The 144,179-nt window shown below is 38.7% G+C and overlaps 2 protein-coding genes across 13 annotated transcripts in view; one reads left to right on the top strand and one right to left on the bottom strand.

Moving 5' to 3' along the window:
* Nucleotides 1-44,363: 44,363 nt before the first annotated feature.
* OCRL (OCRL inositol polyphosphate-5-phosphatase) lies at nt 44,364-109,438 on the bottom strand. Of its 5 annotated transcripts, none has more exons than XM_074323274.1 (24): nt 109,251-109,438; nt 108,949-109,028; nt 98,122-98,201; nt 94,953-94,991; nt 86,147-86,257; nt 85,631-85,717; nt 84,843-84,963; nt 84,593-84,754; nt 83,297-83,398; nt 82,658-82,772; nt 81,400-81,516; nt 81,109-81,296; nt 76,535-76,646; nt 75,096-75,205; nt 73,268-73,403; nt 64,092-64,202; nt 63,274-63,439; nt 62,772-63,007; nt 55,012-55,035; nt 52,239-52,355; nt 48,605-48,689; nt 47,873-48,000; nt 47,009-47,120; nt 44,364-46,792 (listed from the first exon to the last, which is right to left on the bottom strand). In XM_074323274.1, the coding sequence occupies exons 1-24, from the start codon at nt 109,287-109,289 to the stop codon at nt 46,668-46,670; spliced, it is 2,703 nt and encodes a 900-aa protein (XP_074179375.1). In that variant the 5' UTR covers nt 109,290-109,438; the 3' UTR covers nt 44,364-46,667. The 5 variants fall into 5 exon arrangements, with proteins under 5 accessions (XP_074179375.1, XP_074179376.1, XP_019587848.2 ...); XM_074323275.1 differs by having other exon boundaries at nt 94,953-94,988; XM_019732289.2 differs by having other exon boundaries at nt 108,949-109,019.
* Nucleotides 109,439-125,344: 15,906 nt separating this feature from the next.
* Nucleotides 125,345-144,179, top strand: part of SMARCA1 (SNF2 related chromatin remodeling ATPase 1) — a 127,132-nt gene continuing 108,297 nt past the window's right edge. For 4 of the 8 annotated variants that reach the window (XM_019719814.2, XM_019719817.2, XM_019719818.2 and 1 more), the window contains exons 1-9: nt 125,359-125,710; nt 130,240-130,326; nt 132,289-132,455; nt 132,772-132,872; nt 132,980-133,080; nt 135,470-135,649; nt 139,255-139,410; nt 140,557-140,688; nt 142,198-142,266. In XM_019719814.2, coding sequence (XP_019575373.2) covers nt 125,537-125,710; nt 130,240-130,326; nt 132,289-132,455; nt 132,772-132,872; nt 132,980-133,080; nt 135,470-135,649; nt 139,255-139,410; nt 140,557-140,688; nt 142,198-142,266 — 1,167 coding nt within the window. In that variant the 5' untranslated portion in view covers nt 125,359-125,536. Of the gene's footprint in view, nt 125,711-130,239; nt 130,327-132,288; nt 132,456-132,771; nt 132,873-132,979; nt 133,081-135,469; nt 135,650-139,254; nt 139,411-140,556; nt 140,689-142,197; nt 142,267-144,179 lie in introns of all 8 variants that reach the window. The other 4 variants (XM_019719815.2, XM_074323497.1, XM_074323498.1 and 1 more) reach the window with 2 other exon arrangements.

The raw sequence follows: 144,179 nt of genomic DNA, 5'->3' as shown, positions 1-144,179 counted from the left end.
AGGGGGCAGCATATACCACGGCTGAACCCAACGCTCACAGCAGAGACCTCGGAGTAAAGACTGAGGGAAAAAGGCTGAAAACGGTGGTTTAAGCCCACACTGCCGAGCAGAGAACGGAGCCTTAGGCACTGAAACTAGCAGCCCCCTCCCTCCCCTCCCAGAGCTCGCCCCGCCCCCACCTGCCCGGTGCTAGAAGCGAAACAGTAGCAGTGTCAGATCAAAACAACAGAAAATTTGCTATTTTGAGAACTGTGGACCGCAGACACAAATTCACAGCCCAACTAGTTCCGGCAAAGGGAAGAGACCTGTGGAAGCAGGACCGGCTGTGGTGGTAGTCGCCGCCATTGCTCTGGGCCACCTCTCACAACTCACCCCACCCCTGACCCCACCTATCTGGGCGGATCCCTGCAGGAGTAAACAGAACTGCTGAAACATACGGGCTCTGAATCAGGAGCTGGAAGAGCTTTGGAACATCAAAAGCTCTCCGCATACCCACAGGGACACTGCGCCCTGTGACCTAGACGAACTATTAACAGAGGAGAAGCCCGTCTCCCAGGGAATCCCCCCATTGTGGGAGAAGTTGGAATAGTGCAGAGAAAACATACCACCACCGTGTGGGAGAAGAAATATAAGTTGCAGTTGGAGAAATAATAAAGCATTCTACCAACAAGTACTGACAAACAAAAGAAAGACCGCTTTCTATCAACCTGTTGCAGAAGTCACTCCTGTAGATGTCTAGGAAGAGAAATAGTAAACCAGTAATCGCCATGAATAACCAAGGCAACAAGATAGCTCAGAAAGAAAGTGAAAAATCTCCAGAGAAGGCACTTAAAGATACAGAAATATGTGATTTAAATGACAGAGAATTCAAGATTGCAGTTCTGAAAAAACTCAACGAGATACAAGAAAACACAGATAGGCAGTTAAATGAACTCTGAAACTCAATCAAAGAACAGCATGAGCATTTTACAAAAGAGATTGAAATTATAAAAAGAACCAAATAGAATTTCTGGAGATTAAGACCTCAATAGAAGAAATTAAGAATGAAATAACCAGCTTAGGTAGTAGAGTTGACCAGATGGAGCAAAGAATCAGTGACATCGAAGATAGAAACCTGGAAATGACACAGATAGAAGAAGAAAGAGACTTGAGACTTCAACGAAATGAAAGAACTCTACAAGAACTTTCAGACTCCATCAGAAAGAGCAATATAAGAACAATGGGCATACCAGAAGGAGAAGAAACAGAGAAGGGAACAGAGAATATATTCAAACAAATTGTCGATGAGAACTTCCCAAATTTGTGGACAGAACTGGACCCTCGAATCCAAGAAGCAAATAGAACACCTAGTTACCTCAATCCCAACAGGCCTTCTCCAAGGCACATTGTATTGAAGCTGTCTAAAATCAACGACAAAGAAAGAATCCTCAAGGCAGCCAGGGAAAAGAAGACGGTAACTTACAAAGGAAAGCCCATTAGATTATCATCAGATTTTTCAGCAGAAACTCTACAAGCCAGGAGGGAGTGGAACCAAATATTCAAACTATTGAAAGAGAGAAATCATGAGCCAAGAATAATATATCCAGCAAAGATATCCTTTAGATATGAAGGAGGAATAAAGACCTTTCCAGACATACAGAAGCTGAGGGAATTTTCTAATACACGACCTGCACTACAAGAAATACTAAAGGAGGCTATTCGACCACCATCAACAGGGACAATTTGTGGCAACCAAAACTCAAAAAAGGGGAGAGTAAAGGCCTGAACCGGAATATGGGAATGGAGAAAGTAAGCGTGCTGAAGAAAATGGAATACTCTAAATATCAAACTTTCTTTTACATAAACTTAAGGGTAACCACTCAAAATAAATCCAGAATTGAAATATATACTGAAATAAAAGAAGAAACAGAGGGAAACATCATAGAATACCACCACACAGAAATAATAGACAACAACAAAAAGGCAAAGAAACAATGGAGACACAGCCTTACCAGAAAACTAAAGATAGAATGACAGGAAATCCTCACATATCAATAATCACCCTAAATGTAAATGGACTGAACTCACCAATAAAAAGGCACAGAGTAGCAGATTGGATCTAAAAACTAAACTCAACCATATGCTGTCTCCAAGAGACACATCTCAGCTACAAGGACAAGCATAGACTCAAAGTGAAAGGGTGGAAATTGACACTCCAAGCAAATGGTACCCAGAGAAAATCAGGTGTAGCCATAATGATATCAGATGAAACAGACTTCAAGGTGAAAAAGATAACAAGAGACAAAGATGGACATTTCATAATGGTGAAGGGACTGTACAACAAGAAGACATAACAGTCATCAATATTTATGCCCCCAATCAGGGAGCACAAATACACCAAGCAACTACTAACAGAACTAAAGGGAGAAATTGACCAAAACACAATTATACTAGGGGACTTAAATACATCATTGACAGCTATGGATAGATCATCCAAACAGAAAATAAATAACGAAATAGTAGCCCTAAATGACACATTAGATGAAATGGACATAATTGACATTTATAGAGCACTTCATCCTAAAACATCAGACTATACATTCTTTTCTAGTGTACATGGAACATTCTCAAGGATAGACCATATATTGGGACATAAAATCAGTCTCAACAAATTTAAGAAGATTGAAATCATACCATGCATATTCTCTGATCACAAGGCTTTGAAATTGGATATCAACTGTAAAAAGAAAGCGGAAAAACACAAATACATGGAGATTAAACAACATACTTTTAAAGAAGGACTGGGTCAAAGAAGAAATTAGAGGAGAGATCAAAAGATACATAGAAACAAATGACAATGAAAATACATCCTACCAAAATTTTTGGGATGCAGCGAAAGCAGTTTTAAGAGGGAAATTTATCTCATTACAGGCCTATCTCAAGAAACAAGAAAACTCCCAAATAAATAACCTCATGTTACACCTTAAAGAACTAGAAAAAGAAGAACAAGTAAAACCCAAGGTCAGCAGAAGAAAGGAAATAACAAAAATTAGAGCAGAACTAAATGAAATAGAGAACAAAAAGACAATAGAAAAAATTAATGTGACAAAGAGCTGGTTCTTTGAAAAGATTAACAAAATTGACAAACCCTTGGCTAGACTTACTAAGATAAAAGAGAGAAGACACTGATTAACAAAATCAGAAACGTAAAAGGGGAAGTTATCACGGACACCACAGAAATACAAAGGATCATCCAAGAATACTATGAAGGACTATATGCCACCAAATTCAACAACCTAGAAGAAATGGACAAGTTCTTAGAAACATATAGCCTTCCAAGGCTGAACCATGAAGAACTGGAAAATCTAAACAGACCGATCACCAGTAACGAAATTGAATCAGTCATCCAAAACCTTCCCAAAAGCAAAAGTCCGGGACCAGATGGCTTCACTAGTGAATTCTACCAAACCTTCAAAGAGGATCTAATACCAATCCTGCTCAAACTCTTCCAAAAATTGAAGAAGAGACAGTACTCCCTAACTCATTTTATGAGGCCAACATTACCCTGATACCAAAACCTGGTAAGGACAGCACAAAAAAAGAAAACTACAGACCAATATCTCTGATGAATACCGATGCAAAAATCCTAAATAAAATTCTAGCAAATCGAATACAACAATGCATTAAAAAGATTATTCATCACGACCAAGTGGGGTTCATCCCCAGGCACAAGGATGGTTCAACATACGCAAATCCATCAATGTGATACATCACATAAACAAAATAAAGGACAAAAATCATATGATTATATCAATTGATGCAGAAGAAGCATTTGACAAGATACAACATCCATTTATGATTAAAACACTTAATAAAATGGGTATAGAAGGAAAATACCTTAACATAATAAAGGCCATATATGACAAGCCCTCTGCTAATCTCATAATTAATGGAGAAGACTGAAGCCCTTTGCTCTACGTTCAGGAACACGACAGGGATGTCCCCTATCACCTCTGCTTTTCAACATAGTGTTGGAAGTCCTTGCCAGAGCAATCAGGCAAGAGAAAGAAATAAAAGGCATCCAAATTGGGAATGAAGAAGTTAAATTATCACTCTTTGCAGATGACATGATGCTATATATAGAAAACCCTAAAGACTCCACCAAAAAGCTATTAGAAACAATCAACGAATACAGTAAAGTTGCCGGCTACAAGATCAACGCGCAAAAGTCCATTGCCTTCCTATATACTAACAATGAAATCTCAGAAAAAGAAATACAAAAAACAATTCCTTTTGCAATTGCAGCAAAAAGAATAAAATACCTAGCAATAAACTTAACCAAGGATGTGAAAGACCTATATGCTGAAAACTATAAGACATTTTTGAAAGAAATTGAAGAAGACACAAAGAAATGGAAAGACATTCCGTGCTCATGGATTGGAAGAATCAACATAGTTAAAATGGCCATATTACCCAAAGCAATATACAGATTCAATGCAATCCCCATCAAAATCCCAATGGCATATTTTAAAGAAATAGAACAAAAAATCATCAGATTTGTTTGGAACCACAAAAGACCCCGAATAGCCAAAGCAATCTTAAGAAAAAAGAACTATAATGGAGGTATCACACTTCCTGACTTTGGCTTGTACTACAGGGCTACAATAATCAAAACAGCATGGTATTGGCAGAAAAACAGACACATAGACCAATGGAATAGAATTGAGAACCCAGAAATAAAACCACATAAATATGGAAAGATAATTTTTGACAAAGAAGCTAAATACATACAATAGAGCAAAGGCAGCCTCTTCAATAAATGGTGCTGGGAGAATTGGAAAGCCACGTGCAAAAGAATGAAACTGGACTGCTATTCGTCACCATGTACCAAAGTTAATTCAAAATGGATCAAAGACTTAAGCATAAGACCTGACATAATAAACTGCATATAAGAAAACATAGGTACTAAACTTATGGACCTTGGGTTCAAAGAGCATTTTATGAACTTGACTCCAAAGGCAATGGAAGTAAAAGCTAAAATAAACGAATGGGACTATATGAAACTTAAAAGCTTCTGCACAGCAAAAGAAACCATTGACAAAATAAAGAGGCCACCAACTGAATGGGAGAAGATTTTTGCAAACAGTACCTCTGATAAGGGGCTAGTATCCAGAATATACAAGGAACACATGCAACTCAAGAACAAAAAAACAAACAACCCAATTGAAAAATGGGCAGAGGACTTGAAGAGACAATTCTCCAAAGAGGACATACAAATGGCAAATAGACATATGAAAAAATGCTCAACATCACTAATCATCAGAGAAATGCAAATCAAAACCACAATGAGATATCACCTCACCCCAGTCAGAAAGGCTATCATCAACAAGACAAATAGTAACAAATGTTGGAGAGGCTGTGGAGAAAAATGAACCCTCATACACTGTTGGTGGGAATGCAGACCGGTGCAGCCATTATGGAAGGCAGTGTGGAGGTTCCTCAAAGAATTACGAATAGAATTGCCATATGACCCAGCAATCCCTCTCCTGGGTATCTACCCAAAAAATCTGAAAACATTTAGAGATAAAGACACGTGTGCTCCAATGTTCATTGCAGCTTTGTTTACGTGGCCAAGACATGGAAACAACCAAAATGTCCTTCGATAACCCTCATGTCATCTGGTAACGACTAAACTATTGTCTGTCTCTATGAGTTTTTGTTTCTCATTTGTTTGCCTTGTTCTTTTGATGTTTTTGGTTTATATACCACATATCAGTGAAATCACATGGTTCTCTGCTTTTTCTGTCTGACTTATTTCGCTCAGCATTACACTCTCAAGATCCATCCATGTTGTCACCAATGTTCCTATATCATCTTTTCTTACCGCCGAATAGTATTCCATTGTGTATATATACCACAACTTCTTCATCCCGCTTTCTTTTTACAGTTGATATCCAATTTCAAAGCCTTGTGATCAGAGAATATGCATGGTATGATTTCAATCTTCTTAAATTTGTTGAGACTGATTTTATGTCCCAATATATGGTCTATCCTTGAGAATGTTCCATGTACACCAGAAAAGAATGTGTAGTCTGATGGTTTAGGATGAAATGCTGTATAAATGTCAATTATGTCCATTTCATGTAATGTGTCATTTAGGGCTGCTATTTCGTTATTTATTTTCTGTTTGGATGATCTATCCATAACTGTCAATGATGTATTTAAGTCCCCTAGTATAATTGTGTTTTGGTCAATTTCTCCCTTTAGTTCTGTTAGTAGTTGCTTGGTGTATTTCGGTGCTCCCTGATTGGGGGCATAAATATTGATGACTGTTATGTCTTCTTGTTGTACAGTCCCCTTCACCATTATGAAATGTCCATCTTTGTCTCTTGTTATCTTTTTCCCCTTGAAGTCTGTTTCTTCTGATATCATTATGGCTACACCTGATTTTCTCTGGGTACCATTTGCTTGAAATATCAATTTCCACCTTTTCACTTTGAGTCTATGCTTGTCCTTGTAGCTGAGATGTGTCTTTTGGAGACAGCATATGGTTGGGTTTAGTTTTTTGATCCAATCTGCTACTCTGTGCCTTTTTTTGGTGAGTTCAGTCCATTTACATTTAGGGTGATTATTGATATGTGAGGATTTCCTATCATTCTATCTTTAGTTTTCTGGTAAGGTTGTGTCTCCATTGTTTCTTTGCCTTTTTGTTGTTGTCTATTATTTCTGTGTGGTGGTATTCTATGATGATTCCCTCTGTTTCTTTTTTTATTTCAGTATATATTTCAATTCTGGATTTATTTTGAGTGGTTACCCTTAAGTTTATGTAAAAGAAAGTTTGATATTTAGAGTATTCCATTTTCTTCATCACGCTTACTTTCTCCAATCCCATATTCCGGTTCAGGCCTTTACTCTCCCCCTTTTTGAGTTGTGGTTGCCACAAATTGTCCCTGTTGATGGTGGTCGAATAGCCGCCTTTAGTATTTCTTGTAGTGCAGGTCGTGTATTAGAAAATTCCCTCAGCTTCTGTATGTCTGGAAAGGTCTTTATTCCTCCTTCATATCTAAAGGATATCTTTGCTGGATATATTATTCTTGGCTCATGGTTTCTCTCTTTCAATAGTTTGAATATTTGGTTCCACTCCCTCCTGGCTTGTAGAGTTTCTGCTGGAAAATCTGATGATAATCTAATGGGCTTTCCTTTGTAAGTTACCATCTTCTTTTCCCTGGCTGCCTTGAGGATTCTTTCTTTGTCGTTGATTTTAGACAGCTTCAATACAATGTGCCTTGGAGAAGGTCTGTTGGGATTGAGGTAACTAGGTGTTCTATTTGCTTCTTGGATTCGAGGGTCCAGTTCTGTCCACAAATTTGGGAAGTTCTCATCGACAATTTGTTTGAATATATTCTCTGTTTCCTTCTCTCTTTCTTCTCCTTCTGGTATGCCCATTATTCTTATATTGCTCTTTCTGATGGAGTCAGAAAGTTCTTGTAGAGTTCTTTCATTTCTTTTAAGTCTCAAGTCTCTTTCTTCTTCTATTTGTGTCATTTCCAGGTTTCTATCTTCGATGTCACTGATTCTTTGCTCCATCTGGTCAACTCTACTACCTAAGCTGGTTATTTCATTCTTAATTTCTTCTATTGAGTTCTTAATCTCCAGAAATTCTATTTGGTTCTTTTATAAGATTTCAATCTCTCGTAAAATGCTCATGCTGTTCTTTGATTGAGTTTCTGAGTTCCTTTAACTGCCTATCTGTGTTTTCTTGTATCTCATTGAGTTTTTTCAGAACTGCAATCTTGAATTCTCTGTCATTTAAGTCACATATTTCTGTATCTTTAAGTGCCTTCTCTGGAGATTTTTCACTTTCTTTCTGAGCTATCTTGTTGCCTTGGTTATTCATGGCGATTACTGGTTTACTATTTCTCTTCCTAGACATCTACAGGAGTGACTTCTGCAACAGGTTGATAGAAAGCGGTCTTTCTTTTGTTTGCCAGTACTTAGTAGAATGTTTTATTATTTCTCCAACTGCAACTTATTTTTCTTCCCCCGCACAGTAGTGCTATGTTTTCTCTGCACTATTCCAACTTCTCACGCAATGGGGGATTCCCTGGGAGACGGGCTTCTCCTCTGTTAATAGTTCGTCTAGGTCACAGGGCGCAGTGTCCCTGTGGGTATGCGGAGAGCTTTTGATGTTCGAAAGCTCTTCCAGCTGCTGATTCAGGGCCCGTATATTTCAGCAGTTCTGTTTACTCCTGCAGGGATCTGCCCAGATAGGTGGGGTCAGGGGCGGGGTGAGTTGTGAGAGGTGGCCCAGAGCAATGGCGGCGACCACCACCACAGCCGGTCCTGCTTCCACAGCTCTCTCCCCTTTGCTGGAACTAGTTGGGCTGTGAATTTGTGTTTGCGGTCCACAGATCTCAAAACAGCAAATTTTCTGTTGTTTTGATCTGACACTGCTACTGTTTCACTTCTAGCACCGGGCAGGTTGGGGCGGGGCGAGCTCTGGGAGGGGAGGGAGGGGGCGGCTAGTCTCAGTGCCTAAGGCTCCGTTCTCTGCTCGGCAGTGCGGGCTTAAACCACCGATTTCAGCCTTTTTCCCTCAGTCTTTTCTCCGAGGTCTCTGCCGTGATCGTTGGGTTCAGCCGTGTTATATGCTGTCCCCTCAGCCCTGTGGAGACCTGGCGGAGCCCTAGCAGTCCGATCTCCCGCAGCTGCGGTAGTTCCGGGAAGCTGCGAGCTCGGCGCACTGAGCGAGGTCTGCGTCCTGCCCCCGCACGGTTCTTTCTCCGCGCGCTTCTCCCTTACCTCCTCCTCCCTCCACTCGCGCGAATCTCCCACCTGTAGGTGATTTCAGTCGGTAGTGGGCCTCTTCGTGTTGCTTGTCTGCTGTGCAGGGAGTCCTTTGTGGAGTTTTTGTTGTTCGATTCTGTGTAAATTCCAGGGGAGCTTTACAGAGGCTCACCTCACTCCGCCATTTTTCCGGAAGTCCATTTCCAGGTTTCTATCTTCGATGTCACTGATTCTTTGCTCCATCTGGTCAACTCTACCACCTAAGCTGGTTATTTCATTCTTAATTTCTTCTATTGAGGTCTTAATCTCCAGAAATTCTATTTGGTTCTTTTTTAAAATTTCAATCTCTTTCGTAAAATGCTCATGCTATTCTTTGATTGAGTTTCTGAGTTCCTTTAACTGCCTATCTGTGTTTTCTTGTATCTCGTTGAGTTTTTTCAGAACTGCAATCTTGAATGCTCTGTCATTTAAGTCACATATTTCTGTATCTTTAAGTGCCTTTTCTGGAGAGTTTTCACTTTCTTTCTGAGCTATCTTTTTGCCTTGGTTATTCATGGCGATTACTGGTTTACTATTTCTCTTCCTAGACATCTACAGGAGTGACTTCTGCAACAAGTTGATAGGAAGAGGTCTTTCTTTTGTTCAGCAGTTCTGTTTACTCCTGCAGGGATCCGCCCAGATAGGTGGGGCCAGGGGCGGGGTGAGCTGTGAGAGGTGGCCCAGAGCAATGGCGGCGACCACCACCACAGCCGGTCCTGCTTCCACAGCTCTCTCCCCTTTGCTGGAACTAGTTGAGCTGCGAATTTGTGTCTGTGGGCCACAGTTCTCAAATATAGCAAATTTTCTGTTGTTTTGATCTGACACTGCTACTGTTTCGCTTCCAGGACCAGGCAGGTGGGGTCGGGGCGAGCTCTGGGAGGGGAAGGAGGGGGCGGCTAGTCTCAGTGCCTAAGGCTCCGTTCTCTGCTCGGCAGTGCGGGCTTAAACCACCGTTTTCAGCCTTTTTCCCTCAGTCTTTTCTCCGAGGTCTCTGCCGTGAGCGTTGGGTTCAGCCGTGTTATATGCTGTCCCCTCAGCCCTGTGGAGCCCTGGCGGAGCCCTAGCAGTCCGAGTTCTTCCCTCTCCCGCAGCTGCGGTAGTTCCGTGAAGCAGCGAGCTCGGCGCACTGAATTGGGTCTGCGTCCTGCGCCAGCGGGGCTGCGTCTCCGCGCACTTCTCCCTTTCCTCCTCCCTCCCCTCGCACGAATCTCCCACCTGTAGGTGATTTCAGTCAGTAGTGGGCCTGTTCGTCTTGCCTGTCTGCTGTGCAGGGAGTCCTTTGTGGAGTTTTTGTTGTTCAATTCTTTGTAAATTCCAGGGGTGCTTTACAGAGGCTCACCTCACTCCGCCATTTTTCATGAAACTTTCTTTTACATAAACTTAATGGTAAGCACTCAAAAAAAATCCAGAACTGACATATGTAATGCCATAAAGGAAGATACAGATGGGAAAATCATAGAACCCCACCACTCAGGAATAATAGACAAGAAGAAAAAGGCAAAGAAACAATGGAGACACAGTCTTACCTGAAAACCAAAGATAGAATGATAGGAAATCGTCACATATCAATAACCACCCTAAATGTAAGTGGACTGAACTCACCAAGAAAATGGCACAGAGTAACATATTGGATCAAAAAACTAAACCCTACCATACACTACATCCAAGAGGTACATCTCAGGTACAAGGACAAACATACACTCAAAGTAAAAGGGTGGAAATTGACACTCCAAGAAAATGGTGTCCAGAGAAAATCAGGTGTAGCCATACTGATATCAGATGAAACAGACTTCAGGATAAAATATGTAACAAGAGACAAAAATGGACATTTCATAATAATAAAGGGGACTATACTACAAGAACACATAAGAGTCATAAATATTTATGCCCCCAATCAGGGAGCACTGAAATATACCAAGCAGCTACTAACAGAACTAAAGGGAGAAATTGACCAAAACCCATTATAGTAGGGACCTAAGTACATCATTGAAAGCTATGGATAGATCATCCAAACAGAAAATAAATAAAGAAATAGCAGCCCTAAATGACACATTAGATGAAATGGACATAATTGACATTTATAGAGCACTTCATCCTAGAACTTCATACTCTACATTTTTTTCTAGTGTACATAGATTATTCTCAAGGATAAACCACATATTGCAACATAAAACTGGCCTCAGCAAATTTAAGAAGACTGAAATCATCCCAAGCATATTCTGTGATCACAAGGCTTTGAAATTGGATATCAACTGCAAAAAGAAAGCAGGAAAAACCACAAAGATGTGGAGATTAAACAACATACTTTTAAAGAGCGACCAGGTCAAAGAAGAAATAAGAGAAAAGATGAAAAGATACAAAGAAACAAATGAAAAAAAAAAAAATCCTACCAAACCTCTTGGGATGCAGCAAAAGCAGTTTTCAGAGGGAAATTTATATCATTGCAGGCCTATCCTAAGAAACAAGAAAAATCCCAGAGAAATAACCTCATGTTACACCTTAAACAACAAGAAAAAGAAGAACAAGTGAAACCCAAGGTCAGCAGAAGAAAGGAATTATTAAAAATCAGAGCAGAACTAAATGAAATAGAGAACAAAAAGATAATAGAAAAAATTCATGTGACAGAGAGCTGGTTCTTTGAAAAGATGAACAAAATTGCCAAACCCATGGCTAGACTCACTAGGATAAAAAGAGAAAAGACATTAATAAACAAAATTAGAAATAAAAGAGGGGAAGTTATCACAGATGCCACAGAAATACAAAGGATCATCCAAGAATACTCTGAAGGAGTATATGCCACCAAATTCAATAACCTAGAAGAAATGGACAAGTTCTTAGGAATACATAGCCTTCCTAGTCTGAATCACGAATAATTGGAAAATCGAAAAGGATCGATCACCAGTAAGGAATATGAATCAATCACCTGAAACCTTCCCGAAAGGAAAAACCTAGGACCAGATGGCTTCAGTAGTGAATTCTACCAAACCTTCAAAGAGGATCTAAAAACTGCCACACTGGAGCTTAGGGTCTCAACATGTGCATTTGAGGAGTGGGGACGCAATTCACCAGTTCTTAACTGCCTCAGCTCATAAATGGTGCACATTACTTCTGACGACTTTCTGTTGGTTAGAATTAGTCATGTGCCCCAAACTCAAATGCAAGGGAGGCTGGGAAATATAGGGGAACAAATGGATACATGTTGAGCACAATCTCTGCCACCGCTCTCTTCTGGGCTGAGACTTGCTGAAGAAGGAAAGTCTCTAAGATTGAAACAGGGCCCTGTTTGGACCCCCAGAAAAGAGGCCTTGCAATGTCCCTAGCCTCGCCTCTCCCTGCCCTAGAGCTTAACAATTGAAATACCCCCTCCTTGCGGTTTGAGCTTGAAATGTCCCCTGTCCAGTTCCTTGCTTTAGATAATTACTCTGAAACTTGTGGTTGCTTATGATCACAATGCCCTTGTCTATGATCACAATCTCTATGGCCTAGCATTCTTTCCAGGTTACTGCCATGCTGCTCCTGGGTTGATGACCATGATGGAGAGCCACATTGCCTGAGGGAAGACTCCATGCAGACCCCTGGAACATCACTGGCCTCTGGAGGAATGTCCAGATTTTCCCTTAAATATCCCAGGGGAGGGATTTCTCAGGGGAGGGATGGAGCCACAGGGCTGGGGCCTCTGTGGACCACCCTGAGTCACAAATTAGAAGAAGACCACACAGGTTGGCCCAGCCCTCCCATGGCCATGAGGAGGTTTGAATTTCTTCAGGAACAGGAGGGCCATCTCAGCACTTCAGTTTCCCTGTGACTTTTCACTGATATGCCTCTCTTGGGCCAGGTCACCTGTATGACCATCTTTTTAGACCATACATGAGAGAGGATGGAAGTGAACTTTGGACCTGCCCTTTTTTTTTTAATGTTTGGCAAGACTTACCTACAAGCATTTTCTTCCATCTGACCTTCCAAATTATTCTCTTTCAAAGTCAAGCTCAAGCCTTATCTCCTCCAGGAAACCTTCCTTGACTCCCCCTTCCCTTTGTAATGCCTGCTAATAACAGTACCAACTTTAATTGTATACCTCTATCTACCAAGTGCTCTGCTAGCTCACATTTCTTGTATGCTGTCTCATCTGACTTACTCAGATTCTGAGTGAGGTGTTATCATCCCTACTTAAAAGCTGAAGAAACTGAGGTTCAGAGAGAAGTGGCTTATCCAAAGTTGCACAGCTAATATATGGCAGAGTGTCCATGTATATTCACTTGCTGTGTAACTTGGAGCAAGTTTCCTAACGTCTCTGTGGTTGATCTGTAACAAACCAAAGAATGTTTTTAACTACCTGAAAGCAGGTATTAAATGGAAACTAAAACAGTTTTTTAACTACCTGAAGGCAGAGGGCTGGTTTGTATGGGCTCTTAAGTTCCTTTCCTGCTTTGTGTTTCCATGATTTGAAAATAAAACAAAACACCAACAAAAACTCTCCTTGGAACTGGAGAAGGGAGCCAAGCATCAGAAAGGCAGCTTTCTGTACCACTCCCCCAATAAGCCAAACAAAATTGAGGTTATTCTGCCCCCTGTAGTCACTGTTAGTGATCCATTTAGGTTTCTGGAAATTTAAAATCACTTATGCGCATCAATTCATTCACATATTCCTTCATGCCTTACACATTTATTGAGTGCCCCACTCCAGGCCAGGCTCTGTACTATAGTACACTGTGGATACAAAGTTATATAACACTAGGGCCCCTCCTTGAAGGGGGCTGGAGTCAAGCAGGGCAGACAGACACACAAAGAGATCATTTTGATATAGTTAAATAATTGCTTTGTTAAAGATCATTATGTGGTGCAAGGGCAATGAGCTTGGCTTGAGGGAGGCAAGGGGCATGTTGGTAAGAGCTTGGCAAGAAGTGATGGTTGAGTTTGATGACTGACTTTGAATTCTTTAGATGGCTGGGGAAAGGGCCTTCAGGACACAGGTGGGTGTGCGTGAAGGCATGAGTGTATCTGTAAGGGACTATAGGACGTTTTTCAAGCTGGGGCTATAGTATGGGTTTGGGGGACAGCGGGAGAAGAAGTTGAGAGCTTGCTGGTGGTCAAGGCATGGAGGGACTTGGGTACCACAAGGAGCGTTTGAATCTGACCCATGCATGGTAGGCAATCTTTGAAGGGCTTTGAGTGACATGGTTAGATGTGAATTTCTGTGAGTTCATTCTGGCTGCTTTGCAGAGAATGGATTATAGAGGTGGAAAGCTGAGGAGGCTCTTGGGAGAATTGCCAGATTTAGAAATAAAACAAAACAAAAGAAAGAAAAACAAACAGGATGCCCACTGAAATTGGCATTTCAGATAGAGAACAATTTTTAGTATAAGTGTATCCCAAATATTATATGGGATGTACTAAAATTGTTCTTTATGTATTTGAAACTCAAATTTTAACTGGGCAACCCATATTTTACCTGGCAACTGTATTTTAGAGTCATCAAGGAGAGATGATGGAAGCTTGGACTAGGGTGGAAGTACTAGCGTTGTATAGAAGTGGAAAAATTCAAGGGGTATTCAGGAGATACAAATGGAAAAATTTGGGTTGGAAATGACATAGAAGAGGGAAGGTGAGAGAGAGAGTTGTCAAACATAACACCCAAGCTCCAGTTCAGGCTTTCTCTGTGTTGGGTCCTCTAATTTCCCAACCACCACACACACTGAAGTCAAGAGTCCTTCCTCAAACATCCCAGAGAACCTCTAAACCCAGGAGCCAAGACATTGTCCAGAACCCTGCCCTGCCCTCCACCCCTACCTCCTGCCCCACTCTGGCCTGCCTCCTGCTTGGTTCCTCTCAGTTGCACACCTGCTTGGTTCTGCATGTTGGTCTCACCCCTTATTTGGTCCAGCTAACCAGCCAGGGTCTGGTGCCTGGAATCAAGCTAGCACCCCTTTAAGCCCCTGTTCTTTTCCTCTCTGCACCACTCTTTGCAACAGCTAGCATGAGGTACCCAGCCCAGAACTTCATGGTTGATTAGAACAGATCCTTGCTACCATGGGGGAAAATCCCAAACATTTCCAGAACACCACAGGCTTCCCTAGGGTCTTTCTCACCCCCAGATTACTGGGACTGGAACAGTGGCCTGGCTTCTTGAAATTTCTTTTGACCCAACAGTGCCTCCCAGTGCTCACACAGCACACTGCAGGCTGAGATGAGATGGGAGACTGGTTTTTAGACCCTGGGAAAGCTTTACTTTCCTGATTACTCCTCTGGCAAGGCACAGTGGCACTTCTCAGCTATTAAGGATCTGAACAACACATGTGTTTGGTGGACCTGCTGGTAGAGAGGTGGCCGAAGATGACATCGGAAGAATGGAACAACTAGATCCTGAAGTCTGTATTCTTGGCAGGACTCAGGAAGATGCTCCAGGTGGAACGGGTCAGAGTCTCCAAAATCCGCAGCCTTCCATATTTGATAGATACCTCCCTACAAATAAAGGTAGTTATGTTTGAGGAACCTCCCAGCCCCAAGCCCTAACCTTCTTGTGGACATACCCAGAAAATAGGAGGGGTGGGGTGTGTCTCATAATTGGGTTCCCAATGGTGGGCATGTTGCCAGCCAGCCAGTGGGCCTGGCCACCATAGAATGTTAGAAAGAACCTACCTACTGTTCTACTCTCTCTCCCTTCCACACCAGAGCCTATGAGTGTATGGCCAGAGCCTCATATGACCTTGTGGCTTAAAGCAGAAGACTTGTCTGGTGTAATTGAAAAAGTGTTCTAAGGAGCCTGGGTCAGAAAATGCAGCCCTCTGACTGCAGGTACTTGCCATGTGTTCTTGGGGAAACTCCAGGTGTGGTGTGGAGGATGAAGTGATCACTGACCCACTGATGGTGTCTCCAGTACCATCTGGCTGGAGATGATAAGCCATCCCCTAGGTGTGGCATGTGCTCTGCTTTCTAGCAGATTTTGGCCATCAGAAAGAACCAACCCTGCCAACACCTTGTTATAGTCCTAAACTCTAGTACCTGTGAATGTGACCTTATTTGGAAATAGGGTCATTGTACATGTAATTAGTTAAGTATATGATGAGGTCATATTGGAGTAGGGTGGGCCCTAGTCCCATATGACTGGTGTCCTTATGAAAAGAGGAACTATGGACACAGAGACACAAACATGGAGAGTGTCATCTGAAGATGCAGGTAGAGATCAATCCAGGTGATGCATCTATAAGCCAAGGAACAATTAAGCTTGCCAGCAAACTACCAGAAGCTAGGGGGGACACACAATTCAACCCATAATAAGCCTTTTGGTCTCCTTTCTTTCCACTTCCTCTCCAACTGTCTGGCCAGGAGTCATTCTTTTCCATCCCATTCACATCTGTACCTCCCTCTCCTCCAGCAGTTTCATCCATCCTTCCAGTTCACCTTTCTCTAGAGAAGATCTAACTCAACAGCTTTCAGCAATGAAAGATAGGACTGAAACCTCCATAACCTTTAGTCAATTTCAATCCAGTCCTGAAAAAAAAAAAAAAGGTTTATGGTTGTTTTTGACATTTTAGGCCACAAGAAATTTGAAGAGACTAGTCCATCAAATTCTTCAAAATAAAGAAATCTTACCATTTGCAACAACATGGATGGACCTAGAGAACATTATGTTAAGTGAAATAAGTCAGAAAGAGAAAGACAAATACCATATGATCTCACTTATATGTGGAATCTAAAGAAAAGAATAAGTGAATGAACTAATCAGAAACAGTTTTGGAAAAATGGAGGAAAAACTGAGGGTTGCTAGATGGGCAGGGGGGTGGGGATAAGGGGAAGGTGAGAGGTTTTGGGAACGTACAGAGGGATAGTGGATGGGGGGAGGGGGGTTCACACAGTGTGAGGGATATAAATGATAAATGTCTAAGTTTTGCTTTGTCTTGTGCACCTGAAACTAATTAATAAAAAAAAAAAAAGAAAGAAATAACAAAACAAACAAAAAAAAAAAAACAAACAAAATAAGTGAACAAACAAAACAGAAATATACAGAGAACATTTTGATGGTTGCCAGATGGGAGAGGGATTGGGGGGATGGATGAAGGCAGGGAAGGGATTAAAAGGAATAAATTAGTAGTTACAAAGTAGTCATGGAGATGTAAAATATAGCATCGGAAACATAGTCAATAATATTGTAATAACTATGTATGGTGTCAGAAGGGTACTGGATTTATTGGGGCGATCATTTTGTTGTTATATAAATGTGTTATCACTATGCTGTACACCTGAAACTAATGCAATATTGTATGTCAATTGCAATTGATATATAATGTTTTTTAAAATAATGACAATTATTTTTTAAATAAATATATATATAAGTAATAAATAAATAAAATAAAATAAAATAAAAAAAAAAAAAAAAAAAGAAATGATCATGAAACCAAAAAAGTAAGTGCAGTTTTAAATACCAGTTTTACAACTGGGAACAGTCATTCTCCTCTGCCATCTGCTGGACACTGCTACAATCCATAAATGATCCCTGCTTTTCGGAGCCAGGGCCAGCCGCTGTTAGAGGTAGAGGGGTGGCCCATGGTGCCAAAAGGCCCTTGCAAGTGTGCTTTTTGCATGGACATGGCTTAGAATGCCAGGCCCAGCGGAGTCCTGAGGCCCACAGTCAAGATGGGACCTTGACTAGCCAGGGAGCCCCAAGGCTGCCTGGTGGCTGCTGGTCTGATGTGCCAGAAGGTAGAGGAGAGAAACTTGCAGATGCAAGGGACAGAGAAGGCCTGGGATGCAAGGGAGCAGTGTGGAGTGGGCCCGGCTACATGTCTGAGCATGACACTGTGTCCATTCATTATAACACACAGATGTTTCTTTATTCTATGAAATAATATTTTCTTTAATCTTGTTCTGATGTAAAAAGTAATGCATACTCATTGTAAAACATTTAGAAAACCAGACAAATACAACAGTAAAAAAAAAATCATTTATGTTGGCACCAGATGGTGGCTTGGAGGCTTCAGCATAATCTCCATCAGCATCCCCAAAGTCATTCCAAGTACACACGCAATTTAAGGAAAAACTGCTTGTTATGCAAAGACAACTTACACTTTCAAGACAAAGTTCCTAGCCGCCCTTTGAATGGCTTCTAAACCTTCCTTTATAGACATTCTGGAATCACCGCAGTGCAATCACCTAGGGGTGGCTGCTATTTACGGAGCATTGATTTCCACCATTTTGGTGCCTATGTATTACCATCTTTTTAAATTTATTTTTTATTGAGATGTAGTTGACATATAGTTTATAATTGACATATATAAATTTCAGGTGTACAACATAATGACCAATATTTGAATATATTGTGAAATGATCACCACAATAAGTGTAGTTAACATCCATTACCACACAGTTACATATTTTTTCCTTGTGCTGAGAACTTTTAGCAACTTTCTTTTTTTTAACTGAAGTTTATTGGGGTGACAATTGTCAGTAAAGTTACATAGATTTCAGGTGTACAATTCTGTAATACATCATCTACATATCACATAGTATGTTCACCACCCAGAGTCAGTTCTCTTTCCATCACCATACATTTGATCCCCTTTACCCTCATACACCACCCTCTCCCCCCGCTCCTCTGGTAACCACTAAACTATTGTCTGAGATTTTGTTTCTTCATTTGCATGTCTTTTATTTGTTTTTGGTTTCAGTTTTATATACCACATACCAGTGAAATCTTATGGTTCTCTACTTTTTCTGTCTGACTTATTTTGCTTACCTTTATGCTCTCAAGATCCATCCATGTTGTCACAAATGGCACAATTTCATCTTTTCTTATGGCCAAATAGCATTCCATTGTGTATATATACCACAACTTCTTTATCCAATCATCTATCGAAGGACATTTTGGTTGTTTCCATGTCTTGGCCACCATAAATAAAGCTGCAGTGAACACTGGAGCACATAAATCTTTATGAATAAATATTTTCAGATTTTTGGGGTAGATAACCAGGAGAGGGATTGCTGGGACATACGGTAATTCTATTCGTAATTTTTTAAGGAACCTCCACACTGCCTTCCATAGCGGCTACATCAGTCTGCATTCCCACCAACAGTGTAGGAGGGTTCCTTTTTCACCACAACCTCTCCAACACTTGTTTCTATTTGTCTTGTTGATGATAGCCATTCTGACTGGGGTGAGGTGATATCTCATTGTGGTTTTTATTTGCATTTTTCTGATGATTAGTGATGTTGGATATTTTTTTCATGTCTATTGGCCATTTGTATGTCCTCTTTGAAGAAATGTCTCTTCAGGTCCTCTGTCCATTTTTTTCCTTCCAGGTTCAGGTTGTATTAATAATAACTTTTTTTTATTAGTTTCATGTGTACAAAACACTGTAATAGTTATACATTTATAATTTATACCCCTCACAAGGTGATAACCTCCCTCCCCCAATCTACTACCCCTCTGACATTGCATATAGCCATTACATTTCCACTATCTCTATTCCTTATGCTGTACTCCACTTCTTCTGACTATATATCCATATATTGAATTATATTGACATTCATTTTATTCAGCTTCAGCTTCAGGTGTACAGTGCAGGGATCAGGCATCTACAGCAGTAGTCTCCCTAATAAGACAAGTGTCCATCGGATACCCTACAGAATCTTAACAACATGATTGATTATATTCCCCAAATTGACTTTTGTATCCCTGTGGCCATCTTGTGGTTACAGATTGTACTTTCTAATGCCCTCACCTTCTCCCTTATCCCCACCTCCTGTCTCATTTAGCAACCCTCAGTTTTTCCTCTATGTCTCTGAGACTGTTTCTGGTACTTTGTTCATTTATTGTATTCTTTAGATTCCACATATAAGTGAGATCATATGGTATTTGTCTTTCTCTGTCTGACTTATTTCACTTAGCATAATGTTCTCTAGGTCCATCCATATTGTTGCAAATGGTAAGATTTCATTCTTCTTTATGGCTGCATAACACTCCATTTATAAATCTAGTCTTCTTAATCCAGTCATCTACCGATGGGCATTTCGGTTGTTTCCATGTCTTGGTTATTGTGAAGCACTGCAATAAAATTAGGGGTGCATAGATTTTTTTGAATTAGCATTTTTGAATTCTCTGGATAGATACCCACAAGTGGAATTGCTCGGTCATAAGGTAGTTCCATTTTCAATTTTTTGAGATACCTTCAGACTGTCTTCCATAGTTGCTGCACCAATGTGCAATCCGTTTTCTCCACATCCTTGCCAGCACTTGTTGTTTGTTGATTTATTGATGATAGCCATTCTGACCGGAACGAAGTGGTATCCCATTGTGGTTTTTATTTCCATTTCTCTAATGATTAGTGAGGTTGAACATTTTTTCATATGTCTGTTGGCCATCTGTATGTTCTCATTAGAAAAATGTCTCTTCATGATCTCTGTCCATTTTTTAATTGGGTTGTTTGTTTTTTAGGTGTTGAGTTGAATGAGTTTTTTATGAATTGTGGATATTAACCCCTTCTGAGACATAGCATTGACAAATATCTTCCCCCATTCAGTAGGCTCCCTTTTTGTTTTATTGATGTTTTCCTTAGCTGTGAAAAAACTTTTTGGTTTGATGTAATCCCACATGTTTATTTTTTCTCTAACTTCCCTTGCCTGAGAGGATATATCCGTAAAAATATTACTCCAGGTAATGTCTGCAAACTTTCTTCCTATATTTTCTTCTAGGAGTCTTATGGTTAAAGATCTTACATTTAATTCTTTAATCCATTTTGAATTTATTCTTGTATATGGTGTAAGGAGGTGGTCCAGCTTCATTTTTTTGCATGTGTCTGTCCAGGTTTCCCAGCACCATTTATTGAATAGATTGTCTTTACCCCAACATAAGTTCTTGCTCACATTGTTGTAGATTAAATGACCATATAGACATGGATTTATTTCTGGGCTCTCTATTCTGTTCCATTGATCCATGTGTCTGTTTTTATGCCAGTACCATACTGTTTTGATTACTATAGACTTGTAGTGTAATTTGATGCCAGGTATCGTGATACCTCCCACATTGTTCTTATTTCTCAAGATTGCCATGGCTATCCGGGGTCTTTTATGGTTCCATATAAATTTTAGGATTATATGTCCTATTTCTGTGAAAAATGTCCTTGGTAGTTTGATAGGAATTGCGTTGAATCTGTATATTACATTAGGCAGTATGAACATTTTAACTATTAATTCTTCCTATCCATGAGCATGGTATGTGTTACCATCTATTTCTATCTTCTTTAGTGTATCTCTTCAGTGTCTTATAACTTTCTGAGTACAGGTCTTTTACTTCTTTGGTTAAATTTACTCCTAAGTATTTTATAGTTTTGAAGCAATTGTAAATGGGATTGGTTTCTTAATTTCTCCTTCTGATAGTTTATTATTGCTATATACAAATGCAACTGATTTCTGAATATTAATTTTGCATCCTGCTACTTCACTAAATTCATTTATCAATTCTAATGTTTTTTTGGTGTAGTCTTTAGGGTTCTCTATATATAGTATCATGTCATCTACATAGAATGACAATTTTACTTCCGCCTTGCCAATTTGGATGCCTTTTATTTCTTTTTCTTCTCTGATTGCTGTGGCTAGAACTTCCAGAACTATTTTGAATACAAGTGGAGTAAGTGGGCATCCTTGCCTTATTCCTCATCTTATGGGGACTGACTTTAGCTTTTCCCCATTGAGTATGATGTTAGCTGTGGGTTTATCATATATTGCCATTACTATATTGAGATATGGACCCTCTATTCCCACATTCTTAAGAGCTTTTATCATAAATGGCTGCTGGAATTTGTCACGTGCTTTTTCTGCATCTATTGATATGATCATATGATTTTTATTTTTCATTTTGTTAATGTGGTGTATCACATTAATTGATTAGTGGATCTTGAACCACCCTTGCATATCAGGAATGAATCCCACTTGATCGTGGTGTATGATCATTTTAATGTATTGCTGAATTCAGTTTGATACTATTTTGTTGAGTATTTTTGCATCTATGTTCATTAGGGATATTGGCCTATAGTATTCTTTTTTTGTAATGTCTTTGTCTGATTTTGGGATAAGGTTGATAGCGGCCTCGTAAAAAGAGTTGGGAGCCTTCCCTCCTTCTGTCGTTTTTGTAATACCTTGAGGAGAATAGGTGATAATTATTTTTTTATTATTATTAAATTTATTGGGGCGACAATTGTTAGTAAAATTACATAGATTTCAGGTGTACAATTCTGTATTACATCATCTATAAATCCCATTGTGTGTTCATCACCCAGAGTCAGTTCTCCTTCCATCACCATATATTCGATCCCCCTTATCCTCATTTCCCACCCCCCACCCCCAATCCCCCTTAACCTCTGGCAAACACTAAAATATTGTCTGTGTCTATGAGTTTCTGTTTCTCATTTGTTGTCTTCTTCTATTGTTGTTTTTGGTTTATATACCACATATCAGTGAAGTCACATGGTTCTCTGCTTTTTCTGTCTGACTTATTTCGCTCAGCATTACTCTCTCAAGATCCATCCATGTTGTCACAAATGTTCCTATATCATCTTTTCCTACCGCCGAATAGTATTCCATTGTGTATATATACCACAATTCTTTATCCATTCATCTATCGAAGGACATTTTGGTTGTTTCCATGTCTTGGCCACCGTAAACAAAGCTGCAATGAACATTGGAGCACACGTGTCTTTATCTCTAAATGTTTTCAGATTTTTTGGGTAGATACCCAAGAGAGGGATTGCTGGGTCATATGGCAATTCTATTCGTAGTTTTTTGAAGAACCTCTGCACTGCCTTCCATAACGGCTGCACAAGTCTGCATCCCCACCAACATTGTATGAGGGTTCCTTTTTTTCCACAGCGTCTTCAACACTTGTTACTATTTGGCTTGTTGATGATAGCCATTCTGACTGGGGTGAGGTGATATCTCATTGTGGTTTTGATTTGCATTTCTCTGATGATAAGTGATGTTGAGCATTTTTTCATATGTCTATTTGCCATTTGTATGTCCTCTTTGGAGAAATGTCTCTTCAAGTCCTCTGCATATAAGGACAATTTTACTTCCTCCTTACCAATTTGGATGCCTTTTATTTCTTTTTCTTGTCTGATTGCTGTGGCTAGAACTTCCAGCACTATGTTGAATAGAAGTGGAGAAAGTGGGCAACCTTATTCCTGATATTAAGGGGAATGGTTTTAGCTTTTCCCCATTGAGTATGATGTTAGCTGAGGGTTTATCATATGGCTTTTATTATGTTGAGATATACTCCCTCTCTTCCCACTTTCTTAGAGTTTTTATCATAAATGGCTGCTGGATTTTGTCAAATGCTTATTCTGCTTCTATTGATATGATCATATGATTTTTATTTTTTGATTTGTTAATATGGTGTATCACATTAATTGGTTTGTGGATGTTGAACCACCCTTGCATACCAGGAATGAATCCCACTTGATCATGGTATATGATCTTTTTAATGTATTGCTGAATTCTGTTTGCTAATATTTTGTTGAGGATTTTTGCATCTGTGTTTATTAGGGATATTGGCCTATAGTTTCCTTTGTTTGTAATGTTTTTGTCTGGTTTTGGGATCAGGGTAATAGCGGCCTCGTAAAAGAGTTGGGAGCCTTCCTCCTTCTGTCGTTTTGTAATACCTTGAGGAGAATAGGTGATAATTATTTTTATTATTATTAAATTTATTGGGCGACAATTGTTAGTAAAATTACATAGATTTCAGGTGTACAATTCTGTATTACATCATCTATAAATCCCATTGTGTGTTCATCACCCAGAGTCAGTTCTCCTTCCATCACCATATATTCGATCCCCTTATCCTCATTTCCACCCCACCCCCAATCCCCTTAACCTCTGGCAAACACTAAAATATTGTCTGTGTCTATGAGTTTCTGTTTCTCATTTGTTGTCTTCTTCTATTGTTGTTTTTGGTTTATATACCACATATCAGTGAAGTCACATGGTTCTCTGCTTTTCTGTCTGACTTATTTCGCTCAGCATTACTCTCTCAAGATCCATCCATGTTGTCACAAATGTTCCTATATCATCTTTTCCTACCGAATAGTATTCCATTGTGTATATATACCACAATTCTTTATCCATTCATCTATCGAAGGACATTTTGGTTGTTTCCATGTCTTGGCCACCGTAAACAAAGCTGCAATGAACATTGGAGCACACGTGTCTTTATCTCTAAATGTTTTCAGATTTTTGGGTAGATACCCAAGAGAGGGATTGCTGGGTCATATGGCAATTCTATTCGTAGTTTTTGAAGAACCTCTGCACTGCCTTCCATAACGGCTGCACAAGTCTGCATTCCCACCAACAGTGTATGAGGGTTCCTTTTTCTCCACAGCCTCTCCAACACTTGTTACTATTTGGCTTGTTGATGATAGCCATTCTGACTGGGGTGAGGTGATATCTCATTGTGGTTTTGATTTGCATTTCTCTGATGATTAGTGATGTTGAGCATTTTTTCATATGTCTATTTGCCATTTGTATGTCCTCTTTGGAGAAATGTCTCTTCAAGTCCTCTGCCCATTTTTGAATTGGGTTGTTTGTTTTTTTGTTGTTGAGTTGCATGAGTTCCTTGTATATTCTGGATACTAGGGCCTTATCGGAGGCACTGTTTGCAAAAATCTTCTCCCATTCAGTTGGTGGCCTCTTTATTTTGTCAATGGTTTCTTTTGCTGTGCAGAAGCTTTTAAGTTTCATATTGTCCCATTCGTTTATTTTAGCTTTTACCTCCATTGCTTTGTGAGTCAAATTCATAAAATGCTCTTTGAACCCAAGGTCCATAAGTTTAGTACCTATGTTTTCTTCTATGCAGTTTATTGTGTCAGGTCTTATGCTTAAGTCTTTGATCCATTTTGAATTAACTTTGGTACATGGTGACAAATAGCAGTCCAGTTTCATTCTTTTGCACGTGGCTATCCAATTCTCCCAGCACCATTTATTGAAGAGGCTGTCTTTCCTCCATTGTATGTTTTCAGCTTGTTTGTCAAAAATCATCTGTCCATATTTATGTGGTTTTATTTCTGGGTTCTCAATTCTATTCCATTGGTCTATGTGTCTGTTTTTCTGCCAATACCATGCTGTTTTGATTATTGTAGCCCTGTAGTACAAGCCAAAGTCAGGAAGTGTGATACCTCCATTATTGTTCTTTTTCTTAAGATTGCTTTGGCTATTCGGGGTCTTTTGTGGTTCCAAACAAATCTGATGATTTTTGTTCTATTTCTTTAAAATATGCCATTGGGATTTTGATGGGGATTGCATTGAATCTGTATATTGCTTTGGGTAATATGGCCATTTTAACTATGTTGATTCTTCCAATCCATGAGCACGAAATGTCTTTCCATTTCTTTGTGTCTTCTTCAATTTCTTTCAAAAATGTCTTATACTTTTCAGCATATAGGTCTTTCACATCCTTGGTTAAGTTTATTCCTAGGTATTTTATTCTTTTTGCTGCAATTGCAAAAGGAATCGTTTTTTGCATTTCTTTTTCTGAGATTTCATTGTTAGTATATAGGAAGGCAATGGACTTCTGTACGTTGATTTTGTAGCCAGCAACTTTACTGTATTCGTTGATTGTTTCCAATCGCTTTTTGGTAGAGTCTTTAGGGTTTTCTATATATAACAACATGTCATCTGCAAAGAGTGATAATTTAACTTCTTCATTCCCAATTTGGATGCCTTTTATTTCTTTCTCTTGCCTGATTGCTCTGGTAAGGACTTCCAACACTATGTTGAAAAGCAGAGGTGATAGGGGACAGCCCTGTCGTGTTCCTGAACATAGAGCAAAGGGCTTCAGTTTTCTCCATTAATTATGAGATTATCAGAGGGCTTGTCATATATGGCCTTTATTATGTTAAGGTATTTTCCTTCTATACCTATTTTGTTAAGTGTTTTAATCATAAATGGATGTTGTATCTTTTTTTTATTACATTTATTGGGGTGACAATTGTTAGTAAAATTACATAGATTTCAGGTGTACAATTCTGTATTACATCATCTATAAATCCCATTGTGTGTTCATCACCCAGAGTCAGTTCTCCTTCCATCACCATATATTCGATCCCTTACCCTCATCTCCCACCCACAACACCTGTACCCTCTGGCAACCACTAAACTATTGTCTGTGTCTATGAGTTTCTGTTTCTCATTTGTTTGTCTTGTTCTTTTGTTGTTTTTGGTTTATATACCACATATCAGTGAAATCACATGGTTCTCTGCTTTTTCTGTCTGACTTGTTTCGCTCAGCATTACTCTCTCAAGATCCATCCATGTTGTCACAAATGTTCCTATATCATCTTTTCTTACTGGCGAACAGTATTCCATTGTGTATATATACCACAACTTCTTTATCCATTCATCTATCGAAGGACATTTTGGTTGTTTCCATGTCTTGGCCACCGTAAACAAAGCTGCAATGAACATTGGAGCACACGTGTCTTTATCTCTAAATGTTTTCAGATTTTTTGGGTAGATACCCAGGAGAGGGATTGCTGGGTCATATGGCAATTCTATTCGTAATTTTTTGAGAAACCTCCACACTGCCTTCCATAACGGCTGCACCAGTCTGCATTCCCACCAACAGTGTATGAGGGTTCCTTTTTCTCCACAGCCTCTCCAACATTTGTTATTATTTGTCTTGTTGATGATAGCCATTCTGACTGGGGTGAGGTGATATCTCATTGTGGTTTTGATTTGCATTTCTCTGATGATTAGTGATGTTGAGCATTTTTTCATATGTCTATTTGCCATTTGTATGTCCTCTTTGGAGAAATGTCTCTTCAAGTCCTCTGCCCATTTTTCAATTGGGTTGTTTGTTTTTTGTTGTTGAGTTGCATGAGTTCCTTGTATATTCTGGATACTAGCCCCTTATCGGAGGCACTGTTTGCAAAAATCTTCTCCCATTCAGTTGGTGGCCTCTTTATTTTGTCAATGGTTTCTTTTGCTGTGCAGAAGCTTTTAAGTTTCATATAGTCCCATTCGTTTATTTTAGCTTTTACTTCCATTGCCTTTGGAGTCAAGTTCATAAAATGCTCTTTGAACCCAAGGTCCATAAGTTTAGTACCTATGTTTTCTTCTATGCAGTTTATTGTGTCAGGTCTTATGCTTAAGTCTTTGATCCATTTTGAATTAACTTTGGTACATGGTGACAAATAGCAGTCCAGTTTCATTCTTTTGCACGTGGCTATCCAATTCTCCCAGCACCATTTATTGAAGAGGCTGTCTTTGCTCCATTGTATGTTTTTAGCTTCTTTGTCAAAAATTATCTGTCCATATTTATGTGGTTTTATTTCTGGGTTCTCAATTCTATTCCATTGGTCTATGTGTCTGTTTTTCTGCCAATACCATGCTGTTTTGATTATTGTAGCCCTGTAGTACAAGCCAAAGTCAGGAAGTGTGATACCTCCATTATTGTTCTTTTTCTTAAGATTGCTTTGGCTATTCGGGGTCTTTTGTGGTTCCAAACAAATCTGATGATTTTTGTTCTATTTCTTTAAAATATGCCATTGGGATTTTGATGGGGATTGCATTGAATCTGTATATTGCTTTGGGTAATATGGCCATTTTAACTATGTTGATTCTTCCAATCCATGAGCACGGAATGTCTTTCCATTTCTTTGTGTCTTCTTCAATTTCTTTCAAAATGTCTTATAGTTTTCAGCATATAGGTCTTTCACATCCTTGGTTAAGTTTATTCCTAGGTATTTTATTCTTTTTGCTGCAATTGCAAAAGGAATTGTTTTTTTATTTCTTTTTCTGAGATTTCATTGTTAGTATATAGGAAGGCAATGGACTTTTGTGCGTTGATTTTGTAGCCGGCAACTTTACTGTATTCGTTGATTGTTTCTAATAGCTTTTTGGTGGAGTCTTTAGGGTTTTCTATATATAGCATCATGTCATCTGCAAAGAGTGATAATTTAACTTCTTCATTCCCAATTTGATGCCTTTTATTTCTTTCTCTTGCCTGATTGCTCTGGCAAGGACTTCCAACACTATGTTGAAAAGCAGAGGTGATAGGGGACATCCCTGTCGTGTTCCTGAACGTAGAGCAAAGGGCTTCAGTTTTTCTCCATTAATTATGAGATTAGCAGAGGGCTTGTCATATATGGCCTTTATTATGTTAAGGTATTTTCCTTCTATACCCATTTTATTAAGTGTTTTAATCATAAATGGATGTTGTATCTTGTCAAATGCTTTTTCTGCATCAATTGATATAATCATATGATTTTTGTCCTTTATTTTGTTTATGTGATGTATCACATTGATGGATTTGCGATGTTGAACCATCCTTGTGCCCCGGGATGAACCCCACTTGGTCGTGATGAATAATCTTTTTAATGCATTGTTGTATTCGATTTGCTAGAATTTTATTTAGGATTTTTGCATCGGTATTCATCAGAGATATTGGTCTGTAGTTTTCTTTTTTGTGCTGTCCTTACCAGGTTTTGGTATCAGGGTAATGTTGGCCTCATAAAATGAGTTAGGGAGTACTGTCTCTTCTTCAATTTTTGGAAGAGTTTGTGCAGAATTGGTATTAGATCCTCTTTGAAGGTTTGGTAGAATTCACTAGTGAAGCCATCTGGTCCCGGACTTTTGCTTTTGGGAAGGTTTTGGATGACTGATTCAATTTTGTTACTGGTGATCGGTCTGTTTAGATTTTCCAGTTCTTCATGGTTCAGCCTTGGAAGGCTATATGTTTCTAAGAACTTGTCCATTTCTTCTAGGTTGTTGAATTTGGTGGCATATAGTCCTTCATAGTATTCTTGGATGATCCTTTGTATTTCTGTGGTGTCCGTGATAACTTCCCCTTTCTCGTTTCTGATTTTGTTAATCAGTGTCTTCTCTTTTATCTTAGTAAGTCTAGCCAAGGGTTTGTCAATTTTGTTAATCTTTTCAAAGAACCAGCTCTTTGTCACATTAATTTTTTCTATTGTCTTTTTGTTCTCTATTTCATTTAGTTCTGCTCTAATTTTTGTTATTTCCTTTCTTCTGCTGACCTTGGGTTTCACTTGTTCTTCTTTTTCTAGTTCTTTAAGGTGTAACATGAGGTTGTTTATTTGGGAGTTTTCTTGTTTCTTGAGATAGGCCTGTAATGAGATAAATTTCCCTCTTAAAACTGCTTTCGCTGCATCCCAAAAATTTTGGTAGGATGTATTTTCATTGTCATTTGTTTCTATGTATCTTTTGATCTCTCCTCTAACTTCTTCTTTGACCCAGTCGTTCTTTAAAAGTATGTTGTTTAATCTCCATATATTTGTGTTTTTCCCCGCTTTCTTTTTGCAGTTGATATCCAATTTCAAATCCTTGTGATCAGAGAATATGCTTGGTATGATTTCAATGTTCTTAAATTATTATTATTTTTTTTAGTTTTTTTAAAAAATTTTATTAAATTTATTGGGGTGACAATTGTTAGTAAAATTCATAGATTTCAGGTGTACAATTCTGTATTACATCATCTATAAATCCCATTGTGTGTTCATCACCCAGAGTCAGTTCTCCTTCCATCACCATATATTCGATCCCCCTTATCCTCATTTCCCACCCCCCACCCCCAATCCCCCTTAACCTCTGGCAAACACTAAAATATTGTCTGTGTCTATGAGTTTCTGTTTCTCATTTGTTGTCTTCTTCTATTGTTGTTTTTGGTTTATATACCACATATCAGTGAAGTCACATGGTTCTCTGCTTTTTCTGTCTGAGTTATTTCGCTCAGCATTACTCTCTCAAGATCCATCCATGTTGTCACAAATGTTCCTATATCATCTTTTCCTACCGCCGAATAGTATTCCATTGTGTATATATACCACAATTCTTTATCCATTCATCTATCGAAGGACATTTTGGTTGTTTCCATGTCTTGGCCACCGTAAACAAAGCTGCAATGAACATTGGAGCACACGTGTCTTTATCTCTAAATGTTTTCAGATTTTTGGGTAGATACCCAAGAGAGGGATTGCTGGGTCATATGGCAATTCTATTCGTAGTTTTTGAAGAACCTCTGCACTGCCTTCCATAACGGCTGCACAAGTCTGCATCCCCACCAACATTGTATGAGGGTTCCTTTTTTTCCACAGCGTCTTCAACACTTGTTACTATTTGGCTTGTTGATGATAGCCATTCTGACTGGGGTGAGGTGATATCTCATTGTGGTTTTGATTTGCATTTCTCTGATGATAAGTGATGTTGAGCATTTTTTCATATGTCTATTTGCCATTTGTATGTCCTCTTTGGAGAAATGTCTCTTCAAGTCCTCTGCCCATTTTTCAATTGGGTTGTTTGTTTTTTTGTTGTTGAGTTGCATGAGTTCCTTGTATATTCTGGATACTAGCCCCTTATCGGAGGCACTGTTTGCAAAAATCTTCTCCCATTCAGTTGGTGGCCTCTTTATTTTGTCAATGGTTTCTTTTGCTGTGCAGAAGCTTTTAAGTTTCATATTGTCCCATTCGTTTATTTTAGTTTTACCTCCATTGCTTTTGGAGTCAAATTCATAAAATGCTCTTTGAACACAAGGTCCATAAGTATAGTACCTATGTTTTCTTCTATGCAGTTTATTGTGTCAGGTCTCATGCTTAAGTCTTTGACACATTTGGAATTAACTTTGGTACATGGTGACAAATAGCAGTCCAGTTTCATTCTTTTGCACGTGGCTATCCAATTCTCCCAGCACCATTTATTGAAGAGGCTGTCTTTCCTCCATTTTATGTTTTCAGCTTGTTTGTCAAAAATCATCTGTACCTATTTATGTGGTTTTATTTCTGGGTTCTCAATTCTATTCCATTGGTCTATGTGTCTGTTTTTCTGCCAATACCATGCTGTTTTGATTATTGTAGCCCTGTAGTACAAGCCAAAGTCAGGAAATGTGATACCTCCATTATTGTTCTTTTTTCTTAAGATTGCTTTGGCTATTCGGGGTCTTTTGTGGTTCCAAACAAATCTGATGATTTTTTGTTCTATTTCTTTAAAATATGCCATTGGGATTTTGATGGGGATTGCATTGAATCTGTATATTGCTTTGGGTAATATGGCCATTTTAACTATGTTGATTCTTCCAATCCATGAGCACGAAATGTCTTTCCATTTCTTTGTGTCTTCTTCAATTTCTTTCAAAAATGTCTTATACTTTTCAGCATATAGGTCTTTCACATCCTTGGTTAAGTTTATTCCTAGGTATTTTATTCTTTTTGCTGCAATTGCAAAAGGAATCGTTTTTTGCATTTCTTTTTCTGAGATTTCATTGTTAGTATATAGGAAGGCAATGGACTTCTGTACGTTGATTTTGTAGCCAGCAACTTTACTGTATTCGTTGATTGTTTCCAATCGCTTTTTGGTAGAGTCTTTAGGGTTTTCTATATATAACAACATGTCATCTGCAAAGAGTGATAATTTAACTTCTTCATTCCCAATTTGGATGCCTTTTATTTCTTTCTCTTGCCTGATTGCTCTGGTAAGGACTTCCAACACTATGTTGAAAAGCAGAGGTGATAGGGGACAGCCCTGTCGTGTTCCTGAACATAGAGCAAAGGGCTTCAGTTTTTCTCCATTAATTATGAGATTATCAGAGGGCTTGTCATATATGGCCTTTATTATGTTAAGGTATTTTCCTTCTATACCTATTTTGTTAAGTGTTTTAATCATAAATGGATGTTGTATCTTTTTTTTTTATTACATTTATTGGGGTGACAATTGTTAGTAAAATTACATAGATTTCAGGTGTACAATTCTGTATTACATCATCTATAAATCCCATTGTGTGTTCATCACCCAGAGTCAGTTCTCCTTCCATCACCATATATTCGATCCCCCTTACCCTCATCTCCCACCCACAACACCCCGCGCCCGTTACCCTCTGGCAACCACTAAACTATTGTCTGTGTCTATGAGTCTTTGTTTTTCATTTGTTTGTCTTGTTCTTTTGTTGTTTTTGGTTTATATACCACATATCAGTGAAATCACATGGTTCTCTGCTTTTTCTGTCTGACTTGTTTCGCCCAGCATTACTCTCTCAAGATCCATCCATGTTGTCACAAATGTTCCTATATCATCTTTTCTTACTGCCGAATAGTATTCCATTGTGTATATATACCACAACTTCTTTATCCATTCATCTATCGAAGGACATTTTGGTTGTTTCCATGTCTTGGCCACCGTAAACAAAGCTGCAATGAACATTGGAGCACACGTGTCTTTATCTCTAAATGTTTTCAGATTTTTTGGGTAGATACCCAGGAGAGGGATTGCTGGGTCATATGGCAATTCTATTCGTAATTTTTTGAGGAACCTCCACACTGCCTTCCATAACGGCTGCACCAGTCTGCATTCCCACCAACAGTGTATGAGGGTTCCTTTTTTTCCACAGCCTCTCCAACATTTGTTATTATTTGTCTTGTTGATGATAGCCATTCTGACTGGGGTGAGGTGATATCTCATTGTGGTTTTGATTTGCATTTCTCTGATGATTAGTGATGTTGAGCATTTTTTCATATGTCTATTTGCCATTTGTATGTCCTCTTTGGAGAAATGTCTCTTCAAGTCCTCTGCCCATTTTTCAATTGGGTTGTTTGTTTTTTTGTTGTTGAGTTGCATGAGTTCCTTGTATATTCTGGATACTAGCCCCTTATCGGAGGCACTGTTTGCAAAAATCTTCTCCCATTCAGTTGGTGGCCTCTTTATTTTGTCAATGGTTTCTTTTGCTGTGCAGAAGCTTTTAAGTTTCATATGTCCCATTCGTTTATTTTAGCTTTTACTTCCATTGCCTTTGGAGTCAAGTTCATAAAATGCTCTTTGAACCCAAGGTCCATAAGTTTAGTACCTATGTTTTCTTCTATGCAGTTTATTGTGTCAGGTCTTATGCTTAAGTCTTTCATCCATTTTGAATTAATTTTGGTACATGGTGACAGATAGCAGTCCAGTTTCATTCTTTTGCACGTGGCTATCCAATTCTCCCAGCACCGTTTATTGAAGAGACTGTCTTTGCTCCATTGTATGCTTTTAGCTTCTTTGTCAAAAATTATCTGTCCATATTTATGCGGTTTTATTTCTGGGTTCTCAATTCTATTCCATTGGTCTATGTGTCTGATTTTCTGCCAATACCATGCTGTTTTGATTATTGTAGCCCTGTAGTACAAGCCAAAGTCACGAAGTGTGATACCTCCATTATTGTTCTTTTTTCTTAAGATTGCTTTGGCTATTCGGAGTCTTTTGTGGTTCCAAACAAATCTGATGATTTTTTGTTCTATTTCTTTAAAATATGCCATTGGGATTTTGATGGGGATTGCATTGAATCTGTATATTGCTTTGGGTAATATGGCCATTTTAACTATGTTGATTCTTCCAATCCATGAGCACGGAATGTCTTTCCATTTCTTTGTGTCTTCTTCAATTTCTTTCAAAAATGTCTTATAGTTTTCAGCATATAGGTCTTTCACATCCTTGGTTAAGTTTATTCCTAGGTATTTTATTCTTTTTCTGCAATTGCAAAAGGAATTGTTTTTGTATTTCTTTTTCTGAGATTTCATTGTTAGTATATAGGAAGGCAATGGACTTTTGTGCGTTGATTTTGTAGCCGCAACTTTACTGTATTCGTTGATTGTTTCTAATAGCTTTTTGGTGGAGTCTTTAGGGTTTTCTATATATAGCATCATGTCATCTGCAAAGAGTGATAATTTAACTTCTTCATTCCCAATTTGGATGCCTTTTATTTCTTTCTCTTGCCTGATTGCTCTGGCAAGGACTTCCAACACTATGTTGAAAAGCAGAGGTGATAGGGGACATCCCTGTCGTGTTCCTGAACGTAGAGCAAAGGGCTTCAGTTTTTCTCCATTAATTATGAGATTAGCAGAGGGCTTGTCATATATGGCCTTTATTATGTTAAGGTATTTTCCTTCTATACCCATTTTATTAAGTGTTTTAATCATAAATGGATGTTGTATCTTGTCAAATGCTTTTTCTGCATCAATTGATATAATCATATGATTTTTGTCCTTTATTTTGTTTATGTGATGTATCACATTGATGGATTTGCGTATGTTGAACCATCCTTGTGCCCCGGGGATGAACCCCACTTCGTCGTGATGAATAATCTTTTTAATGCGTTGTTGTATTCAATTTGCTAGAATTTATTTAGGATTTTTGCATAGGTATTCATCAGAGATATTGGGCTGTAGTTTTCTTTTTTTGTGCTGTCCTTACGAGGTTTTGGTATCAGGGTAATGTTGGCCTCAAAAAATGAGTTTGGCAGTACTGTCTCTTCTTCAATTTTTTGGAAGAGTTTGAGCAGGATTGGTATTAGATCCTCTTTGAAGGTTTGGTAGAATTCACTAGTAAAGCCATCTGGTCCCGGACTTTTGCTTTTGGGAAGGTTTTGGATGACTGATTCAGTTTTGTTACTGGTGATCCGTCTGTTTAGATTTTCCAGTTCTTCATGGCTCAGCCTTGGAAGGCTATATGTTTCTAAGAACTTGTCCATTTCTTCTAGGTTGTTGAATTTAGTGGCATATAGTCCTTCATAGTATTCTTGGATGATCCTTTGTATTTCTGTGGTGTCCGTGATAACTTCCCCTTTCTCGTTTCTGATTTTGTTAATTTGTGTCTTCTCTCTTTTTATCTTAGTAAGTCTAGCCAAGGGTTTGTCAATTTTGTTAATCTTTTCAAAGAACCAACTCTTTGTCACATTAATTTTTTCTATTGTCTTTTTGTTCTCTATTTCATTTAGTTCTGCTCTAATTTTTGTTATTTCCTTTCTTCTGCTGACCTTGGGTTTTACTTGTTCTTCTTTTTCTAGTTCTTTAAGGTGTAACATGAGGTTATTTATTTGGGAGTTTTCTTGTTTCTTGAGATAGGCCTGTAATGAGATAAATTTCCCTCTTAAAACTGCTTTCGCTGCATCCCAAAAATTTTGGTAGGATGTATTTTCATTGTCATTTGTTTCTATGTATCTTTTGATCTCTCCTCTAATTTCTTCTTTGACCCAGTCCTTCTTTAAAAGTATGTTGTTTAATCTCCATATATTTGTGGTTTTTCCCGCTTTCTTTTTGCAGTTGATATCCAATTTCAAATCCTTGTGATCAGAGAATATGCTTGGTATGATTTCAATGTTCTTAAATTATTATTATTTTTTTTAGTTTTTTTAAAAAATTTTATTAAATTTATTGGGGTGACAATTGTTAGTAAAATTCATAGATTTCAGGTGTACAATTCTGTATTACATCATCTATAAATCCCATTGTGTGTTCATCACCCAGAGTCAGTTCTCCTTCCATCACCATATATTTGATCCTCCTTACCTTCATCTCCCACACCCCACCCCCCATCCCCCTTACCCTCTGGTAACCGCTAAACTATTGTCTGTGTCTTGAGTTTCTGTTTCTCATTTGTTTGTCTTGTTCTTTTGTTGTTTTGGGTTTATATACCACATATCAGTGAAATCACATGGTTCTCTGCTTTTTCTGTCTGAGTTGTTTCGCTCAGCATTACTCTCTCCAGATCCATCCATGTTGTCACAAATGTTCCTATATCATCTTTTCTTACCGCCGAATAGTATTCCATTGTGTATATATACCACAACTTCTTTATCCATTCATCTATCGAAGGACATTTTGGTTGTTTCCATGTCTTGGCCACCGTAAACAAAGCTGCAATGAACATTGGAGCACACGTGTCTTTATCTCTAAATGTTTTCAGATTTTTTGGGTAGATACCCAGGAGAGGGATTGCTGGGTCATATGGCAATTCTATTCGTAATTCTTTGAGGAACCTCCACACTGCCTTCCATAATGGCTGCACCAGTCTGCATTCCCACCAACAGTGTATGAGGGTTCCTTTTTCTCCACAGCCTCTCCAACATTTGTTATTATTTCTCTTGTTGATGATAGCCATTCTGACTGGGGTGAGGTGATATCTCATTGTGGTTTTGATTTGCATTTCTCTGATGCTTAGTGATGTTGAGCATTTTTTCATATGTCTATTTGCCATTTGTATGTCCTCTTTGGAGAAATGTCTCTTCAAGTCCTCTGCCCATTTTTCAATTGGGTTGTTTGTTTTTTTGTTGTTGAGTTGCATGAGTTCCTTGTATTTTCTGGATATTAGGCCCTTATTGGAGGCACTGTTTGCAAAAATCTTGTCCCATTCAGTTGGTGGCCTCTTTGTTTTGTCGATGGTTTCTTTTGCTGTGCAGAAGCTTTTAAGTTTCATATAGTCCCATTCGTTTATTTAGCTTTTACTTCCATTGCCTTTGGAGTCAAGTTCATAAAATGCTCTTTGAACCCAAGGTCCATAAGTATAGTACCTATGTTTTCTTCTATGCAGTTTATTGTGTCAGGTCTTATGCTTAAGTCTTTGATCCATTTTGAATTAACTTTGGTACATGGTGACAAATAGCAGTCCAGTTTCATTCTTTTGCATGTGGCTATCCAATTCTCCCATCACCATTTATTGAAGAGGCTGTCTTTGCTCCATTGTATGTTTTTAGCTTGTTTGTCAAAAATTATCTGTCCATATTTTTTTTTTTTTTTGCAGATGATATGTTTTTTTTTTTTTTTTAATTTATTGGGGTGACAATTGTTAGTAAAATTACATCGATTTCAGGTGTACAATTCTGTATTACGTCATCTATAAATCCCATTGTGTGTTCATCACCCAGAGTCAGTTCTCCTTCCATCACCATATGGTGAGGGTGGGAGATGAGGGTAAGGGGGATCGAATATCTGTCCATATTTATGTGGTTTTATTTCTGGATGCTCAATTCTATTCCATTGGTGACGATTTCCTGTCATTCTATCTTTAGTTTTCTGGTAAGGCTGTGTCTCCATTGTTTCTTTGCCTTTTTGTTGTTGTCTATTTTGTCTGTGTGGTGGTATTCTATGATGTTTCCCTCTGTTTCTTCTTTTATTACAGTATGTATTTCAGGTGTGGATTTTTTTTTGAGTGGTTACCCTTAAGTTTATATAAAAGAAAGTTTGATATTTAGAGTATTCCGTTTTCTTCAGCACGCTTACTTTCTCCATTCCAATATTCCGGTTCAGGCTTTTACTCTCCCCCTTTTTATGTTTTGGTTGCCACAAGTTGACCCTGTTTACGGTGGTCTAATAGCCTCTTTTTGTGATTCTTGCAGTGCAGGTTGTATATTAGAAATTTCCCTCAGCTTCTGTAAGTCTGGAAAGGTTTTTATTCCTCCTTCATATCTAAAGGATATCTTTGCAGGATATATTATTCTTGGCTCATAATTTCTCTCTTTCAATAGTTTGAATAGTTGGTTCCACTTCCTCCTGGCTTGTAGAGTTTCTGCTGAAAAATGTGATGTAATCTAACGGGCTTTCCTTTGTAGGTTACCGTCTTCTTTTCCCTGGCAGCCTTGAGGATTCTTGCTTTGTCGTTGATTTTAGACAGCTTGAATACAATGTGCCTTGGAGAAGGCCTGTTGGGATTGAGGTAATTAGGTGTTCTATTTGCTTCTTGGATTCGAGGATCCAGTTCTGTGCACAAGGTTGGGACGTTCTCATCGAGAATTTGTTTGAATATATTCTCTGTTCCCTTTTCTCTTTCTTCTCCTTCTGGTATGCCCATTATTCTTATATTGCTCTTTCTGATGGAGTCAGAAAGTTCTTGTGGAGTTCTTTCATTTCTTTTAATTCTCAAGTCTCTTTCTTCTTCCATCCGTGTAATTTCCAGGTGTCTATATTTGATGTCACTGATTCTTTCCTCCATTCTGGTCCACTCTACTACCTAAGCTGGTTATTTCATTCTTAATTTCTTCTATTGAGTTCTTAATCTCAGAAATTCTGTTTGGTTCTTTGTAAAATTTCAATCTCTTTCGTAAAATGCTCATGCTGTTCTTTGATTGTGTTTCTGAGTTCATTAAACTGCCTTTATGTGTTTTCTTGCATCTAGTTGAGTTTTTTTTCAGAACTGCAATCTTGAATTCTCTGTCATTTAAATCACATATTTCCATATCTTTAAGTTCCTTTTCTGGAGACTTTTCTCTTTCTGTCTGAGCTGTCTTGTTGCCGTGGTTATTCATGGCAATTAGTGATTTACTATTTCTCTTCCTAAACATCTAAATGTGTGGCTTCTGCAACAGGTTGACAGGAAGAAGTCTTTCTTTTGTTTTCCAGTACTTGATGGTATAATGTTTTATTTTTTCTCCGACTGCAGCCTTTGTTTTCTCTCTTACACAGTAGTGCTATGTTTTCTCTGCACTGTTCCAGCTTCTCACACACTGGGGGGATTCCCTGGGAGACGGGCTTCTGCTCTGTTAATAGTTCGTCTAGGTCACAGGGTGCAGTGTCCCGGTGGGTACGCGGAGAGCTTTTGATGTTCCAAAGCTCTTCCAGCTCCTGATTCAGAGCCGGTATGTTTCAGCAGTTCTGTTTACTCCTGCAGGGATCCGCCCAGATAGGTGGGGCCAGGGGCGGGGTGAGTTGGGAGAGGTGGCCCAGAGCAATGGCGGAAGTCACATATTTCCATGTATAAGTTCTTTTTCTGGAGACTTGATTGTCTCCCTGAGTTGCCTTGTTACCTTAGTTTTCATGGCATTTAGTATATTATTTCTCTTCCTAGGCATCCACAGGAGTGGGTTCTTCAACAGGTTGGTAGGAAGAGGTCTTCACTTTCCAGTGGGTGTTCGCAAAATGCTTTATTTTCTTTCCAATTGTAGCCTTTTATTCTCTCTCATGCTGTAGTTTTATATTTTCTCTGCACTGTTCTGGCTTTTCACACAAGGGGGGAATTCCCTGGAAGGTGGGCTTCTCCTCTGTGAGCAAGAGGCCTGGGTCTCAGGGCATTGCCTTCTTTGGGGGATATGGAGAGCTTTTGAATTTCGAAACTCTTCGTGCACCAGATGCAGGGCCTGTGTGTTTCAGCGGCACTGTTTACCCCATTGCGAACAGCCCAGATAGGTGGGGGAGGGGGCGGGGTGGGCTGTGAGAGGTGGCTGTGAAGAATTCCGGTGACCACCAACATAGGCTGTCCTGCACCCTAGGCTCCCTGCCCTTTGCCGGAACCAGCTGGGCTGTGAGTCGTGGCTGCGGTCCAGTTCTCAGAACTGCAAATATTCTGTACGTTTAATCTGACACTGCTACCATTCTGCCTCTAGCACTGAGAGGGTGAGAGTGGGGCTAGCTCTGAGAGGTCGGCTAGGCTTTGTGCCTAAGCCTTGCATCCTCTGCTTGGCAGTGAGGGCTTAAACCTCCATTTTCACTCTTTTCCTTAAGTCTTTGCTCTGAGGCCTCTGCCCTGAGCGTTGGGTTAAGCCATATTATATGCTGATCCCTCATGCGGGACTGTGGTCCATAAGGGGTGTGCTAGCAGTCTGAATTCTTCCCTCTCCTGTGGCTGCCTCAGCTCCAGAATGCAGGGAGCTCAGAGCTCCGAGTTCTGTCTGCATACTGCACCCACACTGCCCGTGTCTCCGCACTTCCCACTTCCCCCAGCCCCCGCTCGCCCAAATTGCCTACCTTTAGATTACTGCCATTGCGTGTCTCTTAGTCTTGCCTGTCTGCTGCGCAGGGAGTCCTTTTTGGAATTACATTTGTTCAATTTGTTGTAAATTCCAGGGCCAATTTCAAGAGGTTCACCTCATACCCCATTTCTATGATGTCATCTCCTACTGTATACCAGCAACTTTCAAATATACAATACAGCATTGTTATCTCTAGTAGCCATGTTGCACATTATATGTGTTATCTTTATGCATTATCTTTATATCTGATTTTAAATTTAGGAACATTTGGTACATACCTACTTGTATCCTGCTTTTCCACTTAATGTTACATCTTGGCCTTTTTCCATGTCAGCATTCTTCAGCAACATTATTGGTAAAAGTTGCATAATATCTTATCCATGTAAATGTACAATGTGTTTACCCACATTCCAGTTCTGAAGGCTATTGTAAAGTGTTTCCAGTTTTTTGTCTAATGAACAATGCTGGGATTAACCTCCATGGACTTAACACTTTTGTGCTGCTCTAGGATCATTCCCTAGAAGTGGAATTACTGCTATGAATGTTTCCAGGTTCCTGATACATATTGCCATATGGCTTCTAGAAAGGTGACACTCATTCACCCTTTGACAAGCAGCAGACATGCATGTTTTCGCTCACCTTTGCCACCACTAGAGTTGTAGATGACACATATTTTTGAGTCCCAGCCATTAGATTAGGTGCTGGGGATACCATAGTAAAGAAATGAAAAAAAAAAAAAAAAAAAAAAAAAAAAAGAAGGTGGTCTGTGCCTCCGCTGAATTCCTGACCTGGTGAGAGTGACTTTAATTAAAATGAATGTATAATTACAAACTGTGATGCGTGCTCTGGAGGAGAGGAAGTGTGATGAGAATGTAGCACAAGAGGAGTTGGCTCTGTAGTGGGAGGGAGCAGAGAGCAGTCAAGGACAGACGTCTCACGTGCACGTGGCTGAAGCCAAGAGAATGGAGGTGGCAGGATATGGGAGGAGGCTGGAGTTCAATGACACTTAGACCTGCTGGGCCTTGTGGGTCCTGGTAAGAACTCCAGGAAGCCACTGAATGGTTTTAAACAGTGTTGATGTGATCAAATTTGCCTTTTGTGAATCAATTTTTTTTAAAGTTTATTGGGGTGACAATTGTTAGTAAAGTTACATAGATTTCAGGTGCACAGTTCTGTAATATATCCATATATCACATTGTGTGTTCACCACCCAGTCAGTTCTTCTTTCATCACTATATATTTGATCCCCTTTACCCTCATTGATTCAATTAATTAAAAATTAAATTGTGTCTATGAGTTTCTGTTTCTCATTTGTCTTGTTCTTTTGTTGTTTTTGGTTTATATACCACGTATCAGTGAAATCACATGGTTCTCTGCTTTTTCTGTCTGACTTATTTCGCTCAGCATTACACTCTCAAGATCCATCCATGTTGTCACAAATGTTCCTATATCTGAAATCTGTCACCCCAATAAATTTAATAAAATAAAATAAAAAAAAATTTAAATTGTGGGGAAAAAGGAACAACGTTTACCATATTTGAAAGTGTATGGTTCAGTAGTGTGACATATATTCACAATGTTGTACAACAGATCCCCAAAACATTTTTATCTTGCATAACTAAAACTCCACCCATTAAACAACTTCCTGTTACCCCTCTCCCCAGCCCAACAACCACCATTCTACTTTCTGTGTCTATGAATTTGAGTACTACTTTAGATACCTCATGTAAGTAGAATCAGACAGTATTTATCTTTTTGTGACTGGCTGGCTTATTTCATTCATGTTCTCAAGTTTCGTTCATCTTGTAGCATATGTCAGAATTTCCTTCACTTTTAAGTCTGAATAACATCCCGTTTTATGCATGTACCACATTTTGTTTCTCCATTCATCCATCAATGGACACATGGGTTGCTTCCACATTTTAGCTATTGTGAATAATGCTGTTATGAACATGGGTGTGCAAATATCTGTTCAAGTTCCTGCTTTCAATTCTGTTGGATAAATACCCAGAAGTGGGATTGCTGGATCATATGGTAGCTCTATTTTAATTTTTTGAGGAACCTTGAGAATCACTTTAAAAAAGCGAATTCAACAAGGCTGATTTCGTTGCCTACAAAACAATAGAAAACAGTACTCGATGGCTGTTAAAAGCTATTTCCTTCTTAGACTATGTCAATATAACTTACTAAGTACACACATGTGAATGCCTCTAAAATTAATAGAGCTCAGTATGAATAATTAAATGTATACACATTTCAGGAACACCTATTGTTTACAGACTTGTCTTTAAGTGCTTTGACCAAATATTGTTGAGCACTTGCTCTCTGCAAGACATCATTGGGAAACCCAAAATATGCCCAGCTTGGTTTCCACTGTCTCAAAGCCTCTAGTCCCAGAGGGTCAGTAACACCCTTTGTTGTGTGGTATGTTAAAATAGTGGTACAAAGGGAAGGTTCTAAACATTCGGGGGAGGCAGAAATCATGGGGAAAGGCTTCCTGGAGGAAGTGACATTTGGGTTTTATAGAATATGGGCAGGTAGAGTGGTAGAGGCTAGACAGTTCCAGGTGGTTGGCACAAACTGAGCCAAGTGGTGTGTCCATGAGTTTAGGGAAGTGGAGGGCATGAGGTCGAGAGTGGGCAATTTGACCAGAGAGCTGAGTGGAAGAGACTAAAGAGAGCTTTAATGCCAGGCTGAAGAACTGGAACTTCTGTGGTAAGTAGGGGTGAGGGGCCTGGAGGGGTTTTGATTATGGGAGTGGCATCAAAGCAGTGCATTGGAAACATTACTTTGGCAGTGATGTATGTAGGATCAACTGAAAGGGAGAGGTACTGGCAGCTGAGAAATTAGAAAGGGATTAAAAGGGATACCATAATCCTGAGGTAATGACGGTTTGAATTTGCAGGTGGGGAGAGAGAAGCAGGCAATGGAAAGAAGGGGCCAGATAGAGGAGACTGTGAATGACCTGAACTTGGCTCCTTTCCCATAGATATCCCATCATACCTTTTCTCCCCTCCCCTCCACTTCTCCTTCCTTCTTCCTCCCTCCCTACCTTGTTTCCTCCCTCCTTCTTTAAAAATATATTTATGCCTTATCTTATGATGATGAGTCTTACTCGTTTGGGTTTCCTTCAGAACCCTGCATAGTGGCCTATACTTAGCAGGTGCTCTATAAACATTTGCTGGATTGCAATTGGTGGGTGATTAGAAGTGTGGCAGGGGCCAAAAATAACCAAGGGTTCAAGCCTGGGTGATAAGAGAAGAAGATGCCAGGAGAAGTTGGTCAGGTTCAAAGTCAGGTTGAATTTGAGCTCCTGACAGGTTATCCAGCTGACTTAAAATATGGGGATGTAGCTAGAAAAGGAAGGATTTTTAGGGAACAGCCCCACCTTCACCCCCACTCCAGCTGGGGAGATAGTGGCTGTGTTTAAGGGTCAATTTTTGGTCTGGGGTCATATTCTGGTGTGTTTTTCACCTATAAGAGTGGGATAATGGGTTACTTTATAAGGTAGTTGTCAAGGCCAAAGGTGAGGTAAAATGTATTAGTACAGCACCTGAGATAAATAATAACTATAGTTATTAGTTATTACTATTATTAAGGTAGGGGGAAGGAGCACAAATCATGTCAGTCCTGAGTAAAGGCATCCATGGTTTCCTGTTGCACATTGAATGAAAGGTAGCCTCTTTCCTCGGGCTCCACAGGACTGAGTGATCAGGTTCCTGCCCATCTCTCAACCCAACATGCCACCTCAGCCACACTGTGTTCTGCCACACTGTCCCTGACCATGGCAAGATGCTTTGCTCCCTTAGGGCCTTTGTATTTGCTCTTCCTTTTGCTGGGAAGGTTCTTTGCCAGATCTTGTAGAGCTGGCTTTTTTGGTGGGGGTGTGTGTGCATGTATGCTGTGTAATCATTCATATCAAACTTAAGTGATCTTAAGTCCCTCAATGTCCCCTCTGACCCTGACTTTGCCCACGAGAACAATGAGATTGGACTAGATCATCACTAAGTTTCTCTCTCTAAGTTTGTGAGCCTACTGTGGCAGTGTGCGGTTTTAGATTATTAGGCTACACCAAGAACCAGGTCTTCAATTTGGCTGGCAGCCAGAAAGGCCCTAAGCGTTCTCCTGGGACAGCAGATGGGGATACAGTTTCTAACCTCTGGAAAGGTGGTCACTGAGGCTGCTCAGCCACATTGTCTGCTGCTGTGTAAAAACTTGGGTGTCAGTCTCCATCCACTGAGAGGAATCACTCTTCCCCCCACAAAAAAACAAAACAAAACAAAACAAAAACCCAAAACAAAAAACAAACACCTTCTTCTGCCAAAGCTTTGGGTGGGGCTAGAAACACTTTTCATGACAACAATGAATCAGCACATTCATCAGGGTCAAGCTCACAGTTGGAACTGGAAGAGGGCCCTGGTTGAGAAGAAACCTCCAGCTGAGGCCCCTTCAGTCTCAAAGGGAATGGAATCAGAATGTGCAAATTCATAGTGGAGATGGCAGGGGAACAAAGGCACCACACTCAAGTTAGGGGTTTCCTCTTAAAGTGCTAGAGTTCATATTAGAGCAAAAAAAGTATTAAATTTATGGACTTCGTCACCCCAAGAGGTAATGAAAGTTCAAAACTGGTTGTCAAAAATTGCAAAATGAATAATGTGAAAACAGGATTTTTGGGGGGCATATTGAAACTACTGAGGCTATGATAACTGGGTTCTTCCAAAATGTGTAATGTTGAGGTGTGTCACATTTCTGGGCCTGGAGTGCTCATGGATCTGACCTAGTGTGACATTTACATGCATTAGGCATCGACATCCTTTCTCCTAACAGTGCCATTTTGTTGCCTGAATTCCTAGAGTTAAAATGAGGATCCTTGGCTGGCTTTCAGAAACAGTGACTTCTTTATTAGCCTCTGAAAATACGTGGCTGTTACTCCTCTCCAAGGGCAAATATATTGGTGATTTCTGATGTTTCCCTGTAAGACAAGAAATGACAGTGCAGGCATAGCTGTGGGGACTTCAGCAGTCAAGGGGGACTCAGGGACATAAGCCTCCCTCCTCAGTTCTTCCTCATCAAGATCACACTTTGATTTTTCACACAACATATATTTATTCAGAAAAATTTGCAATAAATTATAATAAAAAAGATGACACAAAATACAGGATCCCACTAGCAGCTTTGCTTAGTGACCAAGACATTTTGGGGAACTATAACAAACAACTACAGAATAAGAATCAGAAAACAGTGAAAGGGAGACTAATGCAGTATCACATGAGTTTGAACTGTTTCTTCCCTAAAACTGTAGATGCAGAATCCTTCTCTACCAGCTGGGTCTGAAGCCCCTACTTCAGAAATGCTATGGAGTAGTACATTAGAGGTACTTAGAAATTAGAAGTTGGGGTGCTGGAGGAGGCACAGTAGGGAGGCATCTCTCTTATGTCTGCTCTATTTCTTGTCTCCCCTACCTAAAGATTGTCTAAAACCCTCAACCCTGTGTACATCCCAGGACCAGAGCTGACAAAAGGTTGAGGCAGTAAACCAAAATAGTGCATGTGTCTTGTGAAGAAGGAGCTAGGATGCTGCACAGAGCCCCCACTAACCACATCCTTAATCACCCAAAGGTCCCAGGTTGGCAACATACTAGAAAACGTGCCCAGGATAGGCATCGCCCTGTCTTTGTGTGGTAACATTGCCCCAGCTTCTATAATCTGCCTCTCTGGTGATCACTTTCTGGCCTGAGGGAGACAAGTGTTCTGCTCATCATCTTCCATTGACTAAGTCAACACACAGTGCCCTAACCTATCAGATCTGCAGCTATTTGGCACCAATAACTTGACTCCTAGTTCCAAAACTCCCAGTCAGGAAAGAGTTTAATCAGTTTATCACAGGATATATACCTTTTCTTCCCCCAAAGAACTCAACTTATAAGAGACAGGGAAACTGGAGAACCATTCAGCTGCAGTGTTTCTCTTGGCTCCCTCCTTTGATGCACTAGAAAAGTCAGGAGTTGATGCCCAACACTGGACACAGTGCCTGTCTGTTAGGCTCCTTGGATTAATGGTAACAGGCAAAAATGAGTTGACTCAGGGTGGTTTTAATGAAAGAAAACCAGGAGGAAGCCAATTGCACCAGGCAGTTTTGCAGTCAGTGGCTGGTGGCTGGTTTGCCAACCAACATAAATTAAATTTTTTTTAAAGGTTGCCCCACAGAGCTCGAGTAAATGAAAAGCTCAGAGGGTTGTCTCAGGTGGGAGAGAAAGGTGCTTGGCTGGGCCCACTGCACAGTCTTTCTCACAAGCACTAGAAAAAGTGCCTGGGAGCCAAAGGGAACTGGATGTTGATCCCAGTCTACTTTGATGAGAGAGGGGGTGATGTCTGCCCCTCGTGCTTTAGGATACTGGAGCGGAGGTTCCAAGGCCATCTTCAGTACTCTTGCTGGGGGAAGGAACAGTAAGTATCTCTAGAAAGGCCTGCTTGAGGTGCAGACTTGCTTTTTGACTGGTGTAAGTGTTGCTCCAGAGGTGGATTTTTAAGCGGGGGATGGCTCCCATAGACACCCAAGATTAGCTCTTGGGTAAAATTTGAATAAGAGAAAGGGATGGTAGGAAGCAGGACCCATCAAACATGAATATTCTCACTCCTGAAATACTCAAAACACTTCCACTCTGTGATTCTATCACATCAGTGGGATGTCATCTCAAATAGTCCCTAAAGTTCTGCTACTAAATGTAGTCTGAGACAAGACAATACGGCGCAGATCCATGAAAAGGCCAATGTTACAGAGACATACAAACACCACTGTAGTAAAAATGCACAAATGCATGTACAACCATATGTAGACAGTTAATTCACTGTTGGGGACACCCAAGGAGTCACTAGCCTCACCTAGATCTCCTTTAATGTGATAGTAGTAGTGAAGTGAGTGCAAAAGGGTGATACAGGGAAGGGGGCAAAAGTGCTTGAGAGGAAGGACCACACACAAGTCTGAGCTACAGCAAGTAGTGCTTGTAGGCCTAGAACGGGAACATCTCAGAATCTAGGCCTAGGGTACTAAGGACAATCATGACAGCTAGGCAGGAGGCAACAAACACATCCCCAGGTAAAGGAGTGTAAATACAGATCTCTTGCCTTATAGAGAACACAAAAACACCAAAATATGGAAACTTTGGCTTGGTAATATAAGTCTAAAAGAATTTTGCTGTGTAGGATATGGTAAGGGAGGGATTAGGAAACTCTCTTCCTTTGCTTTAGAAACAACTTTTTCATACCAACAGCCTTAAAATTCTGCAATAGACCCTTCCTGTGGCATGACTTTGCAAATCATTCTAAAATACTTGGTGCCGGAGATCTTCCACCTCTAGACTCTCAGAGAGTAGTTAAGAGAAAAAGGCTTATTAGTCTTCATCGCTCTCAAGCAGGAAACCCAGAAGGAATTGGATAGCACGCTGACGGTCACTTGGAGTCTGTCTTGCCATCAGGTTGGGTGGAGGCCTTAGGAGAAGACTTGTGAAGAGAGTAGCTAGAGGACGAGAGAAAGAAAAGGAGGAAAACCCCTTGTCAGACACAATCTAAGCAAAGCTTCAGGGATTAGAGTGGGGAACCAGGAGATGAGGGCAGTGGGGGGAGGAAGTGACTGTCCTGTGCCTGGACATTAAAGACAAAATACATTGTTTATACTGTACACAGACTATCTCGACCAACACCCCCTGTGGACATTCTTATGAGCTACTCTTACCGATCATGTTGGCGCTGACATTGTTGTATTCGGAGGATTTTAAGAGCTCTCGAAGGAATGACATCAAGTAACGGAAGACATTTCTATGGCATCTTGGAAGCTGGGAAATCACCTATTTTTTAAAAAGGGGGTAGGCAGTGAGAATAGGTGGAAGAAGGGAGTAAGAACAGGTTACAGCTTCCATAAAAGTAGTTTATAATCCAACCCTTACAGAACCCCATTTATCTGTCCCAACCCTCATTGATTTACTCATGACCAACACAGTAACTGCCAAATGATAACTTGCAAGTCAGAATGGTCGTACTGTTTGTCCCCTCTCGACTCAATGACCAGGCCATACCATCATCACATGTTCACATGCACAGCCCACCTCACAAGCAGGTCAGTGTTAATCTGGTCTCTTCCCATCTCCCTATGATGGGAAAATGCCAAGTACCCACGGCATCTGTGAAGCTGAATGATTTTCTCTGCCATTTCATTTAGCATGATGGGAGCTCCTCCTGATACTCCCTAGCCTGATTTGGAGGTATTCTCAGTTATTGTAATACGAAGACGAAAGAAAGAAGAAAGGCTCACAAATAATGTCAGTCAGAATCCCATGTGTGATCAGCTTCAGCAATCTTACCCCAGAGTAAAGGTATCTACCCTACTCCATAGGCCAACTGGAAGAGGGTGCCAAATATAATAGTTAAAAACACAACCTAAAATTCAAGGGTCCCAACTCTCAATGCTGGTGTCCTGCCATGAAAAACAGATCCAGACCCATCCTACCACATAGCTGGCTGCCCACCTGGCTTTGTAAAATCGATGACTTCTCTATGGGGGAACCTGCCCCCAAAACATTCTTAGAGTAATAAAACTCACCTGTCGACAGACCCGGGGATCCTGAGCAGAGTCCAGGCATCGCTGATACAGCTCATAACAGATGACAGGCTCTGGCAGGGCTTCCAGGAAAATGAGCAGTGCTTCAGCCACAGAGTGATTACTGCCAGCTGGATGGACTTAAGTCAAGGGAAAGGAGCTCCAGGAAAAAGGGTGCACAGACACCTGATTTGCTTCCCTCCTCAAGCTCCCTCAGTGACTATTTTCTTTTTCTTATTCAGGGCACATTGACCATAATCAGGTTTGGTATTTTATTGCTCCAGGTACATTGCAGCTAAGTTGTCACAGAATTGATCAGACCCTTGGGAGGTTTGGCCCAACTTGAGAGTCAGAGGAATATAGCCTGCAGAATGACAGTCCACACTGAATCTGTCCTGGAAACTAGTCACTGATGTTTCCCATCCTCTGCCCTGTCCTAGTGACAGGATATGTGGTGGCAGGAGTGATCAATCGCCTGAAGCAGAACAGTACCAGTACTGCGGGTCCTAGGTTTCATGCTTATTAAAAGTTGTTGTTACTCACTCCTTGATTCCTTTCAATAAGAGAGAGAGAGGTCAAAAGTTCCCAAAAGAAACTGAGAAATAGCTAGTCAATGATTATCTTATAATAAAAGATAGTTATGAAGAAAAAGATGGAAGCACAAAAATGAAATGTAGGTGGAAGAGCTTGGCCAAGTATTCATTCAGTTTCTTAAGCCTTTGCCGAAAAGGATACGGATTATCTCGGGAATGCTGGTATCCAGACAATCTATGATCTGCTGTAACTCCTCCTGCATTCCAGGAGTTTGGAACAGGTCCTCCTACCAGAAAAGTCACAAGGAATGGAATGGGCAAGTTAAAAGTCCTAAGGTTCTGAAGACCACCCAGGGATCAGGAGAGCAGCAGGAAGTAAAGGGAAGGGTGGTATACATATCATGATTTAGGAAAGGAGGTGTGACAATGGTGCCTCTTTTTATCATCTCTATAATCCGTGTGAAAATTTTTTTCAAACCATAAAATAATCTTCAAAGGTTTTAGCCTGTACTTGATGGCTAGATAGGGAGACCAGGTGTTCGCACTTCTAGCCTATTGACAGGTAGAAGGCAGAGGTCAAACAGTAGAACCACATTCAAACACTGACACAGGTGTCTCCCACTTCTTTAAAGTTCATGTTTTATGATACTTAGCTTTTATGAAAGACCTACGTTAGTACCTATTTTCACTAACCAAAAGAAATCTGAAGATGTTTTCGCTTATATGAAAAAAGGTGAAAAGCTGAAATAGCATTCAGTGTTCATTTTGCAGCGAGCTGTTCTACAAGCAGCATACATGCCAAGCAGTATGAATGACCCTGCCAAGCTCCTTCCCTGGGAACCACACTCAGCATCTCAGCATCAAGCCGCCATAGGTTTGAACTGTGTTGTGAGCATTTCCACTTATTTTGTGCATTCTGGATTTTACTATATTTTAAAATGTTCCTTTAGGTTTTATATGTTATTCAGTATTATTTGTTAGGTTATTTTTTGGGTCTGGGAACACTCAAACAGTTTTTCATATCAATTAATGATAAATGCTTCTTTGCTTTACACCATTTTGGCTTACAAAACATTTCATAGGAACGCTCCACTTTCAGATACTGGGAAAGACGTATACTACAGAATGCTAGGGCAAGAGTAAATGGCATGGTAGCTCATTGTGGTTTTTATTTGCATTTCTCTAATAATTAATAATTAATAATGTTGAGCATTTTTTCATATGTCTGTTGGCCATCTGTATGTCCTCTTTAGAGAAATGTCTCTTCATATCCTCTGCCCATTTTTCAATAGTGTTGTTTGTTTTTTTTGGTATTGAGTTGTATGAGGTTTTTATAAATTTTGGATATTACCCCTTATCAGATGTATCATTGGCAAATATCTTCTCCCACTTGGTAGGATGCCTTTTGTTTTATTGATGGTTTCCTTTGCTGTGAAAAAACTTTTTAGAGGCGGCTGGATGGCTCAGTTGGTTAGAGCACGAGCTCTTAAAAATGGAGTTGCTGGTTCGATTCCCACATGGGCCAATGAGCTGTGCCCTCCACAACTAGATTGAAGACAACGAGCTGCCACTGAGCTGCTGGTGGGGCGGCTGGATGGCTCAGTTGGTTAGAGTGCAAGATCTTAACAACAAGGTTGCCAGTTCAATTCCCACATGGGATGGTGGGCTGCACCCCCTGCAACTAAGATTGACAACGGCAACTGGATTTGGAGCTGAGCTGCACCCCACACAACTAGATGGAAGGACAACGACTGATGGGCCCTGGAAAAATGCACTGTTCCCCAATATTCCCCAATAAAAATAAAACAAACAAAAAAAAAACTTTTTAGTTTGATGTAGTTCCACATGTTTTTTCTTTTGCTTCCCTTGCCCAAGGAGATATATCAGTAAAAATATTATTAAGGGTAATGTTTGCAAATTTACTTCCAATATTTTCTTCTAGGAGTTTTATGGTTTCGGGCCTTACATTTAAGTCTTTAATACATTTTGAATTTATTCTTGTATATGGCATAAGAAGGTAGTCTAGTTTCATTTTTTTGCATGTATCTCTCCAGTTTTCCCAGCACCATTTATTAAATAGATGGTCTTTACCCCAGTGTAAATTCTTGCTTCCATTGTTATAAATGACCATATAGGCATGGATTTATTTCTGGTCTCTCTATTCTATTCCACTGATCTATGCGTCTGTTTTTATACCAAATACCATGCTGTTTTGATTATTATATAGCCTTATAGTATGATTTGATGTCAGGTAGCGTGATACCTCCCACAGTGAGGTATGACCTCACTCCTGTCAGAATGGCAATCATCAATTAATCAACAAACAACAAATGCTGGTGAGGATGTGGAGAAAAGGGAACCCTCGTGCAGTGTTGGTGGGATTGCAGATTGGTGCAGCCACTATGGAAAACAGTATGGAAGTACCTCAAAAAATTGAAAATGGAACTACCTTATGACCCAGCAATTCCACTCCTGAGTATCTATCCAAAGAAATCCAAAACACTAATTCGAAAAACTATATGCACCCCTATGTTTATTGCGGCACTCTTCACAATAACCAAGTTATGGAAACAACTGAAATGCCCATTGATAGACGATTGGATAAACAAACCATGGTACATTTATACAATGGAGTATTAGTCGGCTATAAAAAAGAATGAAATCTTACCAGTTCCAACAACATGGATGGACATTAAGAATATTATGCTAAGTGAAATAAGTCAGATGGAGAAAGACAAATATCACATGATCTCACTTATATATGGAATCTAAAGAACAGAATAAATGAATAAACAAAACAGAAATAGACTCAGAGACAGAAAAAAACCTGTTGGCTGCTAAATGGGAGGGGGAATGGGACGGGAGAGAAGGTGAAGGGATTAGAAAGAGAAAATGAGTAGACACAATATAGTCATGGGGATATGAAATACACTATGGGGAATATAATCAACAATATTGTAAAAATTATGTAGGGTGCCAGACGGGTACTAGACTTATCAGGGGGATCACTTCATAGACTGTATAGATGCCTGACCAATGCACTGTACAACTGAAGCTAAAATAGAATAATATTGAATGTCAACTATAATTTTATGTATGTACATACACACACACACACATACACAGTCACGGGATATGGAGTATAGATAGCATAAGGAAGACAGTCAATGGTATTGTAACAGTTATATAAGATGTCAGAAGGGTAGTAGCTTGGGGGAGGGCATTATCACTTTGGGGGAGGGTGTAAATGTCTATTAAGTTGCTTTGTACACCTGAAACTAATTAAAAAAAAAGAGTAAATGGCATGTCCACATCAAACCTTGCTTTCAAGTTCTATTATTCTTTTGTAGGTAAGACAACACTGCCCTTTCAATTTGGTCCCAAGAAATTTCTCCTTTTGTGGGGAATGGGCTAGGGGTGGCTAATATATTAGGATTTTAAAGAAAAATGAGGACCAAATTAAAGAAATGGGCTTGAAGTTTGCTTTGAACTTTACAATCTGCAATGCCTATGTGACAGCTAAAGCAGGCATAATAGTCTCAGGTACACAGCAGTCTAGAGGAAGGTATGTGTAGGCAGGAGACAGGCATACTTGGTTTGGGCCCCACCTCTGCCACTATGCTTATGTCGTGGTCTTAGGTAAATCACTTAGTTTGCATGTTTCAGCTCTGATATCTGTAAATAAAGATACCTCCATCTTCCCAGGCGATCTGACAGTGCTGCTCTGTGGAGGTAGCTTGGGAAGGTTAAAAGCGCTATACTGATATCAGGGATTAGCATTTCCCACTGGACTCATACAGCTTCCAAAGTTGCAGGGCAGGCCCACTCTCACTTACCTGGTGACAGGCATATCTGAATAAGTGATCTACCAGAAGCCAGATCTCCTTGGGGACCTGAAGGGGTCTCTCACTGGCACTTTCATCCAAGGGAACCATTTGCAGAAGGGATTTCTCCTAAGAGATAAGAAAAAGGATGAGAATCAAAGGGATCTCAATAAAAATTGTCTGTAATGTAATCTCCTTCAAATTCTGCTTTATATGGGTACAATTTGACCTTCACGTCTCAAGATTTTCCTCACTGGGGACAGACCTGGTCAGAAAGCACCTGATAGTGATTCCCACAGTTCAAAGATCTCTAGATGCTTCACTTAATTGTTAAGCATTTCATTTTGGTTTATTGTGTTTATCACATGGATGCATTGTGTGTTGTAAATCCTTTCAAGGGTGGCACTGAGAATGAGCAATACAATCATGGTAAAGTTCACATACCACTGGAGATTTGTGGATTATTAAATTACAATTGTCAATATAGTACTCTGAGAGAGCAACATCTACTTAGGTTTTTGTTGACTTTTAATGTACAATTCTCCACATTAGACCTACAGGTATGAACTATTTTAGGCTTGATGAAAGGTCTAATTTTAAGGCACTAAAATTCGTAAGCCTTAAGATCCAAAAATAGTAAAATGAATACAGCATCCTAAGAGCTAGAAATACTATGAAAAGTCTAGGGTCTGAGTGTAGAAGTTATTCTTCATATTAATAGCTCAGCAAAGATTTCTTGAGGTTTTGACTCCTTCCACCTATCTTTCTACTTTTTGTTAGATTCTCCTGAAAGAATCTAAGTGAAAAACCCAGAAGTGACATAGATAACTAAATCTAAACTTGAAAATGGTGGTGGAATAAACTTAGTTACCTATGTATAGTCAAATTATATCAAGAATATGTGTGAAATAGGTTAAAAGGCCTGTGAAGGCAGCCTTCAAAAATATCCTAGTGGAGAAAACAGTGACCAATGTTTTGCATCTTCCCCCTCCTCCACTTCCAGCTTACGGTCATATATTATGTATGTTCAACTTTAGGAAATTCCGTAAATTCCATCCACAACCCCCAGCCATGTTTCTCTAAGGAAAATAAAAGAAGCATTTTACTACTTCCAGAGATTGTATACACTAAAGCAGAGCTGAGGGCTGTTCTTAACATTATGTTCTTCAATAAGCACTGGTGACCCCTTAAAGCCACTGTGTCTTTCTAAGGGAATGAGAAAGAAGAGAAGGGAGCATGGCAGCTGGTTACCACTTAAAATCTATTTTCTTCACATTTATTTTGCCTCCTTTCTTTCTTTCCCTAGGCTTCTATCACTTGCTATTCATGTTCCCTAGAACTGCCAGGACTTCTATCAGTGGCTCATCCACTAATTTCTTTCCAGTTGCGAGTATTAAATCCAGGTATCCACATGATATCTGAGCCAAAACACTGTCCATAATGCACTCTGCTCACCCTCTGGACCAAAGGCAACACACGTACAGCATCTTTAGCAGATGCCTCCACACTTACCATATATAAATTATTCAGCACTGATTCATGTACTTTTAAAAAATCTGACATCCAATTGTTTTTTTCCCCATACTAAGGCATTAAGGCAACACAAGGCACTGTCCAAGATGAAAAGACAGAACATGGCCTGCTATTAACAAGAAATGGCTGTGAAGCAGAGCCGTCACAATCCTTAGTGGTTTACAAAGGTTAATAAAATGTCACTAGGTTATATACACCATCCACTATCCATTTTCAAATTCATATGTGATAATACAAAATGTCATACTTGTGTCTCTGAAGTCTACAGAAAGATCATGCAAAGAAACAATACTTTTTTAAAAATCCACAAATTATACTGAACTCTAATTTTCAAAGGGAAAACCAGACATTGTCTTCTTTCAACAAGACACATTTGGTGCCTGATAAGCCCACTCATTGTAACCTTAGTGCTAATAACTAAAGCACTAAAACAGTACACCATCCTCACCATCAGAATGCCTTAACTCCACCAAATGAGGAGGTCACATTAGAAACTGTGTGAAAGTGTTTAAAAATGTTTTTCAAGCCCATGTTTCTCTACTTGATAGTGCTATGTGAAGCCAGGCACTCTCCAGCTCAAAGAAGTGGAAAGCCGCAGGAGCGCCTGACTAGATTCCTTTACTAGGCAGGAGAGCTGGGTTCTAGTCCCTTCCACCCCACACCGCTGATGTCAGGAGCAGTATGACTCTAGTGAATTTTACAATCTTGCTGGGCCTTGGATGTCTCATCAATTAGAATAGAGAAAACACCTTACCCTGTCTAAAGGCAAAGAGCTGGACCAGGTAACCCTTATGAGCTCGTTCAGTTCTATGATTCCATTCTATGCTGTATTTCTTGACCATATCTGGGTATTCTTTCTATGATCACTAACCCCAAATCATTCTTAGTGCAACAGAAATCCACTTCTGGTTTTACAATCATTGGAAATGGAGAACACCCAAGCAGTACCCTCCTCCATCTCATGAGCTTTCAGATGCATCAGGCAGCTCTTTAGTTATTTTTCATTTCAAAAACATAAGTCTGGAACCCTGAGTCCTATTGCTTTAAGGTCCTAGGTCTCAATGACTTGACCAGAACAGTAAGTATCTTTCCTAAATTTTAGACACACTAAAAGACCACTGGCAGGACTTTGGGGGATTTTCACAAAGTCAGAGGAATTTAATATGGGAAAACCTAGGGACATATTCCAGGGACCACGGTTAAGTGTTAATTAAGCACAGGGAAACACATAACCACCAATAGATTATATTACCTTTTCTAGGAAGCTGTCTTCTTCCTGAGAGCAGAGCAGGAAAAGAAAGTCATTGACAGATAGAAAATGATTAGAATTAATTTACAGAATTAGAAATAGATCAGCATTATTAGCACTCACTAGCTTACTAGATACATATACTTTAATCAGTTTTAAATTCTTCAAATAAATGATTGTCAAAAATGGAACACATTCTCTTATGCAAAGTTCCCTATTATGCATATTAAATTTTTGTGCAGTTTACTGAGGCTATCACTCAAGAAGCATACATGTACAGTCCTAGACTACTGTGCCCTTTGGCAGCTGCCAGCTGATCTGGCCAAATACCCTCTGACATTTCCTTTACACGTGCTGCTTGGAGGCAGGTCCTGCTGCTGCACTGTGTGGCTTCTCGCTTCACCCTAATGCCACTTCACTGGAAGAATTTGGTTGTGAGTCCGACGATGGCCATTCAGAAGGAGATGGTAAGCTTCTCTTCTTTCAACTGCCATTCTGCTCACCCTAGCTAGTTACACTCCTTTCTATCTCCCCATACCCACTCCCATCCTCAAAGGCTCATAGAATCCCCAACTATGGAGGTCCCTCTGAAATGTAAATTACTTGCATTTCAGATCTTTGTAGGCCAGAACATCCATCTTTATCCCAACTGTATTACCCTACAGGGTATAACAGAAAAAAGAAAAGCAGAGGAGAGCGAAGAAGCACTGAATTGAAAAGCTTTTTAATCATCTCTGTCTTTTGTGCTATTACTACAGTCCAATAACAACAACAGTAACAATAATGCCACCACTTAGGGAGCTTCCACCATGTATTGGGAACTGTGCAAAATGCTCCTACACAATGTCATTTAGTCTGCACACATATGCAAAGTAGATATTGTTCCCATTTTACAGATTAGGAAACTGAGGCTCTGAGGGGTTACATTATTTGCCCAAGGTCACACTATTAGGTAGTGAGTGGCAGAATCAGTATTACAACTCAGTTATGACTCCACAGACATTACCACTATGCTCCCTTAGACAACTCAAAAAAGACAATCTGACTGCTTCCTGGACAAAGAGGCAGGGAAAAGCTGTGAGAATGTATTCCACTCCATAACAGGCTGAAGATAGTGAGAAACCCCAAATACAATGCAGCATAGTAAGTAGAAAGACAACAGGTATTGGTGTTTGACAGTCCTGGGTACAAATCTCTGTTCTGCCTCTTATTAATTTTGTACAGACCTCAAGCAAGTTACTAAACTTTGCAAAGCCTTAGTTTCTTCATCTCTAAAATAGGGATAACAATATTTACCTCACAGGGACAGGAAAGCAGCCTAAACCCAGAGCTGGTGGGGCACTAGGCCAGCAGCGGCTGGATCTCTCAAAGCTCCTCACACCTCCCCAGCAACTCCCAACTGGAATTCTCCCAATCCCGCCAAGGGTCACCAAGAACTTGAGGATAAATCACAGGTTTCAGGTCTGATAGTAAAAAGAGAAATCTGATCTTGCTCTCAGAGATATGATGGGGAATGAGGGAGTGGGGGGGGGGGTATGTGTTCCCTGGCATTCTGAGTGGTAATGCTGAGTGCATTTCCCGCAAACAATTGTGACATATGGTGGGTCGGTTGTTAGTATTATTAGATACATTATGAATTAAACATTTCTTTCTGGGTTTACCTGGATGTTTAAATACCACATATAAGATGAAATAAAAATAATCAGAGTAATAGTGCTTTATAAAGTATATAGTATTTATAGTATTATAATTACAATACTTTCTAATGTCAGAATTAATTCTGAGTGCCAAACATCTAACACAATTTTGGAACACCACCTTTTTTAAAATTTAGGACTAAGTAACAAATAGAGAATCTGCCTGTCTGACAAACTCAATTTTCTCTCCCAGGATTACATGCCACATGATATGATGAGTAAAACTAGGCAGAGTTTTTACATACTAACCTGTCAAACCAGTTCCTCAAAGCAGTTTTCTTTGAGCAGTGACCACTATCTCTGCAAGGTACTGTACTAATGTCTTTGGGTGGTGGGGAGGATGAGAATGCAGCTGCAGAGGAGAAAGACATGGTCCCTGACTTGGGTTTACAACTGAGTTGGGGTGAGGAGTCCCAGAATTTATAGCCTGATATTGTTATAATTCACATGAGTTCTCAATAAATGATTAAAACAACAAACAAACAAAACAGTGTTCAAAGGAAGGAGAGATGGCTTTCACCTGGGGCTGTCAGGGGACTTTTCCCAACAGATATGGGACCTAACTAGCCCTTAAAAGATTGATAGGATTTTAAAAGTTAGCAATGTGGCAGAGGCATTACAAATAGAAGAGACAGAAATAAACAAAGGTGCAGAGATGGCAAATCATAAGGTGAGGTCAGGGAGCAGTTAGTCTTCGGGTTTGTGGGAGCATGGGGGGATACTGAGAAAAAGTAGGAAATAAATATGAAAAAGTATGTTGAAGTTAGACTGTGCGGGACCGTGAATGACAGGTAAAGCAATTTGGATTGCATTCGGCAGTCATGGGGGAGCTACTGACTATGTTTAAGCAAGGAAGTGACAGGCCCCAAACCTGATCAATCTGACAGCCCTGAAGAGGGTAGGGATACAGACGCAAAAGGAATTGTTAAAAGGCTATCAAGATAGGTCAAGCAGGAGAGAGTAAGCACCTTAACTGAAAATGGGAAAATATTTTTTTAAAAAAATTAATGGATATAAGAGAAAACTCTGAAAGAATAATCAATCAAAAGGATTTTGATTAGATACTGGTAGAGGGGTAGCAGATTTACACTGAGAGTTTCTTTCCCTGGCTACAAACATAAAATAGATATAAATTAGTTATTTCAACACTAGGCTTAGTCCCCACTAATAAACAGCATACTCCTAAGACAGTCCTACAGTTATTGCTAATTACTTAGTTCAACTGACCAGCCCACTCTTTGCAAAAGACTACAGACACGTTGATAACATTAAAAAAGGGAACCTAGTTCAGGATTTCCCCAGTGGGGCAACATTGGCACACAACAAATGTACTGCAAATCATTTTTCACCTCAAAATTCACCCTTAGAGGAATTTTCCCAGTAGTAAATGTAGCTAAAATAATGTAAAAATAATCATTTAGAGGTACGTTCAAATTTAAAAATAAAAAGCCAAACACTGAATGCTAAAGTTCTAGAAAGGATTACTTCATGTGAAATATAAAGAGAAGAAACACAAACCATACAGCTAACAGGTTGAAACTTATACAATTTTACTAACCAATGTCACTCCAAGAAATTTAATAAAATGAAAAAAAAGGAGGTTAGATCAGTAAGACAAAGGAAACACCTAGTAGAGAAATCACCAGGGATGAAATAACCACCAAGTTGTTATTTTTGTTATTTCAAATTTTTGATATCATTTTCCTAATAGACATGTCCCCAAGCAAATACAGGTTGTCCTCCCATCCCTCAACTTTTCTCATCTCTGCATTTATAAGCCAAACCTTCACAAGCCAAACCTTTAACCAGATCTGGAGCATTCAAATCTGCTCTCCTCTCCATTAGTCAATGCTGGAATATTCCTTCAAATGTGTCAACTTAAAGGTTCATACCACTCATCAAAGCCTTATGATGGTTCTAGATGTTCTCTGGCTCCAGCATAAACTCATCTGTACACTTCGAGACTCTATCCCCTGCCCCCACCCTACCTAGCCAACTCCACATACTCTTATTCTTATTCTCCACTCTTCCCATGGAAATCTTATAATTTTTCAAACATTCTTTTTCCTTTCACCTTCTAACCTTTATTCATGATGTCTCTTATATCTGGAAGAGCCTGCTCACCTAATATATTAATACATGCTTCTTAAATACTTGGACTTGACACAATACTTCTATGATGAACCCCAAAACACTTTCCTAGTCCATTTTATTCTTATGTGCTGAACTTATTTCTAGTTATGTTAATAAGACATGCATGAAATATTCATTAAAGCCAAAACAGACTGATTCTAAGATTGATTTTTACAGAGATTAGCTGGTCAACCAATAAGCTTTTATAGCATTAGGGCTTAAGTAAACAGCACAGGAAAGGAATCTATTGTTAATACAATTACAAGTTCCATAACTCTCATTCTAAATGACTTTCCAAAATATCGACTTACCAAACACATTGGACATTATTAGCCAGTAAAGGTGGTTAATGTTTAGATTATCTCTAACCAAACAATATTAACCTTGACTTAGAATTTAGCCATATTGTACATACAAGTAAACTTTCATCACCATGAAATTATAGAACCCACATAAACTCCATAATACTTCGTATACAATGTGTATTGAATAAATATTGATGATTAGATGCTACTTAATATGCTAGTTAATAAACAAAAAAACTCTATCTTACTTCTGAAAAAGAATAAAGATAATCACAAACAGATTCTCCTCTGTTTGCCACTTGGGGTAATCCCAATTATTGCAGGATTGGCAAAGTCACTGTCACTGAGAAGAGCAGGAAGAATAAAAAGTACTTATGCCAGCTACTTAATTCTATATTTGGTGAGAAGAGGGTGTGTTACAAGAATTTTTCTGAAACAGAATATGGAGAGTCAGCACAGGCATTGAACTCATTTCTGGTTTCACTAAAAATTTAGAGTAAATTATACAAAGAGGACAACAGGTACCATTATTAATAGCATTGTCTCATGGAATTTAAAATATCATCTTGGGTCTTAGAACAAAGATGAATAAACAAACCTAAGAAAGCATTTCAGAAGCACAAAATCAATTCAAAACAGAGTGCGAAGGAATTACAAATGGGGTACAGATAATGCTACAATTTTTGTTTACTGCCCCACATTAATGTAGATAATTTCCTCATTGATGAGATACAGGAATTTAGTAACACAGAAATGCAACACACTATAAAAAGAATCAGAACCCTAAATCCTAAAAAAATAAAAGCTTTAAAAGAATAAATGATGACCACACACATACAATTTAATAAGAATTCAGCAATTTTGTAACAAAAAATGATCAGGTTAAATTTTTAAAAATCTTGAATCATTTGTACACAAAAAGGACAGGGCTTCCTACAGAACCATTAACTGCACTAAAGATTTTGGCTACTTCCTATTCATGGTTGTCATGTGGGGCGGCCTACGGGGCCTCTGGTCCCACTCCCCACATAAGAACGCAGGATATGGTGGGGCCAAAAAGGAACACCCACGGAGCCATAGGTAGGGGAGTCATACCACTATATTCTCTCTGGCCGCCAGGCGAGACACACGCAGTAGTAGCCACATGATCTGCAGTCCGCCATTCACTTATCTGCCTGCCAACCAACCAACCAATCAACGCAGCCCTGCAGTTACATCAGTAGCCAATTGGCTCACTGGTTACAGCTGATGGCCAACCAATCACAATTGATGGTCATTCACTACCAGAGCCAGCACCTCCCCACACGTGAGGCTGAGAGCCTGGAAACTGCTCTCTGGGACTCTGTCCCCACAATGGTCAAACATGGTTAAATTACCTGATAATATTTTAAATAAAATTTAAAAATTTCATACTGGTTGAGCCTCCTTCCAGTCAGTTTGACATGGGACAATTACTGTAAAGGGTATTATAATGCTTTTGCCAACTCTGACCAAAATTAAAGCTAGATTCCAGTTTACAGGAACTAAGGTGGGAGGAGGGAGTTTAAAGGGATAAGTTTCAAAAATTACCAAGAAGAAATAATTAAAGAAATTTAAGAAATGGTGGATTCGTGACTGGACAACTGTACTAGACTTAAAAATTCAATGCCATTAAAGAAAAAAGAAGGGAGAACTGTTCTACTCTAAAAGAGACTGCAGAGACCTCACCAAATGTACTGTATGAATCCAGATTGGATTTTGGCTTTCAGAAAGCTACCAAATAAATTCTTGGGACAACTGGAGCAATCTGGAAATGGACTGGCTAGTTTTCTTAGGCGTAATAATGGTGCTGTGCTTACAGAGAAGTTTTCCTTTTTCTTAAGAGAGGCAGGCAAAAGTATTCACTGGAGAAAGTGACATATCATCACTTAATTTAAAATGGTACAGCAAGAAATATATCTCTACATAGGTATGTAAGGCATGTGGATGTTTATTTTACTGTTCTTTCAATTTTTCTGCACATTTGCCATTTTCATGATAAAAAGTTGGGAAAAATAAAGCTGGGAAATGGTGTTTGGGATGGAGAAAAGGAGGTATGAAAAAAGAGACACAATTTCATTTAGAATATATTCTAAAAGATTAAATATTAAATTTGAAAGACAGGAATACGGTGGTAGAAGAAGAAAAAACAACTATGAAAAATAATAGACTGTCAGGATATGAATTTCTGAAGAAAATGGTCTCAAACAGAGGTGTAATACATTCAGTCATGAAGGCTATAGGGAAACAGGTATAATTCCAAGAAAGAATGCTGGGACTGGACTCAAGTGTTTTAATCTGCTGAGTCATAGCTAAAACAATTCCATAGAAACAGAACAGATCACACTCAGACAAGCCAGCAGCCTGCCTGCTGGTCCAGCCCTTCCTGGTAGATGATACAATCACCGACTTTGGCTAGGGCAAATGGATCCAGTGAATTCTAATGGTAATAATAATGTATGGTTGTCACGTCACCTAAATTTCTTTGGTAAAAGACCAAGAACATACCATGTTTTCCCCAAAATAAGACCTAGCCAATCAGCTCTGATGCATCTTTTAGAACAAAAAATAATATAAGACCTGGAATTATATTATATTATTATATTATATTATACCCGATCTTATAGTAAAATAAGACCAGGTCTTATATTAATTTTTGCTCCAAAAGATGCATTAGAGCTGATTGTCCAGCTAGGTCTTATTTTCGGGGAAACATGGTACTTTTATAGCCCAAAGAGGTCTGCACACAAATCCAACAATACTTTCATTTAGAAGAAAACTTAATAGGTTGAACTTGCTACTAAAATCAATTTATGTCACTGAAGATAATATAAGCATTTCCTCCATAAGGACACTGATATTACAGCTTGGTGACAGGGAAGGGAAATCCTCCTTTCCTTTCTTAAATGAGTCACATTAAACTTGTATCAAACTTCCATGCACATTATAATCATCTGGAATGCTGGTATATGCAGATAAATAGTCCTCACATCCTGAGATTCTGATTCTGTTGCCAGAGGTGAGTGGGAGGAGGGACCTGTACTTACATAAGGACAGGTGTTCTGAGGCAAGTACTCTGAGTTTCATGTATAGGTCTGGGCTGCAATAAGCAGCCAAGTTTGACCTAGATTAGATATGATATAGTGAGCCGTAGTAGACTTGGAGTCAGAAAATCTGGGTGATAGATCTGTCACTAATTTTAGGCAAGTTATTGTGTCTGTGCCTCAGTTTTCTCAGGTGTGTAATGAGCATAATACTGCCTCTCTCACTTACTATACTTTACATACCTGCTAATTTACACAAAAGTGACTTGGAAGTATGACACATTATATCTTTGAGAAGGGAACTTTTAATCTAATTCAGTGAATTTAGTATTATCTATTATATTCCTGAGAAGAGCCAATTACAGGTTACTCTCTCTTTTTTCTTTTAGGCTTAACACAATGAAAGTAATGCTAGAGTAAGTGACATTCTTATTCTTATTTATCACTTGACAGTCCTCCCACCCCCACCCCCCAACAAAAGAGAAAGCACAGAGATAATGAAGACATCACTTAACTATTGTGAAAATTATATCCAACAGAGGTTCATGTCTTAGGCCGTTTCTTACCAAGTCTATGAGTTTGGTAACAGGAACTTCTCGGATTGGTCTTTTCATTCGGCACAAAGCCTCTAAGGATGTACCAAAACAACTTGGGAGGTAATTTCCACTGATGGTCAAGAAGTAATCTTTGCCTCGATCCAGGTGAAGGACAAGAATATCTTCAATTTTATCTTCCCCTGAGTTCAGGATGGTTACAGAGTCTTTGCTGACATACACATCAAGAGAAATGTCCACTGTTTCATCTGAAATGTAAGAGATGACACGTGGTAACAGAAATTTCCAGTGGAAAAGCAAAATGAGGGTGAAACCAACAGAAAAAGTGTCTTCTAAAATATCACCAAGTGACGAAAGAGAGATTGGACACACAAAAGAGATATCCCCAATATAACGACAGTGAAGGTAAGAGACGTGTGGTTAGAAAACAAGAAGTTAAACAAAGGGAGGGGATGTGGGAGTCATGAGGAGATGGTACATCTGAAGCAGAGACAATGGTAAAGGGAAAACTCACTTGGCTCCAAGCAGCCCTCAAAAGGTTCAGCCCGAAGCCATGGCTTGCAGTATTGGCTGTCATTAAGTTTAGGGATGAAAGAAAAATGGCAGGGAACCTGTCCATTGTTGCTGATCTGGAACTTCTCCTTTTGTAGTTGCCGAAACTTCACATTCTCAAACACAAACTGGTGAATAACAGACAGACACAAACATGCATCACTAGTAGGGGAAGTAAGTCAGTTGGATTATTCCATAGAAAATATGAATAAAGAATAAAGTAATTATTAACCAGGTGTGCAACTGCTATATCCACTTGCCAACTGAGCCAGCTATACACCATCCCCTCTCAAAAATTTTATACTCATACAAGCAGGGGAGGAGTTAGGCAGCTCTTGCTACTTCTCCAAGCTATACTGATTTTTCCTGGAATCTTAAGAGGATAACCCAACCTTGGGTCAGGGCATTCATCCCATGACCAAGTCCTGGTTCTTGAGATATGAATTAGCTAGCAACTCTGAAATATTAAATAAGAGTGGCTAAAATCTGATTGCTTACTTTGTGCCACTTGCTGTTTTAAGAGCTTCACACATATTAACTCGTGTAATCCTCACAACCATCCCTTCATCCAGAAAAGGAAACTTTGGCTCTGACAGGGTAAGATACTTGCCTGTGGCCATACATATACTAAATGGCAGTGCTGGGATTGGAATGGAGGCAGTCTGACTTCAGCATATATGGTCTTCACCACTTTGCCGTGTTGCCTTCTCTAAGTAACATGGTTTCCCCTTTGCTAACCATGATGGGCAGTAGATGGGGCAGCCATGTATTTTTGCTCACCTCCCTCCTGCTGAGTTCTAAGGAAGGAAGGAAGTCATTTTCCATTCTGTCCATGATGCGTACAATATCTTCAAACACTTTCCGATACCTCCGTTCATCCACAACCTTCACCTGAAAGAAAACGAACCTTTTTTTCAGTCTTACATGTGCCTAGCTCATCATCCTTTGAGATTACCTAACAATTTAAAACCAGCCATCACAGCAATCATTGAAAATAAACTGTGGTGAAAACAACATCGTCAAACACTTTCTGATATTTCACTCCATCCACAACTTTTACTTGAAAGAAAACAGACCCTTATTTTAGTCTTATGGACTCGCAAACTTAAATATCTCTAAGAGTCTAAAAATTTTTAAATGTCACTAAAGCAAACATAAATTAAACTAAGCATTACAGAATCACACACTTTAAAGTAAAGGTAAGGTTAATTGGTTACCTTCCTGGAAAAATTAAACCTCTGTGCTTGGCAATAATGATAAACATATAAGAAGAATATTTTCTTGCTCAATGGTTATTTGGTGGTGGAGAAGATGTGACGATTTTTTAAAACAATTTCCTGCATTGTACAAATTCACAGTGTCAAAACATACCTCATACTGTTTGTAACAATGATCATAAAGTGTTGAAACAGCAGAAAAAAATGACTAAAGCATTGAACTCTATTAGCTGTTATACACAATGCCAAGAATCATACGTAGTATCAATGCTCAGATTATACACAATGATAAAAGTATGTTAGTAAATGGAACCTATGACTATTTTAGAAAACAGCTGACCCAAATTGTCCTAGATTAGAGTAAAAGCATGACAACAGACAAACAAGCTATCTTGACAGATCAAAAATCTCCCATATGACACAGCACTTTCAGCTTCATGATTTAGCTGTGTTCTTTTCACTATTGAAACTTCATACAAATCAATGGCAAAAATGAACATAATTAGCACAGCATTTTAACTTATCAAGATCCCAGTTTCTTTTTAGAATAGAAAACTTCACAAATCCAATGTCACAGAAAGACTGATGCAGGTAATAGAGGTTGTAAAGAAAATATGGAAAATAAAAACATTAAATCTGAGCCAAATCTCTTAAAGACAGGTTTTTACATATCTGAACCATAACGCTTGAGAACTGAGGAGCAAGCAATCACTTAGTGTTACCAGGGTCCATACTATAGTGTCAGGTAAGAGGAAATTTATACTTTTTAAATACTTTTGTAAAACTTTGCAACTTTTTATTTCAAAAAGTATTTTACATGTGTCATCTTATTGTCACAATAACCTGGGAGGCTACCAAAGCAAGGATTATTCTTCTTCTAACAGTTGAGAACATCGAGATAACAAAAAGATCAACGAAGCAGCTCACTGCCATAGTTAGTACTAAAGGTGATACCTAGACCTCTAGTGTAAGACCCTTTCGAAAATACCAGGTAGGCAAAAGGACCAACTTGTATAGGTCTTAAAATGCAGATGCCTCGACCTACTAATCACAATCTCCAGGGCTGAGGTCCATGCATCTACATTATTTTAAAGCTCTCCAGGCAATTCTTATGTCCACCAAAGTCTGAGAACCAATAAAACAGATCTCATTACCTAGTGCAAGGGTGGGAACCCTATCTCGGCTTAAACTCAGTCAGCTCACAAGTCTTCTAAAGTTAATTTGCCACTCAGTACTTGGTCCCTTTGTTAGCAGTCATTGATGCTAATGGTGGCAAAAATATAATGTGGTTTTTAAAGCCTCTAATCATAGCATGTTCAAGAGTCCAAAATATGGGGTGGTTACTCAATAAAACCAAAGCTTTTCTCAGCAGGTTATCATGATAATAGCCCGTAATGGCACATTAAGAATAATAAAGGGGTAAAACACCATAGAATGTCATCACCTGATACATCCATCTTAGAAAAGGAAACTGACAAAATTAGGAATTAAGAAAAAAATACAGATTTTTCAGTCAAGATGGTGGAATAAGTAAATGCTGTGCTTACCTTCTCTTACAACCCCATCAAAATTACAACTAAATTACAAAACCATCATTGAGAATTGCCTGCAGTCTTGCTGAACCAAAGCCCTACAACTAAGGATATACAGAAGAAGCCACCTCGAGACTGGTAGGAGGGGCAGAGACACGGAACAGGCCGGTCCCACACCTTTGTGTGACCATTAAAAATCGGGAGGGATATCTCAGATGCAGAGGTCCCCCCTAGAGGAGTGAGGGCCCCAGTGCCACACCAAGCTCCCCAGCCCAGGGTTCCAGTGCCAGGTACAGAAGTCCCCATAACTTCTGGTTGTGAAAAACAGCAGAGATTGTGGATGAGTGAAATGGAGGGTGGCTGCATTCCTAGGAGCTCCTCTTGGAGGGTGCATGCACAGATTTACTCACTGATGAACTCACATGCTCTGAGCGCCAGTGCTGAGGCAGCAGCTCCAAAAACGAAAGAAGCATGGGAAGGAAATGAATTATCTGGTCACAGAATGAGGGCTAGAGGGGCAGCCTTCTCACAGACGGAGGAGCTGGAGGAAGCCACTGGTTCTGTTGAGCTCTCCCCCTTCCTGGTGTGCAGACACAGGCAGCTGCCATATCTGAGTCTCCATCAACCTGGCTAACGCCCTTCATTCACTTCACCCTGGTGATTTTGAGACCCCATCCCACCCAGTTTTTGGACACACCCAAGCAGCCTCAAGTGGCTTTTTTGTACAAACTGCCTGCCATGGATCATGTTGCAGGCTATCCTAAAGTCTCAAAAGTTCACAAAACCCAAACAAGCTGTATCTGGCTTTAGTGTGTCCCATACCTCTGGCTGAGCAGTCCTAAGCTCGGCACTACTGGCAACCAGCCTTGGTTCATGACTTGGCCTCTCAAGGCACCTCCAAGCACAGCACAGGTGGCAGCCATCTGTGGGTTGCTTTGTGGCTCATGCCACGTGACCCTGGGCAGGGCACACGCTGTGGTTGATCTTGGCCTGCAGCAGATCCCTCCCCAGTGGCCCTGGGGCTGGCCAGCTTCGGACACAGCTGGAGCACCACATGCCACCTCCAAAGACAATAGACTCAAAGAGCAGACTGGGTAGACACCAGAGCCCTGCTAAAGCAAATCCTATTCCATATGATCTGCCCCTCCACAATAGCTCCTTCACTGTAGTAATGGCCAGTCCTCAGAACCAATGCACCCAAGGGTCATTCCCTTCCAAACACTAACAAAGGCTCAGTTATAACAGGAGGACACACACAACGCACACAAATAACACACCTGGAGCACCTGGTTCTGGTGACCAGGCAGAATGCACCACTAGGCCCCACAGCACACCTACTATATAAGGCCACTCTACTGAGACTGGGAGACATAGCAGCCCTACCTAATACATAGAAACAAACACAAGGAAACAGCCAACATGGGGAGACAAAGAAACATGTCCCAAATAAAAGAACAGAACAAACCTCCAGAAACAGAACTGAACAAAATGGAGACAAGCAATCTACCAGACACAGAGTTCCAAACACTGGTTATAAGGATGGTCAGTGATCTCAGGGAGAACTTCAACAAACAGATAGGAAACAAAAAAGAACCAGTCAGAAATAAAGAATACAATAACTGAAATGAAGAATATATTACAGGGAATCAACAGTAGGTTAGATGATGCAGAAGACCAAATCAGTGATTTAGAAGGTAGCAGAAAACACACAATCAGAACAGCAACAAGAAAAAAGAATCCAAAAAAATGAGGACAATTTAAGGGGCCTCTGGGACAACATCATACATACCAACATTCGCCATCATAGAGGTAATAGAAGGAGAAGAGAGGGAGTAAGAGATCAAGAACCCATTTGAAGAACTAATGATGGAAAAATCCCTAACCTGGAGAAGAAAATGGATATCCAAGCCCAGGAAGTGCAGAGTCTTAAACAAGATGAACCCAAAGAGGCCGGAACCAAGAAACATAATTAAAATGCCAAAGGTTAAAGACAAAGAGACAATCTTAAAAGTAGCAAGAGAAAAGCAGTTAGTTACCTACAGGGGAACCCCCATGAGACTGTCAGCTTTTTTCTCAACAGAAACTTTGCAGGCCAAAAGGGATTGGCAGGAAATATTCAAAGTGATGAAAAGCAATGATCTACAGCCGATTACTCTATCCAGCAAAGCTATCATTTAGAATCGAAGGACAGATAGAGCTTCCCAGACAAGAAAAAGCTAAAGGAGTTCATTACCACCAAACCAGTATTACAAGGAATCTTAGAGGGCCTTATTTAAGATGAAAAAAAAATGAATAATAAAATGGCAATAACTTCATATCTCTGAACAATTACTTTAAACGTAAATAGATTAAATGTTGCAATCAAAAGATATAGGGTGGCTGAATGGATAAGAAAACAAGACCCATACATATACTGCCTACAACAGACTCACTTCAGATCAAAACACACACACAGACTGAAAGTAAAGGGATGGAAAAAGTTATTTCATGAAAATGGAAAGGAAAAAAAAAAAGCTGGGGTAACAATAATTATACCAAACAATGACTTTAAAACAAAGGCTGTAACAAGAGACAAAGAAGGGCCTAGTAATCCCACTTTTGGGTATTTATCCGAAGAAACCCCAAATGCTACTTTGAGGGGATGTATTTACCCATACTTTCATTGCAGCATAATTTACAATAGCAGAGATATGAAGGCCACCTGGGTTTCCCTGAATGGATGAATGGATAAAGAAGAGGTGGTATATATATACAGTGGAATAATACTCAACCATTAAAAAGAATGAAATCTTCCCATCTACGAGAACATGGATGGACGTAGAGGGTATTGTGCTACCGTGTTTCCCCAAAAATAAGACCTAGCCGGACCATCAGCTCTAATGCGTCTTTTGGAGCAAAAATTAATATAAGACCTGGTCTTATTTTAATATAAGACCAGATCTTATATAAGACCGGGTATAATATCGGGTATAATATAATACCAGGTCTTATTTTAATTTTGCTCCAAAAGACGGATTAGAGCTGATGGTCCAGCTAGGTCTTATTTTCGGGGAAACGCGGTATTTAGTAAGTCAGACAGTGAAAGACAAATGTCTTATGATTTCACTGATAGGTGGAATCTAAAGAACAAAATAAATAAAATAGAAACAAATTCATACATACAGAGAACTTTTTGATGGTTGTCAGAAGGCAGGAGGACTGGGGGTGGGTGAGAAAAGGGGAAGGGATTAAGAAGTGCAAATTGGTTGTTACACAGTAGTCATGGGGATGTAGGGTATAGCATGAGGAATATAGTCAATATTATTGTAATAACTGTATGTAGTCAGATGAATACTAGATCTATTGGGGTGATAGATGGGAGGGGGTTTGGGGCAGGGTGAAAAGGCAAAGGGATTAAGAAATACAAATTGAGAGTTACAAAATAGTCATGGGAATGTAAAGTAAAGCATAGGGAATATAATCAATAATATTGTAATGACTATGTATAGTGCCAGGTGGGTACTAGAGTAGTCAGGGGGATCACTTCTCAAATTATATAAATGTCTAACCACTATGCTGTACACCTGATGTAATGTACAGCATAGGGAATGTAGTCAATCATACTGTAATAGTGTTGTATGGTATCAGATGGTTGCTGGACTTATGGTCATCACTTCTTTAGGTACATAAATGTTGAATAACTATGGTATACACCTGAAACTGATATAATATTGTATGTTAGCTGTATTTTAATAAAAACATTAAAACAAGGAAAAAGTACAATGAGCTGGATCTTTATGTAATAACACGGACAGCTCTCCAAGACACACCACTGAATTAAAAAAAAAAGCAAGCTGCAGACCAATGCATATAGTATGAGATCATTTATGATATATACACATCAACAAACAAAACAATACTATACTGTCAGTGAGTAAACAGAAAAGCATATGCAAAGGTCTAGTACTGTAATGTCCAATATAATAGCGAGTAGTCCTTTAAATTACTTCAAAGTAAAGGAAATTGAAAATTCAGTTCTCAAAGTCACACTAGCCACACTTCAAGTGATAAATGGCCTCCTGAAGCTAGTAGCTAATGTACTCGACAGGATAGATCTGTCATCACAGAAAGACCTATTAGACAGTGGAGGCCTATAAAAATAAAAATCCATAAGAGTAGTTGGCCTGGCTGGGGAGTGGGATTTTGGGCAAAGGTGGGAATGGGGGATAGAACAGGAATTAAAGAACCTCACCCTTATCTGTAAAGTTTGCTTTTTTTTTCAATTTTAAAGACAAAGCCCTTTTGAATTCCTGTGTAATTTAAAGAGTACTGAAAACTAGAATGGTAGACCTTTATTAAAGATACACAAAAATACATAGGAAGTGTGGAAAAAATTTAAATATCCTGTTGGGAGCTCTGGATTAATGTGTATGGAGTATTACAAATATTCCAAAGTTCTGAAAAGAAATACAAACAAAAAAGCCAAGCATAGATGATTAAACCAAAAAGGTTAGTGTTTGGGGAAAGACATCCTTTTAAAAATGGATTAAGAGAACGCAAATGAAGAAAACAGGACACAGTGTGATATACAGATGATGTATTGCAGCACTGTACACCTGAAACCTATGTAACTTTACTAACAATTATCACACCAATAAACTTTAATTAAAAAACAAAAAAACAAAAAGAAAACAGAGCAGCCCACAAGCACAAACTAGAAATTAGTTGGGGCTAAAAGTAGTATCTGAGGGCATATCTAGTCAGTTCTTCTGAGCTATAGAGTCATTGTAAAGTTAGTGGAAAGAGCATCTACAGGGTTGGGAGTTAAACAGACCTAAGATTTGAATCTCAGGAATCGCAGCTGAATGCTCTTTAAAGAAGTTATCTAAATGCACTGGTTCTCCATTTGCTCATCTGCTAAATGAGAAATATTTAACTCAAAGCATTGTTAGAAGGAGTAAATGAGAGGTATGTAAATTGCCTGATACAGTTCCTGGCACATATTAGCTACTATTTGAGGAATACTTACTATTATTATTATTATTTTAAAATGTAAAAATAGACTAAAGTAAAGTCATGATTGCCTCAATAAAATTTAGACTCTATTCTAAGACCAAGAACTAATGTTTTACATAAAAGAAATGCCTCAAAGTCATTCCCCTTTAAGACAGGAGTAGGAAGGTGAGGGGATTAGAAAGCACAATCGGTAACCACAAGATTGCCATGAGGATACGAAAGTCAATTTGGGGAATGTAATCAATAATGTTGTAAAGATTTTGTAGGGTATCCGATGGACACTTGTCTTATTAGGGAGATCACCTCAGGGATGATGTAGATGCCTGATCACTGCACTGTACACCTGAAGCTGAAGCTGAACAATAATGAATGTCACTACAATTTTATATGTATGTGTGTGTATGTATATATATATATATATATATATATATATATATATATATATATATATATATATATATGTATGTGTGTGTATATAGTTACAAGAAGTGGAGTACAGCATTAGGAATAGAAACAGTGGAAATGTAATGGCTGTATGCGATGTCAGAGGGATAGTGGATGGGGGGAGGGGGGTTCACACAGTGTGAGGGATATAAATGATAAATGTCTAACTATTACATTGTTTTGTACTCCTGAAACTAATAAAAAATAAATGAAACATTTGAAAAAAAAGACAGGAGTAGGATAAAAAAAAACACACAGGAGTAGGATAAGGCATGTGGGTGATAGCCTATCTCAGAAGCCCCCAAAATTGACATATACAGAAGAAAGTAACCACCCTCCTATGCTTTTGGCATGTCTTTCCTCATTAATCCTCATAAGTAGGTATTATTTTATTCCCATTTTATAGAGGAGAAAACTGAGGCACAGGGATATTACATAAATTTTCCATGGTTACACAGAAAGTGGTTGAGCTGGGATGCAAATCTAAGCAGTCTAGTTATAAAGTCCATCCTATCAAGCAATGTACTATACATATTCTGACAGAATGTATGACTGCAAGTCTAGACAATCTATAAGAAATAATCTAAATGTACTAGCTGTCATTAATTAAATCAACAAGATCCCAAGATATAACCTGCATACTAATAACACACAGCTAGAAGATACAATGTGAAAACAAAAACTCTACTCACAACAGAGACAAAAAACAGCTAAATAACTGGCCATTAATTCAGCCCAGGAAACAACAGTGTTAAAGAAAAATTTTAAACCTGTGCTCCTGGATGTGAAGGGTTCACTAAAATAGGGCTGACAATACGCTTAACGTATATACAAATTTGACTGTATTTTTTTTTCAGATTTTTTTAGAACTTTATTTTTCAATTACAGTTGACATACAGTACTATATTTGTTTCAGGTGTACAACACAGTGACTAGACATTTATATAGCTTACAAGGTGATGACCCTGAAAAGTCTAGTACCCATCTAACATCATACATAGTTATTACAATATTATTGACCAATGGATTCCTTTGCTCCTGCTGTCCCCACCCCTCCAACTGGAATCTCTCTCCCGGTGCTTCCGCTCCTTACAAGTTATCTGATGAAAAGCTACTCATCCTTTAAAACCTAGCCGCTCTTTTTTACATAAGGACTTAAGAGGCTGTGGGGACAGAGTCCCAGAGAGCAATTTCCAGGCTCTCGGCCAGACATGGAAAGGTGCTGGCTTGGGTAGTAGATGGCCATCAGCTGTGACTAGTTGGCCATCAGCTATTACTGGTTAGCCACTAGCCACTGATATAACTGCCGTGGCTACGTTGGTTGGTTGGTTGGCAGAGAAGTAGCAGGCGGATTGCGCATCATGTGGCTCCTGCTTCCTGTGTCTCCAACCCAGTCGCCAGCGAGAATATAGTGGTATGACTCCCCTATCTATGGCTCCATGGGTATTCCTTTTTGGCCTCGCCATATCCTGTGTTCTTATGTGGGGAGCGGGAGCTGAGTCCCCGCATGACAGAGGCTAAAGCTACTTTCCAGCCATTATGCAGCATGAGAAACATCTCCGTCACTAAGAGGCCTGGAGCATTAAAAGCCATAGAAACAGCATTTTGAAGGGTCGAGGGCACTAACTTCTCAATGCTGCAAATGATTGTTTGGTTTTAGAAACATTTATGGATCACTGAACTACTACTGATCTGTTCTGAATGTAAACAGTGTTCTAAGAAAAGATACTTAATACACAAATAAGTGAAGGAACAAACAAGTGTTTACCCCAATATGGAAGAGGGCACTAACAGGCTTGTGGTCACTGGTTTTCAGTTCCATGTGACTCCGGTAATGAAGCTGATTAACATTTGTTCCTCTCCAAAGAATTCGGTCACACCAGGCTGGAACCCGACATTTCCCACTGCAAATAAAGAAAGGAATTATAAAAAGAACATACCACACAAGAGTGTAATACCTACCACACTGGTTCAGACCTAGGTTAGGCCCTCTTGTCACATACACTTGTCTTTTCTTAAAATCCCCAACTATTATCTTCCCTACTATATTATAAGCTCTGTGAAGGAAGTGTGTCTGCTTGTTTGCCACTGAATTCCCAGCCCCCAGCAAAGTATCTGTTGCAAAGTAGGTGTTCAATGAACAATTACCTAATGAATGAATAAACAGTGCTCCTAAGATTAGGATTACATCTTCAACAACCTTGTCCCATGGGAAAGTATAATAGTACCTTCTTAAAATATCCTCAGAAGTTCAGGATTATATTCAGCACACGTCCTCCTCCTTTGCTCTATGAACCGTAATGATACTTTGCAAAAGACAGACAACTAATAAAATCTAAAAATCCTATCCTGTATTCCCAGACTGGGCTTAAACTCTGGAGATTAGTAATAGTAGAATTTTTTCCTTTAAACCTGGGCTTTTATGGACAAGTCTAGCTTCTCCTACTAGAAATGAACTAACATCTAAGCATGCAATTCTGAACACATAACAGCACATAGAATACCAAAAGTAGGGAAAAAGCCCATTCATCCTTCTATTAAAATAAGTAACACCTTGTACACCTGATTCAGAAGGTGACACAAATAAGTTCTTTTTTTTTAAGTGTGTTTTTCCAGGACCCATCGGCTCCAAGTCAAGTAGTTGTTTCAGTCTAGTTGTGGAGGGCACAGCTCACAGTGGCCCATGTGGGGATCGAACTGGCAACCCTGTTGTTAAGAGCACCTTGCTCTAACCAACTGAGCTAACCAGCCACCCCACAAATAAGTTCTTATCAGTAGCTCTTCAGTTGACTCTCAAGTCAGGTGAGTGGAAGAAACAAGACCAGTGTACAGATCTTTTATCAGTGTCACTTTTCACTTGCTGACCGGCTCCTGTGGAGCACAGACTCCTCCCCACCACACTCTAGTGCTCTGTGAGTCTAAAGAAGCTGAATATGCCCAGGGATTCTCTCTTTCAAGCTGGGCTCTGCCAGCTAGGAAACCACAGGAAGCAAAGAAATAGATAGTAGGTGGAAGACAAATAGCTACCAGGAAGTACTGACAATGGCACTTTACTGGGAGTAATTAGGAAATTAAAGGGCTTCCCAGACTCGGTCTCAGCTTTCACTGGCAGTTGGAGAGATTGGACCCAGACATCATTATTTTTTAAAGTTCCGAAAGAGTTTCTAATGAGTACTCAGTATTGAGAACCACTGTGCTGGAAGAACCATTCAAGTCTCTTTGTTTTCATCTAATGGTGTCTTGAGTTAAATAGTTAAGAAACAGTTTGGAAAAAACAGAACAGGTAAATGGTAAGGAAATAGGGGCAAGATCAGGTATGTCAAAATCTAAGCAAGTCTGCTGAGGTGACAGAAATAAGGCACTGCAGGCAGCACATAAACTTCAACAGCCCTGACACAGAAGTTACACTTTTTAAAGATATGCTCACTTTTGAATACACATGAATTAAAAACTCTTCTGTAATAGCACTGAGGCATCAGATTTTTTATATCTGCTTCTGGAAAGACCTAAAAAATTCCTAGCCCTTCACCAGTATGGAGGGACAGAAATAAGATCAGGCCTTAACATATTCTACGAGGAGGTTCTTGTTACTTTACCTGGAATCCCATCGGTCAGTTTTAGAGTCATACTTATAAGTGGGGATAAACTTGATTTCCCCTTCAGTGAAGTCAGCAAACGCTTTTTTCTGTGTGCGCTGAATATTTAGCTAGAAATGGAAAGAAGCATCATATAAGCAGGGTAATACGAACTGAATATTAGGGACAATCAGGTTGATCAGCCATTTCTAAGTATCTAGTTCCACAGCCTTTGCAACTGTCAGAGTACATAAATAATTTCTGTACCTTACGAATTAAATCTTGCCATTCCAGTAACACATAAACTCACCAACAGATAGAATGCTCATTATGAGCATATCAGTAATTTTTTATTGCTATTAGTGGCCTGGTAAAAATGGAAAAATGAAATCTGAATAATCATAAATTCCCTGAAGGTGGACAGGAACTATCTAGCACAATTTTAATTTTAAAAAAAGCACACAAATATTGAGTGGATAATTCCAGAAGCCAAATTCAGTGAACAGTTATAAACTGTTTTGAAAGTTATCCTAAAATATTTTACTAGAATTACATAATACTCAGAGTTTATTCCAACTGGACACCCTTTGGAGGTGAGATAGAGGAAATCATACAAAGAAATTAGCCAGCCAACCTCAATGTGAAGAAAGACATGGCCAAGAAAGGTTCACTACAAAAATCATTCTACTGCAAAACTCCTGAATTTTGACTATGTAAGGTCAAAATTCTCACATAAAGATTTAAAGGTATTCAAATCAAGTTGAAACATTTTCTTCCCTTGAAAAAAAATTCACTTTTAGCAGCCAGTATTCATAAGCTGAAATAAAAATGCAAATCATGTGCTAGGTACTGAGGGAAATAAACAGAAAACTAGGTGACTGAATATCAAGTTTTATATGTTACCAAATAAATGCTTTCCCCCACAGGTTTTAACTATAACCCAGCTAGCCCCAACTTCTCAATCAGTTCCTATTAGACCACAGTCTGTGCTATTTGTCCCAGGCAAACTTCTCTTCTGTGCTTCCCAATCGCCTCACAGGGCCTCCCTTTCTTACCTCCAAGCTGTTGCTCAGCCTGCCAAGTCAATCAGAGAAGCTTTCCCTATTCCATCTGCCAAATCACATCAACATAGCTGAAGGCCCCCTTCCTCCAGGAAGTATTCTCCAATTCATCCTACCCATTCTCCAACTCATTGACACAAATCTCTTCTTGATAAAACTTTAATGAATAAACCTTATATGTACTCTTTATCACTATCGCTACCTCCCCTCCTGCCATCTAAGCGCTTAATAAAAGCACTACAAACCTGTGTGTATTCACTGCATCACTCATCACACTGTTTCCAAGATAATGAGACCTTTCCATCTATTCCTGGAGTGAGACACACCTCCCACATCTAACTCATAAACCTAACAATTTTATTTGCTATCTAGGGAAGTACCTATAAAATGAAAATTTACCTGGTCAAATTTCAAGAGTCTCTGAAGGTCATTCTTGCTAATAAGACTCTTCACTTCATTGGCATCAGGCATGCAAAGTCTATAGTTCAAATCTCCCAACCAGATGACAACACTGAGGATTAAGAAATACATGAACAGAAGTAGCAATAATTAGCATAAAAATCAATCAGAGAAGAATTGAGAGAAGAAAAATGGGTTGATTACTGATAAGGATTCATTTATCACTACTTGACAAGGAGTTGGAGCTGTAACTATCTTTTGGGGGCAAGTACTACGTATCAACACCTGAGAGGGACTAGGTATTACAAAATAGACAGGATAGGCTCTCCATACATGAAGAACAGATAGGGAAATACAGTATATGCATGGGATTCAGAAGCCAAGGAGTTAACTGCCTGAGAGAAAGAAGCATGTAGTTCATTTGCTGGACTAGCTTCAAAATTTTGCCTGGCTGCTTGCCAGGTCTCTAAGGGAAGAGAATTTGAACGTTTTCTGAATCTCTGAGCCCTCACGCTCTGCAGGGTCTCTGGTAAGGTCTGTGTGGTCTGAATGACAGCTCTCCCAGGCAGGGCTCACTAGCAAACATGGGTCCAGGGCTCTCCACACAGCCAATCTTTCTACTGCTGCCCCAGATCCAAATCCCAGGCAGGCAGGAGACTGGCATACTATGGGGTTCAGGTTCACGATGGGATCCTTGGGCCCACATTCACAGTAATAGGCACCTAGCTGTGCTGAAAACCTCACAGGTAAGACCCTGAAATTACCACAGCAAAATGGATTCTCCTGTGAGCTATCTTAAGTTCTGAATGAGTCTCTTTGCCAATCTAAAGTGCAACATGGAATTTCTGGAATCATGGGGAAATAAATTTATGGAATTTCAGGGCAACTTTATGACCATTAATATCAAGGCTTTGACTTTACCACTGTGAAAAAGAATCCCATATGATCCTAATTGTCGAGACAATATGGAAACAGGCCAATATCACTACCCTTCCCTACTCCTTCCTCCATTACCCTACTCTCTACTGATTCTAATACCCTAAATTATCTTTTGTTTTCCTACAAGTCCCGTCTCAAACCACTTATTCCAAACCACATCACCCTTTCAGAATTTCAATTACTAGTATTAATTTCTTTACAAGTAATCATTTTCTACCATCCAAGCCATTCCTCAACTGATTTCTGCTTCTATCCTTAATTAAGTCCCATTCTTTACTAACCTTTCTCTCATATTATACTATTGATCCACTGGGGTCTTTAAATCTTTGCCACACCTATTCTTAATGACAGCTATTAAAAAGAACAACGTAGCTCTATATACACTGGCTTGAAAATGATCCACGACAAATATAATATAGTCCTATATAAAAAGTATGTGTGTGTTTGTAGGTGCATAGAGAAAAGTCTAGAACAGCATTATTCAAAAGAAATACAATGCACATCATGAATGTAATTTTAAATTTTCTAGTAATTGCATTTAAAAGGTAAGAGAAACAAGTGAAATAACTTTAACAATAAATTTCATTTAACTCAATATATCCAAGTCAATATTTAAAAATGTAGATATTTTACATATTTTCCTTCTCTGAAATCCCCTGTATTTTTGCTTACAGCACATCTCAATTCGGACTAGCTGCTTTCTAATATCCTTAGCCACCCATGGCTACTGGCTGTCATATTGAACTGTGTAATGCAGGGTCTCAGCTCCCGCTGCCCGCACAAGAACACAGGATATGGTGAGGCCAAAAAGGAACAACAACGGAGCCATAGATAGGGGAGTTCATACCACTATATTCTCGATGGCAGCTGGTCGAGACGCAAAAGCAAACACCCACCAGTACCCCAATGAGGGGTCTTCCTGCACCCCAGTCTCGCTGGCGGCTGGGTGAGACACAGGAAGTAGGATCAACAGAATCCGCAATCCACAATCCACTTGCTAACAGCACTTGCTAGCCACAATCCACTGTGCACTTCCCTGCCAACCAACCCACCCCCTAGCGTAGCCATGGCAGTTATATTAGTGGCTAATGGCCAACCAGTGACAGCTGATGGCCACCCAGCTACAGTAGATGGCCATCTGATTACAGCTGATGGCCATCTAATAACCGAGCCAGCACCTTTCCACGTGAGGCCGAGAGCCTAGAAACTGTTCTCTGGGACTCTGTTCCCACAGAATGCATAGACCTAGAAGGATACATACCGTGTGTGGGGACAGAGCCAGGAGTGCAGTTTCCAGGCTCTCAGCCTCACATAGAAAGGTGCTGGCTCAGGTAGTAAATGTTCATCAACTGTGATTGGATGGCCATCAGCTGTGGCTACTTGGCCGTCAGCTGTAACCAGTGAGCCATTGGCCACTAATATAACTGCTGTGGCTACGCTAGCAGAAAATGGGGGCGAGCAAGAAGATGGTGGCTGAGCTAACAAGAGCGGATTGTAGAGAGGCGGATGCCGCCAGAGAGAATATAGTGATATGACTCCCCTACTTATGGCTCCGTGGGTGTTCCTTTTTGGCCTCACCATATTCTGCGTTCTCTTGTGGGGAGTGGGAGCAGAGACCCCGCCGGACGCCCTGCACGACACATGGCGTAGTTGGCAGGATATGGTGCCGGCCACGGCTCTCAGAAGAGTGGTGGAGCAGTTTGTGTGTATGAACACTCAGTCTCTGGAAGACCAGGAGGAACAGCTGCCGGAGAGTTGGACCCCCGTGGAGGGGTGGGAGGATGTGGACAGTTCTCCCACCAGCACAGGAAAAGCCATGTAGCTGCTGGAGAGCTGGATCTCCGTGGAGGGTTGGGAAGCCATGGACGGTTCCCCAACCAGCATAGACCGGAGAAAGCAAAGGTCGTTGCAGCCCTGTGGGGTGGGAAGTTCCTGCTCAGGCAGCCCGGATGAGGGACTTGTCCCAGGAGGAAAGGCTTGCTGAGTCCTCCGTGGGAGATGCGGGTGAGGTCAAGGTCATCCCTCACCCCCAGGACATCCCTGGTGAATGACTATGGACTATGGGGAATTGCCTTCCATCCCTAATTTAATGGACCGCTTGACTGTTTGGGAACATACCACCACGTAGTGGAACTGGCGGATGTTTGTTTTTGTGCCTTGACCGGCCACCATCGAGAATATGTAAGCACCTTGATTGTGAGTCGCTGTTGTTCCAGCACGGTACCCTGAGAGGCCCAGAGAGAGTGGCAGTGCCCTGAGAGCCCTGGCTGAGTCAAGGAAGTCTGGCTGTGCCCAGAGAGAGTGGCAGTGCCCTGAGAGCCCTGGCTGAGTCAAGGAAGTCTGGCTGTGCCCAGAGAGAGTGGCAGTGCCCTGAGAGACCCTGGCTGTGTCCGGGAAAACTGGTGGTACCCTAAGAAGCCCAGAAAGTCTGGCTGTGCCCAAAAGTACTGGTGGTGCCCTGAGAAACCCTGGCTGTGCCCAGAGAGCTTGGCTGTGTCCAAAATATTGCATTCACTTCCAGGCTCCTCGCACAGGGCCCCTCGCGGAAGACGCCTGTCATGTAGATTGTGAGGCGAGAGCCTGTAGGGGTGGAGTATGGGGACAGAGCCCCAGAAAGCAGTTTCCAGGCTCTCGGCCTCACATAGAAAGGTGCTGGCTCAGGTAGTAAATGGCCATCAACTGTGATTGCATGGCCATCAGCTGTGGCTAGTTGGCTGTCAGCTGTAACCAGTGAGCCACTGGCCACTAATATAACTGCTGTGGCTACGCTAGCAGAAAATGGGGGTGAGCAAGAAGATGGTGGCTGAGCTAACAAGAACGGATTGCAGAGAGGCGGATGCCGCCAGAGAGAATATAGTGATATGACTCCCCTACTTATGGCTCTGTGGGTGTTCCTTTTTGGCCTCACCATATCCTGCGTTCTCTTGTGGGGAGCGGGAGCAGAGACCCCGCCAGACACCCCGCACGACACCGTGTTTCCCTGAAAATAAGACCTAACCGGACAATCAGCTCTAATGTGTCTTTGGGAGCAAAAATTAATATAAGACCGGGTCTTATATTATATAAGACCCAGTCTTGTATTGTATTGTATTATATCATACCTGGTATTATACTACACCTGGTATTATATTATATTTTATAATACAAGACCCAGTCTTATAGTAAAATAAGACTGGGTCTTATACTAATTTTTGCTCCAAAAGACACATTAGAGCTAATTGTCTAGCTAGGTCTTATTTTCAGGGAAACAGGGTACCAGGCTTTTGACAGTGGTTTCCTCTGGACAGAGGGACTGGCTAGGGAGAGTAGAGGATAAGAAATGAGGGATTTTTACTTTTATCTTTTATTATATTTACAATGCACATTTCTGTGTTGCAATAAAAAACAGTAAAAATTGACTCCAATTGACAGACCCCTCCTGTATTACCCTAGTACCCTCTAACAGAACTAACCTTTTCTCTGATAGCAAATCTAATTTCTCTGCTTCAGTGAATCCGGTATTCCTCAAAAATCCTCTCCTTTGACACCCCAATCCCTAAATGGTAATCCTTCACTCTTTACAGTTCTAGTTTGTCACTACGTTCAATCTCTTCTCAGCTCTATTATTCAAAGTTAAAGGAAACTTAACCACTCACTCATGTTTCATGATGTTCAGCTGCGGGAGGGCCTGATTTGGGACCACAAAACTCATTCGTGCACAGATGTCCTTATAATCTTGATTCCTTCTCTCAAAGTCCTCCACATGGGCAGCCAAGTGGGAGTTGACAATGCAAAAGGTAGTGTTGTGAAATACAAATCTCACAGCTACCCCACCCTTGTTTCCCTGTTGGCAAAAGTATTCACATTTAGTACAACGACACAAATGGCAATTAAATTTCACACGGACATAAATAATAATAATCAAGCTCATTTCCAAAGGTACTCACCATTTTCCCCATGATTCCAGTTCCAACTGTTTCTGTAGCAACATCACGGATATATCGCCAATGATCCTTTCTGGCAAATATCAGGAGCATCATCCCAACAAGACGAACTAGTTGAACCTATGAGTTCCAGGAAATTAGAAAAGGTTCATGTTAATACCACTCTTTTTAGATACTACATAGCTGATTTCCCACAACTAATATTCCACCAAGAAGACATAACGATGCCCAAATCTGAATCCAAATCATTTAATTTCCCAGTGGATCCCATAAAGAGAAAATAAAATTTCTCTGGGGAAGCTCTAATCTGGCTCTGACCAGTAAGAGTTAAATGTCTTTGGGGACAATGAGTACACTCAGCTCTAGACCCATTTTTCAAATCACTTTCTAGCCTATAGGGAGTAGGGAGCATTAAAAATTCAAATAATAAAGAGAAAACCTCTATCCAAGCTTGTTCCTTTTGCTCCTCCTTGTTTCTGATTTTCAACTTCCTAAGAAATTTACCTTTATAAAACAGCAATCCTTTTTATTTTGATTATTTTAAGTCTGTGAACTAGAGCTAGTAGAAATAGATCTGAAATATGTATTAGCCAGGGACTTATATGAGAGAAATAACATCATCAGGAGCTTTATAACCTAAATTAACTGTTAGAAGATACAGACGAAAATTACTTAAACAGACGACTCGTTTTAAAGGTTTTAGTGCGGTAGCCTTGCAATTAAAATAACTCTCTGGTAGCCTCTACCTTGTGCCTTCTAAAGACCAACAAATTGGCCCACCTTGTTAAAGTCAACACTACTCTTGACTTACAACCAAGTTTAGAACTCATTTAAATTCCACAACACTTCTATTCTTGCTTTGATTCCAAAGCACACCATATGCACCTACATGCTTCAAACTGCTTTTCTGTAAAGCATCTAGTTCTGACAGTGTCAGTGAACAATTTCAATCTTAAACTCTTATTGCACAGGTCAGTTACCTTAAATGTAATCATTTTGAGTTAATTATTGTTATGAGAACAAAATTACTTTTTTTCTCCTAAAAGCTACCTGAGCAATGAAAATATAGGACCAGAAAGCTCAGGGAATATTTTTTCTCTAGGAAACAGGTATAAAAAGGATTAGTCTGCCATATTCCAGTATTACAAATGGGAAAGAATTCAACTAAACCGTTCTTTTGGAACAAGTTATAGACAACAGAATAAGTTCTAGGGAGTTCTATTCAGTCATGTACTAAAAAAGATAATTAAATATGGCTTACTTTCTTGTACTTGGCTTTGGAATGCAAACCCCTTTCCACAGCCATGGACCACTCTTGTTCCTTCACAGATTCAAAGTAGAAAAAGGCTTCTGTACTCAAGTCCAGCTCTTGGAATCTGAGAAGCAAGAGGATGTGAGATCTATACATATCCCATAATTATCTTTGACTAGCTTCTGTCCCATTTTGAGACAAGTGAAAAAGGGAATGGGATAAATTTCATAGAACTCCTCTGTTGACCCAGGTGATCAGTAAGGACAAGTAGCTTTCTTTTCCAAAGACTCTCCACAAGTATATGCACAGGCTAGGCAAGATGTAAACAAAAAAACCTCCACAAAGGAAAACAGTAGAGCTCTGCTTATATATCTTAGGAATCATCACTGTTAGAACTGAACACATGTTTCAATTTCTATGAAGAATATAGTTTTCTATGCGTTTTGAGAGGACTAGATGGTTCCTTACACTATTTTATCTGTTCCTTTCTGATCTCACACATTTGACCCACAAGTTAATTCTCACTTATAGTCTATAGTAGGTTTTCACCAAATAATTTTTTTTTCTTAAAAAAAAAAAAAGAATGCAAAATGTCATGTAAACTAACACCAAACAGAGCCAAAAGGAAATTCCAGATGTGTTCTTTACCCAATGCAGTAGATATCAGGAGGATTCGGATCACAGTTCAGCCAAGGTTCTAACCCACTGTCTGGAGACTGGCCATTCACGTTCCAAGTTCCAACAAAAAACCTAATACATAATACCAAAAATAATGTGAAAACAAAGGTCAAGAATGAACCAACAGAAGTTTTCTCATCACTTCTATACAAGTGTAGGTTCACAATAAACCAACATAATAATTTCTCAAATGTTTTGCCACACACCTAAGAAAAACCTCCTGCAGAGGTTTTTGTAGAACACAAAGGCAGTGAACTTATTCTCTGTACGTTTTATATCAGGTGAACCTACAGAGAGGAACCAAGTATCTATTTAAAAAACACAAAGTTAATTGCTCTACCACATTTCCTTTCAATTAAACTATATCCAAACTCACATTTGAAGGGAAAGCTTGCGGATGGGAAAGAGATATCTTCATGCTGTAAGCATGCCTAATATAGGTATCTGTTCTGTAAGGAGCTGTAGTTGAATCCCAAAACTCATGCCCTGAAGGATTACAGGGATATCTGAGTAGGAAATTCAGTTGAGGTAGATAGAGTATTAAAGGGGAAAGCAGAAGGGAAAACTCATGATTGTCTTAACTGTCTACATACAAATATAAGCATGATGGGGAAATGAAGAATTGGAGGTTTTAACATAGGAATACAGTTATGATTGAATTAGAATAAATGAAGCATAATGGGATAGCAGATGGGACTGGAATCTTGGACTAGAAGGGTACATGCTCTTCACAAATAACAAAGAAAAGTGTTACTGCTTTGTACATTGGGATACACGCCAGGCCACACCATACCACACACCACACACACTGGGTCCAGAAAAGAAGGTATCAACAAGTAAAGGTGACATGAAAAATATGATACAGAGGAAAGAATCCAAGACAGACCGCCCCTTCAAGAGGATCAGGTGAAACCTTATTTAGTTAACTAGCGAAGTTAAGTTAAGATCAAGTGGTAATGGTGGACTTTAATTTTCCAATATTGGTGGGAAAAAAATCCAGCAGGTGTCTGACAGAAAAAGACACTTGCTTACGGAATGTGCTAGGGGACAATTCTCTAGTGCATGTGAGCTTGATTTGGTTCTCTAAGAGTTGATAGCAACATTAATAGGCATGGCATAAATTGTAGCATTTACATTATTTTGATTACCTTGAATCAGTTGACCATTGCTTTTTATTATGCTTTCATTCTTAATTAAGCTAATTAAACTAACAACTACCAAAAGGCCATTTTCTGCTATACCTCAGTAAGTATAAAAATGACTAACCTGAAAGCCTGAATGTTGACATATTCTTTCTCTCGCTTTGCCAGGATATGTTTGATGAGACCCTCCCGCTGTCCAGACTGGGTATTTGGTACAAAGAGCTTCCGCATGGTGTTGGTCACTTTGGGCTGTTCCTTGTTAGAAGCTTCTTTGTCACGTGGAAGCCTAGCAAATAAATGAGAAATTCAAAAGTGAAACTGCCTAAAATAAAAAAGTCTCCTACATTGAAAATATGTTTTGACATAGGACTTACATTCTATTCATTGAAGGGGGTGGGGGTGGGGGCTCCCGATGAATCCCCATAGGTTGATTTTGTAAATTTATTTTCTTGTCCAAATTCATAGATGAAAAATTATCCTCAAATCCAAGAAGCCCTGAAAGACACAGAACCCAGCACCAAAGGAGGGAGAAATAACGTCCAACTTAGCCAGTATAGATAAGGCTTTCTTTGATCAGTGGTTTTGATTTGATCACTATTTGCTCAATGGCAAATACCAAACAAAAAGTTGAGAACTTTGGAGGAAGAAGCACATCTGTACCGAAAGCACTGCCATATTAACTAGATCAATAGTAAGTTACATTAATTTGGACCTTAAATAACGAGTGCTAACATTTATTGAAGACTTAGCACAATGCCTGGTTGATCATAAGGGATTATATCATTATCTCACATAAGACCCTATGAGGTCAGTGCTATTAAAATTTTTCCATGTTACAGAAAGAAATGGAAGCTAAGAGTTGTTGAGTAACTTAACCAAGGTCATGTAACTAGTAAGTCGTAGAATTGGGGATTCAAACCCAGGCAGTGTAGCCCTGGAGCCTGCATTTTTTACCACACTACTAAGCTCGCTCCTGAAGAGCTAACATTCCACAGAAAGGATCAAGAGTGCACATTAGTTAGTGGGCATGGACTCCATAAAACAACTCTATAGGAGGTGTCTGACATTGACATTAATCCACATTATGTTATCTGTCCAGATAAAAATCTGTTGACTCTGCAATGATCAAAGCAACCAGGGAAAAAAAGAATCTTTTCAGTACCTGAAAACACAGGTTTGTCCTTAGTGTCTAATTTCTGGTACCAGCTGGATGAGTCCTTTTGCTCTGGAACAAGAAGCTGTAACTGTGCTGGAGAGGTAAGGGTCATGGTCAGAAACCCGGGGGCCCTTCATTGAGTGGAATTTACCACACCCAAAAGTCATTCTCTCAGCACTCCTCAAATGCAGGGGCCAGCAGCATTCTTGAATGTAAAGGAAGAGACTAAGAAAATGAGGGCAGCTCGGGGATCATCTGGGGGCAGAAGGCAGATTACAGCCTACAGTAAGCTGTCCATGCCATGACACCGAAGATTCTGGAAATTGGCTCAGTGTCATTAAAGTTGAATAAGACTTGTTCCCTAACCCAGCCCTAGGGTCATTCCTGAATTAAAAAAAAATCAGCTATCAAGGTTCAGGGGATGAGGTATACTTTGCTCATGGCCATTTGCCTCTGTATCAGCATGTCAGAATTTCATTCCCATTCAGATAGTAGAAAGAAAACTGCTGAATCTTGAGTTACCTTCCTGAGCAGCAAGGACCTCTGACAGGAACTTCAAACAGTGTTCCTCATCAGGGATTTCAAAGTGGCGCTCTCTGGTCCAGTCCCCCTGAACCCGAATTTTGCAGCCACCTAAAATGAATGGAAATCCAGACATATATAGCTTTAGAACACAATGTTTTCTTGGGATCATATTCTCAACTTACTAGTGTAACAGAAAGTCCATATAACAAATATTCCAGACCTCTAATGTAGGAAGTATGTCTACAAGATCAAGGGATTCAGTGTGGTGGTGGTGGTGGTAGTGGGGTGATGCAGGATTGGGGGTGATGCAGAGAGGGATATCTAAGGGGCTGATAACTGTGTCAATGAGTAGCCCAGTATAATGATATGATACATACTAAAATCATAGTTTCCTAGGTTCTGATATATCTTTCAGATATTAATGTGGGAACTTTCAAATTCTAGCAAAGTATCATTTCCCCAGCCACCCTCCTTCCATCTCTTAGCTGGAAATTCCTACCATTTCAAATCCAGATCATATAGTAAGAGTTTCTGAAGCATGAAGGAAATAAAAGAAATAGGATGGTTTGTTCCTAGGTATAGATCATACATAGGCAATTGAATTTACAAACTAATTAAAAAAGAAAAGAACAGTGGGAATGGTTGGAATCATTCTAAAAAGCACCATCTATACATCATTACAAGTGTATATGTATGCCTTGAATAAACTTACAAAAGCAATATAATAATGACCTATGTCTAGGAGTAGTCTGGTTTAAGTATAACCAATTGGGAAACAGTATAATTAGAGGCAAATTTATCTAGGACTTCAGTTTCTTATGTATACAACATACTACCTCCCTTTTTCTGATGCCCTCTAGTTATCATCTGTATCATTTGTCTGGATATGGTGATCCAGGAAACCTACGTATGTACTTCTTTACATTTTAACTGATTTATTACACGTGTTGCTTTCTCAGGCCCCCAGAAACTATAAGCTCCTTAAGAGCAAGAGGCAGGGAACACATACAAGTTATCCAGCACAACACTTTTGATGGTCTCCTGGGGTTTGTCCGGGACTGAGGGGCTTCTTAGGACTCAGGACTTCCAAAGCTAAGACCAGGAACATCCCAGGCAAACAGGGATGGTTGGTCACCTTACTGATGACAATGACAGACTTCGCAGACAGAAGACATTGAATAAATGACTATTTAACTGGACTCTTTCACACTTGTAAGTAACAAAGAGATGAGAAAATCAAATGAAAATCCTAGTTTCTTAAGGTGGAAATCCACTTCTGAACCTTTGAGTCTTTTTTTCCTTAAGTTTCTATCTTCATAGATTTAGTGATCAGAAGAAAAGAGGCAAAACTAGAGAAATAAATGAAAAAGAAGGCATCCAAGTGAACCAGAAATAAGAAATTCATGAGGTGCCACTCACTGTAAGGAGGAGGAAAGAAAAAAGAGCATGAATAAAGACTGTCAATTAGGAGCAGCCTTGAAATACAGGGGAAAACTCCTTCAGGGTACAAGTAGTCCTTTCTTTCTCAGATCATTTATATTAAAAGCAGTAAAAAATAAATAAGAGAAGTTTCTATCTGATAGAAATTTAGAACAATAACACATAGTTTCTCTCTCACACAATCCTTGAAAGATATATTTTAGCAAATATAAAAAAATAAACTAACCCACTTAACAGACAGAAGATTCCAGAAATTGCTTACAAAATAACACTAGATGCTTTCTCACCACACTGCATGGGAAAGAGGACAAATTACCCCACAACCCAACCTCCTAATCAGCTCCTCTCCAAAACCATTGGGACTCTTTGTGATCAGCAAACACTTTTAGTTCCTCAACTTCTCCTCTGAACATTCCCTGCATCTCTCAGTGGTTTCCAACTATGGCTGCTATTAGAATTACCAGGGGTACTTTTAGAAAATACTGACACTTGGGCCCCACCCCAGGCCAATAAAACATAGTCTCTGGGAATGAAGCCCAGATACTGGTAGTTTTTAAAATATTCCCTGAGTGATTCTATCGTGCATCCGGATTGAAAATCAGAGTCACCTGCAAATGTCTGGTGCAAATGGGAGCAGCAATCCCCCTATAGCTCTCTAAGGTAGAGGCTGTTTATAGTCTCTCACACCCTATGTAATTGAAGACTGGTGTCCTTATTTGTCCTAATGCCATTTCCAGACCATTCCTTCCCCACCTCCCTTAGGAAAAACATCCTTTCTCCTTTGAGGCTCACCCATTGGGCTATACCAGTGTCTTCCCTTCCTTCCTCCATGAGAGCATTTACCATCCTCCCAGAACCTTCTTAATGCAGGGTTCAATACCTGACTCATAAGGCTTCCTCTGCATAAAACCTCCTGCCTTAATTTTGGGTACCCTTTAAAATTAGCACAGAAAACCCAGTCAACACCTTTAACTTCCTTATCCAATGTTCTTGCCCCTCCATCTCAGCCACCTACTCCCTCAGTCCCTTCTGGAACTCTCTCAGTTATACCATGGACCTTATAATCACAGACACACCACCACCTCCTAAATCTCTAATTCAAATATCCCACTCTGACCTGTTACTCCTTCCAGCTTACTTGCTCATATGGGAACCTCCAGCCCACTGATCCCTCCATTTTCTCAGTATTCATTCACTCCCTCTGGCATTCACTTCTCTTTTTACCAAACAGATGCCATCATTATACTCTGTTCCAAAAGTCCAGAACAGCCTTACCACCCTGTTCTTCCACAGCACCTACCTGGATAACATCCGACCCGATTTCTGAAATCCAACTAATTGCCTTCTCTGTACTTATATCTGAGCAACCAGAGGGAATACATACATACACACACACACCCCCCATTAGAAATTGATTGCTACCCTCAACTGAGTGCTCAATGTATAGGGAGCAATCTAAGTTTCCATAGTCAACCAGTCTCCTACTACTATCTAGAACAACTATTTCACATCTTCTCATTTATCCTCAATCTTTGGATCCCCTTCTTCTCAAGTCCTCTCATTCCAAGCTGATTGCTTCACCTCATATTTCAAAGAAAATGGAAGCCATCACATGGAAACCTACCTGTATTTGTACTCATCTCCTTTCCCTTCAGATACAAGGAAGAAAAGTAGTCCTATCAAAGGCCAACTTTTCTTTGAACTACAACCCCTCTGATCCTCTCAGGAATCGTATACACACAATCATTCCTAGACACCTTCCCCCTGTATCTTTAACTTCTCCCTTTCATAGGCTACTTCTTATCAGCATTAAATTAAATCGTGTTTTAAATCACCCTCAATTTAAAAACAAAAAAACCTTCCTCGACCTCATATTTCCCTCCAACTCTAGTCCATATCGCTATTCCCCTCCACACTCAAGCTTCTTTAAAAAACCAAAGTCAATAATTGCTCACCTCCTATGTCTCTCTTTAATTCACTCCAATATCACTTTGGCTTCCACCACCCTTATGAAATTGCTTTGATAAGGTTACCAATAACCTCCACATTATTAAGTCCAATGGACACTCTTTAGTTGTCTCATTTGACCTATTAGCAGAAATCAACAGTTGACCACTTGTCATGCAGGGTGTCATGCGGGGTCTCAGCTACCACTCCCCACATAAGAACGCAGGATATGGTGAGGCCAAAAAGGAACACCCACGGAGCCATAGATAGGGGAATCATACCACTATATTCTCGCTGTTGGCCAGGCAAGACACACGAAGCAGGATCCACATGATCCACAATCCGCCGTCCATTTTTCTGCCTGCCAACCATCCAACCAACCAACGTAGCCACGGCAGTTATATCAGTGGCCAATTGGCCAACCGGTTACAGCCAACAGCCAACCAGTCATAGCCGACGACCATCTAATCACAGTTGATGGTCATTTACTACCTGAGCCAGCACCTTTCCACGTGAGGCCAAGAGCCTGGAAACTGCACTCCTGGCTCTGTCCCCACACCACTACTTGAAATAATCTCTTCCAAAGGTTTCTATGACACCATATTCATCTAGTGTCTCAGTCTCTCTCCCCCCACTCCCTAATTTTCAGTGCCCTCTGAAGTAGCTCCTTCTCTATCTAACCTTTAAAAAGTAGAATTCCTTAGAGTTCAATCCTAAACCTTTTTCTCACTCTGTATCAGCATTGTCCAATAGGACATTCTGTGATAATGGACACATTCTATAATTGTGTTGTCCAATATGGTAACTAATGACCACATGTGGTTAATGAGCATTTGAAATGTGACTAGTGTAACCGAGGAACTGAATTTCTAATTTTATTTCTAATTAACTTAAATAGGCCCATGTAACTAGTGGCTACTCTGACAGCACAGCTCTATATGTAATCACATCATCTCTCTTGCTTTTAAATACCATCTATGTGCTAGTGACCCAGACATTTCTTCTGAGGTTCAGATGCATACATTCGACTGCTAATTTCTCACCGACACTCAAATGCCTCAAAGAAATCTCAAACTGAACATACTTAAAACTGAATTCATGACCCACCCACCCCCATAGGAAAACGCATTCTTCCTGCAATGTTCTCATTTCTGCAAGTGGTACCAGCATCCACATTCATGCCAGAAACCTGGGATTCATCCTTGACACTTCTCTTCCTATCACCCCTATACCCAAACCAACCTTTGTTGATTTAACCTCCATAAACATTTATCAAATCTGTCCACTTCTCTCCATTTCTACTGTCACCAGACTCCTTAGCTTAAACTAACAAAACAATCTCCTAACTGGCTTCCATACAAATGATGATACCCCAATATAAAATCCTTCATATTCTTCCCATTTTTTAAATCTGAAAATCCAAATTCCTTACCATGGCTTAGAAGACCTATTTGATCTGGCCCTAGCCCATCCTACCTTGGTGACTAAGCTTTATTCCAGGTACCTTGGCATTCTTTCATTAAAAAAAAAGTTTCAAGATACTTCCTAATTTGGGGCCTTTACACATGTGGTTCCCTTTACCTGGAATACTCTTCCCCATTTCCACCTGTCTCTTACTTAACCTCTCTGGCCTCAATTTAAATGTCACTTCTTCAAGAAGGCCTTCCCTGATCACTCTGCCTAATTTAGTTATCCCTCTTAAAACTCTTTGTATTTTTCCGTGACAGCATTTATCAAAACTGCAATTACCGTGTTTCCCTGAAAATAAGCCTTAGCACGATTTTTCAGGATGACATTCCCTGAACATAAGCCCTAATGCGTTTTTTGGAGCAAAAATTAATATAAGACCCAGTCTTGTTTTTGGGAAACATGGTATGCAAGTATCTATACCTTATCAACTTAAAGTCTGTTTCTTGCACTAAGTTCCATGAAGTACCATGACTATATTGCTTTCTGCTATATCTCTAGAGTCTAGTAAGCACAGTGCCTGGCACATGAAAGGTATTTATATTTTTATAGAATGAATTAATGGATTATAGGTATCTATGTGACACTAGTACCAAACCACAGAAGAACAACCAAAGCAGGAGCAGCAACCTTATCTATGTGGCTCTCTATTGATTCTGTAGCACTTAGTGCCTGGCAAATAGAGGGCGCTCAACAAATATTTGATGAATAATGAACACATAAGGGAAAGTTTAATATCAGAAAATGAGTATAATACAGTAAACCAATAGATCAAATAAAGAACAACAGTATAACAAGTTCCATAAATACTGAAAAGACATTTGATCAAATTCAATGTATATTCACGAGTTAAAGAACCACACAAACTTAGAATAAATGCAGTTTCTCAATATGTTTTTTTTTAAAAAACCCTGTTAAATCAATAGGTAATCATGTCCTCAACAGCAAAGCACCACTTGAGGCAGTCTCACTGAAATCAGGAGCTAAACAAGAATCATCATCGTTATTTAACATTGGTCTCAAAATTCTCATTGGTGTAATGAGACATGAAGCAAAACTAATAGTTATAGTTACTGAAAAGGAGACAAAATTATTATTTGCAGATTACTAGTGCTGTTTATCAAAACCCAAATAAATAAATAAATAAATAAACAAACAAACAGCCAAAAATTAAATTAAATTTCTGTGAAGTGGCTGGATAAAAGATAAATATCTACAACTCAATAGTTGCTCTGTATACTAACAATAAGCAATAAGAAGAGAAAAAATGTTCCATTGACAACAGCATCAAACAAATAAAATTCACCATAAAATATTTAACTTAAAAATGTATGATATACAGAGGGTGCCAAAAATAGGTATACACATTTTAAGAAAGGACAAAAAACTGTATTAAAATTGTAATACAATGAATGATGCTAGCACTCATTTGATTAACGCCATCTTTTGAGAGAACATACTACACATTGGTACCATAATTTAATTCAACTTGGAAAAATAATACATAGATAACATCTCTTAAAATGTGTACATTTGGGGTGGCCGGATGGCTCAGTTGGTTAGAGCACGAGCTCTTAACAACAGGGTTGCTGGTTTGATTCTCACATGGACCAGTGAGCTGCACCCTCCACAACTAGACTGAAGACAATGAGCTGCTGCTGCTGCTGTAGGGGTGGCCGGATGGCTCAGTTGTGAGAGTGCAAGCTCTAACAAGGTTGCCGGTTCAACTCCCGATGGGATAGTGGGCTGTACCCCTTGCAACTAAGGATTGAAAATGGCAACTGGACTTGGAGCTGAGTTGTGCTCTCCACAACTAGACTGAAGGACAACCACTTGACTTGGAGCTGATGGGCCCTGGAAAAACACACTGTTTCCCAACATTCCCCAATTTTTTTTAAAAAAAGGAAAAGAAAAAAGACACTCCTAGATCCAATTAAAATAAATGTACATTTTTTGGCACCCCCAGTATATGAAGAAACTGCACAACATTACTGAGAGATACAAAGAGAACCTGAATAAGTAGAGAGCGATATCATGTTCCTTGATAATGACTTAATTTTATAAAGGAGTTAATTTAATAAAATTTGACATATATGGTGAAATATTAGTAATTAAAAATCATGTTTTTAAATAACTTAATGACATGGGAAAGGGCCATAATTAACATTAAATGAAAATATAAGATAAAACCTACATACAAGGATTCCAATTATGTAAAAGTATAAATAAAAGAGTGGAAGGAGCTATATAAAAATGGTAACCACAGTGGTGATCTACACATTGCAGGAGCATAATTTTAATTTGATACTTTAAATTTTTCCAAATTGTATATAATGAAGATATATTACCTTGACAATCAGAAAAAAAATTAATTTAAAATGTTTAATACCAACATCTAGACAATAGGAAAATATATATTTACATTAAAATCAGGCCTGCCTAACAAACCCAGGGTCCTCCTCCTGCAACGTACTGTGTGCTCTAAAGTTTATGTATGAAGCCCAAGGATTGAGATAAAATCTAGTTTCAGTGCAAATATTACTAAATGAGCAGAAATAACAAAGAAATAAAAATTCAAGTGGTTACTTAACTATTTCCCCTCTGTGATCCAGTAACTTGAACTCTGGACAGAGCAACACATGGCTAATTTCTGTGTGGGAGAGGCCACCACCAAAAAACAAAACAAAACAAAAAAACCTAAAGCCCTAAATTAGGTGTTTATAAGAGAAAAGGCACAGCTCAGTTTAACTTTTCAGCTTTGGATGAAATACCTAGGAGATTCTGGTATCTTCTCTCAGCAGCAATGTCAGTCACTGCTGAACTACCTTTGCTCAGATTTGGAGTTTTTAGTGTCGTTTTTGCCTTCTCCTTTCTAAAGCACAATGAAACAGAGATATCAAATTGTTTGCTTTCTTGGGTACCTGAAGAAACCAACAGCTGAGTTTACTTAGCCTTTCAGGATCAGCCTTTAAGACTTCCAAAATCCATCACCAAAGAAAAGAATAATAAAACCCAAACCAGAAGAAGCCCATGTAAACTGTTTAATGCAAATTACTGGTGCCAAGGACAGAGATTGCGTCTAAACAAAAGTATGTATAATCTGTAGCTCCACACTAAGAGCCAAGCCCCACTCATCCAAGGACTCAACCAAGAGATAAGGCAACCAGTTTGATTTAGATTCTTGTGGTTACCTACTCTTTTCTATAGCAACCACAGAGTAGTCACAGTAGCATTCAAGTGCTCGTTATCTCCTCCCTATAACACAGGACAATTAGATGATAAAGAACAGCTTGCAAATAAAATCAGTGATGATCTGCTTAAAACAGAAACGAATGAAAGAATAAAAACAGTAAGAAGGAACACAATGTTCTCTCTAATAAAGGGATGCCTTGAGGGGGTGGGGCTTAAATAAAAAAACAAAACAAAATTATTTTAAGAAAAAAAAGGTATGCCTGGTATAAATAAGGTTATCTTTGGTACAAGAGGGATTCTATAGCCTCCCAAATAATATAATAAATAAAGAAAAACATTATGATTTGACATGCAAAAGTAATAAGTGGGGGGGGGGGAGCTTAAAACAATGGTTAAAAAAAAAAAACAGCAAAAAACACTCATAAACTTTGTGCTTTAAACATTTTCTGGGCCTTCTTACATTTACCAATTCCACAGCAGTGATTTAACTGGTAGGTCAAAGAAATTCAGCATTAGAAAAGCAGGTCATATTTTCAGCCAGCCAAGATTCTTGCCAGCCACTTGCTTTTTCTCATGCTTAGTTAGCCTAAATGTTTTTGGGAGACAATGCTAATTTGTATGGCTGCCTGAAGAAAATGGAGAATAGAGGATAAGATGGTAAGATACAAGATGTGCCAAAAGAGGTGTCTTAAATATAGTGGGTATTCAAGTAAATATCTGCTGAATGAAAATCAACTCCATTCAGAAAAATACTCACTGTTTGAAGCTATATCAATCAAAAGAGTTTCTTCTGCTTCTGAGGGAAAAGAAGAAAGAACAGGATCAGGGAAGAAAAAAACAAAAGAAGTATATGCCTAACTAAATAACTGCTTCTCTCAATCACCACTCCTAGGTCTTAGAACACATTTTTAAAATCCTTTGTTTTTTTGTTTAGCATTTTTTAAAAAATAATTTTAATAGCATTAGGTTCTAAAGATTCTGAGCAATTCAACTAAAAGAAAAATGAACTGAACACGTAACTGAATGGAATGCCTCAAAGCAAATCAAGGAATAACAATAGTAGGGAATATAACAACATGTTAATTTAAGTGAAACTGAGTTTAATTACCCCCAACTAGAACATACTAATTTAACATAACCTAATTGTATCATTTAGACAATTCTTATAAAAAGCCAAGGAAGTGACCCCAAAGGCCCAGAGGTGAATTACTTTCTTAATTCAGATCTAGTCTCTAAAAATTTCCCAGGGGTCCCATTACCTCCGCCCCTGCTCTGTACAGGAACACAGAACACCTGAATTTTTTTCACCTTCAGGCTACATTTAATACCTGTAGGCACAAGGCATACCACAGCCAACAAGGAAGTGTAAATTGGGGCAAAGCATAGTTTCCAAGTTCAGAGTTCTCTTTTCTTTCCATGGCTCTCCCCAAATTTCCTTCCTTACACCTAGTAAGGAAGGAAACCCATCTCTTCCTCTCTAACTTCCCTGTTATTTGGCCAACGGCACCTGCCAGACCCTCCTGACTAGTTGAACTCTGGGAACTGACTCTTTGGGGTTAGCCTGGATCTATAGTGGCCAGATAGAGTAGTCTCAGCCATTTCTAGCTCTCTCACAAGTGTGGATTGTATATTTAGCTCCATTATTCAGGAACAAGAGAAGCAACTGGTAAGGAACTAAGTTGTTTAATATTAGAAAATAGTCTCAATATTGTTACTAGCATGATGGAGCAAGGGACAATGGGGCATTAAGACATAGCTATTATATGTTTACCATTGTTCTTCAGTAGCTTTAATTCTTTAAAACCTGATAATTTATAGGCTTTTCAAAACAGATGCACAGGTTGGGAAACAGAAAAGATATGAAAACTCAAGGAGGTAACTATTCCTTTGGTTATGGGGAACTACTGTATGTGTGCACACGTATTTTCCTAGATTCAAATCTAACAATCTGTTATTTCTTATTAAAAACAATACTAAGAGAAACGGGGTAAAAAAACTCTAGTAGTAATTCAAAAAGTGAATAGGATACTAATCTAAAGTCATGTTCTTGGCTTTTCTCCCCGTTAAAGGGCTGGGTATGTAACATCGGGTGTTACACCAGAAGTGAGGGGACTACAGCAACTTGCTATGGCATGCAGGTGCCTTGTTCAATGTCTCTCTAACATAAAGCAAGCTGAATGGCTATAACTTCATTCTTCTATGCAATGTGTATACTATTCATTGCAAGTATTTTTAATTCTTAATACATGCTGTCTTACAAAGTTGTACCCACTTAGTATTTCTACTTACAGGAATAAATCTTAATGAAATAAGAGACATGTGGGAAGATTTATGTACAGACATGTTCATTGCATTACTATCTATACTAGCAGAAAATAACCCAAATGTCAAACACAAGGAAATAATTACTTTATGGGCCAGTCATAAAAACAGAATATTATGTAGCTATCAATAGTATGGAAAAGCACTCACAATGTGGCAGAACAGACAAAAAACTATATATAGTATGAGTTCCACTCACTCTAAAAGTTACATGTATTAAAAAAAGGAAAATGTTAAGTTTTATCTCTGAAGGATGATAATTTGCTTTTCTTTATATATTTCTGATTTACCACATTTTTTACAGTATATATATTAGTTTTGTGACAAAAAAAAGTTCAATGTAGTTTTTAAGAAGGAATCCATGCAATGTAGGATTCATGTTTTCCAAGAAGCTACAACTGATACAGAATGCTTCTGTCTGATAAAGCCAATGGACCCACTGGAAACATAATGCATTCATTCTCTAGTAATTGATTTCCTTTCGAGAGCAGTATGACACGACAGAAGCAACACCTCCTACACAAGCCTCCCAATTTTTGAGTCTCATTGTAGCAGATGAAACAACAGATTTTATATTCTCTGTCCCTAAATTTGAGGGCAGGAAGCCAAATAATTCCTCCCAGGAGTCGATTTTCTTATGACTCACCAATGTCAAGGTTTGAGAATCAGCACAATTGCTTATATGGTATTACAATCTATCAAGGAATGTTGCCAAATGTTTTAATTTCAAATAGTGAGGGGAGAAAGTGCTAACTGTGTGTGAATCCTAGTGACCTTGCTATTTTACAGTGAGTAGTATGTTAGTTAAACCCAAGAAAGTCACTTAAATCCACATATATGTCCGTCAGCATAAAAGACAACAGACTACATACATCTATAACCCCCAGCCAGGGAAACAAGTGAGACTATATACTGGGGGTGACAAAAAATATATTTACACATTTTAAGAGATGTTAACATTTTGGGCAATCTTGCTCAAGCAGTTCACCGTAATCAGAAGTGTCTGGACGCTGATGGTAACCACTTTGAGCACCTCTTGTAATTGCAGAAGTCAAACGTGACTTGTATTCATCTTTTGTTATTGGTATATATTGAGTATTACAATTTTAACAGTTTTTTTTCTTCTTTCTTTCTTAAAATGTGTATACATTTTTTGGCACCCTCTCGCTCTATAGATACATATACGGGGGTGCCAAAAAATGTATACACATTTTAAGAGATGTTATCTATGCTCCAGCAGTAGTTCGCCATAATCAGAAGTGTCTGCATGCTGATGGTAACCACTATGAGCACCTCTCGTAACTGCAGAAGTCGAATGTGACTTGTATTTATCTTTTGTTATAGGTATGTATTAATAGTCTTTTCCTTTCTTAAAATGTGTAAACATTTTTTGGCACCCTCTGTGTATCCAGTATAACCCTTCAGCTCTATTAGACAAAGCATTTATCATCTTCTGAATAGTAGATTAGTAATGTTATCTTTTTATGCAAAGAGTAATACATTTCATTTTACATGCAGTGACAAATTTAAATACGCATGGTATTATACAAGGCAATGGCCAAAGAAAAACATTATAAAACTAGCCAAGAAATTAAAGCTAGTACCTTGAACACATCTAAAGTGGCTATTTATAGGAATGATATCTTGAACATGCTGTTCCTTCGCGTGCAACTGGATTATTAACCTAGGAAACAGAAGAATGCATCAACGAATAGCTACAGAAAAACCCAAACATTTAACCAAATATACTGCTGTGTTGTTACACAAATCTAGTCTGTATTGATTAGGATTGCTGCATCTTGTTCCCTGAATCTGAGCGTCATAACGCCTAGATACTGCTTTAGGTCTAAAAAAATATTAGTGGTGATTAATATCTGAATACTCACTGTTCTATGTCATAAAGACCATAGAATAGTCTATATCCTAAGAACAGCTAACAATCTTAAGAGCATGAATTACAGCACATACACCTTTAGAGTATGCATACTAAAGAATGAATAGCTAGGTGTGAACTCCATGAGTGCAGGAACTATGGATGTCTTTTCACCATAGTATTTCTAGCACCTACCATAGTACCTGACCCATAGCAGTCATTCAAATTTGTTAAATGAAATTAGAAATTTCATGAATTAGTTTTATTATATCTGCATGGCTTTTGCCAAACAATGGTTCCATCTCTTCAAACAAGTAAACAGGTTCATGGAGGAGGAAGAGGAGGTGCCCATCCTGCTGGATTGGTTAAAATAAGCCCACTGACCAAAAAGGTAGCAGATTTGACAACCACATTGCCTTTACATGCCTTGTGCTATTACTCTGGTTTCCAACATTATGCAGGTAGTTCTAGGTAAACATGATTGAAGAATTTGGCCCCCCAGTAAGAAATGTGAGACTTCTAAATTCCTACATACTCCTGAAATTTTCACTTACTACTTATCCTTAGTGGCCCAGAATCAAGGTATAACTTACTGGTAAGTGGCCATTCTGAATAACTCCTAGCTCCCCCCAAGTCAAGCACTCTTTCAGTGGTTCTTTTTGCCAGGAACACTCTCTTTGCTGAGACCCAGCTCAAGTATCACCTCCTTGGTAAAGCTTCCCCCAACACTCCCAAACAGAGCCAGTGGCCTTGTCTCCTTTGCTTGCCCTTCTAATAGAGCACTACATACTCAATTATAGTAATATTTATTTCCCTCACTGATTTGAGCTCCTTGAAAACAAGGACCCAATCATATTCAGTTTTGTCTCCTGCCTAATAGGTGCTCAATAAATACTGGTTGAATAAATAAACTAGATTAAGCTATAAAGAGATGAATTTCTAAATATATTTGTTCAATTACTGACATTAAAATTGCCATTGTTTTGAAGGATTTGATTTATATTTTGTTGTCTTTTGGGGGTCTTGTTTCAGCTTTTTGAATTTTGTTTCAAATGTGTTATCTTTTAAGGAGATAACCTGGGGAAAGAAATTGCTTATACAGAACGAAGGGAAATAATGCTGTCTTTCCGTTCTGATCCTGCTTGCCTAATTTGCAAGGGTTTGTATTTTAAGATGACTAGAGGAATATGGGACCCTTTCAAACTGCAAAGTTCATGAGTCGAGCTGAGACCTAGAAACCCAGATGGAGATAAGGCTGAAAAAGCAAGGGTCAAGGAGGAAGAGCTTACTTTGAGGAAAATGAACACAAACCAATGTAATCTCAAAGTAACCAGACTAGAAATGGTGTTAAACATTAGCAGTAAAGCTTCAACTGGATTGTATTGTTGAAAACCATCACCAAACAGATAATACAGATGGACCTTGAGGGCAATTTGCTAAGTGAAATAAATTAGAGAAAGACAAATACTGTATGATGTCAACAAACTAATCATCAGAAAGAAACTCATAGATAGAGAGCAGACTGTTGGACCTCAAAGGCAGGCAGGGAGGAGGTGGGCAAAATTGGTGAAGGTGGCCAAAAAGTACAAAAATCATTATAAAATAAGTAATGAAGAAGTAATGTACAGCATGGTGACTGGAGTCAATAATAATGTATTGCATATTTGAAAGTTGCTAAAACTTAATCTTACAAGTTGTCATCACAGGAAAAAAATTTTTTAACTATATGTGAATATTTCACAACATATATGAATATCGACTCATTACATATTTCAGTAAAAAATGCACCCCCCCAAAAAAAAAAAACCCAGCCCATTAGAAAGCAAAGATACACTGGGAATTTAACTCAATTCTACAAATATTTATTATCTACTATATGTTAGTCACTAAATAAATTGTACCACGAGAGTAGGGCTAAGACTAATAATAAAAATTCTACCTAACTGTAACCATTGCTTTCAGAACAGAAAGATGAAAAATAATGGGTACATGGCAAAACAATAGAAATCAGAATTTGATAGCTGGCAAACAGAACAGAGTGACATGGAAATACTTTGAGTCATTCAAGGAAGGTTAAAGATGAAACATGTTGCATGATAATCCATTTTCCTTGAAAAAAATGAACTTTAGTGTTTGATTCTGTTTCCAAAAAACTTATTTTCAACTGTAATGTTAGTTTCTCATGTAAATTTCTTCTATGGTCAATAGGAGTAACTACAGAACTAAAGATTAAAATATGCTTCAAGTTCTAGGATAAAAAGGCCAAAAGTACCAAAGTTCTGGACACCCATTCAGAGAAGGCACCAAAGAGGTAAGAATTTTAGGATTATAGGTGTCTCTAATAAATGATTTCTAAATAAAAAAACTTCTCAGACAATATAATGCTGAAATAAGTTACATGGGTTCAAATCTTGACTAGGCTACATTCTGTGAACAAGTGACTTAACCTCTTTGTACCTCAACTTCTAGATCTAGAAAAGGGGGATGATGATGAAAATATTACTATTTCACAGTACTGCTCACATAAGGGTTAAAAGAACTAATTCATGAAAAGTGCTTAGAAAATTACCTGGCACAGATCAAGCCATTAAGTGTTAGTTGCTGCTATATCCCCATAATATACAATTATGGAACACAAGAATTTGATTTCTATGTGGGAAAGACACAAATAGTTAAGAGATCTACTAATGCAAGTTTAAAAGTTCTGGTACAAGAGCTGATAGAGAATGAGACATTTATCTCAAGGCCACCTGACCTGTCTTTTCACTTATTAGCTGAATAGAACTCCAAACCTACAGACCAAGGGATCAGATCCTAGGCTGTGATCATCTTAACAATGTAGCTACTTTATTTAATCCTCATAATTTTGTTTTTACAGAAGAGGGAACCAAGGCACAAAAAATTTACTGATTTGTCCAAGGGTCACATCTCTCCACTCTATTCTAGCCTTTGGAAGCAGCAGTGGTATTCCACTTTGTAATTCGTATTTCTGTTAAATTGGCTTTTATTAAATTGGTCTTCCAGGGTTTGATGAAATCTGGGAAAAATAATGAGTTTCCTACATCAACACAACGGACCAAACAGGACATAGGCTGGAGCTACTTCATGGAACCAGTTGACTTCCAGTTAGAGTGGAATCAAGGTCTCAGAAAAGGGCAGGATAGGCCAGTGGGAATTTATTCTGTATAATTAGACAGCATAGACACAGACTGAGTCTGAACAATCTAAAAGTAAGGACTGAGAAAAATTGTTTTTCAGGTAGAATACAAAGTTGGGTGATGGCAAGATTTAAGTTATCAACAATTTTTAAATGCTGATGTCAAGAAACCAGTGAAGAGGACGTCATATAAATGGCATGAGGTGAGCCTCTTGAAATCCCTCCTGGAACTTACAACAAGTTGAACAACTATAACTCCACAAAGGACTCCCTGCGCAGCAGACAGGCAAGATGAAGAGGTACACTACTGAAATCATCTAAAGACAGGCAAATTGTGCGAGCCAGGGAGGAGGGAAGGGAGAAGTGTGGAGACGGGGCCACATGGGTGAAGGACGCAGACCTAGCTCATGCTCAGAGCAGCTGCGGGAGAAGGAAGAACTCCGCCTGCTAGGGCTACGCTTATGGCCCACAGGGCTGAGGGGACAGCATATAACACAGCTGGACCCAACGCTCACGGCAGAGACCTCGGAGAAAAGACTGAGGGAAGAAAGATGAAAACGGTGGTTTAAGCCCTCACTGCCAAGCAGAGAATGGAAGCCTTAGGCACTGAGCCTAGCTGCCCCCTCCCTACCCTCCCAGAGCTCACCCCGCCCCCACCTGCCCGTTGATAGAAACAGAACAGTAGCAGTGTCAGATCAAAAGAACAGAATATTTGCTGTTCTGCGATTTGTGGTCTGCAGAAACAAACTCACAGCCCAACTAGTTCTGGCAAAGGGGAGGGAGCTGTGGAAGCAGGACTGGCTGTGGTGGTGGTCACTGCCATTACTCTGGGCCACTTCTCACTACACACCCGCCTCTGTCCACAACTATCTGGGTGGAACCCTGCAGGAGTAAACAGAGCTTCTGAAGCACACAGGCTCTGAATCTGGGGCTGGGAGAGCTTTGGAACTTCAAAAGCTCTCCACATCCTCCCAAGGAGGCGGTGCCCTATGACCCAGGCGACTGTTCCCAGAGAAGCCCGCCTTCCAGGGAATCCCTCCATTGTGTGAGAAGCTGGAATAGTGCACATAAAATATAACTTTCAGTGTGAGAGAGAATAAAACGCTATAGGAGGAGAGAAAACAAAACATTCTACCAATACCTACTGGAAAACAAAAGAAAAACCTCTTTCTATCAACCTGTTGCAGAACCCACTCCTGTAGATGCCTAGGAAGAGAAATAACAAATCATTAATTGCCATGAATAACCAAGGTAACAAGACAGCTCAGGAAGAAAATGAAAAGTCTCCAGAAAATGACTTAAAGACATGAAAACATATGATTTAAATGACAGAGAATTCACGATTGCAGTTTTGAAAAAACACAATGAAACAAAAAAATACAGACAGGCAGTTTAATGAACTCAGAAACACAATTAAAGAACAAAATGAACATTTTACCAAAGAGATTGAAATTTCAAAAAAGAACCAACTAGAATTTCTGGAGATTAAGAACTCAGTAAAAGAAATGAAGAATGAAATAGCCAGCCTAGGTAGCAGAGTTGACCAGATGGAGAAAATAATCAGTGACATCGAAGATAGAAATCTGGAAATCACTGGTTGGAAGAAGACAGAGACTTGAGAGTTAAAAGAAATGAAAGAACTCTACAAGAACGTTCTGACTCCATCAGAAAAAGCAATATAAGAATAATGGGCATAACAGAAGAAGAAAGAGAGAAGGGAACAGATATTATATAAAAACAAATAGTCAATGAGAACTTCCCAAACTTGCGGAAAGAACTGGGTCCTCGAACCCAAGAAGCAAATAGACCACCTAATTACCTCAACCCAAATAGGCCTTGTCCAAGGCACATTGTATTGAAGCTGTCTAAAATCAACGACAAAGAAAGAATCCTCAAGGCAGCCAGGGAAAAGAAGACAGTAACCTACAAAGGAAAGCCCATTAGATTATCATCAGATTTTTCAGCAGAAACTCTACAAGCCAGGAGGGAGTGGAACCAAATATTCAAACTATTGAAAGAGAGAAATTATGAGCCAAGAATAATATATCCAGCAAAGATATCCCTTAGATATGAAGGAGAAATAAAGACCTTTCCAGACATACAGAAGCTGAGTGAATTTTCTAATACACAACCTGCACTACAAGAAATACTAAAGGAGGCTATTCGACCACCATCAACAGGGGAAATTTGTGGCAACCAAAACATACAATGGGGGAGAGTAAAGCCTGAACAGGAATATGGAAATGGAGAAAGTAAACATGCTGAAGAAAATGAGTACTCTAAATATCAAACTTTCTTTTACATAAACTTAATAGTAACCACTCAAAAAAATCCAGAACTGAAATATATACTGTAATAAAAGAAGAAACAGAGGAAAAATCATACAATACCACCACACAGAAATCATAGACAAAAACAAAAAGGCAAATAAACAATGGAGATCCAGTCTTACCAGAAAACCAAAGATACAATGATAAGAAATCCTTACATATCAATAACTACCCTAAATGTAAAAGGACTGAACTCCCCAGTAAAATGGCACAGAGTAGCAGATTGGAAGAGAAAAAACTAAACCCAACCATATGCTGCCTCCAAGAGACACATTTCACCTACAAGGACAAACACAGACTCAAAGTGAAAGGGTGTAAATTGGATACCAAGCAATGGTATCCAGAGAAAATCAGGTGTATCCATACTGATATCAGATGAAATAGACTTTAGGATAAAAAAGGTAACAAGAGACAAAGATAGACATTTCATAATGGTAAAGGGGACTATACAACAAGAAGACATAACAGTCATCAATATTTATGCCCCCAATCAGGGAGCACCGAAATATACCAAGCAACTACTAACAGAACTAAAGGGAGAAATTGACCAAAACACAATTATAGTAGGGGACCTAAACACATCATTGACAGCTATGGATAGATCATCCAAACAGAAAATAAATAACAAAATAGCAGCCCTAAATGACACATTAGATGAAATGGACATAATTGACATTTATGGAGCACTTCATCCTAGAACATCAGACTATACATTTTTTTCTAGTGTACATGGAACATTCTCAAGGATAGACCATATATTGGGACATAAAACTAGCCTCAGCAAATTTAAGAAGATTGAAATCATCCCAAGCATATTTTCTGATCACAAGGTTTTGAAATTGGATATCAACTGAAAACAGAAATCAGGAAAACCCAAAATTGTGGAGATTAAAGAACATACTTTTAAAGAACGACCAGGTCAAAGAAGAAATAAGAGGACAGAACAAAAGTTACATAGAAACAAATGAGAATGACTACATCCTACCGAAATTTTGGGGATGTAGTGAAAGCAGTTTTAAGAGGGAAATTTGTATCATTACAGGCTATCTTAAGAAACAAGAAAATTCCCAGATATGTAACCTCACGTTACACCTTAAAGAAATAGAAAAAGAACAAATGAAACCCAAGGTCAGCAGAAGTAAGGAAATAATAAAAATCAGAGCATAACTAAATGAAATAGAGAATACATAGATAACAGAAAAAATTCATGTGAAAAAGAGCTGGTTCTTTGAAAAGATTAACAAAATTGACAAACCCTTGGCTAGACTCACTAAAAAGAGAAAGACATTAATAAACAAAATCAGAAATGAAAGGGGGGATGTTATAACGGACACAACAGAAATACAAAGGATCATCCAAGAATACTCTGAAGGAATATATGCCACCAAATTCAATAACCTAGAAGAAATGGACAAGTTCTTAGGAATATATAGCCTTCCTAGTCTGAATCATGAAGAATTGGAAAATCTAAAAGTATCAATCACCAGTGAGGAAATTGAATCAGTCATCTGAAAACTTCCCAAAAGGAAAAGCCTAGGACCAGATGCTTCACTGGTGAATTCTACCAAACCTTCAAAGAGGATCTAATAACTGTCCTACTCAAACTCTTCCAAAAAATTGAAGATAAAATATTGCCTATCTCATTTTATGAGGCCAATATTATCCTGATACCAAAACCTGATGAGATTAACAAAAGAAAAGAAAACTGCAGAGCATTATCTCTGATGAATACAGATGCAAAAATCCTAAAGAAAGTTCTAGCAAATCGAATGCAACAATGCATTAAAAAGATTATTCATCACAACCAAGTGGGGTTCATCCCAGGGGCACAAGGATGGTTCAACATACACAAATCCATCAATGTGATACATCACATAAACAAAATAAAGGACAAAAATCATATGATTATATCAATTGATGCAGAAAAAGCATTTGACAAGATACAACATCCATTTATGATTAAAACACTTAATAAAATAGGTATAGAAGGAAAATACCTTAACATAATAAAGGCCATATATGACAAACCCTCAGCTAATCTCATAATTAATGGTGAAAAACTGAAGCCCTTTGCTCTACGTTCAGGAACACGACAGGGCTGTCCCCTATCACCTCTGCTTTTCAACATAGTGTTGGAAGTCCTTGCCAGAGCAATCAGGCAAGAGAAAGAAATAAAAGGCATCCAAATTGGGAATGAAGAAGTTAAACTGTCACTCTTTGCAGATAACATGATGCTATATATAGAAAACCCTAAAGACTCCACCAAAAAGCTATTAAAACAATAAACGAATACAGTAAAGTTGCCGGCTACAAAATCAGCATACATAAGTCCACTGCATTCCTATATACTAACAATGAAATCTCAGAAAGAGAAATAAAGAAAACCAAACAATTCCTTTTGCAATTGCAACAAAAAGAATAAACTACCTAGGAAGAAACTTAACCAAGGATTGGAAAGACCTATATGCTGAAAACTACAAGACATTTTTAAAAGAAATTGAAGAAGACACAAAGAAATGGAAAGACATTCCGTGCTCATGGATCGGAAGAATCAACATAGACAAAAATGGCCATATTACCCAAAGCAATATAAAGATTTAATGCAATCCCCATCAAAATCCCAATGGCATTTTTTAAAGAAACAGAAAAAAATTCTCAGATTTGTATGGAACCACAAAAGACCCTGAATAGGCAATGCAATCTTAAGAAAAAAGAACAATACTGGAGGTATCACACTCCCTGACTTCAGCTTGTACTACAGGGCTACAATAATCACAACAGCATGGTATTGGCAGAAATATAGACACACAGAGCAATGTAGTAGAATTGAGAACCCAGGAATAAACCCACATAAGTATCGACAGACAATTTTTGACAAAGAAGCTAAAAACATACAATGGAGCAAAGACAGCCTCTTCAATAAATGGTGCTGGGAGAATTGGATAGCCACGTGCAAAAGAATGAAACTAGACTGCTATCTGTCACCATGTACCAAAATTAATTCAAAATGGATCAAAGACCTAAGCATAAACCTGAAACAATAAACTGCATAGAAGAAAACATAGGTACTAAACTGATGGACCTTGGGTTGAAAGAGGATTTCATGAATTTGACTCCAAAGGCAAGGGAAGTAAAAGCTAAAATAAATGAACGGGACTATATCAAACTTAAAAGCTTCTGCACAGCAAAAGAAACCATCAACAAAATGAAGAAGCAAACAACTGAATGGGAGATTTCTGCAAACTGCGCCTCCAATAGGGGCTAATATCTAAAACATGGAAAGAACTCATACAACTCAAGAACAAAAAAAGCAAACAATCCAATTAAAAAATGGGCAGAGGACCTGAAGAGACATTTGTTGAAACAGGACATACAAATGGCCAAGACATGAAAAAATGCTCAACATCACTAATCATCAGAAAAATGCAAATCAAAACCACAATGAGATATCACCTCACCCCAGTCAGAATGGCTATCATCAACAAGACAAATAGTACCAAGTGTTGGAGAGGCTGTGGAGATAAAGGAACCCTTATACGCTGTTGGTGGGAATGCAGACTGGTGCAGCCGTTATGGAAGGCAGTGTGGAGGTTCCTCAAAGAATTATGAATAGAATTACCATATGACCCAGCAATCCCTCTCCTGGGTATCTACCCAAAAAATCTGAAAACATTTAGAGATAAAGACACGTGTGCTCCAAAGTTTATTGCAGCTTTATTTATGGTGGCCAAGACATGGAAACAACCAAAATGTTCTTCGATAGATGAATGGATAAAGAAGTTGTGGTATATATACACAATGGAATAGTATTCGGCGGTAAGAAATGATGAAATAGTACCATTTGTGACAACATGGATGGATCTTGAGAGTGTAATGCTGAGCGAAATAAGTCAGACAGAAAAAGCAGAGAACCATTTGATTTCACTGATATGCGGTATATAAACCAAAAACAACAAAAGAACAAGACAAACAAATGAGAAACAGAAACTCATAGACGCAGAGAACAGTTTTGTGGTTACGAGAGGATAAGGAGGGTGGGGGGGGGAGGTGAGGGTAAGGGGGATCAAATATATGGTGATGTAAGGAGAACTGACTCTGGGTGGTGAACACACAATGGGATTTATAGATGATGTAATACAGAATTGTACACCTGAAATCTATGTAACTTAGTATACTAACAATTGTCACCCCAATAAATTTAATAAAAAAAAAAATAAAAAAGAAACCTGTGATCACCAAGGGAGACTTGGGCACACAGGAATAGGGCCCTATGATATTATGTGATGGTCACCATAGATACTTTTAATATGAAGCATTTGTAGCAAGGGAGTGAGAGCAGCAGCTATAGTGACAGCTTATCAAAATAATCTTTTGATCAATCAGTTAACAGTATTTACCGAGCTCCTATTTACAAGGCAGAGTGGAAGGTAACACACACTGATAAAATGCCAAATGTCGTTTATATTTTTGCACATTTCATTACTTTAACAATCAAGTCAATAAATGAGGCAGTTACTGACCTACACTAAACCATTACTGAATGAATGAATATGCCTTTTAGCAAGTGGATTAAGGTTGTGGGGAGACTACAGGAACCTGTTGATTGGAATTAAGAAAAGGCACTTCTGTCAAGGTTAACAATGATGTGATCCTACAGCACTTTTACTTTTTGCAAATCACTTTCACGTTTATTATTGTCCCAGTTAAAACTCCAAAAGCTATAAGGTAGGCAGCTAATTTTTTATTTAACTGATGAGGACACTAAGGCCCAGAAAGCTTTATTGACTTGCCCAAGGTTACACAACACTGTCAGTTGCAGGGGTAGGAACTGAGAACCCAGGCTTCCTGCTTCCCCGCCCACCGAGTCCTTCCAGTGAGCCTCAAAGCCAGGAGCAATCCAAGGGCTTGGAAGTTGGGGACAAAACCCCGTGGTTAGAGCACTCGCACTTCACACCTGGCCCTGAACTTGTTGCCAGCGTGGCTTCTGTGGGAGGCGGGTGGCTCATCGCGGTTTGGGGTTGGGCGGTAATGGCAGGCTCCCCTCCTCTGCGGGAATCAGGTGGTTACTTACTCATATTGCCCGTTCCTCTGGGCTAGGGTCAGGGCGCAGGGCTCCCGGAGAGGACCCTTCATCTCCATACCCTCGACAGTATGCGAGCGCTAGTCAAGGGTCTGTGGGAGGTTGTCGCCCCTCTGCGTGCCCTGGTTGGTGCCCTGGGTATCGTCTCCCGCGCCACTCCCCTCCCCCGCTCGGCTCGGCCTCTGTTCTTCACCGCAACCCCCAGCCCGCCAGCCTCCGCCGCGTCCCGCCGTTCCCCCGACACCCACCCCCGCCCTACGAGGCCTTCCCTCCCCCATCTCTCGGGCGGATACGGCAAGAGGCTGGGCTCCGACTGGGAGCGGTGGCTCCATCCGGGCGACCTCCGGACTCAGCTGGGCTGCGGACTGCGGGCGGATCCGACGACACTGCCTGCCGCGTCCTCCCACCCACGCGACTCGGCTGCGCGTCTTTTTAGGAAACGCTCCGCACCGCGCGCGGGGAGCCGGGAGCCGGGCGTTGAGAGCCTGACCCGAGAGAGAGCGGCGTCTCGCGCCCCCGCCAGTTTTCCAGGCCGCCGCAGAGTCTGCCCCCTGCGGCCAAACTTCGGAACTGCAGCTAGAGACCCGACGGACCTGGGGCATCTCCACCACGTCCAGCAAGGAATATGTTTTAAATGCTGCCCATGACACCAAAACTGTTCTGGGGATTTGACGATTGCCACAGAAACAAAACATAGTCATACCTATAAGGGTCTCAAAAGTGTTGGGTCAATAGGACCCACATCATCCATTCAAAATATTCCTTATTAGGGTTATAATGCACTGGTTAGTCTATCTCCCCCGCCCCTGTCCTCTTCTTCCTTCCACTTCCTAAATCTGAAAAATCTCCAAAGCTCAGACTTTTGCGCCCCTTCCGAGTCACCTCTATGCAGGCAACGACCAAAAATACATCCCTGGCTCTGATCCCTTGCCTAATATACCCCATTGTTAGCACAACACTGAATGACAAAAATAACTCATCACTTCACACAGCCACCCCAGGCTTGAAACTTCAAAGCCATATGATTTTTTTCCTCTCTCCTAATTTCTCTGCATCCAATCAGTCAATAAGCCTTGTTAATATTTTCTTTGGAATTACTTTTAGATTTCTTGTTTTCTCTCTATTTGCACTACCATCACTTTATTGTAAGCCCTTGTTATATCTCGTTGGACTATTTCACTCTGTCGACAGTTATAAGAATATTCTAAGAATCCCAGAGGAATGCTTCATTTTTGTTATTAATTTGCTCAAGAATCTACAATTGACTATATATCAAGACTGATTTTAAACCTATAGTAATTAAGACAATGTGGTATGGAGGTAGAGAGACCAATGGAACTGAAGCCAGAGCCTCCAAACAGAGCCACACATATAGGAAGGAAGTTGATATGCAGCATACATGTTAACTTTCAAAGCAATAGGGGACAATGGATTATCCACTAAATAGTGTTGGGCCTATTGATCATCCATATGGAAAATTATAAAATTAGATCCCTACCTCACACCATACAGGGGAAAAATCAATTCCGGGTGGATCAAACATTTAAATACGAGATGCAAATCTTTACAACTTTCAGAAGAAAACAGAAGAACATCTTTATGACCTTGGAATAGGGACTGTGAATAATTACTTAAGATACTAAAAAGCACAAACAATAAAGGAATTAACACATTTAACTACTTTACACTTTACTTAAAGACAACATACACAAGTTAAAAGAAAAGGCATAGACTGGGAGAAAATACTTTAAATGCATGTATCTTACAAAGGATAACCTGTGAGGTTCTACACTTCTAGCTGTCATCACCTTTTTGACTTCCTCTTCCACCACTCTCTCCAAGTCACTCTGCTTAGTCACTGCTCCTTGCTATTCCTAGGACATGCCAGAAACACTCTTGCTTCAGGGCCTTTTCACTTGCTGTTCACCATGCCTGCACTTTTACCTCCTTCATATCTTTGCTCAAATGTCACTTTCTCAGCGAGGCCTTCTTAGACAACTTTATTTAAAACTGCAGTTCAACAGTCTCTTTTCCCACTCCCATACACACATGCTCCCTATTTATCTTCCCTGTTTATTTTTCTCCAGAGGATTTATTGCTATCCATTATTCTATTTTACTTATTAATTTTGGTTATTGTTTACATCCCCCCCTAGAATGTAAGTTCCATGAGGGCAGGGATTTTTGTCTGTTTTGTTCATTGGTTCATTCCTAGTGCCTAGAAGCATTCTTGGAACAAAGTAGATGCTAGAAAAACATTGATTGAATGAATGAATTAGTATCCAGAATGTATAAGACCCCTATAAATAAGTGAGAAAAAAGAAACAAAACTAGTAGAAAATTTACAAAATATGTGAATAAGCAACTCATAGTTAAAGATACCCAAATGATCAATAAAGACATGAAAGGATGCTTTACTTCATTACTATTCAGTGAAATTGAAAATTAAAACCATAAAATACCATTTTACAACCCTTGGTTTGGCAAAAATTGAAATTCAGGCAACACCAAATGTTGAGGATGTAGAACAGATAGAACTCTGGTCACTGTGAGAAGGGGTGTAAATTGGTAGAACTGCTATGAAGAGGAATTTGACATCATATAATTGTACATGTAATACCTTTCAACCTAGAAATTCCAAATCTAGCAATAGACCTGGGCAAAATTCTACACTTTGGGCACAAGGAGACATATAAAAAACTGTTCACTGCAGCATTATCTGTAATCTCACAAAATGGAATCAAATTAAATATCCATCAGTAGGTGAATGAATAAATAAATCATAGTATTCATGAAGTTGAATACTATTTTGAAATTAAAATGAATAGCTCAAACTATATGTATTAACAGAGTTCATTGTCAAAAATATAATGTTGAGCATGAAGAGAAAATTTCAGAATATTACTATGTATGGTTTACCATCTACATAAAATCTGAAAACATTATATGTTGCTTATCGCTACATAGACATAATAGTAAAAGTATATAAAACAAGAAAGGGCATGATAATCACCAAATACAAAACAGGGAGAGGACATAGGCTGGAGAGAGGCACACAGGGAATATCAACTGTATCTGTAATATATATATCTATATGTATATATTTTAAACACAATCTGAAAGTTGATGTTGCAGAGTTTGATAGAACTGGGTGGTAGGTACATATATTGGTTATGTTATTTCATGTCCTTTTCTGAATTTTAAATTGCTTGCAATCAATGAAAATGAAAAAACAAAGAAATAATATGCAGGGGAGCGTTAGTAGTGTCAAATGTTGAAAAAGGGACAAGGAAAATGAGGACTGAGAGACTTTCTTCAGGAGTTCACTGGAGACCATGAAAAAAGTGGTTTCAATATGTGGTGAAGGTAGAAACAAGGTGACAGAATTGAGAAGGGACTGTATCGTGAGGAAATGGAGATAAGAGATCATGCATTGAAGAGGCTTGGAAATAAAAAGGAGTAAAATGAAATTTTAATTAAGTTAGTTAGAAGGGTCAAACAGAAATAGTTGATACAACCTGAAGCCACTTTAAAGCAAAGGGGAAGGAGCCAGCGAAGAGGGGGGCATTTAAGATACAAGAAGAGAAGAGCAGGAAGGTTGCAAGAAAAACCCCTCGGTAATTAGGGAAGGACAAGGATCCAAGGTACAGATGGAAGCATCAACCTTAGAGAAGAAGGTAACTTCGTCCTCCAAGTCTCCAGTATCCCCAGCACCTAAAATAGTGCCCTCTATATAGTGGGGTACTCAAATGTTTGTTGTAAAGAATAAGAAGTTGTGAAGACATGGAGGTGAGGACGTTAAAAACTGTGATCTCTCACAGAGGAGCTGATGATTTTCTCCAAAAAAAGTAATGTGGATATTATAATAGTAATAACAACAACAATAATACCTGATCCTGGTGGCTATGTTGAAGACTCACGTGACAGACACTCTTCTCATGGCCTTTCATTTAATTCTCACTAAATCGCTGTAAATTATTAATATTGTTTCCATTTTAAAGATGAGAAAACTGAGACTCAGAGACGTTGAGCAACTTGACCATTAACTAGTAAATGGCAGAAACTGACATTTGTCTGAATCCAAAGCCTTAGCTTTTTAACCAACATATTATGTTGTTCATTTAGTATTAATAGTAGTAACAGTGTTTATTTAGAACATTCTATATGCCACTTACTCTGGTAACTTGTCTACCTGAATGATCACATTTAATCTGATGAAATTAAAGTTGAGAGTAGAGGGTTTGAGAACTTGAATACGATGGAGAAGGAGGGAACAGGCACTGTTGGAGAGTGACAGTGAATGCAGAAAAGGTAAAGTGTTTCAGAGCAACGGAGAGCACAATTGGAGGCAGATGGCATGAATTTCTATAGTGGTTCAAAGGAACACATGCCTATAACTTTCTTTGGCAACACTTTAAGATGGAAAGCAAGAGTAGGAAACACATGCCAAGAAGGTGCATTAGGCTTGGGAGTTAGTATAGCAGGCACAGCAGGAGGTCATGGGGTGAGAGAGTCTAAAGTGGTGTTTAGAATGCATTGAAATAGCTGGCCCTGGAGTCAAAGTTAGGTGAAGATATTAATCTCCTCAGCCTAGGGCCAGTAGAGGGGACAAAGGCAACTGGACAAATATAATCATTTCCCTAGGCCTCATTCTGCGGCAAATTGTTGTATCTCCTTTTGGGGGATCATTTTGGGGACTATGCTTACTTATGTGCTTCTGTATGTGTGAAGTCATTTCTGTAAGTTGGCTAAACCATTTTTTAAAAATCCATAACCACCTTCTGACTTACCTGTGGTTGTTCATGATACCACTGTTTAACTAGTCACCCATGTTTGAAACTTCAGATTTATCCATGAACCCTGCTTCTCCTTCACATATGATATCCCATAACTCAAATTTTGTTAATTTTATGGTAAATTCCTTACTGTATAGCTCTGATCATTCTCACTTATCATCACTAGATAGCATTTTTCCTAACCGAGTAAAGGTCTTGTGCCTTATACTTGTATTTACATATAAGAAATATCCATTGCAAAGAGCTAACTGGTCACTGAATAAAATTCAAATAAATGAAACTCTAGCTTTAAGAAAACATGAGTCTCACCTCCTTTGCCGCCACCCCCCCACACACACACACACAGAGGCACATGATTAAATGGGTGCTCAGTGCCTGTCTTTTATCCATTAGAGAACTATAACTAAATCCTTAGGATTTATGGGCTTTTTAGAGACAAAATAAAACTTGAGATCTTAAAAAGAAACTATAAAACACTAAAAGGAAATGGAACACTCAAAATAATAACAATTTAATTAAATGGTTACAAAATATAACATAACAAGTTCATTAATTATTAAATTTGTATTTATTAAAAATAGCCATTGTCTTTGAGAAAATTTTTGGGTTGGATATTCTTACTTCCCAAGAATTTTCAAGTATGCATTATAATTATGAGGAAATCATAGTCGGTACAAATTAAATTAGTTATACACAATTTGAAGAGCAAAATTATAAAAGTCCTTTCAAAAATTTATAGCAAAAATATAAATATTTAATGCAGGATTCAGATGCATTTTAATATGCTTAATATGATGCTGGCTGAAGCCTTCACAAGTAAGAGGGCTTAGGGCCTGCAAAGGCAAAAACAGGCCTGTCTAACATAGATGAGGCTGGGGAAGAAGATTTCGCATAGGTGAGTCAGCAGCCAGAGGCTGGAAGGCAGGCAGGGCAGAGGCATAAATGATTCATTGATTTTTAAGTCACCACTAGTTGAAAAGCCTCGCTTTTCATATACACAAGTCCAACATAGATATTGCTTTCCATACAGAGCAACATGAAGAAGAGCTCATTTTCATTTACATATTTCCATTTATACTTTCATTCTATATAGAATTTGGGGTGAGAAAGGCTCATTAGATGGTGATAGGTACAACAGGCAGGAGAAGATGTCCTCCTTTGGAACACCAGGCCCTGCAGGTCCTCCTTCTCCCCCTAAGTCTTACCTTCCCTTTGCTACTTTATTTCCGTTCTGGCTAGTTTCTTAATTCCCTTTGCCCTATTTCATTCTTCTAGGCTAGGCTCTCCTGTCTGCTTAGTGAATCCCATAGCCAGGTCTGGCATTGCCCAGGCCTACTTTCCTCCTTGCCTCAGAAACTGGAGATAATGTATGAACTGAAAGAACACGGAGTTAGCTTGCATTTAAGGCTCCAAGGAGTATGTCTTGAACACATTTTTCCAGAGTGACCTCCCAAGACCACTCTTCACAAATTTCATGCTCTACCCAGCATTTCCCTTAGGAATTGAACACATGTGGTGGTTAGTGGCAATCAGACAGGTGTGCTCATGACTCAGGTACTCCATTGATCATCCAGCTAGTACTGCTAAATTGCCATCTTGGTCTTAACCTTTATAGAGTGTTAATTTTTTTAAACTGGTTATGAGTTGTTTAATATATATCTACAAAGAATCAAAGAGATGCTGATGTTGAAATATAGGCCATAAAAGTGATAAAAATTCTACAAATTCTCAAGATGATACTTATCACACCCATAAGCTGCATTTATCTGACTAAAATTCTTACACAGCATGTAAAGATTTCTCCAGTACTTTGAAAACCCTAAAAGAGAAAATAGAGTTATGGCTAAATTTAACCAGTTTTTCGCTTATTGACAATAAAAATTATCCACATCTGCCAAGTAAAACCATCTCTCTAATCTCATGATTTAGAAACAAAATACAAAAATTATTAAAGTAAACAAATTGTTATTTTTTTAAAGCACAAAATTCAAGAATTCCAATCAGGTCTTGAAAACAGTTTTTGCTCTTTGTGACATTTAATCTATCTACACTGATGGATCCAGTGGGACAATCCGTGAAGGTTAGCTGAGTTCCCTTCTACTCTCAACCCTGTAACCCTTCTCAAGGCGGGCAGTGACACATGAGGCTGGTCTCACCTCCACTGCAGGTGTCACAAAGGAAGGGCAGAACATACTCTTGGTTTTTAGGTTACTATTTACTGTCTCAGTCCAACGGTGTAAGACAGAAAGATTTAGGGAAGAACGCTTGCTGTTAGGTTACTCATCCCATCCCTCCACCCTAATAGATAAGAGTCTCAGAACTGAGAAGGAGGCACATAGGAAAAGAGAACCTAGAAGCTGGGGTCTTGTGGTCATGACAAGGGGGAAGCAGCACTGAATGGCAGTAGGGACCGTGCCATTAGAGGCCTGATGAGGAGTTGGCCACTTTAATGGATGGCAGCAGAAAGGGATGACAGGATGGCTGTACATCTCAGTGAAGGCCAGTGCAGAATATCGTAAAAGTCCAAGAAATGGACAACTCCTCCCCAACACTGCTATTTCAGTCTTACAAAAACTCTGGAGTTCAAAATCAACACGAGGGTCATGAAAGAAGGAGAGGGTGACCCTAAATCTGATTGAGTTTAATCATGAAATCACGCACGCGCGTGCGCACACACACACACACACACACACACACATACAACCAACATTGAATTGACTAAGTTTATGGGCATGAGTCTAGGCTGTTTTCTGCTCTCAATGGTGCCTTTAGAAAGAAACTGAACCCTGCTATAGGCAGTGTAAGCTCCAGAACCTTTCTGTCTTGCTAGGATGGCTGTATTCCTAGTACCTGCCATCTAACATAGTAGTTATTCAGTAGGTATCTGTGGAATGTATGACTATTCCTTACAGAAAATAATGTATGATTTAGAATTTTCCTGAGGATGTTAAGCATCAAAACAAGTTGCAGCGTGGGGGGGGGGGGACGTTGGGAGATGCTGCTTTAATCAATTTGACTATTTGATTTCTGAGTTCTTGATCACATGCTGCTTATTCTTACTTCCATCTCCTTAATGCTGTCTTTTCCCCAAACCTCCTCTACCAACTGTGCTGGCTGGAATCTTCTCTATTCTTCAATGCTCACCTCAAATGGTCCTTCCTCTATGAAGCTTTTCTCCTTTCACTTCTCAGCTGGAAAAGAACACTCCCTCTTCTGAACAACAGTGTCTCTGTGTACCTCTTATAGAACTTCTTGGAACTTCTCAAGGTCTGTTTTGTATCACATTGTTACAGAATGAACAAGCACATGATGAGCTCTGATCATTCTTATCTTCGCTCCCCCCCAATCTTCTCAGCGCGTTATAGTTACACTTTTTAAAGTAAATGTTTATAAAACATTTATTTATATTTCCCTACAGTATGCCTGCATTTTCCTTCTTTTAATGTGCAGTATACACACACACATACACACACACACACACACACATACACACACACACACACAGAGTTTAACAAATGATTGTTAATGCCTATGTAACCTTCATCCAGGTCACAAAATCGAACATTGTTAGCTTTTTGGAAAACACCCCCAAACTAGGCACCTCTCTCTCTGACCATCCCTTATTCTCCCACCCAGAATTAAACCAGGGCTGGTATTGAGCCAGCATACTCTGATGATGTATAAAAGCTTCTGTCTCTTTGGATTGGTCAAGAATTGAGTCACACTGATTGTTAACCTTTATTGAAGATCATCCCTTAGGACATAACCACTATCTTGAATTCCTTGATAATTATTTATTTGCTTTTCTTTATAGTCTTATCACTTTGAATGCAACCATAAATACTGTTGCCTGCTTTTGAACTTTATATGAATGGCACGATACAGTATGCATTCTTTTATATCTTGCTTATTTCACTCAGTATTACCGTATGTCATGCGTGTAGTCATATATAGCTGCCATATTCATTGATGTGTAATACTCCATCATATGAATATATCACAGTTCATTCCTTCTCCTATTGATGGACATTTGGGTGACTTCCTGTATTTGGTTATTATAAACAAAAGCTGCTATGAACATTTTTATGCATATCTTTTGGTGCATATATGAATGATTTTCTCTGGGGTATATTATCCTAGTGGAATTACTGGTTCAAAGGTGTTGCAGGTTGGGCTCTCCAGAAGCAAAAGCTGAGATGGAGTGTTGACTACAAGATGTTTATCAGAGACCCAAACTCATGAATGGAAGGCAGAGGAAGTACAATTGTCCAGAGGGAGAGGATGAGCTGCGATACAAGTCTGATAAAGCTTGGGTCAGCTTGACATGAAGCTGAGCAAGTAATGCCCATCAGTGTGTTATGCGTCAGGCCTCTCTCATTTCCACTTCTGCTTTGTTCATTCACTTTAGGAACAGCATGACCTTGAGCAAAGCAACTCTGTGCAGCTAAGGCAAACTCTCAAGGAGCTGGCAGCTGGAGGCTATCTATTGACGGCATTCCCCGTATTTGCACAAAATGGCCTTCCTTAAAGGAGAATCTGGGTGGCACATCTTCGTTTCTCTACCACAATAAGACACATATGTGTTTAACTCTAGTAAACAATGCCAAACTGGTTTTCATAGTGGTGGTACAATTTATACTCTCACGTGTACTATGTGAGAGTACCCATTGCTTCCCACCCTCACCAATGCTTGGTATTGTTAATCTTTAAAAAATTTTGGCCATTCTAGTGGATGTGGAGCAGTAGCTCACTATGGCTTTAATTTGCAGTTCCCTGACGACTATCAAGGTTAAACACCTTCTCATGTGTTTATTGCTTTATGTCTCCCCCCCCCCACACACACACACACACTTGTGTATGTTTTCTTTCTCAGATAATGAGTCTCTTTCAGGTGGGGTCAGCAAACACAGTCTGATGCCAATTTCTGTATGCCCTTGACCTAAGAATGGCTTTTATATTTTTAAATTGTTGAAAAAAATCAAAAGAGGAATAATATTTCATTATATGAAATTCAAATTTCAGTGTCCATAAATAAAATTTTACTGTAACCTGGCCATGCTCATGTGTTTACCTATTGTCTATGGCTGCTTTCATGCTATAGCAGCAGAGCTTAGTCATTGTGACAAAGACCTTACAGTCTACAAACCTGAAATATTCACTATCTGGCCCTTTACAGAAAAAGTTTGCTGATCCCTGTTCTAAGTCACTTGTTCTAAAGTGTGGTCCCCGGACCAGCAGCATCAGCATCACCCGGGAACTTGTTAAAAAGGCAAATTCCTAGCCACACCCCAAATCTGTTGATTCAGAAACTCTGGGAGTAAGGTGAGCCATCTGTGTTTTAACAAGCCCTCCAAGTGATGCTGATGTGTTCAAGTCTGAGACCACTGGTCTAGCCTCAGGACAAGGACCTAATCCATTTTCTTTGCAAGCCACTATAGTCCTTGATATCTTGTTCTACACAGCTGTAAAAGAGCCTGAAAAGTGTTCTATATTTGTCTTGTTGATGATAGCCATTCTGACTGGGGTGAGGTGATATCTCATTGTGGTTTTGATTTGCATTTCTCTGAGGATTAGTGATGTTGAGCATCTTTTCATATGTCTATTGGCCAACTGTCTATGTCCTTTTTGCAGAAATGTCTATTCAGGTCCTCTGCCCATTTTTTAATTGGATCATTTGTTTTTCATTTTCATTGTTGTTGTTGTTGTTGTTGAGTTGTACGAGTTCCTTATTCCTTATATATTTTGGATATTAGCCCCTTATCAGAGGTCTTGTTTGCAAAAATCTTCTCCATTCGGTTGGTTGCCTCTTTATTTTGTGAATGGTTTCTTTTGCTGTGCAGAAATGTTTTAGTTTGACATAGTCCCATTCATTTATTTTAGCTTTTACTTATCTTGCCTTTGAGGTCAAATTCATAAAATCCTCTTTGAATCCAAGGTCCACAGGTTTAGTACCTATGTTTTCTCCTATACAGTTTATTTTTTCAGGTCTTATGTTTAGGTCTTTGATCCATTTTGAGTTAATTTTGGTATATGGTGACAGATGGAAACAATCAGTGTCCTTTGATAGACGATTGGATAAAGATTTGGTTTAAATACACAATGGAATACTACTCTGCCATAAGAAAAGATGAAATCGTGCCATTTGAGACAACATGGATGGATCTTCAGATTATTATGCTAAGCGAAATAAATCAGACAAAGTGGCGAACCATATGATTTCACTGATATGTGGGATATAAAACTGAAAGCAACAAAGGAACAAGACAAAGAAACAAAAACTGATAGACATAGACAATAGTTTAGTGGTTACCAGAGGGTAAGGGGGAAGGGGTGGTAGATGAGGGTAAACAGAGTCAAATATATGGTGATGGAGGGAGAAATGACTCTGGGTGGTGAACACACAATGTGATATATAGATGATGTATTGTTGTACACTTAAAACCTATATAATTTTACTAACCATTGTCACCCCAACAAACTTTAATTTAAAAAAAAAGTGTTCTATGAATATATTATTATACATGTGAAACCTGGCCCAAATGGACACATAGGGCAAAATTAAAGGAGGAAAAGTGAGAGAAACCACAGAAGGCAACATAAAATCTGAAGGGTATGTGTGGAGGATGGAGGACTCAATGTAGCTACGGAGCCAGTCCCTGGACCCCCTTTCCTCTATCTCATTTTATGTAGTCTTTTAACAAAGATGAATCAGATATGCTCCCTGTCCTCAAAGAGGTCACAGTCTAAGTAGAGAAGTGTTCTGTCCCTCTTTTTCCTCATTTACTGCCTTTCTTCAGACCTTACTTTTGAGAAAGTGTAATTGCACCAAATTGCTGACCTTAATATATAAAAATGAACGAGAAAATTAACTTGGCAAACAACAGTTCTCTGCCTTATTCCCGCTTTAGTTTAGGATTGACTTCCAGAATGACTTTCTCATCTCCTGGCATTTTCCTTGGCTCAGTCTGTAGCTCAAAGTATCACCTTGCTTTTTTTCTTTTTGTTAACTACCATCTATTGAGTGCATATTACATGCCAAGACCATGCTAAATGTTTTACATATACTTTTACATTAAATCCTCATAAAGCCACTTTGAGTTACCGTGTTTCCCCGAAAATAAGACCTAGCCGGACAATCAGCTCTAATGTGTCTTTTGGAGCAAAAAATAATATAAGACTGGGTATTATATTATATTATATTATATAGGACCCGGTCTTATTTTACTATAAGTAAATTTTTATTGTCTGGCTAGGTCTTATTTTTGGGGAAACACGGTAGGTATCTATTTTACAGATGCAAGTCTGAGGTTCAGAGAGGTTAAATAATTTGGTAGAATTGGAATGTCAAGTCTTGTTGATTCTAGGGCCCAAGCTGGTAATAATTGTGCTATTCTGCTTCTAATAATATTCATCATTTGCAATATTGCAAGACAATGGCAAGCCAAATTCAGATTATTTAGCATGTGTTTCATGTCTTAGGGCATACATAGGTGTGTAGAATTTCAGGGTGGGAGATACTTAAAAATCAGCTATATCTTTTTCCTGAGCTAGATTTTATATGACAATTTTTCGAAGTAGAAAAATCCTTTAACATGCAACTTCAGGTAACATTATCATAAATAACACAGTAATTTATATTTCTTCTGTTACATCACACATTAAATAACTGCATTATCTTTTCAGTATGAAATTGTTCTTTTCTTTTCTTTTTTTTGACTCTACCTACTTGCTCCTTCTACTCCTTCCTTCTGTTAGGGATTATTTCAACCAGTCTATTTTTGAGCACTATTTTTGAATCATCTTTTAAAATGTGTTTTATTTCTTATATAAGTATAAATACCTTAATCAAAGAAAATTAATAGAAAAGCAAAAATATGAAAAAAGTCACTCATAATCCTACTACCTTGCTTTAACTACTCTTAATATTTGGAGTAGAACCTTCCAGACATTTTCCTTTGTAGAAATTCATTTACGTAAATATGAATAGTTTCTTTTTTGCAAAAATAGGATCATTCTATTTTGTTTGCCTGTTTTCACTCAACAATATATTAAGAGCATATTTTCATGTCAACAGATATATATTTACAAAATCATTCATAATGACTGCATAGTGTTCCACTTCTGAATGTACAGCACATTATTTGGTCAAACAATTCTTCTTTGACATCTAAGTTGTTTCTGTTAAGTTTTCCAGCTCCCTGCACTCTCACTGTTCTGAGTCCCATTACTATTCCAAGAATTTACTTTGGATACATGCAAGAATCCCAAATTATTCTCCAACTTCCACCTTATAATAACTTCTATGTAGAGCTAAATAAATTATCTGGCCATGCATATTACCAGAGCCTTAAGAGTGACAATATCTCCTTATAAACTCAGAGGGAACAGCATAGAGAGGAATGGTAAAAATATTTCTCAGTCATTTTTTCAATACAATTTCTACTGTCAAGGAGGAAGCCCCATAAAGAATAAAGAGCTTAATAAAGTGAGGTGAAAAAAGGAGGTCTGGAGCCAGACAGTCTGTGATTTGAATCTGGCTTCTGTCACTCACTAGCTGTGGGATCTTAGATGAGTTATTTGGCCTCTATAAGTCTCTGTTTTCTGATCTGTAAAATAGGGATAATAACATTTATTTCATAAAATTACTAGGAGGATTAGTAATATCATACATAAAGAATCTAGCAGAATGCCTGACACAATAGTGGGTGCTCAAAAAACGGTAGACGTACACAAGCTATTATCATTACTTTTTCCTTAACAGAGCACTGAGGACGTACCACATTTTCAAAAATGACACTATCATGAATGTCTTTAAAAAGAATGGTGAGAAAGGCTTGCTGATATGAACAGAATGGTTACTACCAAGATACTGTGAACAGAATCCTTTGTATCAGCTTCTGGAGAACATTGATCAGTGGGATGGCAATGTAGTTTTAAGTCATACTGTGGTTTCAATGATAAATTTCAGATACAGGACAAGAAAAGAAACACCAAGCCCTTGACCTTGTCTTTATGAATTTAATAAAAGTATTTAATACTTTTATGCATTCTGATAGCTACTAAACAAGTTTGGTTATGCAAAAATGGCTATTGGATAACTACTACAATATTCATAATCTGACAAAATGGATGTATTGTTCAGTAGACTAGGATTCATTTTGAGGTTCCCAAATATGGCCCCAAGGTTCTCTATAAAGGTATGCTTTGTTCTCCAATCTCAATGGAGTAGAACAATTAAAGATCATTTCAAATGAAAAGACAATAAGGGAAAATAGTAGCAGATAGAGCAAGGTGTTGAGAAGGATCAGAAACAAGGTGGCTCTTGTTGAACAAAGTCTACAGATCATGAATTTTAGGCAGATTTGCAAACAATGATAGCACATGCTCTGTAAATAGCAGCTGTTGCCACAAGCCAAAGGGCAATATTTACATGAATCCTGTGGCAAGGTCTATGGACCAAGCCTTGACCTTTCCAGCCAAACTCATATACTTCGTAGCACTTTCAGCTGTGTCACCTTGAAAAAAGGAAGGATCACATTAAACATAGATGGAAAATTGCCAATGTACAAATATGTTCTGTCCCCTAAATTAATTTCTAAATTATTTTTTGAAACTTGGAACACATGTTCCCATAGAAAAGGTGTGATAAAGGGATGTGAGCTTCCCAGACTTCCTCACAAAAGTGCATTTAGCCCACGATGTAACTGAAATACTGTGCATTGGCCATGGGAACTACAATGGAACAAAGTACCCTTGCAAGCAGGAACACATCAATACACAACAAATATTTCTTGAACCTTTCCCCTTGAAACCCCAAGCAATGAAAGGGGAATTCTATCCTCCCATAGCTGCAGTTTGGTGAAAAAGGAATCCTTCACTGCCCTTGCCTGGAAGGGTCCTTCTCTAGTCAGGTGGATGCATGCACTGCAGCATCTCTCTATTTCAGTGCTTCTTGAACTTTCTCACCGAATAACCCTTAATGAATGAGGAGCTTGAACAGGTAGTGGGGAAGGGGTAGGATGTCTAACTGAAAATCTCAAGCTTTTATTTGGAGACATGTCAGACTCTGCAGTTCATTCCTTAATACATCTGTATATTTTAATAGAAAAAGAATCGTATTTCAAACACCTTTTGACTAAAGTTGATGCTCCAGAAATAGGAACCATCTTTATACTGATACTTTCTATACCTGTTGGATAGTATACATGTGTACTTCAGGATGACAAACGTGGGCACTGGGGGAGAAATCTGAAGTACATGAGAACATAATGAAAGTAAAATCAGAGCAAATCTAGCTAGCACCACCAGCCTCTCCTCTCCTCTCTCAGTGGCACATTCCTTCAATCACCAGTGTCTTGCTCTTTGCCTTTTTTCCTCTGTTCAAAACCAGTCCCAGGACAGGATCCCACACTCATTCACACTAAAGTGCAAATGACCAATAGGAGCTAAAATGTCACAAGATTTTCGCATATTAAGAATCACAACTTTAAAACACAAAGGAATTTAGGGTATTATCCCCAGGAAAGGGGGATATATTGGGAGGGGGCAACTGTGTGCCTTCCTGCTATTTGCAGAAATCACACTTGATTTCAGATTGGTAATTTAGGAAGGTGTGTTGAGGGAAATTAATCATAATTTCTTTACACTTTGTATATGTTTCGTTTTGGAAATTGTAGGTTTTGTGATCATTGTTTTCTATATGTTTTGCTACCTTTTGTTCCTTATGACTGAATTTTTAAAACTAGGATGTAAATCTTCCCGTTGTTGATCAAAATAAATGGTGAGGAGAAATAGAAAAGATAATATTTAATAGTTGGCATTTAGCGATTTTTGCACCTTTTACGAAAAGCTTTTATATCCATGATTATGCACATTATTGGTATTGAATTACTACTAAATAATAACAAGGATACAAATAGAACACGTACCAAAAAAATCACAGTAATTCAATCCAAGTACTTATATTAGGTACTTACCATGAGTTGCCCCAGGTTCCGTGGGGACTTTGACTTTTCCCCCAGGATTTTTAAAATTTAGTGGTGATAGCAAAAGAAGGACTACGGTACCTTGGCTATCTGAGAAGTATCATTGAAAAGAGAGCACATATACACAAAACCTAAGAGTCATGCTTTGCCTTGTAAGTGAATGCAGCTGCAATCGGGATTCAAGGAGTGTTTTCCTTCTGCAGAATTTATGAAGGTGGGAATTGCACCACCAATACCCCTTGGACCTGGGAAAGGGCAGTCCCCAGAAGGGTTCTGGGCTTTGCAAATGGTGAGAAAGACCTTCTATAATACAGTTATAAGCAGAGGAAAAGTTCTTTGTGCAAGAGATGAAAGCACCCCGAAGTACAAAGAGCAGATTTAAGGGAAAGAGGATTCCTTGTGCACACATCTGCGAGGGGAGCTCAGGCTGACTGTTGGGGGCGTGTGGGAAAGGAGATTTGTAGGGGGCCACGGGCTGTGGGTTCCCGCCTCCGCCCCAGTCCGCGCCCCATACTCAGGCAACAGTTGGTCGTGCGGGGCCAGCTCAGGCTCTGGGTGGGGAGGGGGAGTCTCGCGATCGTTGGGGGGGGGAGGAAGAGGGGAGGGTGACGGGGGGAGGCCATGACGTAGGGTGGGTGGACGGAAGTGGGGCAGGGTTGAGGGTTATTTAAAGGGGGGGCCGAGCGAAGGGGTTGGAAGCAGAGTGATTCCCCACCCCTGTTCCGTCTAGCTCTTTCCAGTGCAGCCACTGTCGCCGCCCAGGAATCCTCGTCCCTCTCCTCTTTCCCGCTCCAACGCCATGGAGCAGGACACCGCTGCAGTGGCAGCCACCGTGGCAGCCGCTGATGCGACCGCCACAATCGTGGTCGTAGACGACGAGCAGCCGGGGCCGTCCACCTCGAAGGGGGAGGGAGCGGCGGCCGCAGCCACCGAAGCCACCGTGGCCACGGAGAAGGGCGAGAAGAAGAAGGAGGTAAATCGGAAAGGGGTGTGTGTGGGGTGGACAAATTCTGTGTCCGGCCCCTCGGAGGGGCGCAAACCCTGACCTTTCGGCGCCGACAGGTACCGGCGAGCTCTGCGGGGATGGGGGCTGCGGACGCGCGGAGTGGGGGTGGCGGAACAGTCTAGCATTCGCTCCCCTCCCCCTTTCCTTCTCGCAGCCTGGAGGGCGGGGGCGGGGCTGGGGCGCGGGCGCGGGCACGGCGTTGGGTGCAGGGTGCCCGTTATCTCGGGGCTTGGGGACATGGGATCTGGGGAGCCCCTCGACAGCCCCCAACCCCCTTCACATTCCCGGAACTGGGGTAACGCGCGGGGTGGGGGATGGGGCCGTGCAGGAACCAGCCTCCGCCTTCCCTCTCCTCTCCCCCCCCTTCCCGTCGGCCTCTGCCTGGGAAATCTGGGCCCTTCAATCCCACACTCGCGCAGAAGGGGTTTTGCTGGGGCTTTTTTTTTTTTTTTAAATTTGAATTTCAAGGTGCCGGTGGTTGGGTGGCGGAGGACGATAGGAGAGACCTTTATTGCTTTAATTGGCAATGTTGGTCTTTTGGGTGTCAGGAAAGAAAAAAAATCCCTTGTTCATTGGGTCCCCGCCTGCTAAGGCGGGGGTGTCACCCCGACAAAATGAGCTCTCTGCGTCGTACCCCGTCCCCCCAGTTCAAACCCCCAACTGAGAAAGCGAGGACGCTTGCTTAGGAAAATTTCCGACGTGTGCATCCTCACCCTCTCCTGCCCCGCCCCCGACGGTATAGTGTTTCACTCTAGGGACACCTAAAATTGTCCCCCAATCCGGCCCCAAGCCTTTTCATGCTTCCGCCTCCCTCTCCTAGTGGGCGCTGTTGGCTCCTGGACACATGCATGTTAAAAAAAAAAAATATTTTTAACCAAGCTTCGCCAGCATGAGCTGCTGCTAACGTGCATAAGGGGACCACTCAGACACCTATTAAAGCCAAATCCAGAAAATATGTATTATCTCCATAAGGTAAATTTTGTATGGATCCAGACATACAAATAAAACTATGAAACATCGCAAAATTGAGATAAAAATAGGATGGGGCATAAGGATTTTTGATGTATACTAAAATTGTAGAACGGATCATTTATGGGTGCACTTTTCTTCCATTTACAATAGACATATCACAATTAAAAAAACGGTAGGTAAGTAAAATTCTGCGTTCGAGATCTCAAGTGGCTTTGTCTGAATCATTATGAGACTATACGACCAAATGAAAAGCTTTTGAGGGAAATTAACACCTTTTGCTGTGAATTGGAGTAATTTTAAATTCAGTAGTTGTTTAAGTGTTTTACTGTTACATGGTTGACTAAACAAAGATAATTGTAGTGCTAAGTGTAAACCGTAGAAAACATACACGTTTTAAGACCCATGCGGTACTTGGATCGGTAAGACAACATTGATGATTAAAGTTGGGCCAGATACCAAGTGTCAATATAAATCAAATGTTTGGAAATTCAGAAACGTGTCTAGGTGCATTTTAATCCCCTGACTGGGCAAATATAAGTGCTAAACTGTCTTTTGTATGGCAGTAAAGGTTGTTGAATTTCCAGGTTGGATACATTTTTTTGAATTGTGAAAAGAATGGGAATCAATTTAAAAAAACATATAAAATAAACACTGAGTTGATAACATATATATTCACGAACCCTGTAGCCTTATCAGAAATTGCCTTAATAATAGTGCCTCATTTGTCCACTCAGCATAGTTCCCTATGAGGTGCTGCATGACAGGAACTTTCTGGATATCTGAAGTTTACTGCTTTGGTCATTGCATCTTTTTTTATTTTTAACTTTTCTTTAAAAACTAAATAGTACAAAACATCTACTTAAGTTTTTTTTTATTTGTACCATTCCTTCGAATAAAGTGATTTGGTATCTCCCCAAAACCCCTAAATATATTGCACACTACCTTGACTCCTTAAATGGTATATTAAAAGTGCAGATTAACCTTTTCCTCATACCCATCAGTTATTGTAATCTTGACAGTGATACAAAAGCACTTGAGATCTAGGAGGTTGTTTTCCCTAAATTAAGTAACCACCTCCCAGACACTTCCTGTATTGTGTTGATTTTTAAATCTCTCAGTCTCCTCCCTCAAATGTCGGGCTATTAACTATCACTTTTAAATACTTCATCTACTTTCATCAGAAAGAATTTGTTTATGATGAAGGACATTGATGTAACAACATCACAAAATCATTTAAAACAACTGTAAAACACAAAACTATAAGTCATACAGCAGGGAGAGGGAAATAATTACCGCTGAACACCAAGGAGAAGGGATGTGCTATGGTAGAACTCACATTTGAATCCTGGGCTTTTACCAGCCCGTCTTGCTGTTGACAGTATGCCTTCCTTCTAGTGGTTTTCTCATGTCATTTGCTGCTGCTGCTGGCTGCTTTTATTCTCTGGTATGGGAAGTCAGACTATCAAACTTGGTAGAATTACATATCAAATTAAAATAGGCACTGAATGAGCATTTTCATGATATATAAAGTAGATGAGATTTAGTCGATTGACTTGTGATATTTAGCTACAGAAAGGTATTTTTGCTTACTTTCTGGTTCTTAAACGTATTTGGTTTGTGATTGTTGGATAACCTAACTCTGTGAGGTTATCTGGAAACTGGAGTTGGTATTTTTGGTACTAAAAACGTCAAGAAAAAGGTCATGGTCTTTAAGACAGGGCATCTTGATGACCTTGCACTACATTTTCATGGCATCTAGATTACTAGATGATAAAATCCATAAGGGATTTATTAGAATATCATAGTCACCTTTATCTTTTCTGGTATGAGAAGTGTATTTTTGAAAACATGTATACAAATGAGAAGCTTTAGAGGGTAGGTTTAAAATTCCTTGTGGAAGATAGTGCCAATTAAGTAATTACAGCTTTAAATAGCACTGCTCAAGATTAAGAATTTTAGTTAGCATATAATTAAAATTTTATATTTTACCACAAGGTAATCAAAAAAGTAATGAGTAAATTGTTTTTCTAATATTAAAGCTTTAAATTTTTTAAGTCTCATGTTATTAGATATACACTTTGTGTATATGAGATAAGTAATTTTCACTGTTTTGAAACTTGAAAACTAGATTTCATGTAGCTTTTCAAGGAATGATACAGAGATGGGTTTTGTCACCCAATTTTCCTTTACTTGTTGCTTTGATAATAAAATAGCATCTATAGTATATGTGACAGTTTGAAAGTGTGGAATTGAGGGGATTTTTAGCAGTTTTCTATTCTCATCCATCCAGGATTACATTCAAAACATCCCACATAGATGATATGTACACATGGGAGGCTGTAAATCAAGACGGCTATTATTTGGGTTAAGAATAACTGAACAATATCAGATCAGTGCTCCAAAGTAGAACCCTGACCAGAGCCAAATTCCATGATCTTGGTTTGGATTTCGTCAAAATAGAAATTTTAATAAATGTTGGAAAATATATACATTAACTATTGGAGCCATGCTTTCCTATGTTTAAGATCACATTCTGTTGATTTATGATTTAAGTTTTCAGGAACATGTTGACAAAAGCCATGATAAAATGGACATAATTTCTTTAGTTTACACAAACAGATTTGTATTTCGATTTGTGCAAAGTCTGTGTTAAAACTGAAATACTCTCAGCTTTGGTACTGATGGGTAGATTTGTGTTTTTGTTTTATAGCTTGATTCCTTACAGGGAAGGACGTGTAGTCTATATGTCTATTTATATTTACAAGTACAAGCTTGTCTTTATAAAGGATAGGATGCCTGAGAGAAGCCCCCAGATAATTTCAGTATTTTTAAGTAGCTGATTTGTTAATTTTCACTAAATTACAGCTTTTTAAATACCAAAGGTTAATAGTTAATAGCCCTGACAAACTGCTTCTGCAAACTATTTATATAATAGAAATAGTTAAAATAGTTTTCTTCCCAGTTGGAGAAAATTAACATAAGCCAAAAGTTTGAAACTACTGTTTTATTATTTTAAATATAAATGGTCACACTGCATTACCTAAAGAAGTTTGAATGTTCTGATTAGAATATGGAAACAATAAAAAAGTGTCTTTTTCAGGAACAGAAACCATACTCTTTTCTTGTTAAACTCTGACTTGCTTCCATTACATAAAGAAGTGTTTCTGAGTGTTAATATTTACTTTCCTTGAATTCTTTGGTTTGTAATTGATAATATTGGTATATTCTAGATTTTAAATCTCCAATCAGTGATTACACACTTTCTTATGCTTTGAATTAAAAATAGGCAATTAATGTTTCTCTGGCTTTCATAATTCTTCAGATATTTTTTTATTGGACCTCAGGTGTACAGAAATGGATACATCGTAAGCCTTGATTTATGACATGCTGTCATCGCTGGTCCATGCATGACCCATGTTATTTATTTAGTATTTAGTTACTTTTTACTTTCTTCAAATGAGAATATTGACCACTTTTAAGACCTTGCTTTGTAATTTGATGATTTATATTCTTTGAAATTCTAGAAAACTGTTTCTCCATTTCAACTCAAACTTGCTGCTAAAGCTTCTAAATCTGAAAAGGAAATGGACCCAGAATATGAAGAGAAAATGGTAAATATATTCTTGGGTAGGATAGTGAATACCATAGTTGATTGTTATAGAAGAGATGTGAAAGATTAAAAAATACCTATGTACGTATAATGAATACACAATTGTAGATTTTAGAATTGGAAAGTAATTTAATATATAATCCATCATAATAGATTTTTGTTGAATAAATGAATCTCCTTATTTTCACATGATGAAATAAAAAATCAGAGAAACTATATGGGTTAATTGGGACCAGAAGCCACATCTCTTCATTTTTGTTCAGTGTTCTTTATACCCCATAGTAAGGTGTTTTGTGCTAGAAATGTTTTATCCACTAAGTGAAAATATCAGTAGCAATATCAGTATGGCTGAAAGAAAGCAGGTCACAAAGCCAGACTGATGTTTTTTTGTCTGTCTCTCCTTGCTTTGGATATATGAATGAATGCTATACATTATGAAACTTGTAATATGGTAATGTTTTCTTGAGGGAAGGTTATTTGCCCAGTGCATTAAAATATTACATGTTTAACTAGCATAACCTTAGTTATGCGCACCTATTGCTTTGCTACACATTTAATTATTTAATTTTTTTGTCACTAAAATCCATATTTTAGCTTTAATTTAACTAAATTTTTATGTCTTGGGATTTTTCACGACCAGTGAATTTGGTTAATTCAAAAAAGAAATTAACAGGTAGTTGGAACTGAGTTTTTGTTGTTGTTGAGGGGTTATCTTCGCAGTAATAATTGAAAAATAAGTAGAGATGAAGTACGTTTTTCGGTTGTTCATTGTGATTTTACAAAACTCCATTCCTTAATGTTTAAGGCCACATCTAATGTAGACAGTTAATGTTTTAACAACTCTAAAAACAACATTCCAGTGAGGATAACATAAAATGGAAAGGTTTTGGCCTCCTTCCAGCTACTGGTCTGAATATATCTGTCTAATTCTTGTATTTATGTTAATGAACTCTTGTAAGTTTCTGGTGTTATTAATTATGCATCCTTAACTAGCAATCAAATGTCCTCTACTCTGTGCTCAGAAAGTGACTGGGAATCAAAAAAAAAACTTCATTGTTTCCTAACCTGATGTATATGCATGTTTTGATTTTTTAAGATTTTTATAGAGAAAGAAGTTTTACTGCATTTATATGGTATAATTATGACCTTTTACAATTTATTGAGAAATTATGTATCAATTTTCAGTTGTTAATATATATTAACTATTTCATGTGTGTGTGTGTGTGTGTGTGTGTATGTGTTTGTGTTTGTATTTTCCCCCAAATGCTCACTTTATGGAGAAACTGTATATACTGTTAGCATAAAATGTGATTTTTCAGATCGCTGTAATTGATGAGAGAAATGTTTGTTACACTATTGTACCATGACATCAAAAATACAGTGAGGCAAGATGATACTGTATTCTAACATTTCTGTTATTTCTAGATGCAGCTTGAAAATTCTTAAGAGTTTAGTTTATGGTATATATATATATATATATATATATATATATATATATATATATATATCATAGTTAATTTATATTTCTATATTTGGGGTACATTATATATTATGATACTTAATTTTGTTAACTGTTTAGGAAAAGAAAATCATTGTGGTTTGGAAAGTGGATTTATTTTTCCACTCCGACTCTTTAAGCAGGGTACTTCTTATGGAGGCATTAAGTCTGGCATATCACTTGGCTTCTATTCAAACTATCTGAAAATACTATTTTCAAATTCTGCTACCTACTAGTTGTGGAAGCTTGAGCAATTTACTTACTCTCTGCATCTCAATTTTATCATCAGTAAAATGGAGATAATACTAGGACCTGTCTCATAGGTTTATTAAGAGAATTAAATAGGATAGTATGTTTAAAGCTTAGAACGTAGTACAGATTAAGTACAATATACTCGTGTTTGTTTAGTAATTTTGAATTAATAAAAAGGAAAATCATTGCTTTTAATTTTGTTTTGTAAATTAGAAAGCAGACCGAGCAAAGAGATTTGAATTTTTACTGAAGCAGACAGAACTTTTTGCACATTTCATTCAACCTTCAGCACAGAAATCTCCAACATCTCCTCTGAACATGAAATTGGGACGTCCTCAAATAAAGAAGGATGACAAGCAGAGCTTAATTTCTGCTGGAGAGTATGTTGGCATCTCTCTATCTACTTTCTTCCTTCTTTCCTTTCCTTTCTTCCTCCTATCCCCCCTTCTCCCTCCCCTCATACACTTCTCTCTTCATTTATTCTAATTGTCTGTGCAGATATGTTTTGTAGGTAGTAATGCATTTTTTTCTCGCTAGCAGTCAATCAGTAAAAATGTAGGCTGGTTTTACCAACTTCTAAGCAAGACCCTAAATAACTCATTGCTGTTTTCATAAAAGATATTAGCAATGTATACTGACTTAATTGACACCTTAGCATTTGGGTTGAATATGGAGGTGTTTCTTTCTTCATCTCAGCTACCGCCACAGACGCACGGAACAAGAAGAAGATGAAGAGCTACTCTCAGAGAGTCGTAAAACATCTAATATGTGTGTTAGATTTGAGGTGTCACCTTCATGTAAGTACTTCATCATGTTGGTGTTTTTCCTTTCGATTTGGTTTTAGAAAAATTTTACTTGATTTTATTAATGAAAGTATGAGATGTCATTGATTTTTTTTTTCCAGATGTGAAAGGGGGACCACTGAGAGATTATCAGATTCGAGGACTGAACTGGTTGATTTCTTTGTATGAAAATGGAGTCAATGGTATTTTGGCCGATGAAATGGTAAGTAGTTGGTAGCCAAAAATGCATTTTCACTCATCAATTTTTATGTAAATTTGAAAACCAGAGCTGAACTACCCCCTTGAGGCCTGGGGGATAATTGCTTTATTTAGTTATTATGATGTAAAAGGCATTTGTAAAGTCTAGATTTGTTTCTTTAAGTAACCTATAGAACATACACTTTTACTGGCTGCAAAATTCTTACTGAGTTTTCCTTAAATCGTATTTAAAAAACCCTTGTACTTTTGTTTTTATTTGCATTTTGGCTTCTAGGAAGCTCAGACACAAAATGAATGCCCAAATGGAACATCTGTGTAATTTTCAATGGTCTGCTCATTTTGTCCTTTGTGCCTTTTCCTATTCTTTGCCTTCTAGTCTTACTTTCTTGGTCCCTCTTTATTTCTATTTTACCATTAATTTATGTTTCATGTTTTCGTTGTAGGCCACCTGAAACATGTTTTCATTTTTGGCTACCTGAAATCGTTTTGGGAATGAGGCGGGTATATAAACCAAACACTAAATGAACGAATAAACCAAACAATAAAGATTTATGCAGGCATGAATAAATGTAAATGCCTCCATGTGTGAGAAGTCATAAAGTGAATAGATAGACAAAAGAACAAAACAGTAAAGAGCAAAGTTGAGTTTTGGCAGTTGAGTGCCAGGTGGGGGTCAGGAAGTAAGCCAATGATACATAAATAAAAAGATCAAAGAGAAAAAAAAGCCTTTTAAGATGATAATTCAGCAGATCCAGGTAGTATAGGAAGGCCTAGATTGATATTTTAAGACCACATAAATACGATGAGAGTTAGAGGTCGGGGGAGTTCTAGATCTTTATGACCCACTGATATTCATATTTATGTGACTCCTCTTGGCTGCAGCCTGTCTAAACATGAAAGAGCTAAAGATCCTTCATATTGAATTTATGCTGACAGCAGATATGGTTTGATTACTGACAAAGGGAAAGATACTTTAAGGAGTATAGAAAATTTGGGGGGAAAAATCAAGAAAAAAACTAAAAGTAAGTTGTAATTCTGCTACTTAGAAATAACCACAGTTAACATTTGGGCATATTTCTTTTTAGCCTTTTTCCTTCAGGTGTATTTATTTTGCATAGTTGAGATAATATTTTGTATATAATTAGGTATTCTGATTTCTTCACATTCGTATTTTCCACATACTTAAACCTTTTTTGTAAAAATAATTGTTAATGACTGCATAATAATTAATCTTAAGGAAGTACTGTTATTTATCTTCTCCCTTATTGCTGGTCATTTGGATTGGTTGATGTATTGTGTGTGTGTGTGTGTGTGTGTGTGTACACACATAGATATATACATGTATATATATACAGGTAGTGTAGTGTACATGTAGTGTGTATTGGTTGGTATCTATGTCTATATCTATAGTATGTATGGTATATAATAATGTTGTTATAAGCACTCTTGTAATTTAGTTATCCCGTACGTCTCAGATTATTTCCATTAAAAAAATATTCCTAGAAGTGGAATTTCTTGGTGAAGGAGTAAACATTTTAAGCTTTTGATGCATAAGCTTTTAATGCATAGCATTCATAAAACCCATCTCATTAAGTGAAATGTCAGATAGGATAAACCCTATAAAAGTAGCTTTAAGTTTAGGTTTATGAAAGAAAATACATACTTTGCATAGGGATAAAGCCAGAAACTATTTTAAAAGGCGATGCAGCATAGGATATTGTTCCCTTACCCATGAGTTAGTGCTGGGTTCATAGGTGTTAAATATATTATTTTTAAAAGTCCACTGGACTAGGTAATCTCTAATGTCCTTTCGGGCTGCAAAATTCTTTTATGTTTTGTTGTTTTGTGGTTCTTTAGGTCTTCAGTGGTGTGAGATACACATGTAGAGCCATATGTCCCTTGAGTCTGAATATTTCATGGCTGGGCTATAGTAATGTTGGGGACAATGGGAAAGAAAGACTGGTATCTGAGTAGGTTGGTACATGAAATGTGTTTTGTGAAATACACACTCAAAATTCATAATTTTGCAACTAGTAGAAAAAATTATATAGCAGATAACTTGCTTCTTTAGGAGTAAAAGTCTAAATAGAAAGTTGCTTTGTTGAGCAACTTTTTAACTGCAAGTTTTTGGTTTCCTTTTTTTATCTTTCTTCCTTTTTTCCTTCCTTCCTTCCTTCCTTCCTTCCTTCCTTCCTTCCTTCCTTCCTTCCTTCCTTCCTTTCTTATAACAGTAAGTATTGAATTGGAATGGTTATTCACTTTAAAAAAGAAAAATCTTTTAACTTTTCCCTATGTGAGATATTTGGCAAATATCTTTTGTAATGTTGCTTCTAACAAAATGTTTCATTAAAAAAGAAATTATGGATTTTTTTTTCCTTGTAATGATAATGCAGGGTCTTGGTAAGACATTACAAACAATTGCTTTGCTTGGTTACCTGAAACATTACCGAAACATTCCTGGACCTCACATGGTTTTAGTTCCAAAGTCTACTTTACACAACTGGATGAATGAATTTAAACGATGGGTCCCATCTCTCCGTGTTATTTGTTTCGTCGGAGACAAGGATGCGAGAGTAAGTGAGAAACAGGTTTTAAAAGGCAATCAAGAATAACATCATTTCTGTGTTAAGTTGGATACTATTGCCATAAAAGTCATTTAATTAAGTTGACTACTACTGCTAAATAACACTTAAGTTTACAGTATGTTAGGCTCTGTTGTAAGTGCTTTTTATATATTTCATTCTCATAACACTCCTGTGTAGTAGATGTGTTACCTATTAATAAACAGACAATCCATTATTTTTATTTGCATTTACTTTTTTTAAATATAAGCACACTTTGTATTTATTTTTATTTTTTAAGTTTTTTATTGGGGAATATTGGGGAACACTGTGTTTCTCCAGGGCCCATCAGCTCCAAGTTGTTGTCTTGTCCTTCAATCTAGTTGTGGAGGGCGCAGCTCAGCTCCAAGTCCCGTTGTTGTTTTCAATCATTAGTTGCAGGGGCGCAGCCCACCATCCCATGTGGGAATTGAACCAGCAACCTTGATGTTGAGAGCTCTCCCTAATCAACTGAGCCATCTGGCTGCCCATCCTGAAGCTCAAACTTGTCTTCAATCTAGTTGTGGAGGGCATAGCTCACTGGTCTATGTGGGAATCGAACCAGCAACCCTGTTGTTCAGAGCTCATGCTCTAACCAGCTGAGCCATCTGGCCGCCCCTGTATTTACTTTTAACTAGCTCATTAACCAAAGTATTTTTGAATTAAACTTTTAAGTGACTTTTTATTTAAAAACTTACTTTATTGACAGTGTATCTTATTAGTGACTCTATCATTTGTACTATTTTGACACCAGAAACGTGTAAATTTGCAAGACTTAAAATGTTTTATGTTGAAGGTTTTGACTTTTGACTTTGACTTGTATACATGCATACACATGTGCATACACACATGAATGGAACCTTTTCTATTTGTACAGAGAGGCTTTTCTTTGTGTTTATGCATAGGCAACAGCTTTCAGCTTTGGTCTTTGAATAGAAAAGTATGTGTTTGCATATATTCTTAGATAATATTAGAAACTCTGGGCTCTTATTTAAATTAGCCATTTGTCAATCTGTAGGCTACAATTATTTTAGGACCATAGAATTAATTTAAAAATAAATATGCAAAAATACTAAAATGAATAATTAGCTTAGAAAGCATATTATTAAACTTTGTCTTTATTTTGCCTCCAGAGAGCATCGTTTACAGTATAAAGATTTATTCTATTTTACATAGTTAGGTAGTTTATCAAAATATATCCTCAAAAAAATGGCAGCATGTTGAATTCTGTAATTTTATTTTTATCATTTTGCTTGAAGAAAAATTACTTAAATGTATTTTAATTTAACATATGAATAATTTAAACATTGGAATATTGAGCTCATAAATTTAGAATTACAAGCTTGGTTCTGCCCTATGCCTAATATTTCCCAGTAGCAGATTAGTCACTTAGAAGTCTTTCTGATCACTACTATTATTTAATGTAATGCCACTCCTTACAAAACTTTGTATTTCTAAAATACTGACTTTTGCTGAAATGATTTCTTGAAGATCATAAGGAAAATAAATACTTAGGTTTGTGTTTTCATTACGTCTCAGTAAAAATACATGTCAGTGGTTTTCAACTATATTGAATCCAAGGGTTTTATGAAGTATATAAGTATTTCATGACTTTTAAAGAGAGTGGATATATTTAATTTGTTGCTACCCTATCTTTACCCCATGGGAGATTGGGATTCTTCTGGTAACTTCAAAAGGTTCTTATTTGAAAGCCAGCCTCCAAAATCAGTGTTTTTCAAATTGCCACTCGTTAGTAGGTTGGGAATTAATCTTAGTGGTTAGTGACAACAATTTTTTAAAACACTGCGATAGAGGAGAATAAGAAATAGAGTGTTTTATGCATAGTAAGGATGCATATTGCTTCCTTCTGTATATATACACTTTAACATGTATGTGTATACTGGATTGCAACCTAAAAATTATTAATTACATAACGAGTATTCCATATTCAACACCTAGACATTGATGTTGGTTTGCATAGAGAAAATCCAGACCATTATGTATACATTTGAAGCTTGGTACCTCATGGGATGGATATATTGGGTCTTTCTGGTTTCCTGGCCTTCTGTAAACATGAGGTCAGTATTTAGTAATGAAAAATTGGTATGATCTACAATAGGTATTTAAATCGAGTTGGGAAATTGTTAGAGATATTCCTGATCCTGTCTGATGCTAATGTAGTCTTGAAGTATATTAAGTTGTGACCCCTTCCTTTTCCATTCCAGATCAAAGATCATGGACATGGAAATAGGAGATCTGGTTTTAGTTCTGGCTTTGTTACTGACTGTGCGATATTGCATGAATCTTGAAGGGCCTTAATTTTGTCACCTATAAAATGAGAAGTTTTGGGTTATGTGATCTTTAGTGTTCTGTCAAGATATTTAAATCTATCAAGTGCTTCACAAATTTCAAAGCAGAGCTAATTTAAATTTAAAATATGCATACATTCCATGAACCTGTAAGAGGAATCATTAAACTGAATGTTTCACAAAATCAAACATGGATACAATGATTGCAGGACCGAATGGCGTCTGGCACCCTGGATCTCTTTGTCTCCAATCCCTAATGTCATAATTTTTAAATATGACCACTTCCCAGGTGCAACTGAGATCTCTACAAAGGCTGTTTTTCCTGTCCTCTACTTCCGTTCAGGCAACCTTTTTATACATAGTGGGCACTCAGTGAATATTTATTGAAAGAGTTCACAGTGTTTTGGTGCATAACTATGAATTTATGAAGTAACGACTTTTCAGTGAACAGTTAATTTTATTTATGCACTGTAATTTCAGATTTATAATACTAATCAGCTCCTTCTCAAATACAGGTTTTGCTGCTCCCTGTTAACTCCGTGGTTTTATTTTGACCCATAACATCTGGAATTCAGTTCATACAAGTTAAAAATGCTCTCAGTCAACTTGGCTACCATGTTGGCCACTGTCTGCAAAGATTTAAAAATAGTTTCAAATAGTCTCACGGTTTTAAATAGACTCCTGTGCTAAATAGAGCAAATCCCCTTTATGAAATCACATTCATAGCCTCATAACAACATCAGCAAGTTCACCAAAAAATGAGTAGGCTTTTATGACCCTTTAACAAGGAATATGACTTGAATCGACTAGAAACTAAGGAACATCCAAGAGATTGCAAAAGGTTGGACTCACTCATGCATACTGAGTTCTTTCCATTTGTTGAAACTGTATCATGTTGGTACTGCTTGGATCTTGGCAAAAATATGGTATTCAGAAAGCAGTTACTTTGCCCATGTCCTTTTGGACCCCTTGTGGTCTGAAGAGAGAGCCTAGTAATTTAGTAATCTGGTGATACGAACTTCTCCAGTTCATTCAATATGCTGTACTCATTTAAGGGAAGCCTTTGCTTCTCTTTTGTTAATGAATATATTAGCATGTCATCCTGATAATTGACCACAAAGGTATCTTTTGGGCCGTAGTTTTCCTATCTTTAAAATGGATGAGATCAGGTGATTCCCAGGGTCTCTTAGAATTCTTAATTCTTGATGCTTTAAATGTATGATCATCTTGTCGCCATACTCTAATATAAGGAACTTTGTTTTGCATTAGGCTGCTTTTATTCGTGATGAAATGATGCCAGGAGAGTGGGATGTTTGTGTTACTTCTTATGAGATGATAATTAAAGAAAAATCTGTATTTAAAAAGTTTCATTGGCGATACCTAGTTATTGATGAGGCTCACAGAATAAAGAATGAAAAATCTAAGGTAAGCCAGTTCTCAATATCTTTATTAAAGTTTGCTTTTAACTGTTACATCTGTTTATGTCTCTGTATTCAAAATAAAAAACTAATGGATGATTGTGATTTTATTCGTGGCATGTGAATGAAAATCAGTTTTTAAAATGGTTTTAAAATGTAAATTAATGAATATAAGACACATGAAAATTGAGCATAATTTTTAATGTAATAAAAATTAGGTGTTCGTTTGCTATACCTGTTATAGCCTAATTCTGTTATACTACAGTATTTTAATGTTTTGGTAATATTTGGAGTGCAAATGTCATTTGCATTTATTTTTTATTGAGAAGCTACCTGATGTGTATTCATATGGATTAGAAAAATTCATTTCCTGGAATTATCTGACTTGTGTGAATTAGAGTGTGGTGTTAACATTGAAAAATATCAATATTTCTTGCCATTCAACTCCATCAACAGTAGGAAAAGCATCAATTATTATGATGAACCTCTCTTTGGATCACTGGGCTACTTTGGGAGAAACAGGGACAGAACTGGAGCAAAACCACCAGGTGGATCATACTAATTTCAAATTGGAACTAATACCTGATAAGAAGGACGCATGTTAGAGAATAATTGTTTATTTAAGAGAATTATAAAAATGTGCATTTTTATTGATTAGATTACTGTTCTTTTATACCTTGTGTGCTTTCATTTTTGTGGTAGTATATTCAGAAAATTGTAAGTTATCAGGGAAAATGGGCTTAACTCTGGTGCTTAAAAATTGTGGCCAGGCCAAGTTAGAACTTGGCTAAGTATGTATATGAACATAATTGACAGGGTGAAGGAGATATTATTGGGTAAAGTGACTAGAGTGAATTCCATGGAGCTCTGACTGTTTCTGTGGACCCAAAATGGAAAAAAAACATTTTTTTTTGAAGTGGGGGAAGGGTCTCAGGTATGACTATGATCTGCATTCTTGTAAGTGTAGAAATGTCTAGAATATATTGTTCAGTTGTGCTTTACTGTGGCAAGGTCACCTGAACTAGGATATTTTTCCATAGAAAATTAATTTTCAAGTTTTGTTTTATTCAAAAAATGTTTTGGTTGGATAAAGAACTGAATGTTGAGTATTCTAATAAATAAAACAATGTTAAAATAACTATTATTTTTCTAGCTTTCAGAGATTGTTCGTGAATTCAAGTCAACTAACCGCTTGCTCCTTACTGGAACACCTTTGCAGAATAACCTGCATGAACTCTGGGCATTACTCAACTTTTTATTGCCTGATGTCTTTAATTCTGCAGATGTAAGTTTAAGTCATACATTTTAAGTATAATTTTTCTATGTTGACATATTTTTTCAAAGTATAGAATGTAGATTGAAATTTATAGTTCTTTTTCATTTTTAATTTCTTATCTGTGTGTTTTGGTTTTCTCAGAAAAGAGCTCTTAAGTACAAATTTTTTCATATGGGGCTATTTAGAGAAATCATGTTTTCTTTCTTTGAGATCATCCTGCCTGTTAAACTTTGCCTATATCACACTGCTAGAACTTATGAGATAGGCTGAGTTCAGAGTAGTATGAGGTCTGACCATTAAGTTCAAGAATCATCCTTGAAAAAGTGCTATATACCTCACTGCTGACTATCACTATGGTCACCTTCGAAGTACTCCCCTGGGGAAGCTATGCACTGATGCCAGTGCCTAGTCCACCCTTCAAAGCAATTTTGGAACTCTTTTTTCTGGAATGGCCATCAGAGCTATCATCGTATTATCCCTGATGTCCTGAATGTCATCACAATGTCTTCCTTTCAATATTTACGTTATGTTTGGTAAAGAAAGAAGTCATTGGGGGCCAGATCAGGTAAGTAGGGAGGGTGTTCCAATAAAGATATTTGTCTACTGGCTAAAAACTCCCTCACAGCCCATGCCTTGTGAGCTGGTGCATTGTCGTGATGCAAGAGCCATGAATTGTTGGTGAAAAGTTCAGGTTGTCTAACTTTCTCACACAGCCTTTTCAGCACTTCCAGATAGTAAACTTGGTTAACTGTTTGTCCAGTTGGTACAAATTCATAATAAATAATCCCTCTGATATAAAAAATAGATTAGCCACATCGTTGCAACAAATTCACGAACTTAATTGTCAGACCTCATACATTGACAATTTTCTTTTAATTAAGTTGGAAGGGCTTTTTGCATCCTGATTTGGCAGGTGGAGTCTTTAAAATGGTCTTTGATTGTTGTAGGCATTAACATTTGGTGACTATTAAGGAGCTCATAATGTGTGGTTTGAAAAGAACATATTTTGTAAATGTATGTTGTATATTGATTTTATCATTAACACAAGGTTGTGAATTGAATGATTTAAGGACTTTGGAGCTTGATTTTCCTCATTACTGATATTAATTGATAATAAAAAGTACTAAGTTCAGCTATCCACTTGTTTGTATACCTTATCTTTTGATTTTTTTAATTAACATTTTCATTAGTATTTTGTCTTTGATTCTATATTATTCCTCCTACTGGATATAATGCTACTATGGTATGGGGAAACCTAATAAAAGTGTTTTAAGGAAAAACTGCTGATGGAGTCCTGTATAATGGGGTTCAAATTTTGTTAACTGCTCCGGTATTTTATATATTTTCAGAAGTAAATATTGGCCATCACAGTTAACGTATTTTTGCAAGTGCATTTAAAATGAATTATTGCTATATTAGTTATATAAGAATTTATAGAATATTGAGGTTTTTTTTTTTAAAAAAAAAACCACACACACACACAAAACTGCACTTACTACAGAATTTTCACCCCCACAGGACTTTGATTCTTGGTTTGACACTAAAAATTGTCTTGGTGATCAAAAACTGGTGGAAAGACTTCACGCAGTAAGTAATAGCAGATAAGAAAATTTAGTCGTTAAATACATATAACCAAGACAAGAAAAAAAACTGCCATAGAATCTGTTTGAACTTGTGGGTTTGCCTCTTGGCTCAGTCTCACTGCTTCTCCCTTAGTCTTTCTGACAGCCTCTTTGGGAAACAAACTGCATTATATCCTTAGCCTCTCTGTGGAATAGCTTTTTAGCTTTGGCTCTCCCCCCCATGGATAATGTGGTAGTCTATAGTAGAGGCTGTTCATGCTCCCACACCCCACACGTCCTCAAATTCGCATCAGTATTCTCCTAGTTCCCCAGTGCCAATCTAAGCCACTGCTTCCCCACTGTCATGTACAGAACTCTTCCTTTGAGACTCAAGTTAACTCACAGGTCCACCCTCCACCAGTTCTCTTGTCTGTCATCTACTTATCATAAGGTATGACTTCCTCACGTTCATTGAACACCAATTTTCCATTCTTTGATAACTTCTATTTACTTCATGTTACTTTTGTAGTTATTCTGTTACTTTATGGAGACCTCCAGTCGCTGGACCCCTGCTTTCTCTCCCCATCCATCAATCTATTTCTGTTGTTAGTTTTTTCTGTACCCAGCAATGAGCCCATTTTCTATCACTTGAACCACTTTTTGGCCAATACTCCCAAACTTCCTTGCTCTCGACCTGCCATTTCTGTCCTGAAAGCCCTACACTGTAATAATGTAACTGTCTCTGTTCTCTGGGTTGGGATTCTGTTTCTACAACTTACTAGCAGAGTGACCTGCTCTGTACGGGGCTGCTCAATGCTGATAAAGAAGATTATACAGCTGTACAGGGTGGAACTACTGTGATTTCATGTTCCCTAACGTAAGCTCGGATTTGATGGTGCTACTGTCCCTTCAGCATGGCCTTCTACAGCATTTTCCCCCATTTTCTATAATAGCTATTTGATACCTTTTCTAGTCTCCCCAAGACTTCCATACCAGGTATTCTGTTCCCTCCTTTCTCAGCAAGTAACATTATTCCTCTCTCAAAGAGAAAATAGAAGTCAGTAGGGTTGGGACTCCTTCAAGGATATCCATCTTCAAAGGGTATCTGCATGTGTGTTAACTTCTGTCTGAGTGGAAGAAGTATTCTTTCTATGGACAATGACTAATTTTTCCAATGTGAACCAAGGATCTCATCTCTTCCTGTTTCCTTATAGACCTTTCCCCATGATTGATCCTTTTAATTGACTGAATTTTCTACTTCTGTCTTCCCATGTTGGTTTGTTTCCCTCAACATGTAAACATGCTCAGTTATCTCCCTTACTAAATCCAAACCTACATCCATATCCAACCGCTCTCACACATACAAAGCAGCACCCTCTGAGTAATGTGTCCCTCTCTAGCTGTGATTCTGTTTTATTTCCCCTTGATAGCTAAGCTTCTTGAAAGAGTAGTTTATCCTCTCCATCCCTATTACCTAATCTATTCACTCATTTTTTATGTATACCTCAAAACTGAAAAAAATGTCTTAGTGGGTTTTGTGAGGAAGTGGCTATAGATGCATGTCTGCTATTTTTCTGTCTGCTATTTTTAATGAGAATCTCAAGACTTTTTTACAAATAAAAAAATAAAAAAAATGTATTGTCTGCCTCTACCTCTCTCCCCATACCCTAGCAAAATATAAGCTTCATGTGGCGGAAACCTTGTCTGTTTTCCACCACATTATGCCCTGTGTGCCTGGTCCAGAGTAACAGCTCATTAAACATTTATTGACTTGAATCCCCAACTGTCATCATGCTGTTAATATTTGTTCAGAGTTAAACAGAACAAGTCAGGAAATAAATTATCTTAAGTAATGGGGAATTTATTGTAAGAATGCAGAAGAGGAGTAGAAGACAAATCTTCCAAGAATCTAGTCACACAAGTTGTAGTACAGTGGGG

Source organism: Rhinolophus sinicus, chromosome X (assembly GCF_036562045.2).
Source record: "Rhinolophus sinicus isolate RSC01 chromosome X, ASM3656204v1, whole genome shotgun sequence".
Taxonomy (NCBI): Eukaryota; Metazoa; Chordata; class Mammalia; order Chiroptera; family Rhinolophidae; genus Rhinolophus; species Rhinolophus sinicus.
This window is presented reverse-complemented; position numbering and strand designations above follow the sequence as displayed.

Coding starts and splice junctions, on each gene's coding strand:
- OCRL (XM_074323274.1), bottom strand. CDS start 109,289: ATGGAGCCACCGCTCCCAGTCGGAGCCCAGCCTCTTGCC. Junction 81,517..82,657: donor CCAAAGCCAAGTACAAGAAA/GTAAGCCATATT, acceptor TGGAACTCATAG/GTTCAACTAGTTCGTCTTGT. Junction 63,008..63,273: donor TGAGGGCTGCTTGGAGCCAA/GTGAGTTTTCCC, acceptor CTTACATTTCAG/ATGAAACAGTGGACATTTCT.